Genomic DNA, 144,179 nt, shown 5'->3' on the forward strand with positions numbered 1-144,179 from the left:
GTGTTACACTCTAAATCCACTCTCCTGCTTATTACAGATCCCTGCTGCCTCCCCCGTGGGCTGTGTTAGACTCTAAATCCACTCTCCTGCTTATTACAGATCCCTGCTGCCTCCCTCGTGGGCTGTGTTACACTCTAAATCCACGCTCCTGCTTATTACAGATCCCTGCTGCCTCCCCCATGGGCTGTGTTACACTCTAAATCCACTCTCCTACTTATTACAGATCCCTGCTGCCTCCCCCGTGGGCTGTGTTAGACTCTAAATCCACTCTCCTGCTTATTACAGATCCCTGCTGCTTCCCCCGTGGGCTGTGTTAGAGTCTAAATCCACTCTCCTGCTTATTACAGATCCCTGCTGCCTCCCCCGTGGGCTGTGTTAGACTCTAAATCCACTCTCCTGCTTACTACAGATCCCTGCTGCTTCCCCCGTGGGCTGTGTTAGACTCTAAATCCACTCTCCTGCTTATTACAGATCCCTGCTGCCTCCCCCGTGGGCTGTGTTAGACTCTAAATCCACTCTCCTGCTTATTACAGATCCCTGCTGCCTCCCCCGTGGGCTGTGTTAGACTCTAAATCCACTCTCCTGCTTATTACAGATCCCTGCTGCCTCCCTCGTGGGCTGTGTTACACTCTAAATCCACTCTCCTGCTTATTACAGATCCCTGCTGCCTCCCCCATGGGCTGTGTTACACTCTAAATCCACTCTCCTGCTTATTACAGATCCCTGCTGCTTCCCCCGTGGGCTGTGTTAGACTCTAAATCCACTCTCCTGCTTATTACAGATCCCTGCTGCCTCCCCCGTGGGCTGTGTTAGACTCTAAATCCACTCTCCTGCTTATTACAGATCCCTGCTGCTTCCCCCGTGGGCTGTGTTAGACTCTAAATCCACTCTCCTGCTTATTACAGATCCCTGCTGCCTCCCCCGTGGGCTGTGTTAGACTCTAAATCCACTCTCCTGCTTATTACAGATCCCTGCTGCCTCCCCCGTGGGCTGTGTTAGACTCTAAATCCACTCTCCTGCTTATTACAGATCCCTGCTGCCTCCCCCGTGGGCTGTGTTCGCCGTGTTACCAAACATGTAGTCTGCTTCTGATGGGGCCAGAAACCATTTGATTGAAAGTGACAAAATAACACCCCTGCTGTCCCACGGGCCCATTTCTATTACCCTGTTATGAACTTCCCTTGGGGATGAAGAAGCGCCGTGCATTCTGGGTTAGTGTGCAGAACAGACACTCCAGCATGATTCTGATCTTTAAACCTCATCTTGGGAATTATTCAGGGCATTTACAGCACAGAGAAGCACAGAACTGCCTCTCGCGCCTGGAGGGTTGTTTAGTGTCTGGGAATCCTCCAGTGATAAAGCTAGTGAATGACATCCTCCTACAAGAATCAACCTTTCATATCAAAATGTTTTTTTAAACAACCATTCACACATTAATGAGCTCCAATGTACAACATCACTCAGGGTGATTACACTCTCTAAACATGAAGTCTTTGCTGTATTCACACAGATCAGATATGGCCATGCCTGCCAACCCATCTGGCTGAGCATGAGTGTAAAGACAATTATTTGCATGATTACACAGTCATTGTGTTGCATCCATCCATTGAGATATAGAATTATAGTCAATTCTTTCAGAGGAGAAGGATGGAAGTGAAGACTGCCTGCCATCCATGTTGATGCATGTTTCTCACTATGTATACAGTAACACACAAACCATTCAATCCAAATTTGCCATATGTTCAGTAATGAACTTCAAACCACTTTCAGTATTACATATTTGTATGGCAACCATATAGCCCACCACTGGCTCTCTTGTTCCCCACCTATATCAGTCAGTTTTTTGTTGATGTTGTAGAAATATGTGTAGACAATATCATTTTTAACATGTAAGTGTAACACAGCAGTAATATTACGAATATTAAATGGAAATATCGGTAACAGTCTGTTGGCATCTGTTTGCTTTCTCACCTCAAATGTAATTTCCTCAACATTTTGATCGCTATGGTAACAACATATTAGCTCCCACATTTCCTGCCCCTACCCTGCCCCCCATCTATCCACTGCCAGATTCTCCCAGATTTTATTGTGTGTAAGGAAGTTCCTTATTTCCCTCATTAAGAGTAAATGATCCCACGATGGTGGTATGATGGAGCTCCATGCCAGCACTGGGTTGTTCTCCTGGGAACTCTCCTACGCACGCTGAAATCTGCCTTAGGAAGACACCTGCCTCTCTCTGCCTGGTGCTGACATTAAGTCCAAACCCAGGACAACATATGTCTGTATGACCTCAAGGCAGCACATCCCAGCCTCTGGCTCTGGGGCTGTGGGTTCATTAGAACACTAAGGATCCACAGATGGTTTAGGAACATTCTAATGCAGGATGGTGGCAAGACATATACCATACCCCATGGTGCACTTGGCACAAAGAAGTTATATGCTTGTCAAATCATTATCAGATTACATAGATCAAACTATTGTACAATGCACAAATTGTAGGGCTACCTTTAATACTACACATTGTATTCAACAAACAATCGGTCTGTAAATACCACTGAGGAACCAATGATGCCATTTTGGCATACATCTATGATAGCATTCCCATTTAAAAAGAGATGTATGCTTTCTCCCCAGAGGATTCAAGGTAACAGACAGGGACCTAATCCATATTGACTCTTTGTTGAAAGAAGAAAACAATTGTTTTCAGAAATCTGTCATTCAAATCTGAGTTTTTAATCACCCTGTTTCCATTTACTAAAAGCTGTGAATGGTTGCATCTTCAAGTGAAATGAATAAGCACTAGGCTTACCTTTGATCCAGCCCTAAAATGTCACACCAATAAGACATATATGCATAGACAATATTCATAACGACTTGTGGCAATGGCTCTAACATGTTTTTGTGTATTTTGTGTATTTTCTTATCAGGGGGGTTTGCTTGGGCTCCTCAGGGGAATATGCTCTTAGTCGATAAATGTGAAGCAGCCATCTTCCCTCTTTGACATCAAAGGTGTTACCAAATAGAAGCACTAAGTGAGAGATTATCAGGGCCTCCTGAGAAGGGCTAGTGATCCAAACCGACTGTTCCACAAGACTGCTTACCCTCCTTCAGAGGTGGTCAATTGCAAAAGATAGACAGTAATGTAATTCCTATTGAATGAAAGGTAAATGTCAATAATTAGATGAATATGTTTATTTTGCACCATTAAACCCAATTACATTTGCATAATTTACATCAATTAGTATACTTGCAAACAGAGTACAATTCATTGTCACGTTCCTGACCGGTTTTCTGTTATTTTGTATGTGTTTGACGGTCAGGACGTGAGTTTGGGTGGGTAGTCTATGTTATGTGTTTCTATGTTGGTAATAGGGTGACCTGATATGGCTCTCAATTAGAGGCAGGTGGTTTTCATTTCCTCTGATTGAGAGCCATATTAAGGTAGGTGTTTTCACACTGTTTGTTTGTGGGTGGTTGTCTCCTGTGTCAGTGTCTGTGTATGTTACCCCACACGGGACTGTTTCGGTTTCGGTTTGTTTGTTCGTTCGGTTTTGTGTAGTCTGTTTTTCCTGTTCATGCGTTCTTCGTTACATGTAAGTTCCTACGTTCAGGTCAGTCTACGTCGTTTGTTGTTTTTGTATCTATTCAAGTGTTCTTCGTGTTTTCAGTTTTGTTTAATAAATATCATGTCATATAACCACGCTGCGTTTTGGTCGAATCCCTGCTCCCCCTCTTCGGATGAAGAGGAGGAGGAAATCCGTTACATTCATGTTCAATTACTGCCAAATGGTATGCTCATCATCCATAACAATAAACAAATCAACTATTTACAATACATCCACTGGTACTTCTAAACATATTGAATTTACTGTAACTGTATCCTCCAAAAGGGCCCTTTAATTCTGGGTAAATACAACACCATACAACGTTGTGCTAGCCTTTTGGCAACACAATCTGTCTTCATTTTTTAGGAAAGCCGATGGGAAAACAGGCTGCATATTTCTACCAGCTCATATATTCTCATTATGCAGCCCTTCAGACGTCAATGAGGGGATTTCTGTCCCACCGAGATACCCACAGTAGAAAAAAAGAGGAATGGGAGAGGGGAGAGAGTGAGGGAGGGAGAGTGAGAGAGATGCGTGTATAGATATCTGTAAAGGATGAGTGGTCAGAGTGACACAGGGACACACAGAGGAAAGGGGACGATAGGGGATATATTTATTCATGCTAGGCCTGTGAACTTTGACACCTCTGACAGAGGTTCCCTTTGTTTGCAAACCCAACTCTGACGACAGGAGCTAATTAATTTCCTCTTGCTTTGTATCCATAGGACATTTAGCATTCTGACTCATAATATCATAGTGTCTGGTGGTGGCGGAAGTGATGCTGGAGGTGCTGATGATATCATATTTTACTGTAGTTATTTACAGGCTAGTAACCACACAGAGTGTTCTCTCATTACTGTCTCGGAATAGTGGATCAGTTGAGGACATAATCCACATTTCCAGTAAATTCTATTCACAATCTATGCTTACCGTGAATTAATGAAAGTAATTTCATAGGCTATGTCTTATCGAATGACCTTAGGTCACCTCCAGAGGCATTACTTCCAAGTAAAACAAGATCTGATTTGCCAAATGGGTTTCCCAAATAGTCTTAAGGAATCATGACTATAGCCCACTGCTCCCAAAACAAGATTGTGTTACTGCTATGCCTTCGACATTGCTGTTGTCACAACAGATAGTGTTTTGAAAGTGTGTTTCAAAAATTATGTGAAATCCTTATTCCCTTAGCGCACTTCATATAATGCCATAATTTTGTTGAGCACACATTTTAATATTTTAAAGGGAATCAGAATACATTGTATTGTATGTAATACTGTATGACTACTGTATATAATGTGTCTAAAAACTATTACCTTTTCTCGTTTGGGCAAAAGACTGTTCTTCGTCCTCTCTTCTCTGTGACTAAGAAACTGATAAGTAGTCGAGTGCTCGAGGTGTGGGACCCACCCCTGCTTGGGAACTATCCTCTATGAAACCTGCCCTTACCCCTATTGCACATAGATCTACGTATAGCCCTCGTGGGAGTCTAATACCCCCACTCAGGAACTCGGGACCTGCCCTCAGAAGACCCTACACCATAAGTCCGTCCACCTACGGATTTCACACAGGACACAACCCCACTTGGGATTGATCCTACTACAGATCCCTTACCCCTATTGCATATAGGCCTACAACCGGTCGTATAAACACAATGGGACTACTGAATAAACTCAGGCTTTCTATGTCTGTATCCTATAAATTGTATTCAGCCTACGACCCTCTTCTCTCCAAGATGTCAGAATGAGTGGTAACAGGTGTAGGAACGTGCCTACCTTGTTTTGTGCCGGCCCCTGTTAAACTGATTCAGACTCTTCAGTTCAACTGCAAATCATGGTGAATCCTGCCGACAACACCAACTGTTAGGTTCTGAACAAACAGAGTAAAAACTCACACGGACAAGCAGAAAAAGCTCAAATCAAGTTGATTCAACCCACAGAGGATAGAGGATGCAGCAAATCTAATTGAGGAAAGTACTATATATATCTATGTTACACTGATTTCTATTCAATCCCTAAGTGTTTTTTCACATGTAGACTGTATGAGTTATGCATAGGCTACCTCTAACACTCTGAATGCTTAGGTGGGATGGTACAGTCATTGTATTGTGGTAGTTACAGATGCTACAGTACTGTATGTGCAATCTGCTCTTCAAATAATGAGACAGGGTTTTTTCAGTATGACAAGAAATCAGATTGCATTTGATGGAGCACTCTTGGTATGTGCAGTCTGCCTCATATAAAGATCCTATTACACTCAGTCCTCAGTGAATGCATTGTGTAATCCGGTCAGTGTGATTAAAATGGCCTGAATTAGATTAGGTTTGATTCTATTCAGTCTGTTCATTTCCTCTCTCAGACGTATCAGGTTAAGCACTTGAGAGAACAGGATGAAATCTATCAAATAAGACCAATCTCTGGATATGAAAAGGGATGTATAGACTAGTGTTGAATATAGCCTGTAACATTTTACAAGAAACCCCAGGTTATGCACATAGGTCATGGTGTAGTAGTAGTAGTGTGTCATCTAATTACATCACTCTCAGCCATAAACATTGTTTTTCCAGGAATTATTGACCCTGTTCAGACCACACCAACAGCTACCCAGTAGAACTGTATCCAACTATTGCCCATATAACCTAGTTGACAGCATTCATTTCCAATGTTTAGATGCACATTTCTCATCACTGAGCAATACTTAGATGGCAGGTGTCTGCTGAAATCCAAATTAGCACCCAGTAATATGGTGGTGGTTGAAAAGCTAATTTGATTGCTAGCTGACCTCCCCCAACTCACACAGCTGGTCAGTGGCGCAGAAACAGAGTGAGTGCTTTAATGATGCTGCTGCTGCTGCTGCTGTCTGAAGTGCTGAAACAACTTGTCCCCACAGAGACTAATATGGGGTCCGAGTCTCCCTCCCTAATCTGACCATTAGGTTCTCATAGGCTATATTGGGAATTAGCTGTTGATGTACTGACACAAATTATGTGAATGGTAATTTCAATATTTGTAGTTTTATTATGTGGTTGCATATTTAGCCTACCTGCATAATGTTGCTCCTATACAAACCATGCACTTGAATAATCATATCCTGTGATGTTGTTTGATTTACATTCACAATTCCAGTTCCATTTTCCTTCCATTCAATAATCTTCATTCTAACAGGCTGGTTCTGTCACCCCCTCCCCCTCCCCAAATCTGCGTTCCCATTCTGTGACTGGAATAATGCTGCTGTCATTGAGGGTCTTTTAACCCGGTCACAACATTGCGAAGTTGTGGAGGGTTTTCTCGGTTGCCATGGATTTCTAAAAGCTATTGACTGCGATAGGGTCCCTTTCTCTGAACGTCTTTGTAGAACCTATGAGTTTTTCTTCTTTTTCACAAGGGGGGCGATAGCATCTACGGGGGGGGGGGCGATAGCATCTACGCTCGACGAAGCGTTTTCGTGTCATTCTAGTTCTGTCTGACCAATTGCGCACGTTTTGAGATTCAGTAGCGCGATGCATCTCAGACCGCTATAAACTAAATTCAACCTCATCAAACTACTAGAACGATAGGAACTGCTCTTAAAAAGGTATGTGTATTTACTTTTGTAAATGTTTCTTTGCATTTTTTTCTTTCGGTAAAGGCATAGTCTACATGTTGTTATTCCTCATATGTTCGTGTAATTAGTTCTTAATTTTGTGATACTTTGCTCTAAAGTAGGCATAAATGATCACAACCGGTACATCAAGGAGCCTACTTAGATATAATAACCAACACAACCTAAAGTGAATTGTCTATTATAGAACGACATACACAATCAAATAGAAAATGTCAGAGTGAATAGATAAATGACTCATAGGCAAATGACACTGTAGCCTAGAATGGATGTTTGCATCTATTTGCCTGGTTTGTTTAATTGTAATGATACACAATGTTGGTTTACATGCCTTCATCTCATTGATTTCAGTTACATCTACATGGATTTCTTAAAACAATATCCACTGATCTTACAGCATGCATAGTGCTTTATGTTGCATAGCAACATGTATCATGGCCAGTAATGTCTTGCAATGTCTTGCAAGTCTTTTCACAATTTGGAATTATAGCCCACACAACTAAAGGACACTTTATGGACACCTGTATACTTTTTAATTGGGGGCAAGGGGAGAAACTAACCCCCTCATTCCCACCCCCATACCCCCTTAGGCTACCCTCCAGGCATAATCAGACAGTAATAGAAATAAGCAAGAATATGTGCAAACTGTATATTTAGTTTGTATTTACTTTTCTTAGAGTTAAATTATTTGTAACATACTTTTGATAGTACTTTGATATTAGTTGCTGGTCATAATTGCTTGCTGGTCATTTCAGTGGGCTAGAGATCAGAGAGAAAAAAGGTGTTCAACATTTCTTTATTCCAAGATGTTGGTGGTTCATCTCCTGACATGTTGAAAATTCTCCTAAAAGACCATGAAAAAGACTTGTGTTGTCAAGCCCACAGAAGCCTTCATTACTTCCTAAGTGCAAACATTGCAAGAACTGAACTGACTTTCTTCCTTTGCATTGCTAACGAGGACTGCAAATCACCTGTACGATTGTGTGTACTCTAGATTTGTTCTTCTGTCTTTTTGAACGATTCACTACCTAGACTCCCATCAGGTAGGCTAACAAGAGACAAATGTTAGTGGGCAGATGCACACCGGATTCATCTCGGAGTACAGCAATCATCTGCCACTGAGAGCCCCTCCAAGATTCTTGATTACTTTTCCCCATCGAGGAAATTCATCTCCATTTTATGCATTGGTTTGGATTATGGGGCAAGGGGTTTTTGTAGAGAGCACATGGCGTGACAAAATGATGAGTGATTTCTATTTAATGAGTATGATGAGTCACATTAGAAGTGCTCAGCAGATTGACGTTATTGTATTTCGGAGCTTCTACACTTCATAATTGATTTTGTGCAAGATGGTACAGGTGATGATGATTTGTTTTTGTGTGAGTCTAAAGATACCAGTGTGTACAGTATAGTGCCCACGTTGTTTTTGCCTCAATGATTCCTCTCATAATATGCTTTTTCTAATTAGAATAGGTAAGTAGTAAAAAATAGCTCAGGAGGAATACTCCACCTTCAAAGTTTTGTGTTTTGGTCAGTGGTTTCACAGCACACAGTAAAGTGCCTCTTGGGGGTTATTTGTTTAGAAAGCCTATATGGTTCTCCTATCATATTATTAAATTCCATTTTCTTTGTGTGCTTGTGTGCAGCAACTCTTGCCAAGCCACATCAATTAGATGGACCTTGTGAAAATCACACTTCCATTTCAGGTCATAGCTCAGCTTGTCCCTAAGCACAGAAAAATAATAACAAGTTATTTTGAACTCCTTTTGGTAAAGGTGGATTGATGGGCCTATACCTTTTTTTTCCTGCAGTATGTATAATGAGTGTATACCCCCTTAAGTGTGATATCCTGTAGAGATGTCATGCTGAACCAGTTACCAGTGCATTATATTTCCAGGCTAAGGATGAGAGTCTATCATTGCACTTGGTGATCATGAGTCATCCCAAGCTTCTCAGTATTCAGGCCATTGGTGCTGTGTACCCAAAAGTTGGTTGAATACTTCTCACCAAACAAGTTGAATGAATTTCAGTGTAATTGAACAAGGAAGAGCTCCACCACCAACTACGTACCTGCAGGTCCATGTCAGCCAGGCAAACTTCTCTCATCACTTAACATGAGTCTCTGACCAGACAAATTTCATGCCTATTTTGTTTTCAAGGTAACATAAATGCATGAAAAATACCGGATTGTGTAATGCTAGTAAGGCTACTGACATGGACTTTCAACATGGTTTGGGCTGCACAGTAGACTTTAAAAATCCCTCATTCATGCATGTGAATACATCCACATTATCATTTGGACTGTACCTGTCAGACAGTGTTTCCAACTGACACGTACTCAGACAAAATCAATTTCATTCACTTACTCTCTTTTCCCTACACAGACCCGAATTCAGTCATACAAACCCGTAACTACATCCACTGCATTTATTTTTCATGTTCATACAATCCTTAATAAAAAAAAGCAATGCCTCCTGAGGCAGAATTACTTTTAAAGCTGAGACACAACACAGTGTGTGTATGCATGTGTATTTGTGTTTGTGCACACGAGCGTGTTTTCCATGTGTATGAGAGAGAGAGAGAGAGAGAGCGAGAGAGAGCGAGAGAGAGCGAGAGAGAGCGAGAGAGAGCGAGAGAGAGAGAGAGAGAGAGAGAGAGAGAGAGAGAGAGAGAGAGAGAGAGAGAGAGAGAGAGAGAGAGAGAGAGAGAGAGAGAGAGAGAGAGAGAGAGAGAGAGAGAGAGAGAGAGAGAGAGAGCCGTCCTCTATCGTGTTTACTGCTGGTGACAGGAAGAATAAGCAGCATGTCTTGTATGATCTGGAAATATGTGTGGTTACATGAAGTATTAATTCATAATTTTCCACAATCTCTGCCTGCTTTTCCTGAAATGTGCATATCCTTTTTTAGTAGGATACCTATGAAATTGAGTCTGGGGAGAGATAGCGGCAAGGGAATTATTCTGGCCATTCACCCTGGGGGGCGGGGGGGTTGGGTGGGGGATGATGAAGATGTAATGATAAGAGGTTGTGATCAACCAGAATTCACCTTCATATCTTATTTAACAGGCCACTGCATTATTGGGGCCACTGGTGAATATGATCAATGGCAGCCTGCGCTGCACGGACAATTAATCTGCAAAGTTAATACTGAAGGACAAACCTGCAACGAGGTCAATGTTATCACACATGTTCTGGAGTTCTTACCCAGAACAACACAGTGGGAGGGCGATAGGAGGCTGTCTCTCTCGCTGGCAAGGTCCCCTGTAAACTTCCGGGCTTAAGGCAATGGCTGGGCGTGTCATTCTTCATCTTCTTTCAGTTCTGTTCTGCCTCAGTACATGGTGAAAATGGCAACTTCTGGTACAAATTTGTACAGTTATATAAAAAACAAATCCACAAAATCATGTTAGTATTTTTCATCTTGCAATGTTTTCATAGGAATGAGAACCACAACCAATAGGATTAGGTTTTATTGGAGGCCGTTTGAGCCAACTGTGCATTGCTTTTCTGAAAGAACAGGGTTTACAATCTAGCACTAAGCCACTCTAGCCCCTGCATGCCTATATTCAATCAGATGTATAGTGCCTTTTGTTTTTTGGTGGTTTGAATTTTCACAAGTGATTCTAATAAAAGTGTAAACAACCAAAATGGCCAAAAGTACATCTCATTCCAAAATCATGGGCATTAATATGGAGTTGATCCCCCCTTTGCTACTTTAACAGCCTTCTGGGAAGGCTTTCCACTAGATGTTGGAACATGGCTGCATGGACTTGCTTCCATTCAGCCACTAGAGCATTATTGAGGTTGGGCACAGATGTTGGGAGATTAGGCCTGGGTCGCAGTCGGCGTTCCAATTCATCCCAAAGGTGTTTGATGGGGTTGAGGTCAGGGATCTGTGCAGGCCAGTCAAGTTCTTCCACACCGATCTCAACGAACCATTTCTGTATGGACCTTGCTTTTTGCACAGGGGCATTGTCATGCTGAAACAGGAAAGGGCCTTCCCCAAACTGTTGCCACAAAGTTGGAAGCACAGAATCATCTAGAATGTCATTGCATGCTGTAGCCTTGAGATTTACCTTCACTGGAACTAAAGGGCCTAGCCCGAACCATGAAAAACAGCCCCAGACCATTATACCTCCTCCACCAAACTTTACAGTTGGCACTATGTATTCGGGCAGGTAGCGTTCTCCTGGCATCTGCCAAACCCAGATTCATCCGTCGGACTGCCAGATGGTGAAGCGTGATTCATCACTACAGAGAATGTGTGTCCACTGCTCTAGGGTCCAATGGCGGCAAGCTTTACACTACTCCAGACGATGATTGCCATTGCGCATTGTGACCTTAGGCTTGTGCTCGGCTATAGAAACCAATTTCATGAAGCTTCCGGCAAACAGCTCTTGCGCTGACGTTTCTTCCAGAGGCAATTTGGAACTCGGTGGTGAGGTTTGCAACCAAGGACAGACGATTTTTACGCACTACGTGCTTCAGCGCTCTGCAATCCCGTTCTGTGAGCTTGTGTGGCCTACCACTTTGCAGCTGAGCCGTTGTTGCTCCTAGCCTTTCCACTTCACATTAACAGCACTTAAGTTGACCGGGGAAGCTCTAGCAGGGCAGAAATTTGACAAACTGACTTGTTGGAAAGGTGCCACATTGAGAGTCTCTTTAGAGCGGGCCATTTTACTGACAATGTTTGTCCATGGAGATTGCATGGCTGTGTGCTCTAGAATGATTTTATATGCCTGTCAGCAACGGGTGGCTGAAATAGGCAAATCCGCTAATTTGAAGGGTTGTCCACATACTTTTGTATAAATATGTAATGTATTTTATATATTTTATATATTTTATACACCTGTCAGCAATGGGTGTGGCTGAAATAGCCGAATCCTCTAATTTGAAGGGGTGTTCACATACTTTTGGGTATAAATAGTGTATTTTATATTGCATACTTTTGTATATATATAGTGTATTTTATTAATTTTATACACCTGTCAGCAACGGGTGTGGCTGAAATAGCCGAATCCACTAATTTGAAGGGGTGTCCACATACTTTTGTATATATAGTGTATAAGGTCCTCAAAGGTATAACACAAAGAGTACGTTTTTTTGTTGTTGTATTTTACCCCCTTTTTCTCCCCAATTTCGTGATATCCAATTGCGATCTTGTCTCATCGCTGCAACTCCCCAACAGGCTTGGGGGAGGTGAAGGTCGAGTCATGCATCCTCTGAAACATGACCGCGCTCCTTAACCCGAAAGCCAGCTGCACCAATGTATCGGAGGAAACACTGTTCAACTGACGACCAAAGTCAGCCAGCAGGCGCCCGGCCAGCCACAAAGAGTCGGTAGAGCACGATGAGCCAAGTAAAGTCCCCCTGGCCAAACCCTCCCCTAACCCGGACGATGATGGGTCAATTGTGCATCGTCCTATGGGACTCCCGGTCATGGCCGGTAGGACACAGACTGGGATCGAACCCGGGTCTGTAGTGACGCCTCAAGCACTGTGATGCAGTGCCTTAGACCGCTGCACCACTCGGGAGACCAGAAGTTATTATCCTAAATTAAAGTCAGCAAAATGATTCCCATTTCAATTGCAGTCTCAATTCCAGATAACTCATGAATATAAGAGCGTACTGAACAAAGATGAAATAAAAGAGACATGGAATAGAGGGGATCACAGTCTTCTTGTGTGTGTTGTGTGGGCAAGGTTAGAAGGACCCCCCTAAGGAAGTGGTGTAGAACGGCTGACAGGATGAGGAGGACAGGACAGATGTGATAGACAGGCACGTGGACAGGAAAAGACCAATTGTCTCAAGTGGTATGATAAGAGCAGGTATCAGACAGTTTCCCTCCCTTCCCTCTCAGTTGTTGGGTAAATGTCATTTGAAACCACTAGGTTAGAGATAATGGGGAGTGTAATTTAGGAGGATACATGAGGCTCATGTTTAACATCTACTACATGCAGTGCTATTGTAATAGAGCAGCCACAGGCCGTTTGTTTCTTGAGTGAATGGTCAGGGTGCCGGAACATAATTACAAGTCATTTATAGACAGCAAATTGACCACAAGAAGCCCAAACAGAAATAATATTTGACTAAAACATAATTTCAAACCTTGCTTACATTTGTATAAGATCACATATATATCGTTATAATGCATAGGAATATATTGGAACAGATTTCCAAAATAAAAAAATCACTTGGAGCTGATTTGCTGGTGTTTTTACAGCCTTTTATGTCCAACAATTTTTTTCAATCAGAAAACTTGGGGGACCAGTTGGGGAACCTTGTAATACCGTATCACTTATCTCGTACCAAACGTACAGTATGGGCATTGAAAATATATTCATCACAGGAGGTTGGTGGCACCTTAACTGGGGAGGATGGGCTCGTGGTGGTGACTGGAGCAGAATCAGTGGAATGGTATCAAATACATCAAACCCGTGGTTTCCATGGTTTCCAGTTGTTTGTTGCCATTTCATTTGCTCTGTTTTGGCCATTATTATGAACCGTTCTCCCCTCAGCAGCCTCCTAAGATCTTCACCATATAGCATTGTTGTTGACTGAATCTGATGGGTAGACAGACACCAACAGACAGCAAGAGGATGCACAGCGATCCCATACATCCAAGTGTACACAAACACATGGCCCAGGTGCTCCACCATAATCACCTAACCCACCTGTGCTCATCATTTGGCTTCCCATAATATTAAAATGTAACTGCTGTTTTGTTAGGAATTAGATATGGCCCTACTAAAAGTCTCAGCCAGAGTCTGTAGGGGGAACCAGTGTAATGTGTGTCCCTAAAACACACCTCAGAGTGTAAGGGCAGTGGTACACTCACTTTGGGGTGTCCTCTGGGACCACATTGCACAGCATGGAGCGCCGCTGGGGGCTGTAAGCAGAGTTCACTCCTGGCTGCCTAGGACTCTCAGCTAGTGACAGAGCTACATGCTGCATGTAGGATCACTGGGTGTGATAAGCTATACATCAGAAGCCCAACTTGTGCTGCTCTGCATAGCATGAGCCTGTTTAGCGGCCCAGCCACGCCTAGAGTCAAACAGGGCTCTCCCCTGACAGAGGAGCAGAACACTGACCAGCCATGATTAGAATAATGAAACAAGGAGGACATGCTAAATAGTTGGATGGGTTGCTATTGTATGTGTAAAATCTTAATCTTCTCTCAGTTTGAAGGTGCGTCGATTCCTGTGTGCTATTATCCTTTGTTCGTTAGAGGTGTTTAGCAGCTGGAAACAAATGACTTTCTCATTTCAACTGAATGAGTGCTTTCAGAGCTTCTCATTTATCATAATGAAATTAAAGTTGCTTTTCATAGTTGATTTCCCCAGCTCAATTTACAACTAGATGACACCCTAAGACTCATTAGCAATCAACTGAATGTTATGATGCAGTTTTTTTATTCTAAAAGCCATTTTACATGCCTACAAATTGACTGCTTTTTGGAGAAATGGCAGAATATTTATTGGGGTTCTGAAAGCATACTGGGGGTCAACTATACAGACAGCCAGAACACAGCGATAGTCTATTTCTTAATGTTCTCGCCCCCAGATACGGCAAATGTTGAGCAAAATTGCCAAACTGGTCGAGACTCAGCACCATTTATCAGCTCGGGGGCAACTCTTCTGCCCATTTCTACTAATCTAACCGTGGGACCACCTGCAGAACAGTGGAGACACTTTGACCTCATTATGTTTCCAACTTGGCTGGAACCATTAATTTTTATGGCACTACATCAGATTGGAGTGAACCTGCCACCTATCACCTTCCAGATTTGAATGCTGGATTTTGCTAGTGCCTGGGGACTGGTTTTCTATGAATTGGCTGCAGGTGTGTCTGGTTAAATGAGGCTGAGGGGTTTTGTCTGTCAGTGGGTTAGGGGGCCCTGTCTTGATAAAACCACTGACTTAAATGACATGGCGTCTTTCCTCTCAATCAGTACCTCATTATTGTTTCTATATAGATAGAAACCACTCTCTGTGTGGCCACCCCTCAAGGCAAGTACCACTGATGCCATGTGAGTATAATACATGTGTCTATAACAAAGCTATGGGATAGTATGAACTAGGGATGCACAATATATCGGTGAACATGTCGGAATCGGACGATATTAGCTAAAAATGCCAACATTGGTATCAGCCCAATGTCTAGTTTAACACCGATATGCATAACCGATGTCAAAGCTGACGTGCATACCTATATAACGTAGGTACATGACGTAATGGTGCCACGTAAAATGTTGCGCTACACGTCCAACACAGCATTCCTAACCTAGCCCACAATGTCTGCTGTGTGGATCAAGCAGTCAACAAGTTGAGCAGTCATTTGAAAGAATGAGAACATTTCAGCGAGACAACTCAAAGGCAAAATCCATTAACGCCAAGATAATGAAATTCATTGCCCTTGACAATCAACCGTTCTCTGTCGTGGGTTATGATGGCTTTCGCGACTGGTCGAGCACCGGTTACATACTACCTAGTGCGCTATATTTCAGATGTTGCCCTACCCGAGTTACACAGTAATGGTGTCACTGCTATTAGCTTCACGACATACTATGGAATGCCGTTTGGGTCTTTGTATGTCAAAAAAGATACATGCATTAAATAAGCTATAATTTGACACAGCATCATAGCATATGTATCGTTGAATCGTTGTGACATATGAAATACGAGTGATAGTGTAATCGATGTGTAATAACTCTGTAAAAAAATGATGAACGTGTTAAATTATTATTTTACGTGTAGTCATATTCAGGTCCTGATTGGTCAACAAGCTTATTTGACACATATCTTTTTTGACACACAAAGAACCAAACGGTGTTCCATAGAAATCCTGATTGAGAATGAAACGACTGAACAAATGAACAATGAAACAGCAGCACAGCAATAAGTGAAAGAAATAGGTTTTGATTATGTGTTACTGGTAATGGGGACATACCTAAATGCCAACAAAATAACTTTTTGGGTCAGTGTGTGTGTGTGTGTGTGTGTGTGTGTGTGTGTGTGTGTGTGTGTGTGTGTGTGTGTGTGTGTGTGTGTGTGTGTGTGTGTGTGTGTGTGTGTGTGTGTGTGTAAACCTTTATTTAACTAGGCAAGTCAGTTAAGAACAAATTCTTATTTACAATGACAGCCTGCTCCGGCCAAACCTGGACGACGCTGGGCCAATTGTGCGCCGCCCTATGGGACTCCCAATCACGGCCGGATGTGATACAGCCAGGATTAGAACCAGGGTCTGTAGTGATGCCTCTTGCACTAAGATGCAGTGTCTTAGACCGCTGCGTCCATGTGTGTGTGTTAACTATTTAACTGTACTAGAAAGCTTTAAAGGCCTCTAAAATTTTAAATATCGGTTATCGGTATCGGTCAAAAATGTCATATCAGTGTATCACTAGTATGAACATTGAACTCCGCCTGTTGCTATTGTTTAAGACTCTTCAACTGAAAATGTCTTCATCATGTCTTATTATTGACACTTCCCTCCAGAGGAATTGATGCTTTAGTCCAAATCTACATTTGCCGTTCAAATGTGCCGTGTAAATTACAAATTGACAAACAAAAGAGCATGAAGGAAGGGGCAATCTCTGTGGTAAATAGTCTTTAATTGCATTAGCTAATCAGTACAATGCAGGTTTCCCTGAATGTTGCAACAGATTGACTCTACTGGAGTCATGCAAGGCAGTTCCATCAACATTTAGCTCTCATTATCATTTGCGTATCAAATTAGCATACACTAGATTGGTATTTAGGCTGTTGTGTGCTTGTTATTTGGGGAAAGAGCTTGGATATATTGGGAACAAAATATTCAAAGTACTCTGAAAACACAATTGTGATATTCCTTTTTGGAGAATGATAAGAGTAAACAGACCATAATGCTTTGATGTCTGTTGTCTGTTGCCCTTATATTTAGCAATTACACGTGCCCTTAGGTTTTCCTATCTTATTTTCAAAGTAAACCATCTCTAAGTAGCATCTGTGCCATATTTCTCTCTCAGTGATTGAGCTTGGGGCATCTGAAGGATCCAACAGTATGCAAAAAGAATGAAATCTCCTGAAGGGGAGGGTACGAAATAAAACAATAGAATAGTAATGCCATGGAAACAATGATACCAACATGCAAATAGAGGAATCTTGGTTTGGTTTAGGAACTTGAGAGAACAAATGTAATTCCAAATCCACTATTATTTAATGGACTTTGCTTTCATTTTTCGATACAGTCAGCCCATAGACAGACCTCACACAGTCCAGTGTTATCTCAGTGCTTTGTGGATTTGAAATGGCTGTGAGGTTCCAGGCAATGTCTTTGAAACAAAAACAGATCAATAGAGGTGATCTAAAATCAATTCTGCTTTGATATCTGGGGCTACAGGCCAGGAAATGTTCCCATCAGTCTTTGTTGAGAGTGCAGCCAGGTTGCTCAAGGTTCCACTGCGAAATTTGACATCCATCCAGGTAAGCAGGATGTCAGGAGATTCTTTATTTTAAACGCCACTAGGGGCAACAGTGAGCCGCAGGCTCTGGCTCTGAGGGACGCATTTCAATCCCAGTGCTAGGCACTCCTTTTTTATTTTTTATTTTTAAGTTACCTTAATTTTTTTTACCCTTACCTTAACCATTCGGAATTAATGCCTAAAATTAACCTTCGAAATTTGACGTTTATGGACAAATGGCGGATTCTGCAGTGAGTCTCTCCCTTGATTGGATGGACAGCCTGCGCTGGTTGTCATTCCATTGACCCTGCCAGTTTCCTGTGGCTTCTCTCAGAGTCAGACTGTGTGTCATTTTTCCGGTGCAAGCGGCAGGTAGGCCTTCTGTTGCATGAGTTACTTCAAACACTAGAATATAGCTAATTGGGATGCAGCCGCAGCTTTGTAGGCATTATTTTGTCTACTCGCAAATGACAACACTCCATGGAACTGATTTTTCACAGCTCCAATTCGTTAATGTCATTCCGATGTGTTTAATTGCACACTCTGAAGAGGGAGAGAGAGAGATAGAGAGAGAGACTGTCGTGCGAGCATGTCTACATGTTGCCTGCGCTATTATTGTATCCTATGCCGTCATCTTAAGTTGTCTTTTGTTTTCAGATCAAACCGTATTCTACAGGCACAGGCAATCATTCTGTCTGACCAATTATTGTCTGAATAGGGAGCTTTTTATCTATTCAGCATCATACACACAATTACTTTCTCATTAATTAATTAAACACAAAATATTGTGCGAACGAACAATGTGCCTGACATAAGAGGCTTTATATGGATCAGCCTGCAGCTCTCGTCACCATTTGACAGTTATTTCCTCTGCTCCAGAATCTCCTCAACCTGTGCACACAGTAATCAATGCAGTGGTTAAAGGTGCCAGACTGGGGCTCACGGTAATTGGGAGAGCATGTTGCTCAATAAAATGACAGGGTCTACAGAGGGTGAGCTCTGGTTTATCACCAGAAACCAGGTATGATTGACAACCTCAGCCTTGGGGACCTACCAATTCCCTCAGGCACTTAGCATTTAACTCTTCCCTTCTATAGCCTAAGTAAATAAGGCTTCCTGTTTATAAATGATTTTACACCTCAGTAATTCCTTGCTACTATTGGCTGCAGCTGAGCCCGTTTCCATTGGCAACCTGTGCCACTAGGAACATGTGATGAAACTATCAGAGTGTGAGGTGCCTGTGGCTCTGGCCCATATGTTCTCACACAACAAACCTGTCCACAAATGCTTTATGCCTAGGGGGCCCTCACCTTCTTGCTGAACACACTTGTATGGCCCCCATGTCCCCACCCCTGGGTTAACTCACCTGCAGTTGAGATGTTTGGAGCATGTTTAAGTACTGCCTGGTCCCCCTGTTGTCCCCCTGTAGCAGCAGGAGACCTGTGTTTAGGATGTCCCTGTTTCCTGTTGGAGTCATCCACTAGCACTGGAGGCAGAGAAAGTTTGGGGGGTGTGGACCACAGTCAGGTTCCCGCCTGCTGGTCCGTACCTAATGTCATTACTGACTCACAGAGGCTCCCTTAGTTACCCTCCCTCTTTTTGCCTCTGAGTGAAATAACAATCTCTGCTTACCCCACCCCGCTCACCCCAACCACCTGTGGCGTGAGTAGAGCTTGAGTAGAGCTCTAAGTGTGCCAGCTCACCCATTAACCCCCTGCATTATCCTATCTCTTTATGCCAGTGTATGAACAGCACTCGGACAAACTCTTCCCCATTCATTAGAGAATAGTCTGCATTCCTTCCAGTGAACATGGACATGGTTTGCTGGCCCTCGAAAAGCTTTCATTCTGATTGTGCTTCTGAACAGTAGCACCACTGTTCCCCCCATATTGATAACCCTCACGGTTCAGCACCATTTGGACCAAATATACTCCTCCTTGCCAGTGGGCTTCACAGTCCAAAACAGTAAACAACTTTTCAATTCAGTCTCTCAGGGCCCACATGGCCCCAGTAGGAGGAAGGTGTTAGGAATTAACTTAAATGAACTGTTTAAATTGTCCCTATTGTTCAGATAAAGCATTTTAAGTGATTATAAGGTTTGGAACCCTTACTCAATTTACTAAATTTTAGTGCCTGCCCACTGGGCACACACTGGTTGAATCAAGGTTGTTTCCACGCCATATCAATGAAATTACGTTGAACCAACATGGAATAGACGTTGCATTGACGTCTGTGCCTAGTGGGTGGTTAGCATATTCCGGAACACATGCAGGCAAGTGAGTATCAAGGCTAAGCAACTCAATGGGTCAAATTAGTTATGGCTGATGTTAATTCAATTAACATTCCACCCTATGAATTCAGCGAACAAGAACATCAACAATCAGAGTCTCTCTGTTGTAACATTTGACCTGTGTGTCTACTTATGCATACTACAAAGAGGATGAGTCAAAACAGTGTTCTCAGATGTTCTTGTGTTTCTCAGCATTATCAGTGGAGTCACGTCTACCTGTCTGTGAGCTATGAGGCTGTGAAGTGGGGCTGAGACTGCGAGCCAACACAGGGAGTGCTAGTACTAGCGGTGCATGCTAAGGGGGACTTCCATTACCTCGCTCAGCCAGGGAGATCTCTCTTACCTCAGCTCAGACAGGAACCAAGGGGGATTTGTTTTCCTCAACATGAGCAACAAATAATATCAAAATAGTTTCCCCCCACAGAGTGCCTCATACATTGGCCTTTGTTCCTTCAGCTTCTTGCTGCTGCTAGAAAGAGGGGAGATGGCTGATTTAAAGAGCCGTGTCTCTCTGTCACTATCACTGGACGGTAGATTGGGTGATGAGAGAGACAATTTCAGTCTGATGCTTTGATTTGTTCCATTAGTGGAATCCAGATGCCGGAGTCTGCAAACGGCACGTGACTAAATGTTCTTTCCTCCATATTTCAGTTTGGTTTAAGGTTTTTATGAATGAGTGCAAATGTATCGGTGTGGTACATTTTTTCCCCCTAAATGGCTTTCCTCAACCAACATGTTAACACCACATCCTTTACATTAAAGTGTACAGGCTGAGTGCCTTGAGATGTTGCATATAAGGATATCAGCAACCCACTCACTCAAAGAGGTTGGTTCAGACAGAAAAAATACTATCTCTGCTCTTTGCTCTATGCTCCAGTGCTTTGCTGCGCCACAGCGATTATATTTTTGGCCGACCGGTTCCTCCCTGTTGGGCTGGTGAATGAGGAGAGACAGGCCCATCAGCAGCAGAGACCCCAGAGGGAGACCCCACTGTCAAAAAGGAGCCTGAAGGCTCTGGGCTCATTGTGAGTAGAATGCAGAGCACAGCATTCTAGAACTCCACCAGCTATCATCATTGGAGCGTCACTGTTCCAGATCATAATGGCTATCCCTGCTCTGTTCTGCCACCTCGGCACTTTCTGAGGGCTCATTGGAGACCGGCTAGTGTAAAGTCATGAATTAATAGTGTTATGCTATGTATAACCTTCACCCTTTTTAGACTATAGGATGCATTGAGCAGCTCTTTGAGGAACCAACCATGGTGAATGGTTTGGAGGTAACGTCCTCTCTCCACCAAGCCCACATCCTCAAAGGCGGCTAATTGGGGCTTTTTGCCCTAGTTTATCTTCATTTAAAGGCTGGAGAGAAGATTTTTTTGTTTACTGGTTTCAATATTGAGTTGGGGAGCAGGCAGGGGAGAAGTAGGGGCAGACAGTGGAGGCAGTGTTCGGCTTGGGGGATGGGGAGCTGGTTGGTGCTGGTGACCTAATGAACGTGCTATCCTTAGACTCCTAATTCCATTGTAAGAGATTTCAGATACCCATACAATGTACATCTTCAAACACGGAAAGCATATCACTTTTCAAGATAAGTATTATAAAACGTCTTCCATATTTCCAGAGAATGAAGATCTATGGTCTTCATTAATCATGATACTGTTGAGTGCCATAATTTTTAATCAATACAATGCCATGACAAGACCCATTAATCAACTGTGTTTACTGTTAGTCTTATTGAATGCTTGTAGTCTTTTTTCAATTATGTACTGTAGAAGGATGTATAGTGGTGTAACCTTCCCCCTTTGTCATCTTTGTGGAGGAGGTATAGATTTTTAGCCGGCCAAATGAACTGTTTGCTGAAGAGCCTGCAGTCATTGTGCTTAGATGCTTTCCCCCCTTTTAAACACGCTCATCCCCAACTCCAAATGTACACTTTGCAGATCAATAACCTTCCAGTAATTTAACGCTGTCTGCCCCAGAGAGGTTGAGGTCAATCCTCTCCCAAGTCATTCAGTGATTCAGTGTGGTTTAACGTCGACCAACCAGCTGTTGCTATTGAACAGGCTTGTTTGACATAGTCACAGAAAACAACACATTTGCAATTGTCGCCATGTTTTTATCATGTATTTTGAATATAGTAGCAGGCAGTCATTTAATTTGGAGGCAGCCATGAGAGGAACATGTTCTTATCCCTGATTTGTCTCTCAATCTACTTGTGACTCCCCTCTGACAGTGTATGAATCATCTCTGGCTGTCTTGACGTGATTCATATCTGTCACTTGGTGCATCATTAATAATGATTAGCCTATGGCTGTGTTGTGGTCTACCTGATGTTGATCCATACTTATATTCCATTGGATCAATGTCCTGTGTCGTCAGTTGGGGAGTAGTGAACTACATATAGCTCTACTATATTTTGCAGTTGGTGGTAGTTGAACTAAATTATAATCTTGGTAGTGTTTTCAGTAGTGAATTATTTTTTTGTGCAAATTCTCACAAGAAACATCGTTTTTTTGTTTAAAACCTCTTACAGCTACCCCCCCCCCCTCTTCCAATTTCCGCCTGAAGACATACCCAAATCTAACTGCCTCTAGCTCAGGCCCAGGAGCAAGGGTATGCATATTCTTGGTACCATTTGAAAGAAAACACTCTTAAGTTTGTGTAAATGTGAATTGAATGTAGGAGAATATAACACAGATCTGGTTTAGATAATACAATGAAAAAACCATACGTTTTTTCTTTTTAATTGTTGTATCATCATCTTAAAATGAACAAGATAAAACAAACATTCAGATATGAATATGGGGACAATTTCAGTGAAAAACATAAGAGGGCAACAGTACTTGTGCAAAGTTTCAGAATGATAACTTCCAAAATGAGTGTGCTACATAACATTTATCATGAAGTCACCCAGGTGTCCCACACAAGTAGCCCAAATGTACCCAAGTGGCCAAATTGGTGAAGGTATACATTTTGAAACAAATAACTATATACAAAATACCAAAATGGTATTCTAACACACCCCCCCAAAAAATGGAGGGAAAAAAATGGGGAAAAAAATATAAAGAAAAAGTATATATACCTTTACAAAATAACATGGGTAACTATTTACAGACTTTTAATATTTGGAAGACCCTCAGTCTATCAAATCAAATATATTTATATAGCCCTCAAGAGTAAATATGAACAGTTTACCTCTAGATGGCCCGGGAGGTGTGGAGCCAGAGACAGCAGGGGTCCAGCTGGATGAACCAGCTTCAGAGGGGGGTGGACACGTTGGGGATGGACACGTTGGCGGCAGACACACGCATCTCGACCATGCTCCCTCTAATCCATAATATGTAGACTGAGTTGAGGAAGCATGCTGCTGGAGGAAGTATAGCCAATGTGTACTTAACACATTTCATTACATTTTTATATATTGCAAATAAAATGTAAAAACAATCACAAATAATATTTTATATTATTAATTTCAAACAACGGCATTAGCATGAGAAGAACTTACCAGTCCAAAACAATGTGCTCTCCGTTCAAAAAATATGCTTCCATTTGAATCATGGTCGCTAAATGAGTCGTCTTCCAAAAGCATATGTTCCACTTTCACGATCAATTTCCTCTATAATTTTGTCTACATTCGTATATCTAGTCTTAGATTTAGCTTTCCCTGACTTATTCGCCATGATATTCGATATAATAAACAGCTGAAGATGCTTGTTACCGAAACAGTGCTGTGCGTAATGAGTTTGGCTCCTTCCAGTATGAATCTTCAATGGCGAATGACGGTCTCTACGCCGGAGTTTACTACATGGGTTGGTCTTCCAAAACACAAACATTACATATTGCCGTTTACCTCTGCTCATTGGCTATCTACCCAGCTAGATTTCAAGACGATCAGTGGTCATTGGGTTAAAATACAGTCAATCAACGAAACAGCGGTCATATAATTGGTGCACAATGAGGTCGTTACTTGTTGTCTTCCAATCGGTATCTTTGGGTCAATACGTCCCGCGAAATGACCCATCAAGTTTGGTTGTGTTACAAACAAACAGTTGATTGCAAGGAAACCAAACATGACTGGATAAAGTCAGGTTTAGTCTGTGTATTTACATCGAATGTTTCGTCGAAAATTGAATGACACGAAAATCAACGAGATAAGCGTTCACAAAATGTTTTGTGTTAGGCTATAAAAATGGATTTAACCGAACAAAATACCATTCATTGTGTAACAATGAGCCTTGGGATTGCAAACAGAGCAAGATCTTCAAAGGTAAACGATTTATGTCATTGCAATCTGTGATTTTGTTGCGCCTGTGCTGGTTGAAAAAGTATTTTGGTATGGGGCTCTGTGCTCAGATAATTGCATTGTATTCTTTCACAGTAAATCCTTTTTTAAATCTGACAACGCAGTTGGATTAGCAAGAATCTAGGCTTTTGAAGCATGTGAGACACTTGTATTTTCAGGAATGTTTAATATGACTATTTGTGGCGATCACCGTATGTTGTAGAATTTAAACCCGCATCCGGTATCTGTAGATCAGAGAAGTTCATTTACGGCTAGGGGTTCCGCTAGCACACCATGCAGTAATCTGAGTACGGCGCTCAGACACAAAAAGAAGCCATACAGGTACCCGCCATGTTGTGGAGTCAACATAAGTCAGAAATAGCATTATAAATATTCACTTACCTTTGATGATCTTCATCAGAATGCACTCCCAGGAATCCCAGTTCCACAATAAATGTTTGTTTTGTTCGATAAAGTCCATAATTTATGTCCAAATACCTCCTTTTTGTTTGCGCGTTTAGTTCACAAATCCAAACTCAGGAGGCGCGGGCAAGTCCAGGCGAAAGTTCAGATGAAAAGTCCAAAAAGTTAAATAACAGTTCGTAGAAACATGTCAAACGGGGTATAGAATCAATCTTTAGGATGTTTTTAACATAAATCTTCAATAATGTTTCAACCGGAGAATTCCTTTGTCTTTAGAAATGCAATGGAATGCAGGTCTCTCTCATGGCCACACGTGTGACCAGCTCATGGCACTCTGCCAGACATCTGGTTGAAACAGCTCTCATTCTCTCCCCCTTCACAGTAGAAGCCTCAAACAAGGTTCTAAAGACTGTTGACATATAGTGGAAGCCTTAGGAAGTGACCCCATAGACACTGTATATTAGAAAGGCAATGAGTTGAAAAACTACAAACTTCAGATTTCCCACTTCCTGGTTGGATTTTTCTCAGGTTTTCACCTGCCATATAAGTTCTGTTATACTCACAGACATCATTCAAACAGTTTTAGAAACTTCAGAATGTTTTCTATCCAAATCTACTAATACTATGCATATATTAGCTTCTGGGCCTGAGTAGCAGGAAGTTTACTCTGGGCATGCTTTTCATCCAAACGTGAAAATGCTGCCCCCTATCCCAAACAGGTTTTAACCTGTCTAGGATCAGCGTGGCGCTAGCGGCACACCCCCCCCCCCCCCACTGAAAAACCAGTGCCGCGAAATTCAAAAAAAATATTTTTTTAAAATATTTAACTTTCACACATTAAAGTCCAATACAGCTAATGAAAGACACAGATCTTGTGAATCCAGTCAACATTTCCGATTTTTAAAATGTTTTACAGGGAAGACACAATATGTAAAGATGTACATCTATTACCTAAAAACACATTAGCATAATCCACCATCTTTTATTTGTCCACCAACACCAGTAGCCATCACCAATTCGGCTAAACTAAGATATTTATAGCCCCTAACCAACAAAAAAACTCATTAGATGACAGTCTGATAACATATTTATGGTATGGGATAGGTTTTGTTAGAAAAAAGTGCATATTTCAGGTAGATGGCATAGTTTACAATTGCACCCACCATCACAAATGGACTAGAATAATTACAATGAGCAACGTGTTTACCTAACTACTAATCATCAAACATTTCGTAAAAATACACAGCATACACGAATCGAAAGACACAGATCCTGTGAATACAGACAATATTTCAGATTTTCTAAGTGTCTTACAGCGAAAACACAATAAATCGTTATATTAGCTTAGCACATAGCAATTAGCAGCCCAGCATTGATTCTAGCCAAAGTGAGCGATAAAAGTCAACATCGCCAAAAGATATTAATTTTTTCACTAACCTTCTCAGAATTCTTCCGATGACACTCCTGTAACATCACATTACAACATGCATATACAGTTTGATCGAAAATGTTTATATTTAGCCACCAAAATCATGGTTAGACAATGTGAAATGTAACTCAGCTGGTCAGAATTTGTCCTTGCGCCACTTAGACAGTGATCTACTCTTATACATAAATACTCATAAACGTGACTAAAAAATATAGGGTGGACAGGGATTGATAGACAATTTAATTCTTAATACAATTGCGTTATTACATTTTTTAATTTATCCTTACTTTTCAATACAGTTTGCGCCAAGCGAAGCTACGTCAAAAAACATGGCGTCCTAAGCCACTAAAATGTTTCGACAGAAACACGATTTATCATAATAAAAATGTCCTACCTTGAGCTGTTCTTCCATCAGTATCTTGGGCAAAGGATCCTTTCTTGGGAGAAATCGTCTTTTGGTGGAAAGCTGTCCTCTTGCCATGTGGAAATGTCAACTGCGTTCGGGATGAACTGAAAAGCGTGCCCAACTTTTCACATCGTTGCAAAAATAAATGTCCCAAAATCGCACTAAACGGATATAAATTGCTATAAAACGCTTTAAATTAACTACTTTATGATGTTTGTAACTCCTATAACGAGTGAAAAGATGACCGGAGAAATATAACAGGCTAAACTAACGCTTGGAACAGGAGAGGGTCGGGGTCTTCCACGCGCGTTACGCAGCAAGAAAAGACTTGCTAGCTAAAGGTTTTTTTCATTTGTAGGGCCTGTGAACGCGCAATCGACCCCGTTGGAATCGTCATCACGTAAAGGCATCCAGGGGAAGACGTAAGAAGTGTCCGTATAGTCATAGCAACGACAGTGCCCTGTTAACTGACTTCAGAAAAGTGGCCAACATTTCTCAAATCTGACTCCATGTCAGGGAAATTGCTGTAGAATGGGCTCTGTTCCACTTAGAGACAAAATTTCAACTCCTATAGAAACTATAGACTGTTTTCTATCCAATAATAATAATAATATGCATATTGTACGATCAAGGATTTTGTGGGAAGCCGTTTAAAAAATTAGCCAAATTAGCATAAATAGTCTAAACAGCGCCCCCATCCCCAACAGGTTTTAATAGGCCAAATTACACATTCAATTAAAGGCCCGTTTTTATATCAATACGAAACAATTTCTGGGTAACAATTAAGTACCTTACTGTAAGAGATATACATTAAATGGGAAAACATTTATTTTTAGCAAATAAATATTTCTCAAGAAGAATTTTGCTAGGACTGTTTGGGAGTGGGTAGGGGTAAACTGGGAGTTTGAAACTCTCTTTATTATTGGTCTATTAACCAATTTACAGCATGGCGATGTCACAATGGAAAACCAAATCTACCGCCCATGCAAACCTGATGATTAGAAGGTCCTGTGTGGATTGTATTTTCAACCAGAAACTATCAGGAAATAACACTGCTACATGTTTTCACACTTTTACTGTGTTAAACTATGCAGAAATCACTCTGTCATTTTCTGTTTGCTAAAATTCTAATACTTAGCTTAATGTCAGTTTACGTGACAAAACAAGCAAGTATAGTGTAGAGAATCATTGTGCCAACTAAACCACTGTGAAAATATATGTTTCATAACCAAACATATTATTATATTATATTATATTATATTTTCATCTCTTTGAAGCTTGTGTATTAAACAGAAATAGCGCACATATAACATATGTACTATTTCTTAGACTTGCTTTCAATGCGAATGACAAATCTATAACAGCCATTCCTATGTGAAAGTTACATATTGCAGCTTTACTTTCATCAGCTGTTGCACAATATGAGGAAAACATTTATTTTGACTGCACTGGGTCTATTACATTTCAGATTTATATATGGTAATGAATCATGAAGTAGTTTGGATGAAATTAACTACTTTTTCAAAGCAGCTTTAATTAACCTTTTACGGGGGCAGCCCGACACCGGTACACTTATGACAACATCCAGCTCAAAGTGCAGGGCGCGAAATTCAAAATCTATTTTTTTTAAATATTTAACTTTCACACATTAACAAGTCCAAGACACCAGATGAAAGGTGCACATCTTGTGAATCAAGCCAACATGTCCGATTTTTAAAATGTTTTACAGGGAAGACAAAATATGTAAATCTATTAGCTAACCACGTTAGCAAAAGACACAACTTTTTCTAACTCCATCAGTTTCTTACTCCATCAGGTGCTATCACAAATTCGACCAAATAAAGATATAAATAGCCACTAACCAAGAAACAAATTCATCAGATGACAGTCTGATAACATATTTATTGTATAGCATATGTTTTGTTAGAAAAATTTGCATATTTCATGTATAAACCATAGTTTACATTTCAGCTACAATCCGAAATTGCACTGAAAGCAGCCATAATATTTACAGACACCAACGTCAAATAGCTAATTACTCATCATAAAACATTTCTGAAAAATACATAGTCTGCAGCAATTGAAAGACAGGCATCTTGTGATTCCAAACAATATTTCCGATTTATTAAATGTTTTACAGCGCAAACAAAATGTATCGCTATATTAGCGTAGCTACAATAGACAGAAATAATTGGGCGCCCACGGCCAGTTCACATGCACGACAGATATATGAAATAGCATCATAAAATGGGTCTTACTTTTGCTGATCTTTCATCAGAATGTTGAAGAACGTGTCCTCTGACCAGATGAGTCGTTGTTTCGATTCAGAATGGCAAATGTCCCTCTTCAATTAGCATTGGCACTAGCCGAGTGGCATAAATTTCTCCAACGTAAACACAGTCAGAGGACGGAACACGGCAAAACTCCCGAATAAAGTTTCAATAATCTGATTAAACTATATTGAAAAAACATACATTACGATGATATGGTCACACGTATCAAAAAAAAATCGAGCCGGAGACGTTAGCCGTTCGTTACCAAGGCAAAACAGATGTCAATCCCACTTCCTTCAGAGTACCGGAAGTGGACCGTCACGTCAAAGATTTTTTTTTTCTTCTTCCCACCACAGACCAAGAGGAGCAAAAAAAAAATCTTCTCTGACATCCTCTTTACACCAATAGGAAGGCGTATAGAGTGTCAGCAGACTCCTAAGTGTTAAGACCATGTATAGGCATCAATTTGAAAAGAGCATCGATTTCTGACATTTCACTTCCTGGTCAGGAAAAGTGCTGCAGATTGACTTCTGTTTCACTCAGAGAAATAATTCCAACTCTTTTAGAAACTAGAAAGTGTTTTCTATCCAAAAGGAATAATAATATTCATATTGTACGAGCAAGATTTGAGTAGGAGGCTGTTTGAAATGGGCACGATTTCACTGGCTACTCAACACTTTGCCTTGCAGCCATAAGAAGTTTTAAGTAAACTATATTTGTCTTAAGGGTAGTTTTAGTGTATCCAATGTGAAGTAATTGGTAGCTTGTTAAACTATATTTTCAGAGTAGCTTCCTCAACACTGTGTTGTCATGCAGAGCAGGGGTTATTTGTTTTTAATGGCATTCTCTTTTGATTCCTGACCAGTGATCAAAATCAAATCAAATGTATTTATATAGCCCTTCTTACATCAGCTGATATATCAAAGTGCTGTTCAGAAACCCAGCCTTAAACCCCAAACAGCAAGCAATGCAGGTGTAGAAGCATGGTGGCTAGGAAAAACTCCATAGAAAGGCCAAAACCTAGGAAGAAACCTAGAGAGGAACCAGGCTATGAGGGGTGGCCAGTCCTCTTCTGGCTGTGCTGAGTGGAGATTATAACAGAACATGGCCAAGATGTTCAAATGTTCATAAATGACCAGCATGGTCAAATAATAGTAATGGCAGTGAACAAGTCAGGGTTCCATAGCCGCAGTTGAAACTGGAGCAGCAACACGGCCAGGTGGACTGGGGACAACAAGGAGTCATCATGCCAGGTAGTCCTGAGGCATGGTCCTAGGGCTCAGGTCCTCCGAGAGAGAGAAAGAAAGAAAGAGAGAAAGAGAGAAAGAGAGAGCATACTTAAATTCACACAGGACACCGGATAAGACAGGAGAAATACTCCAGATATAACAGACTGACCCTAGCCCCCCGACACGTAAACTACTGCAGCATAAATACTGGAGGCTGAGACAGGAGGGGTCAGGAGACACTGTGGCCCCATCCGATGATTGCCCCGGACAGGGCCAAACAGGCAGGATATAACCCCACCCACTTTGCCAAAGCACAGCCCCCACACCACTAGAAGGATATCTTCAACCACCAACTTACCATCCTGAGACAAGGCCGAGTATAGCCCACAAAAATCTCAGTGATGATGTCTAATCTTATTAAAAGGCTTTGCTCCGTGGTAAAACCCTTGATTGCACTGAGGGAGACAGCCATTTGTTCAAGTCTGTCCTACTGTAGCCTCCTTCAGCCACCTCTTCTCATCTCCTCCCTCCATCCTCTGATGGATCCTCTACCTCTGCTGCCTCTGCTTCTGTTATCTCTGATTATTACATGGCATTGTTGAATACTCCTTTCTTGGCTTGAAGGGCATTCTACAGCGTGCATTAGATTATTCAGAACATCAGGCAAAGTGCTGTTCCTCAGCTATAGATGAAGGACTCATTTTAATTCCTTTGGGTGGGTGTGCATCAGTAATTCAATTACACATTCACCAGGAGGTTGCAAGTTCGGGAGGGTTACAATATAATGTTATAAATGTTAATGGATTAAAGGACTGGTGGGATGCTATTGTAATCTGTACTGTGTAGATAGATAGCATTATTGGTATAGATTGGATGTTATTGTAATCTGAACTGTATAGATAGATAGATAGATAGATAGATAGATAGATAGATAGATAGATAGATAGATAGATAGATAGTATTATTGGTATAGATTGGATGTTATTGTAATCTGAACTGTATAGATAGATAGATAGATAGATAGATAGATAGATAGATAGATAGATAGATAGATAGCATCTTTGGTATGGATTGGATGCTATTGTAATCTGCACTGTGTAGATAGATAGCATTATTGGTATGGGCTGAATGTTATTGTAATCTGAACTGTAGATAGATAGCATTACTAGTATGGATTGAATGTAATTGTAATCTGCACTATGTAGATAGATAGCATATTGGTATGGGCTGGATGTCATTGTAATCTGCTCTGTGTAGATAAATAGCATATTGGTATGGGCAGGCTCCCTTAAATTTTGCAATCGACTGAACTTTGCATGCTCTTCCTCTGTATTGTAGGTTAATCTGTTTAAAGCTAAGAAAACCATGCCAGAAAAACCCCTGCCAACATCAAAAATGGAACACGTCCAAAAATAAATGGATCACGCCACTTCTACAGGCTCTCAGATGAGAGCACTCTAGTTCACTTCGGTTTTGATCAATTCTGTTTTTTAATAACCTCTCTTCATACTGTAGGACATTACTGCGAATAGGGGCTGAAACCCACCCACTGCGAGCTGGACATACTGTACATGCACAGTGCTGTGGCACACTGTGTCTGCCATTATTAACAACCAGACTGTTACGTCCGTTGTTGGAATGAGACCAAGGCACAGCGTGGTAAGCGTACGTCTTACTTTATTTTGATGAACACCAAAAAAACACCAAAAGATAAACGAACGTAACGTTCTGCAGGTTACACCGTAACTGTACAAAAACAAGATCCCACAACCTGAGGTGGGGAAAAGGCTGCCTAAGTATGATCCCCAATCAGAGACAACGATAGACAGCTGCCTCTGATTGGGAACCATACCTGGCCAACAAAGAAATAGACAAACTAGAATGCCCACTCAAATCACACCCTGACCCAACCAAATAGAGAAATAAAAAGGCTCTCTAAGGTCAGGGCGTGACACAGACACGGATACATGCATTAAGGATACATGCATTATGTATGATGTGGTAACACCAAATCGTAGTTTTCCACTGTTGAAACTTTTGGCGTACCAGGATGAAAGCGTGAGGGAAAACCAGCTAAGATACTTCCATGGACTGACAAGAGGTCCAGCTGGATCCAGAGCGTGAGCCCAAACCAGAGATGAATTGGAGCTTTCATTAGTGCCGATTACAGCAGAGGATAATTCTGCTCTGTCTATTACAATACCAACCTCTTCAAAAGCATTGAGATTCAAATCAATTAAATACAGCTGTGACATTTCAGATCCTTTGGTGTGTGTGAAATCAAGATTATACGTGTCAGATTGAAGGGTAAGTATATCCCATGAGGGCATGTCAAGGGCAGATGTAGTTTTTGCAGGTAGTCTATTTTGTTTTCTGGGGCACAGCGAAAAGGTCACAATTGAGGATTATTTCACTTTCTTATTGATTTGTTTGACTGGTAAATCTCAACCTTTCAATCCCCACATAACATTGTCTATTAAAGATCAATGCACTATAATGGTCAAATATTTGACAATATTTGAAAGTGCATTGTTTGGATCTTAGAAAGTTGTGGCACATACGGTGCATTCCGATTTTTTTCCACATTTTGTGATGTTACAGCCTTATTCTAAAATGGATTCATATATTTTTTTTCCTCATCAATCTACACAGAATTATTTTTTGTATTTTTTTCCCACCTTTATTCAACCAGGTAGGCTAGTTGAGAACAAGTTTTCATTTACAACTTCGACCTGGCCAAGATAAAGCAAAGCAGTGTGACACAGACAACAACACAGAGTTACACATGGAATAACATGGAATAAACAATAACAAGCCAATAACACAATAAACAAGTCAATGACACAGTAGAAAAAAAGAAAGTCTATATACAGTGTGTGCAAAAGGCATGAGGAGGTAGGCAATAAATAGGCCACAGTAGCGAAGAATTACAATTTAGCAGATACCCCACAATGACAAAGTTAAAACAGGTTTTTGTACATTTTGTACATTTATTGAAAAAAAAACAATAGAAATACTTTATTTACATAAGTATTCAGGCCCTTTGCTAGAATACTATTGTGTGCAGATTGATGAGGAACAAAAACAATGTATACATTTTAGAATAAGGCTGTAAAGTAACGAAATGTGTAAAAGTCAAGGGGTCTGAATATTTTCCGAATTTGCTGTACATTGAGAGACACATTCCTGAAGATATCAAAGAATGCCAGGTGCTTCATTGATGATTTCCTGTTTGGTTAACTTTAGGAAAGCAATTATTGTTCCACCTCATTTCAAGACAAAACTCCCTATTTCTGAGGTCACCAAGGGAACCTAACTGACCATTGAAAGAAGAGTGCTTAACTTAGTGAATGTAAGAAGAAAAAAAATACTTTTACTGTAAAACTAAGATACCGCCGGAGCAGAAGGCAGACGTTTTACGTGCCCCCAACCGATTGTGTTTGTTTGTTTGTTTATCTGCATTGTTTGTAACTTATATTTTTACAAATTTTGTACATAGTGTTGCCGCTACCGTCACTTATGACTGAAAATAACTTCTAGACATCAGGACTGTGATTACTCGCCATGGATTAGCAGAATCCTTTTTCTTCTTTCACGACTCTGACGAGCCCGAGGCGGAGGATATACGGCTCCCTCGGGAACAGCTCCCCCGCCCCCACGTGATCTGCGTGAAGAGGAGGCAGAGATAGAGAGGCGGGCTGACTTCTGAGAATTCGGAGGCGATCGAATTAACACCAACTTTCCTAAATTCTGCTAGCAAACATGTAGTCTTTGGACAATTAAATCGACGAGTTACGGGAAAGATTAAACTACCAACGGGACATTCAAAACTGTAACATCTTATGCTTCACAGAGTCGTGGCTGAACGACGACAATATCAACATACAGCTGGCTGGTTATACGATGTACCAGCAGGATAGAACACCGGCGTCTGCTAAGACAAGGGGCGGCGGACGATGTATTTTTGTAAATAACAGCTGGTGCACTATATCCAAGGAAGTCTTGAGCTATTGCTCGCCTGAGGTTGAGTATATCATGATAAGATTTAGACCACACTATCTACCGAGAGAGTTCTCATCTGTATTCTTCGTAGCTGTTTACATACCACCTCAGTCAGAGGTTGTCACTAAGTTAGCATTGAATGAGCTCTAGTCTGCCATAAGCAAATAAGCAAACCCAGAGGCGGCGCTCCTAGTAGCCGGGGACTTTAATGCAGGGAAACTTAAATCAGTTTACAAAATTTCTATCAGCATGTTAAATGTGCAACCAGAGGGAAAAGAACTCTGGACCACCTATACTCCACACACAGAGATGCATACAAAGCTCTCCCTCGCCCTCCATTTGCCACATCTGATAATTCCATCCTCCTGATTCCTGCTTACAAGCAAAAATTAAAGCAGGAAGCACCAGTGACTCGGTCTATAAAAAAGTGGTCAGATGAAGCAGATGCTAAGCTACAGGACTGTTTTGATAGCACAGACTGGAAAATGTTCCGGGATTCCACCAATGGCTTTGAGGAGTACACCACAGCTGTCATTGGCTTCATCAATAAGTGCATCGATGACATCGTCCCCACAATGACCAGATGTACATATCCCAACGAGAAGCCATGGATTACAGGCAGCATGCGCACTGATCTAAAGGCTAGAGCTGCCGCTTTCAAGGAGCGGGACTCTAACTCGGAAGCTTATAAGAAATCCCGCTATGCCCAACGAACGAACCACCAAACAGGCAAAGCATCAATACAGGACTAAGATCGAGTCGTACTACACCGGCACTGACTCTTGTCGGATGTGGAAAGTCTTGCAAACAAATACAGACTTCAAAGAAAAGCACAGCCGAGACCTGCCCAGTGACACAAGCCTACCAGACGAGCTAAACTACTTCTATGCTTCGAGGGAAATAACACTGAAACATGAATGAGAGCACCAGCTGTAACGGAAGGCTGTGTGATCATGCTCTCCGCAGCCGATGTGAGTAAGACCTTTAGACAGGTCAATGTTCACAAGGCCGCAGGGCCAGACGGATTACCAGGACGTGTCCTGCGAGCATGCGTTGACCAAACAGCAAGTGTCTTCACTGACATTATCAACCTCTCCCTGTCCGAGTCTGTAATACCAACATGTTTTAAGCAGACCACCATAGTGCCTGTGCCCAAGAACACAAAGGTAACCTGCCTAAATGACTACGGACCAGGAGCGCTCACGTCTGTAACCATGACGTGCTTTAAAAGGCTGGCCATGGCTCACATCAGCACCATCATCCCAGAAACCCTAGACCCACTCCAATTTGCATACCGCCCCAACAGATCCACAGATGATGCAATCTCAATTGCACTCCACACTGCCCTTTCCGACCTGGACGAAGAAACACATATGTGAGAATGCTATTCATTGACTACAGCTCGGTGTTCAACACCATAGTGCCCTCTAAGCTCATCAATAAGCTAAGGACCCTGGGACTTAACACCTCCCTCTGCAACTGGATCCTGGACTTCCTGGCGGGCCGCCCCCAGGTGGTAAGGGTAGGTAACAACACATCCGCCACATTGATCCTCAACACAGGGGCCCCTCAGGGGTGCATGCTCAGCCCCCTCCTATACTGCCTGTTCACTCATGAGTGCATTGTCATTCACGACGCCAACACCTTCATTAAATTTGCCAATGACACAACAGTGGTAGGCCTGATCACCGACAACGATGAGACAGCCTATAGGGAGGAGGTCAGAGACCTAGCCGTGTGGTGCCAGGACAACAACCTCTCCCTCAACCTTCTCAAGACAAAGGAGATGATTGTGGACTACAGGAAAAAGAGGACCGAGCCCAGCCCCATTCTCATCGACGGGGCTGCGGTGGAGCAAGTTGAGAGCTTCAAGTTCCTTGGTGTCCACATCACCAACAAACTAACATGGTCCAAGTGTAACAGTATAACTTTACATCTGTCCCCTCGCCCCGACCCGGGCGCAAACCAGGGACCCTCTGCACACATCAACAACAGTCACCCACGAAGCATCGTTACCCATCGCTCCACAAAAGCCACAGCCCTTGCAGAGCAAGGGGAACCACTACTTCAACGTCTCAAAGCGAGTGATGTAACCGATTGAAACGCTATTAGCGCGGACCACCGCTAACCATTTCACATCCGTTACACTCACCCCCCTTTCGACCTCCTCCTTTTCCGCAGCAACCAGTGATCCGGGTCAACAGCATCAATGTAACAGTTTAACTTTACGTCCGTCCCCTCGCCCCGACCCAGGCGCGAACCAGGGACCCTCTGCACACATCAACAACAGTCACCCACGAAGCATCGTTACCCATCGCTCCACAAAAGCTGCGGCCCTTGCAGAGCAAGGGGAACCACTACTTCAAGGTCTCAAAGCGAGTGACGTAACCGATTGAAACGCTATTAGCGCGCACCACCACTAATTAGCTAGCCATTTCACATCCGTTACACAAGCGCACCAGGACAGTCGTGAAGCGGGCACGAGCAAACCTATTCCCACTCAGGAGACTGAAAAGATTTGGCATCGGTCCTCAGATCCTTAAAAGGTTCTACAGCTGCACCATGGAGAGCATCCTCACTGGTTGCATCACTGCCTGGTTGCATCACTGACACTCTCTGTTGTCATCTATGCATGGTCACTTTAATAATTCTACCTACATGTACATACTTCCTCAACTGGCCGGTGCCCCCACACATTGACTCTGTACCGGCACCCCCCCTGCATATATTGTTATTTTTTGCTGCTGCTCTTTAGTTCCTTGTTACTTTTATCTCTTATTCTTATCCGTATTTTTTTGAAACTGCACTGTTGGTTAGGGGCTTGTAAGTAAGCATTTCACTGTAAGGTGAAAGCTCCCAGGTGGCGCAGCGGTCTAAGGCACTCCATCTCAGTGCTAGAGGCGTCATTACATACACCCTGGTTTATATCCAGGCTGTATCACAACCGGCTGTGATTGGGAGTCCCATAGGGCAACGCACAATTCGCCCAGGGTTTGGGTGGTGTAGGCCGTCATTGAAAATAAGAATTTGTTCTTAACTGACTTGCCTAGTTAAATAAAGGTTAAATAAAAATAAAAAATGTCTACACCTGTTGTATTCGGCGCATGTGACTAATACAATTTGATTTGATTTTAAACTCTCTCCCCTTGCAATTTCAATATTAGCAAAACAGAGGGGGTTTCTCAGTATCCACACTCCCATGCTCCGAGTGCATTCTCAGACGATGTTCTCTTGAGTACGTTCTTGTGAAGATGAGAGTGTGGAGAATGCCTTAAACATCACATTTGAGATGCTCTCGCACTCCCCCTACTGTATTACCTCACGCTTCATCTCCACATTCACTGAACCTTCTTCCAGCCAGGACAATGACAACAATAGACAAAACAAAATATACACAAAGGAAACATTTTACTTCATAATTATCAGCTAGATGTGTTAATCGTAATAATCTAGCTAGCCAGCTAGTTAAGCAGCCAAAAATTACCTAAAACTAATGTAATGCAAAGTAAATTTTTTGTGGGTAGCTACCAATTCTTCGTGGCTAGCTACAGTGGCTAGCTACAGTAGCTAGCCAGTTAGCCCTATTGAGCTATAGACTTACCCATTCACTGAACAGTCTTCCAGCCAGGACAAAGGCAATAGAGACAAAACAAGATATACACAAAGCAACCGATACACACAAAGCAACTATCAGCTCACTCTAATTGAATCATAATAATGTATCTAACCACATAGATTAACAGACAAAATTACTTAAAACAAATATTATGCAAGATAAATTCTTCATGGGTTGCTAGCTAACAATTCTTTGTGGCTAGCTAACAGCGTAAACATGCCAAAATTAACACAACATATATTTATTAACATATCAAGATATAATATTGTAGTCATGCAACATATGAGATGTGAATAGGCAACATTTAATGTCCTAAGTCAGAGTGTATTTTCTCTCACTTCAGCTCAGCTGGCTGCAGCCCGACGCTGGTACACTTATGACAACAGCCACTTCAAGTGCAGGGCGCGAAAATATATATATATATTTTTTTTTTAAATATTTCACTTTCACACATTAACAAGTTCAATACAGCATATGAAAGGTACACATCTTGTGAATCCAGCCAACATGTCCGATTTTTAAAATGTTTTACAGGGAAGACACAATATGTAAATCTATTAGCTAACCACGTTAGCAAAAGACACCACTTTTTTTACTCCACCAGTTTTTTACTCCATCAGTAGCTATCACAAATTCGACCAAATAAAGATATAAATAGCCACTAACCAAGAAACAACTTCATCAGATGACAGTCTGATAACATATTTATTGTATAGCATATGTTTTGTTAGAAAAATGTGCATATTTCAGGTATAAATCATAGTTTACATTGCAGCTACAATCAGAAATTGCACCGAAAGCAGCCATAAAACTTACAGACACCAACGTCAAATACCTAATTACTCATCATAAAACATTTCTGAAAAATACATAGTGTACAGCAAATGAAAGACAGGCCTCTTGTGATTCCAGCCAATATTTCCGATTTATTAAGTGTTTTACAGCGAAAACAAAATGTAGCGTTATATTACCTTAGCACAATAGCCAGAAACACTTGGGTGCTGACGACTACGACAGATATATGAAATAGCATCATAAAATGTTTCTTACTTTTGCTGATCTTTAATCAGAATGTTGGACAAGGTGTCCTTTGTCCAGAACAGTCGTTGTTTGGATTTAGAACGGCAACTTTCCCTCTTCATTTAGCAAGCGCGCTAGCCTAGTGGCACAAAGCTCTCCATGTCAACAAACGGAAGAGAACGGAACACGGCAAAACTCCCGAAAAATGTTCAATAATCTGATGAAACTATATTGAAAAAACATACTTTACGATGATATGGTGACATGTATCAAATAAAATCAAAGCCGGAGATAATAGTCGCATATAACGGCAGCTAAACAAAAGGCAATCCCACTGTCCACCTCGTGCTCTTCAGAGTAACGAAAATGGGGGACACGTCATTCCAAGATGATGTGTTCCATCTCAGACCAAGATAATCACCTTATTTCTTCTCTAACAGCCTCTTGACACCCAGGGGAAGGTGTATGACGTGCATGTATAGGTCTCGTGCCCATTTATAGGCAGGAAGAAGAACAGAGCATCGATTTCAGACTTTCCACTTCCTGGTCAGGAAATGTGCTGCAGAATGAGTTCTGTTTCACTCAGAGAAATAATTCAAACGGTTTTAGAAACTAGATAGTGTTTTCTATCCAATAGTAATAATAATATGCATATTGTACGAGCAAGAATTGAGTACGAGGCCGTTTGAAATGGGCACCTTTTATCTGGCTACTCAATACTGCCCCTTGCAGCCCAAACAGGTTAATGGCGGCCGTTTATTTGAAGAAATTGTACGTTGTTTTTTATGTGGTTGTGTCATATTTCTTTGCATACATTCCATTGAAGCTTGCATCAATACTTTGATTTGGACTCATACTCCGACCCTCTCGTGCTCCAATTTGCGTGCTCGGAGCAAGGTAGTCTGCATTTTGAGAAACACCCAGAGTGATCTCTAAACCTCCCTTTAATCGAGTCTTTCAGGGAGGTGCAGGAAGAGAAACAAACTCCCCCATTCAGCTTCTTCCAAAATGCTGCCTCTGGCTCTTAACACTTTTTATTGGGGTTCCCATGTCAATACATGGCACAGATTGCCCTAATGGTGCTAGCGGATAGGGGCTTCGTGGAAAACATGGACATATTTTCAACAGAAGAAATGTGTGACAACAACAAGAATGGCTGGTTTCCTGTGGAATTGTGGGGGTCTTATTATGTCCCTGTCTTTCATTCACAAAGACACATGTAAGTGTACGTAACACACAAGCTCACAAAGTGAGCCTCTATATTACTTTTCTAAACCTTTAGGCTATTTGGAAAAATATCGAGATTGCATTTGGCCTTGACATTTAAAAATTCTTGTAGAAGTTCTTGGCATTGTTGGCGACTTGGCGCTATAACAACCTTCACATATTTCCGGGTGCTGTGGGACCTTGTGTGCTGGTTAGAGGGAGAACAAAGGCGTTTCAGGGCCGACAGAACAGGTGCTTTTGTTGAGACCCAAGGCAATTTCAGAGGATGAAATGTAATTCCAGCAACTTGGTGTTCTCTTTGTCTTTAATGACGGCAGGACCAGTTCTGACTTGAGGAGAAACACTGAGGTTGTTAAAGAGTGAAGTAGATGCAGAGGACAGTCATTGCAGGAGAAGAAGGGAAATCAATTATTTCCTTATCTACATGGGTAACCTAAAGTAGCAGGAGGAAAATAAGCAGTGTTTCTTTCTTTCTGGTACTGACGAGAAGAAACTGTACTGTTGAACCAATCCAGTAAATGTGGTGGAGTTAAGATGGGGTGCTACTAGGGCTGTGGCGGCATTTCGGCAGCCGGTTATTGTCATGCAAAAGACGGCCAGCCTCACGGTAATTGGCCGCTAATTAACATTAGCATGTTTAGTATCTACAGGCCTCCATGTGTATAAGCTACATGCAAGCCGCTGATGCGCAACTTTGCAACATTGACATTTAAAAGAGTATAATAAATCAATTGAATATACACCCTCACAATACATCCATGATTTATTTTAGTCAGGTCTATAAAAATATATTTCAGAAAACAGAATATTTGTATATGTATTTATTATGGATCCCCAATAGCTGCTGCCAAGGCATCAGATACTCTTCCTGTTGTCCGGCAAAATGAAGGCAGTTATACAATTTAAAAAATATTACAATACATTCATTATAGAATTCACAACACACTAAGTGTGTGCCCTCAGGCCCATACTCCACTACCACATATCTCAACGAAATATCCATGTGTACGTGTGGGTATAGTGCGTATGTTATCATGTATGTGTCTGTGCCTATGTTTGTGTTACTTCACAGTCCCCGCTTTTCCATAAGGCCTACTGTATGTTATCTGGCTATGCTCTATGCTCTTATTCGTTTAGCTAAATAAAATAGAAAGGATATTTTTCCCATTCTGGAGCGAAGTGACTATGTTGAATGTAAAAGTGATACTTGGAAACAGGTCTCATATGCCAGATTTATTTGTTATTTGGCAACTTTAGTTGTGAATGATGAAAACCTTATAATGTCTTAGAAATCCCAACATATATGGGCTGCATGATGCAACTATAGGCTATTGATAATTTGAGACAGGAGCAAAAAAAGCTTTCACTCTGTTCCTTGCCTCAGGCTGCACAGCTGTTCTCTCATCAAGTGATCATATTTTCACCCATCAGACTATTCTCACTTTAATCTTGTCTTTACTAATGTGTAAAAAAACACCAACATTGATTTAGAATGGCCCATTATTAAATGGGCAGGAACAAGGGCAGGGGAAAGTTAAATGTTTAATTTTGAATTATAGACTAGACCAATTACGCACCAAAGACATCTTAAATCAGTTTTGTTTTATGTTTTTCTGCCATGTGTAATATGCGGTAGGCTATGTATTGTATAATGGCACAATAATACTTTTTTGGGTTTGGGTATGAAGCCTTTGGGTATGTATATGCTCTAATATGCATATGGATGTTTGAATGAATCATCACCTTAGAAAGCTGTCCATTTCGTTGTGTTAGGCTTTGAAACAACATCCACAATGACCATGATTTACATTCCGTTTCAACCTGCTGTTGAACTTCTTTCTTCAAATTGATCATGTCAGTGAGGTGAGTTTTAAAAGCATGATACTGTTTTGATGATGAGTGTTTGATGTGATTTTCGAATGCATTTGCATTAATGCCAGAGTAGTTAGAGGGACAATAGAGCCCTGAGTACCAGACCGTTAGGACCTGATGGTCTTTAGCGAGTTGGGTACTACCAACTCAATGGTCACACTGCTGGTGTGGCGGTAATACGGTCACCGCAACAGCCTTAGGTGCTACATGGGTGACTTAAGACAGGAAGGATGTTCTGGTGTGCTTTTTTTAGGCAGAAGCCAGCAGAGTGGCACTCAATTCTAGACAGTTTGCTACAGCAGGAAAATAATCCTGCAATAACAGGACCTTTGTATTATTACATTACATTACATTTAAGTCATTTAGCAGATGCTCTTATCCAGAGCGACTTACAAGTACATACATTCATACTTTTTTTGTACTGGTCCCCCGTGGGAATCGAACCCACAACCCTGGCGTTGCAAGCGCCATGCTCTACCAACTGAGCCACACGGGACCTTATTATTATGTGGATTACAATTAATGGACAGTTTTTGGAAGGACAAATCAAGTCAAACATTTTAAAGTGAAAATTACAAACTTTAGAAGCCTTTTTTAAACCTCAAATACACTACAAGTTTGCATTTCCTACTGTGTAGGAAAATTCTCTGCAACAAAAGAGTGACCAAATTAAGAGATTGCATCTGTAATCTACCCATCAACAATAGGTTGATGAAAAGAAAAAACAGAACATTTTACATGATACTTTGAGTTCTATTTTCAATAAGGTGTTTTCAGTGCGAAGTCATTATTTTCCCCATGTATTCTGACACCCTTGAATGGCAGTCCTTATTCATATTTTGCCACTGAAATGGCAGTTGATTGAGCTAACATTGGAGTCAGAGTATTGGAGAAATCAAATCAAATTGTATTAGTCACATGCTCCGAATACGACAGGTGTCGGTAGACCTTACAGTGAAATGCTTACTTACGAGCCCCTAACCAACAATGCAGTTAACAAAAGAAATACGGCTAAGAATAAGAAATAATGTTAACAAGTAATTAAAGAGCAGCAGTAAAATAACAATAGTGAGACTATATACAGGGGGGTACCAGTGCAGAGTCAATGTGTGGGGGCACCGGTTAGTTGAGGTAATATGTACATGTGATAGAGTTATAAAGAGTTATTAAAGTGACTTCGCATAGACTATGCATAGCCTACAGCAGGGGATCAGGCCTGATAACAGTATTGATGACCTCTGCACACTCAACATTAGTGTAAATGGAATGATTTCACTACAGAAACAGAGTGAAAACCTGTTATTAATGCCACCTGAGATTCTCCCAAATCCTGATCCTTAGCAATATTATGTTTTCATCTTAAAAAACAGACGGTTGAAAGAAATTGTCAATCCATCAGTGTTTTTATATGATACAGTACTGCATATTATAAAAACATTTATCTCTGGTTTTATATGGATTTTATTCATTTAATGACTCGAAAGGGTTCAAAGCCCTCACTATTAGCATATCTGCATTTTTATGAGTAGTGTCGGCGGACCTAACCTATTGTTTTGCCTTAATATCTATTTGACCTACTTTAGCAAGTTCCAAAAGCTCAACTGAAAGGAAACAATTTCTAGTTCTCTGAGTGATATTTTGATTCTGGGTTTCACTCAAAACGTGTGTTATTGCATTTGTGTGAAAGCAATGCATTCATTCCCACACACTGTCAAAAGCCTGCTGTTCAAATGCATCAGTAACCTCTAAGGGAGTGGCCCAGTCAAACATTTGACGATGCTGTCATGATCAAACATTCTATGGATCATTTCACATCAAAGTGTGGCTTCTGCCTAGACATTTTATTGTAGATAAACTGTTCCATTGCCCGTTTTGTTGTTATTGTTGTATCATTCTGTTTTTTTCACTCCCTTAGTACATACAATACAATGCATCATCCACCTTGTTCGATTTAGACTTCATGATACAGACTTTGAAGTGCCCTGCCTGAAACCCATTCTAAATCACAGTTTTTGTATTTGTTATTTGCTTTTAGATTACCTATTGTGGAGTTCACAATGCTATCTGTTCAATCACTAGCTAACATTACCCAGCTGCTCCCAGTAACTATGCTACTGCTACAGAGAGGTCACTGGATGGGATTCAACTCTGGCCAAACTCAACTATAGCCAAACCTCTCTTCCGCTCTGTAGTATTTTACCTCGGGCAATTACAATGCTGAGTACTCTATCCATCTTCTTAACTGCATTAACAATGTCGGTATACCTTGCAACAACTATGACCTATTCAACCAATCCATTTTTTTCATGGCAGAAATATCTCTACAGATGGCATTACGATTATATCCCACCCCACCCCTGGTCCTATCTCTACAGATGACATTACGATTATATCCCACCCCACCCCTGGTCCTATCTCGACAGATGACATTACGATTATATCCCACCCCACCCCTGGTCCTATCTCTACAGATGACATTACGATTATATCCCACCCCACCCCTGGTCCTATCTCTACAGATGGCATTACGATTATATCCCACCTCACCCCTGGTCCTATCTCTACAGATGGCATTACGATTATATCCCACCTCACCCCTGGTCCTATCTCTACAGATGGCATTACGATTATATCCCACCTCACCCCTGGTCCTATCTCTACAGATGACATTACGATTATATCCCACCTCACCCCTGGTCCTATCTCTACAGATGGCATTACGATTATATCCCACCCCACCCCTGGTCCTATCTCTACAGATGACATTACGATTAAATCCCACCTCACCCCTGGTCCTATCTCTACAGATGACATTACGATTATATCCCACCTCACCCCTGGTACTATCACTAAAGATAACATTACGATTATATCCCACCCCATCCCTGGTCCTATCTCTACAGATGACATTACGATTATATCCCACAACACCCCTGGTCCTATCTCTACAGATGGCATTACGATTATATCCCACCCCACCCCTGGTCCTATCTCTACAGATGGCATTACGATTATATCCCACCTCACCCCTGGTCCTATCTCTACAGATGACATTACGATTATATCCCACCCCACCCCTGGTCCTATCTCTACAGATGACATTACGATTATATCCCACCTCACCCCTGGTCCTATCTCTAAAGATGACATTACGATTATATCCCACCCCACCCCTGGTCCTATCTCTACAGATGACATTACGATTATATCCCACCCCACCCCTGGTCCTATCTCTACAGATGGCATTACGATTATATCCCACCTCACCCCTGGTCCTATCTCTACAGATGACATTACGATTATATCCCAACTCACCCCTGGTCCTATCTCTACAGATGGCATTACGATTATATCCCACCTCACCCCTGGTCCTATCTCTACAGATGGCATTACGATTATATCCCACCTCACCCCTGGTCCTATCTCTACAGATGACATTACGATTATATCCCACCTCACCCCTGGTCCTATCTCTACAGATGACATTACGATTATATCCCACCTCACCCCTGGTCCTATCTCTACAGATGGCATTACGATTATATCCCACCCCACCCCTGGTCCTATCTCTACAGATGACATTACGATTATATCCCACCTCACCCCTGGTCCTATCTCTACAGATGACATTACGATTATATCCCACCTCACCCCTGGTCCTATCTCTACAGATGACATTACGATTATATCCCACCCCACCCCTGGTCCTATTTCTACAGATGACATTATGATTATATCCCACCCCACCCCTGGTCCTATCTCTACAGATGACATTACGATTATATCCCACCTCACCCCTGGTCCTATCTCTACAGATGGCATTACGATTATATCCCACCCCACCCCTGGTCCTATCTCTACAGATGACATTACGATTATATCCCACCTCACCCCTGGTCCTATCTCTACAGATGGCATTACGATTATATCCCACCTCACCCCTGGTCCTATCTCTACAGATGACATTACGATTATATCCCACCCCACCCCTGGTCCTATCTCTACAGATGACATTACGATTATATCCCACCCCACCCCTGGTCCTATCTCTACAGATGACATTACGATTATATCCCACCCCACCCCTGGTCCTATCTCTACAGATGACATTACGATTATATCCCACCCCACCCCTGGTCCTATCTCTACAGATGGCATAGGATGATATCCCACCTCACCCCTGGTCCTATCTCTACAGATGGCATTACGATTATATCCCACCCCACCCCTGGTCCTATCTCTACAGATGACATTACGATTATATCCCACCCCACCCCTGGTCCTATCTCTACAGATGACATTACGATTATATCCCACCCCACCCCTGGTCCTATCTCTACAGATGACATTACGATTATATCCCACCCCACCCCTGGTCCTATCTCTACAGATGACATTACGATTATATCCCACCCCACCCCTGGTCCTATCTCTACAGATGGCATAGGATGATATCCCCACCTCTGGTCCTCCATGAGTATCGATTTTATGATTCAGCAAATGTTTCCTAAATAAGATTAAATTCCACTTAGCTCAGATTCAGTTAGGGCTAAACAGATAAATGCATTTACACTGTCTGTCACAGTAACATTTACACTGATACGAAGGACATCAGTGTCCTTTTGCCCAATCACTCCAAACTTATAGAGACCTCATTTAACGCTCTCTTTGCTCATATGAACGGCAGACCCTTACCATGCCACTTACAGTGCCTTGCAAAAGTATTCTTCCTCCTTCACATTTTTGCTACTTTGTTGCATTACAACCTGTAATTTAAATTGATTTTTATTTGGATTTCATGTAATGGACATACACAAAATAGTCCAAATTGGTGAAGTGAAATGAAAAAAATAACTTGGTTCAAAAAATTCTAAAAAATAAAAAGCTGAAAATTGGTGCGTGCATGTGTATTCACCTCCTTTGCTATGAAGCCCTAAATAAGATCTGGTGCAAACAATTACCTTCAGAAATCACATAATTAGTTAAATAAAGTCCACCTGTGTGCAATCTAAGTGTCACATGATCTGTCACATGATCTCAGTATATTTACACCTGTTCTTAAAGGCCCCAGAGTCTGCAACACCACTAAGCAAGGGGCACCACCAAGCAAGTGGCACCATGAAGACCAAGGAGCTCTCTAAACAGATCAGGGACAAAGTTGTGGAGAAGTACAGACCAGGGTTGGGTTATAAAAAAAAATATCCGAAACTTTGAACATCCCACGGAGGACCATTAAATCCATTATTAAAAAATGGAAAGAATATGGCACCACAATAAACCTGCCAAGAGAGGGCCACCCACCAAAACTCACAGACCAGGCAAGGAGCGCATTAATCAGAGAGGCAACAAAGAGACCAAAGATAACCCTGAAGGAGCTGCAAAGCTCCACAGCGGAGATAAGAGTATCTGTCCATGGGACCACTTTAAGCCATACACTCCACAGAGCTGGGCTTTACGGAAGAGTGGCCAGAAAAAACCCATTGCTTAAATAAAAAAATAAGCAAACACGTTTGGTTTTTGCCAAAAGGCATTTGGGAGACTCCCCAAACATATGGAAGAAGGTACTCTATTCAGATGAGACTCAAAATGTAGCTTTTTGGCCATCAAGGAAAATGCTATGTCTGGCGCAAACCTAACACCTCACATCACCCTGAGAACACCATCCCCACAGTGAAGCATGGTGGTGGCAGCATCATGCTGTGGGGATGTTTTCACCAGCAGGGACTGAGAAACTGGTCAGAATTGAAGGATTGATGGATGGCACTAAATACAGGGAAATTCTTGAGGGAAACCTGTTTCAGTCTTCCAGAGATTTGAGACTGGGACGGAGGTTCACTTTCCAGCAGGACAATGAGCCTAAGCGTACTGCTAAAGCAACACTTGAGTGGTTTAAGGGAAACATTTAAATGTCTTGGAATGGCCTAATCAAAGCCCAGACCTCAATCCAATTGAAAATCTGTGGTATGACTTTAAGATTGCTGTACACCAGCAGAACCCATCCAACTTGAAGGAGCTGGAGAAGTTTTGCCTTGAAGAATGGGCAAAAATCCCAGTGGCTAGGTGTACCAAGCTTACCCCACGAGACTTGCAGCTGTAATTGCTGCAAAATGTGGCTCTACAAAGTATTGACTTTGGGGGGTGAATAGTTATGCACGCTGAAGTTTTTTTGGGTCTAATTTCTTGTTTATTTCACAATATAAAATATTTTGCATCTTCGAAGTGGTATGCATGTTGTGTAAATCAAATGATACAAACCCCCCAGAAAATCCATTTTAATTCCAGGTTGTAAGGCAACAAAATAGGAAAAATGCCAAAGGGGGGAATACTTTCGCAAGCCACTGTAACTCACTATATCCCCTGTAAACCCTTTCACTGACACTTACACAGATGAAAAGAGTAGCACATTCAACAAAAGAGTGTACAAACTATGTCATACACAGCTTATATGTAAATGAATATATTCAACATATCACTTGAATCCTGTAATCCTTGGTATGAAATGGGAATTAAATTAAATGGGAATCTGGAACAGAACACCCTTTGTTTTGGCACAACATTTTACCCAACCACAGCCATGAATGCTGGAGCCACAATACCACCAGATGGTTCCAAAAGTGGATATCATTATACATGTGTCCATGGGCAAATATAATAAATAATATTAATGCCTTTTCCATTTATTTTGCAGATAGACTAGAATATGTTATTTTGTGGTAGGAATCACTTTCTAAATGGGTAGTGCACTGGCACCAAAAAACTATTGACAATATGCTCTTCACGCACTCTTGGGGGGGTAGCCAAATCATTTTTTAGGACTGAGATACACACTGAAACAGAACAGAAACTGTATCTAATATGACATACATGAGGACTGAACATCCTTACTTACAAATGTTCTATGTAACAAAAATACACCACAATGCGTGGGAAAAGTAGTTCCTTCTACTCTGCGTGATTTATAGAGTAGCAAACAACAAACCTTCAGCCACACGCAGACAGACAACACAAAGCAATACTATTCTCTTTCCAGGCGGATCGTTTGATGTGAGCTTGACAAAGACAGCACTCTAAAAGGTCCTTTTGACTGGATTATGTAATGCTCCGTCGTTCCTTTCAAGTTTCAGAAAGATACATTTCCGGGTGTGCATAGTGTTTCAGTGAAGCAGGCATTTGTTTCATTGATGTGAGAATGCTTTCAAGTGGCACAGGCTCTCGGACTCGGACAATAAAAAGCTTTTCAATCATTCTATTTCCAGAGTTATCCCACGTTATACAGCTGGTTAATATCCCATCAATAGGTTCAGATATTAATAATGAACGGAGTCATTGCTAAATGGTGGGTATGTATTAAGATAATTAGAACTTATGTTTACTAAACCCATGTAGCCCACCTGCTGTATTGCTTGCATAACAGATTGAATAGTGATGTTTTTGGTTCGAGATGGAGCTTCATCAGGTCAAACAGGATAATACGTGTTGTTCCATGTTCTTCGCTGCTCCTTAATACTATCAGAATAGTAGGCCTAAACTGTTTCGCATGGCTGAGTATCAGCCGGTTATCTGACATCAGACCCTGAAAAGTACTATATTTTACTGTTCCATAAGGTTTAGAAACACCAGATGTGGCTTGCAGATGCAGTTTTATACCCCTACATACATTTCTTTAGTTGTCTTTTGTTTGGTAATATCTCCATAACTATCCTACATTTGTAGAATAATGTTAAGTGCTGACAGCGTGTTTTCTCAACAAGACCCTCAGGCACAAAGTATCAAGTGCCTTATTGCTGTTGGTTAAGTTGATAAGGAATATGGCTCTAACTTAAGAGTCTAAAGTTTTCTATTTTCTACATCAATTCCCCAAAAACATGCTTCGATTGAATAATTAATACAACAAGCCCTCTTGCCCCAACAAGCAATTGATTAGTGCAATCCATCAGGTATACATGAAACCACAAGGGACATTATTTGCATGGTAATGCAGTTTCCTGGTGCACCTTTATAGATTTGTGCCTATGGGCTCCTCTACCTGACAATGGCTAATTGGCTATGGGAAAAGTAGAACGGCCTAACACTGAGAACAATGAAGATACGTCTTTCCCACCCCTGTGGGGTACCCATGGACTGACAGTTTCATGGTACACTTATAAAAAAAGGATCTGTCAAGAACCAAAAAGGGTTCTTCAGCTCTCCTCAGAGGAGAACCCTTTGAAGAACCCTTTTTGGTTTCAGGTAGATCCCTTTTGGATCCACGTAGAACCGTTTTGGGTTCCTTTCCTCAGGGGTTTCTACATGGAACCCAAAAGGGTTCTACGTGTAACCAAAAAGGGTTCTCCCTGGGGCCAAAAAGGGTTCTCTGCTGGGGACAGCCGGAGAAACCTTTTGGAACCCTCTTTGCTAAGAGTGTATGTTTTCGTAATGTACGGTGTCCCATGAATTAGAATGATTCTCATTTATAATGTCTCCATACATGAATACAATATGTAGTTCTACAGAGGATTCATATAGGCAAAGAAAAAACATCCAGTATTACAAAGCATGTCTTAACTATTGTACAATAAAACACACGTCGCCATTTTTGCTCATCAATTGACAGTAATGGTGCAGCTTGAAGGGTTTTGGAACTGCGCTGCCTGTAGTGACCTGAATTTTTTATTACAGTAGACACACAGACACACACACACACACACACACACACACACACACACACACACACACACACACACACACCATTAATTCCCCCCAAAATATTGGACTGCCTCCTCATCTCGAGCTGCTCGTTCTTGTGAGACGGATCCCTGAGACATTTTCCACATGAGGATTAGCAGTCTACCACGACAGGAAGGCACCTCAGTTTCTGTGCTCTGGCCTTCATGCTGTCTGTGTGGACAGACGGCAGGCAGGCAGGCCACTCCTTAAAAGGTCTGAGATGCTCACTGCTTATCATGAGGGCTCTCGCTTAACTGAATTACCCTCTATGCTTTCCCTTAATAGGTCTCTGGGATAAAAAGTCTGTTTTCTGGAAATAATTAATCCAACTTGTTGGCTAAATCAGATAGAAGGGAACAATAGTGGCCTTTGGTGGAGAGGAGGGTTCTGCCTGGACTGGTTTATGAGACAGCTCCTCTATCTGACAGACAGGTGGGCTGCTGCTGCTGTTCACTGCTGCTGTGTAGATGGTGATGATGATCTGATCTGCAATGCTCCCTGCCTGCAGGATCCAACCATTAGATTACAATTGAACTGCTCCATTTGGAGGAGGGCTGATTCAATGCAGACCACAGTGTGTGTGTGTGTGTGTGCCGAACCCTGCGACCATTTGGAATGCTGTGTGTTCTGGGTGTGGGTCTCCAGGTTGAGCAAAGCTTCGTAGCTCGGTTGCCTTGCATACATAGTTGACTGAAAGACAGCGCAGTTATTTTAATGAATTTGTCTTTTCAGACTTCTGTTTGTGCTGTATTCTCAATCTGCAGTCTACACACTGAAAATATCAGCCTTGGATACCCTTTCCTTTGTTAACAGTGACTTTTGGGGAAATAGCTCATTGATTTCTGGGGTAACATGATTCAGTGGACACTTCATCTGAACTAGATAAGAGGTGGCATATAGGAGCCATTATTTTTGTCCTGGTGGTCCCAGACTATAAGTTTCACTTTCTTTCACTTGTATATCACAGTTTTCAATTGTTAAAGGACTGTAAAAGTAATCTACAGCCAGAATCACAATTTTTCTACTACTACCAAGCACACACTCACACACTCACAAACCAGTTACCCTATTGCTGTATCTCAGCCAGTGCTGTATGTGCAACAGACGCTAGCGTGCATGCAGCTTTCAGTAGGTGTGCTAATCATGAGGAGTGATCCCATGACGACAGCCATGCTCAATGAGCACACCATCTGTGCGGCTTCGCTGGGCTCTCCACCGGCCTGGTGTCTCACTGAGCAAGCTGGATGCCTCTCTGGCCCTCCTGTCCTCCTGTCTGTCCTGGCAGGGTTGTAGTCAGTCAGGGCTCATCCTTGCCGTATGGCTGTTCTGATCGACTCACCTACTGCTGAACTCACACACAGTGCACAATACCTTACCACCTGCTGGATCAACTTAACATGTTCAGAACAGCATGCAGTTTCTCAATATATTGTTGTGTGGAAGGAAGTGGAAGGAATTATCAGAAAGATTTGGGATTTATAATAAGCACATACTTGTTATAGAGTATGTACCAATTTGAAAAGGTATCCTTGTTTTTGGATCAACTTAACATGTTCAGAACAGCATGCAGTTTCTCAATATATTGTTGTGTGGAAGGAAGTGGAAGGAATTATCAGAAAGATTTGGGATTTATAATAAGCACATACTTGTTATAGAGTATGTACCAATTTGAAAAGGTATCCTTGTTTTTTGCCTGATTTATCTGGCGTGAGCTTTATGCTTTTGGTCTGATCGGATGCTCTCTTTCTAGTGTCGTGCTGCATTAATGGCCTTTAAACCTGGATCTGGAAAGAAGTGTAGAGGCCATTAAAGTGTCAAGGTATAATGGAGAATTGCATGGGCAATCAAATAGGTGGAATTTAATCTTATTTTCATGTGCTGTCGGAGGTCACGTACAGTATCCATCAGATATCCGGCAATTTAAGTGATTTCAATATGTTGGATGAAACAGAGGTGGATGTTGTTTGTGATGGGATTCGCAAACCGTGAAATAAAAACATCCTCCATACATCAGGGGTCAAGATTTGGACTACGGCTAGTTGTCCATACACAGCTGTGGAGAGAGTTGTCAAAGTGATCTGCATGGTGATATCATAAGCTGTAGTAATGTCACCGTAAAGAAAATACACAGGAAAAATACTTTGGGGAAGCACAGTATTCTGTTAGTCACTTTCAGATTAATGCACACAGTAATTAACAATAAACCATGTCAGATTGCAGTATTAATATCCAGGTTTTTTCACACATTGACTAGCAGATGAGTTTGGGGTGAAAACAACAACATTGGGCTATCTGCCCAAAGTTCAATTAAAGAACTTCATACTGTGTACAGTGTGTATATCAGCCAAGCCTCTGAACTTGTCTAAATTAGCTTTAGTGCCGCCTCATCGGTGATCACTCTTTTCCCAGTGGGGATGTCCTTCATTGACCCCAACTTACTTTACTTTCAGTCTGAGGCTTTGAAGCGATGTTTAATGTCTGAGCATAGATCTCCTTGAAGGGACAGAAGGAGATACTCAAGACCCACCTGAGCATAAAGAGCCGACTGTCTGATATCTAGAAGTATAAGGGTTAAACCGAGGTTAGACACTGCTGGTGAACACACCTGCTCCCCTCCTTCTGTTTCCCCCTCCTCCCTCTGTCTCCTCTCCCTCTGTCTCCTCTCCCCTCCCTCTGTCCCCCTCCCTCCCTCCTTCCCTCTTTCCCTCCCTCTGTCTGTCTCCTCACCGTCAGGCTCCTCTTCCCTCCCTCAGTCTCCTTTTCCTTCCCTCAGTCTCCTCCTCCCTCCCTGTCTCCTCCTCCCTCCCTGTCTCCTCTCCTCCCCTTTCTCCCCTCCCTCTGTCTCCCCTCCCTCAGTCTCTTCTCCCCTCCCTCAGACTCCTCCTCCCTCCCTCCCTCCCTCCCTCCCTCCCTCCCTCCCTCCCTCCCTCCCACAGTCTCCTCTCACCTCCCTCAGACTCCTCTCCTATCCCCTCCCTCCCATAGTCTCCCCTCCCTCGCCCCCCCCCCTGTCTTCTCTCCTCTTCTTCTGTCCCCTCACTCCCTCCCTCAAAATCAAATCAAATCAAATGTTATTGGTCACATACACACACAGTTGAAGTCGGAAGTTTACATACATCTTAGCCAAATACATTTCAACTCAGTTTTTCACAATTCCTGACATTTAATCCGAGTAAAAATTTCCTGTTTTAGGTCAGTTAGGATCACCACTTTATTTTAAGAATGTGAAATGTCAGAATAATAGTAGAGAGAATGATTTATTTCAGCTTTTATTTCTTTCATCACATTCCCAGTGGGTCAGAAGTTTACATACACTCAATTAGTATTTGGTAGCATTGCCTTTAAATTGTTTAACTTGGGTCAAACGTTTCAGGTAGCATTCCACAAGCTTCCCACAATAAGTTGGGTGAATTTTGGCCCATTCCTCCTGACAGAGCTGGTGTAACTGAGTCAGTAGGCCTCCTTGCTAGCACACGCTTTTTCAGTACTCGGATTAAATGTCAGGAATTGTGAAAAACTGAGTTGAAATGTTTTTGGCTGAGGTATATGTAAACTTCTGACTTCAACTGTATATAGGACAGCAGCCTCTAAGATGCAGGATTTAGTAACCGGGTGGTAGCTAGTGATGACTATTTAACAATCTGATGGCCTTGAGATAGAAGCTGTTTTTCAGTCTCTCTGTCCCAGCTTTGATGCACCTGTACTGACCTTGCCTTCTGGATTATAGTGGGGTGAACAGGCCGTGGTTCGGGTGTTTGATGTCCTTGATAATCATTTCGGCCTTTCTGTGACATCGGGTGCTGTAGGTGTCCTGGAGGGCAGACAGTGTACCCCCAGTGATGTGTTTGGCGACCCCTGTGTCTCCCTCCCTCCCTCAGACTCCTCTCCTCTCCTCTCCCCTCCCTCCCATAATCCTCTCTTCCCTCCCTCAGTCTCCTTTTCCCTCCCCCAGTCTTCTCTCCCCTCCCTCTGCCTCCTCTCCCCTCCTTCTGTCTCCTCTCCCTTCCCTCTGTCTCCTCTCCCCTCCCTCTGTCTCCTCTCCCCTCCCTCTGTCTCGTCCCCCCTGCCTCCCCCTGTATCCTCTCCCTCATTCTCCTCTTCCCTCCCTCATTCTCCTCTCCTATCCACTCCCTCAGTCTCCTCTCCCCCTCCCTCTGGCTCCTCTGTCCCTCCCATAATCGCCTCTCCCCTCCATCTTTCTCCTCTCCCCTCCCTTTGTCTCCTCTCCCATTCCTCCCTCTGTATCCTCTCCCTCCGTCTCTTCTCCCCTCCCTCAGTCTCTTCTCCCCTCTCTCAGTCTCCTCTCCCCTCCCTCAGTCTACCCTCCCTGAGTCTTTTCTCTGCTATCAGGGTACAGGACAATATGAGAACAACATGTCCACTATGGGGTGTGGGGCTAAAGTTGTTGATGCAGGCTATGCTCTTTCCCGTGTCCTTCTGTTTTGCTGTATTCCAAGTTGCCTGAGGGAACTCTGGTATGGACCATGTTTCTAATTCCATTACATTGACTTGATAGGATAGATAGGCCTTTTTCTCACTCTGGCCAGATAGTATTTGTTGATTGCTGCCTGGAGGAGGAAATAAATGTGTTGTAAATTAAACATAATTGAAAACATTTTCTCTCATAGAAAGATTGGTGGAGAATATCTGCATTTTATTTTCTATGTTCCAATTTCTTCTTGGTCATGTGCGTGTGTATTATAAATTAACTGTATCACATGTAGACCCACAAGCAAATATCCCAGCAATGGCATACTATTAAAGAGATTCTCTGGTACTTGTGTATACTTTTTAGCCAGTAGTTCTGAAGTAAGGCTCACAAGCCTAAAGGGGTCCCTGGAAATTGTCTACTATGTCACATACAGTACCAGTCAAAAGTTTGGACACACCTACTCATTCAAGGGTTTTTCTTAATTTTTTTACTATTTTCTACATTGTAGAATAATAGTGAAGACATCAAAACTATGAAATAACACATATAGAATCATGTAGTAACCAGAAAGTGTTAAACAAATCAAAATATATTTTATACTTGAGATTCTTCAAAGTAGCCACTTCGTAGCCACAGTCGCTTTCAAACTATGGATTTCGTGGCTAATTGAGGTAAGACAGTAATTCTGCTCATAGATTATGCATGTATGAACTACACATTGACACATCCAGCCCAAAGTGGGAGGTTTAACAAATATTTACTAGTCACCAAAGTTCCGGAGCATGTCTTTAAATATGTTAGATTACACAAAAAAAGCTTATTACAGCTTCCAAGCTCGATCTCCATATACTGTGAGTCTCCCACAGACTTCTCCATGGCATTTTAACAAATGGCTTTAAGTGGAATAAATGTTTGCTTTTGTGCCACTATAAATCATGTCCCATTCATGTAATCTGTGGGGGCAGAGGTGTGAATGGGTTAGAGCGGTCGAGAACAGAGGGGGAAGAGGGGAAGAGGCAGTCCCCGGGGCAGTGCTCAGGACAATGTCAGGTTTGTCTGGCCTGAGTGTGTGAACACTAAGCTTTTGGGAACTGGCAGCTTTACCCTAGTACCTTCCCTCCCAACATCCTCGCCTCCAGAGCTGTCGAGCTCCAAGCAGTAAGCATTTGTTTAAAGTTCATAAGGCTTCCCTCTGTTTATGTGGCCATAATCGTGGCTTCATCCTGCTGCTGCTCAAAGAGAGGTCTGAGGGTCTTGGAGGACTTGGCTGCCGCTGCCTCTGTCTCTGTCTTTGCAGAGCAAAGGCATGTGAGTGTTCTCAGTGTCTGGCTCTGGCAATCTGCTCCTCACATTATGAAAAGGCCAATGTCCTCCTTCGACTGTCCAGAACATATCCCAGCCATTGCTTCAGCTCTAAATTATGACTTTTTAAGGTCACATCCGTCATCTTTGTGTCTTCTGGAAATCATAAAAAGACACAGAAAATTGTGCATTGATACAGGTAACTGCCAAAATAAAGAAAATGCCAACAAGAAGTGTCTTAGGGCGTTGGCCCACAACGAGCTAGAACAGCTTCAATGCACCTTGGCATAGATTCTATAAGTGACTGGAACTCTATTGGAGGGATGTGACACCATTCTTCCATGAGAAATTCCATAATTGGGTGTTTTGTTGATCGTGGTGGATAATTCTGTCTCAAACCAGGTTTCCATCCAATCTTTTTATGCGAGCAAAGTACATGTTTGATAAAAAATGTTGCGACAGGCCTGATGGAAACAGCAAAGGCGGGATCTTTTTGTTTCTGTAAAATTATATGTAATTTTGGTGAACTAACCCTTTAATATAACTAGTTGAAGTCACAGAGGATGAACTTTATACAACCTCAGAATGGAATACACTTATATGAATTAATCATAATACAATTTCTAATTAAAATAATATAGCCTCCATATACAGCATATGATGACTTAATGTACTTAATGTGCATCTATCCACTAGCAAAGCGTCCATTTATCTAACGTGTCCATTTGAAACATTAAAGGTATACAATCTAATTCCCACCATTATACAACTTTCAGCACATGTGAAGCCCAAGTGATAAGAACCTTGCAGTGGGCCTGCACAAACAGTCATGCCTTTGGTAGGTTTTTTGCTGCGGATTTACGACCTGCATCAGCATAATTCAAGCATGACCCTCCGCCCCCCCCTTTCATTTTCTTCCTTTCTCCTTGTTAAAGCAAAAGCCTCAGACCTGGGTCCACACTATACATCATCCAGCCTGTGCAGCTCCCTTCCCTTCCCCCCGGTGTCGTGAGAGCGAGACAGTGCTTTTGTCAGGATGTGGAGGTATCTTATCGACAGTCTCAGCACACTCTCTCTGCTCTGCTCTCTGCTTCCTCCCCACAGGTCACACATGCTCTACTCCCCCCATCTGTGGACTCTTGGAATATTGTCTGTGGTCACCAATCTGTGTCAATGAACGTCTCTCAACCAGTCACTCAGAAAATTCCAGTTTTCATTACAGGCTCAATGGTTCTTCTGGTCAAACAAACAAAATATCATCTCCAGCCAAATTATTATGCTTCCTTTGGCCGGGGGGGTGAGGTCAAGAGCAGACCTGGTCACAGATGTACTGTAGGGATACTGTAGCCTCGTCTTCTGTAATGCTGAGAGACAATCTCCACAAACATTATTGGAAATAAGGATATTGTCCCTGTCTGCAAAGACGATTGCTCCCTGAGAACTGTAAATAACAATGTAGGAGCATTTACTCAACAGACAACACTTAAAGGCTGATTTCTACCATCCTGCTCCCACCTGTGCTCTTGTGTGTATTCTGTAACACGTGTTTGCTTAACTCTATTAAACAGCACTTTAAACAAAGCTTCAGGTGCAGCGAACATATTGCTGGGCAGGACAGCGAGGGGGCGAGATGGAACTTGCATTCCTCCACTTTAACCTCCTCTCTCTTTTGTACACAGCCAGTGAATAGAATTTAGATTGAGCTTTGTGAGAATGATTGTCAGTGGCTTAATGAGCTTCTTTGCCAAGCTAGAGGCTTTGACAACATATTTGTCTACAACAGCACCTCTCTCACTCTGTCCCCAGCTTGTGTGACAGGATCCAGTGCGAGTGGACACATCCAGAGCAGTCCCTGGGATTTTGACAGACCCTTTACTGTTCTATGCTCTGATTTTCCCTTTGGATTGGATTGGTTTGATTGCCTGTAGAGGGAATGGTTGTTCATTATGTATCTCGCGAGGGACCAGCGTGGAGAATGAAGTTAAGTCTTGTAAGTACTGTCTTGTCTTGGGATCTTTCTGTGTGTGCGGCACAGAAGCTGGCAGTTGGATGTTTTGGTCTTTGCATGTGTGGTGAGGCGCATTAAATAGGATCACCCCCTCACAGAGAGGAGAGTAGGAACATTGCCTGTGTTCATGTGGTTACAGTGCCTTCAGAAAGTATTCATACACCTTCCCTCATTCCACATTTTGTTTTGTTACCGCCTGACTTCAACATGGATTAAATAAATACACATAATACACCATAATGTTTAAGTCAAAACATGTTTTTAGACATTTTAGCAAATTTTATGAAAATTAAATACAGAAATATCCAATTTACATAAGTTTTCACACCCCTGAGTCAATACTTTGTAGAAGCACCTTCGGCAGCGATTACAGCTGTGAGTCTTTCTTGGTAAGTTTCTAAGACCTTTTCACACATGGATTGTGAAACATTTGCCCATGATTATTTTCTAAATTCTTATAGCTCTGTCTAAATGGTTGTTGATCATTTGTAGACAACCATTTTAAGGTCTTGCCATAAATTTCCAGGCAGATATAAGTAAAAACTGTTACTCGGCCACTCAGGAACATTCACTGTCTTCTTGGTAAGCAACTCCAGTGTAGATTTGGCATTGTGTTTTAAGTTATTGTCCTGCTGAAAGGTGAATTCATCTCCCAGTGTCTGGTGGAAAGTAGACTGAACCAGGTTTTCCTCTAGGGTTTTGTCTGCGCTTAGCTCCATTCCAAATATTTTTTATCCAGTTCTTAATGATTACAAGCATACCCATGACATGAGGCAGCCAACACTATGCTTGAACACATGGAGAGTGTGTTGTATTGAATTTGCCCTAAATATACCACTTTGTATTCAAGCCAAAAAGTAAAAGGGTGTGACTACTTTCTGAATGCACTGTATCTCTTGTTGTCATACAATAATTATAGTGTATTCATCTCCCAGTGTCTGGTGAAAAGAAGACTGAACCAGGTTTTGACCTAAAAGAGCTTCTAGACATCAGAACAGTGATTACTCAGAGTAGCTACATCTGGTAAGACGAGGGGAGGGGCTGTGTGTCTATTTGTCAATAACTGCTGCTGGTGCGCGATGGCTAATGTTAAAGAAGTCTCGAGGTATTGCTCGCCTGAGGCAGAATACCTCATGATAAGCTGTAGACCACACTATCTACCAAGAGAGTTCTCATCTATATTATTCATAGCCGTCTATATAGCACCACAAACCGATTCTATGCGATGGACTACAGGAAAAGGAGGGCTGAACAGCCCTCCATTTACATCGACGGGGCTGAAGTGGAGCGGGTTGAGAGTTACGAGTTCCATCGAGAGCATCCTGACCGGTTGTAATACCGCCTGGTATAGCAACAGCTAGGTTTCTGACCATAAGACAGAGGATGTGCGTACAGCCCAATACATCACTGGGGAAAAGCATCCTGCCATCCAGACCCTATATACCAGGCGGTGTGTTTTTACAGTGCTGCTACTCGCTGTTTATCATAGTCACTTTCCCCCTAGCTACATGTACAAATGACCTCGACTAACATGTACCCCTGCACATTTTACTTGGTACCGGGCCCCCTGTATATACTGTGGCCTCGTTATTGTCATATAATTCTACTGTGTTACTTTCTATTTTTACTTTATTTTATTTAGTAAATCTTTTCTTCACTCTATTTCTTGAACTGCACTGTTGGTTAAGGGCTTGTAAGTAAGCATTTCATGGTAAGGTTGTATTTGGCACGTGACAAATACAATTTGATTTGATTGGATTTGTAATATTAAGGTTGTTCTGTTTTGAAAGATACAAGAGAAATGTCTAGGCAAAGATTATTCTTAGTCTTCTTACGTGGGTTAAATTATATCTAGTTTTGACATAATTGTTTTTATCTCTGGATAGATACAATTTTAGGACAGCCTGATAGGATTGTGAACTGTATACGTCAGTGCATAAGGCTGGGTGAAGTTTATACACTTAGAGGGATAACATTATACAATGTTTGAAAGGACTTAAAATAGGACATACTGCCCCTAATATCTCTCCATATAGTGGAGGAAACCGTATCATTATATAAGTATTTTCATCTCTGATCTCCGATCCCATTGCCCCGCAACACCATACACCACAAACACACACACACACACACACACACACACACACACACACACACACACACACACACACACACACACACACACACACACACACACACACACACACACACACACACACACACACACACACACACACACACACACACACACATCATAAGGTCATGGAGACCCTCAGGACTGGGCCATATTTCCGACAGCTGTGTCATACAGCTCACCCTGCGAACGCTGTCCAGATGTCCTGCTGTAGAGCACAGGAAGTACAAAATGGATTGCATACAGCATATTCCCCGTAAATCACAGATCGGAGCCAGGAATTTCAATGTGTAGAAAAGGGACCTCAGAGGATAGGAAAAAGGGTAACAACCTGCCTGGTGTTTTTTTTATATTTCTCTGTCGCATTTCAATATATGACTGTACTGTACTGTACTGAGTTGGGGCATCAGAATATACTTGTGTTGGATGGAAGTTAATTGCTTTGGGGTTTGATGGAGGAAGGGATTTGGGATATAAGTCCCATCCATTATGTCCGGCTGTGGCACAGTTTCATCAACAGTTTCAACCTGGGAAATTGACAACATCTGTCAAATGGAGTGAATGGAGGTGGGGAGGACCTCACTGTGTTTGTTCACACAGAATAATATCCCTGTCCACACAGTCCAGGCTGTGAATCCGTAACAAACCTCTCCTGGCTACTCAGTGAGGATCATAGACTAATATGATGATTGTCCTGGGCTTGGGGCGCTCCTCTGTGACTCAGGACTTCAAAGAGACAAGAGCTGAAAGAGAAAAAATTAAAGCTCTTGGCTCACCATTCTGCAGACAGACAGACGGACAGGAGCGATATACCTTTTGCGGCACTAGTACTTGAAACGTGACGTTGAGATATTCTGTCAGGCATTTCTCTCAACCCTTGAACGCTCAAGATTGACACTTTTCAGTTATATACCAGCTATAGTAAGCTGTTGTGTGATATGTCCTGCTGCACATTTCCCAGCCACATTCGCTTCCAATTACAGTGATGTGTGTCTTTAAACAAAAAACACTGAATCTCACCTTATCTTGAAATTAAGACTAATGGTGAGGTGGTTGGGAGAGATTGCAGCAGTATTAGCACTGAAACAGTTTATGTGCCTGCTGTTCCTTAACATGCTCCACAGGCCTCCATATTTCACTGAGACAAATAGAGCATTCAGCAGCTAGCAGAGCAGAGCAGAGCAGAGCTGCACAAAGGAACAGCACCTCAGAGGAAGAGAAAAACCTTCACCTCACTTTTACTCATGAAAAACACTGTAATCACTCAGCAAAGATGAAATAGACAGGAAGGAAGATGCAGAAATAAATCAAATCAAATATTTAATCTAATTTTATTGGTCGCATACACATGTTTATAGCAGACGTTATTGCTGGTGTAGCGAAATGTTGTGTTCCTAGCTCCAAAAGTGCAGTAATATCTAACAATACACAACAATACACACACATCTAAAAGTAAAAGAATGGAATAAAAATATATAGAAATATTAGGATGAGCAATGTCGGAGTCCAGAGTCTAAATATACTGTATGCTGAACAAAATTATAAAACGCAACTCGCAGGTAAAGAAGCCGGATAAAGAGGTCCTGGGCTGGCGTGGTTAGACGTGGTCTGCGGTTGTGAGACCGGTTGGACATACTGCCAAATTCTCTAAAATGACGTTGGAGGTTACTTACAGTATGGTAGAGAAATTAACATGAAATTATCTGGCAACAGCTATGGAGGAAATTCCTGCAGTCAGCATGCCAATTCCACGCTCTCTCAAAACTTGAGACATCTGTGGCATTGTGCTGTGTGAAAAAAACTGCACATTTTAAAGTGGCCTTTTATTGTCTCCAGCAAAAGGTGCACCTGTGTAATGATCATGCTGTTTAATCATCTTTGTGATATGCCACACCTATCAGTTGGATGGACTATCTTGGCAAAGGACAAATACTCACTAAAAGGGATGTAAAGAAATGTGTGCACACATTTGAGAGAAATAACATTTTTGTGCGCAAGGGAACATTTCTATAATCTTATATTTTTCAGATCATGAAACATGGAACCAATTCTTTACATGTTGCGTTTATATTTTTGTTCACTGTATATACAGTGTATCCGGAAAGTATTCAAACCCCTTCACTTTTTCACATTTTTGTTACGTTACAGCTTTATTCTAAATTGGATAACATGTATTTTGTCCCTCATCAATCTACACACAATACCCCATAATGACAAAGCGAAAACAGGTTTTTCGAAATTTTTGCAAATGCAAGTATTCAGACCCTTTGCTGTGAGACTCAAAATTGAGTTCAGGTGCATTCTGTTTCCAATGATCATTATTGAGATGTTTCTACAACTTGATTGGAGTCCACCTGTGGTAAATTCAATTGATTGGACATAATTTGGAAAAGCACACACCTGTCTATATAAGGTCCCATAGTTGACAGTACATGTCGGAGCAAAAACCAAGTCACGAGGTTGAAGGAATTGTCCGTTGAGCTCCAAGACAGGATTGTGTCGAGGCACAGATTTGGGGAATGGTACCAAAAAATGTCTGCAGAGCTCCAGAGTTCCTCTGTGGAGATGAGAGAACCTTCCAGAATTACAACCATCTCTGCACCAATAAGGCTTTTATGGTGGAGTGGCCAGACGGAGACCACTCCTGAGTAAAAGGACACATGACAGCCCACTTGGAGTTTGACAAAAGGCACCTAAAGGACTCTCAGACCATGAGAAACATGATTCCCTGGTCTGATGAAACCAAGATTGAACTCTTTGCCCTGAATGCCAAGCGTCACGTCTGGGGGAAACCAGGTACCGCTCATCACCTGGCCAATACCATCCCTACGGTGAAGCATGGTGGTGGCAGCATCATGCTGTGGGGATGTTTTTCAGTGGCAGGGACTGGGAGACTAGTCTCTATCGAGGGAAAGATGAACGGAGCAAGTACAGAGAGGTCCTTGATGAAAAGCTGTTACAGAGTGCTCAGGACCTCAGACTGGGGCGAAGGTTCACCTTCCTACAGGACAACGACCCTAAGCACACAGCCAAGACAGTGCAGGAGTGGCTTCGGGATAAGTCTCTCAATGTCCTTCAGTTGCCCGGCCAGAGCCCGGACTTGAACCCAATCTAACATCTCTGGAGAGACCTGAAAAAGCTGTGCAGTCACGCTCTTCAACAAAGTACTGCTTTAACAAAGTACTGCGTAAAGGGTCTGGATACTTATGTAAATGTGATATTTCCATTTTTAAGTTTTAATAATTTTGCAAAAGTGTATTAAAACCTGTTTTTCCTTTGTCATTATAGGGTATTGTGTGTAGATTGATGAAGGAAAAAAACATTTAATCAATTTTAGAATAAGGCTGTAACGTAACAAAATGTGAAAAAAGTGAAGGGGTCAGAACACTTTTTGAATGCACTGTATATGCAGTTTATAAATGATAAAATGGAACCTTGAAATTATATCAAATAAAGCTGGTGATTTGGATATCCTTTTCTAAATATTTAACATCATCAAATAGCCCATATTTTGACAAAGGAAATACTATAGACACAGATTAGATGTGGTAGAACAATATTTTATTCCAGAATGGTTAATGCTGGTTTTAAAAGCAACGACTGTGCCCTTTTCGTCATATGGTGTCACCAGAGGATGTGTCCCCCTCTGTCCCTGGTCACAACAGTTCATTAGGGCCAGTAAGGTCATTTGTCATTTCTCCATTTGAGACAGAGGTCAGAGACCCTGCAGTTCATCTCAGAATTCACTCCAAATCCACATCCATCTAGATCCCTATAGCCTGATTCCCTCATTCCTTTACGTCCCAGTCCCTCTTGTCATTTTTCTCCTACCCCCCTCCACTCTCCCTCCGACCCAGCCCCAGCCTCATCCACCTGCTCCATGCGCAGACAGACTCCTGCAGTTTTAATGGTGTGGTAATTGAACTGTTCACTCTCTTGCATGCATGCGAAAGCCGAATGAAATTGAGCCAAATCACAATTAGACAAGGTTATTATTTAATATTGCGCTGACTTCCCAATCTCATTAAGGGCCTTGTTTGTGTTTTGCTCCTGCTGCTTCTGCTGAAGTTTTAGTAATGAATGAAATCCTCCCGCTCATAAGCATGTAGAAGAATCTCGTCTCACCAGAGGTCAGAATGTAACCCATTGCAAATAAACAGGAACTATTATAATACCATAGTAAGTTAACGGAATGCATCCAAATAAAACGACTTTTAATGAAATTCCAGGGATCTACTTCCCCTTAAGTAGTTCATTATTAAAAATAGTTTTAAAAGAATTGAAACAAGATGTGGGTGTGTCTAGGCAGGGCATTACTTATTCTATCAGTCAGTACAGAGCTACACCCTTACAGTATGTTTTCTTTGTCTAGTTGTATAAATGAGCAATTGACTTGCCAAAAACAAAAATGAAACCAAACAAAAAATGCCTAATTACCGGCAACAGGCTAATTGCTGTTTAATTATAATAAATTCTCACAATGCTTTAATTGTACTTCAGTGATTAACTGGGATTCAGTGCTGAAGCATTACCAGGAGTGTGTAGGGAGCGTGGCGCGTCTTCCCGGTGTCGCAGCTCTTTAGTGAGGAAAATATTTTAATCCAGCTTGACACGAAGAGGATCTGCTTAATCCCATTACAGGCTTGCAGCACATCAACTATAGAAGGCCTGTAGAGACACAGACATATGCATATAAAATAGACAGACTGCAGACAACATAACGGCAAAAGGTTGAACAGCATAGCATCTTTCAATGGCAACCGTTAAGAACACTTCACAGTCCTTCAGCAGCGCTTCACCATTTTCATTTAGCCAATTTGACTGCTTTGTCTATGTTTTGAGAATGCCTCCTGTCAATCAGAAAGTGTTGAAGTGTTGTGGAAAGTGTTATATTATGTTGTAGGGGAGGAAATAGTGAATCCTACAGTTAATCAACAGACCCTTGACTTTGGTGTATAGGTCAATGTTAGGATTCCATGCCAGACCAGATGGCTGAGCTAGGAGACTGAAGGAATAGAAAGCATGCCAACCAGAACACTGTGCCGTTAACATCTCCTTATGAAGAGAGAGGTGGGTGTCTGATTCAGCCTGGAGCCTGAATGATGAGGATGGGGCTTCTCAATCAAATGAACCAGCAGGTAGAGTGAGCATGGAGCAGACGTGACTTCCCTCTCTGCCTGTCTCTTACATTTCCTCTGTTATCAGTCTTGTGCATGGTGCTCATTCTGAATGAGAAATGTTTTTTGCGCATCTTGGCAGGTAGCCCACTGTAAATGAGAGAGAGTGAGAGCAGAGCAGCACGCTACAGTATGTCAATCTGAGTTAAGTTTAAAGCATGGCTCCAGACTTCACATGGCCCAGATTCAGCCCGTGTCCCCTGTCCCTCTCCTTCCACCCCAGGACAGCTTCTGTTCCCTCTGAGCCTCGGCTAAGGGAGGTCAGAGTTCATATTGGCCTTCTCATGGTGAGCAGCTTTTAACTTAGCCAGCTTCATCAGCCTCAGGCTCATGCTATTGCTGCTGAAGGAGAGGATTAAGAACAGCCTGCGGTCTAGAGCAGGCTCGCCCCGGCCCCACTCAACTGATTCATATAGCCCCTGTAGCCTATACTGTATGCCGGGTTAGAGATAGACATCCCAGTCTCCCACCAGTTTAGCCCCTATATGTTTTATTAACCTCCCTCAACCAGATGGCCAAGTTGGATCTGGCTAAATGCTCAACGAGTGGGAGAATTAATTAAATCAGATGGCAGGTGATCAAGCACAGTTTGAACAGAACGTAATCCATCTAAGTGGTGTTAGGTTGGTTGACAAAGGCCCTAAGAGAAACGCGTTGTCTTGGAGGGATTGTAAAAACCTCCCTCTTAAACTCACCAATCCTCCCAACAAAGCACTGCTAATTAGCATAGCGCAGCATCCTATCTTTTGATTTTAATCCGTAATTTGCAACATAAATCACAGTGTGTGGGAAAGGAGTGAAATGGGAGCAACATTATTAAGCCTGAGGCATTTCTCCAATCCGGACTCATGGATCATAACAAAGCCATGTGAATCTGAGGTTGGAGGAAAAGTCAATGTCCTACAGTAGTATTGTGATTAAGAGGGGTTGGTGTATTGCACACTCTGTTGTCTGTGGCTCTGCCGGTGACATCAGGGAGGTCACCCACTAGGTCAGATTAACCAGGATGGACTCACAAAGGCCCCAGACAGAGTTAATACCATTAGCATGAAGCATGGGGAGAGAGTTCAGGGTTCGTGTCTATTTGAAAACAGAGCCTCCTAAAGAAATTAATTAAATCGACTCTTTCACTCCTTGGTCAATTATTCAATTACTTCTCATGAACTGCCATTTGACCTCTGTGTTTCCTATTGAATTTGGTAACTGAGAGAGAAGATACAAAAAAGAGGAGCAGTGTTTTTGGTCAGTATGATTGAAAACACACCAGTAAAACGTCAGCTGTTTGTTAAAACTACCGGGGGTGTGGGAGCGTGGCTATCTCTCCGGTTTCGCTCCATCCTGCTGAAATAAAGAGCTTAACACACACAAATTCCCAGACAAATCCATGTTTTGCCATTAATTGGAAGCTCCATCATCGACATGAGAAGAGACAAACACTGTAATTACTGGATGTGTATGCTTGTGATGAGAAGTGTTCAGCTATTTCCATTTTTGTCGATGGACATTTGTGAGGACTCCCATGAGCATTATAATTAGGCAAATTTTTTGGTCGCCAATTTTCGTATTACTAGTGTGACATTATTCAACGTGGCCTGGTCTATCTGCTACCCTGCGGTCAACCAACTAGATTCCTAACTAGAATGACCCAGTGACCTACAGTAGGTCAAAGCCAACTTGAGGCAGGCTAATGAACAGATAACCTAGAGATTCTACTATAGAACAGAGACTGGTGGGCAACAATGTCGTCGAGGTGAACATTCCTGCACAGAACTCTATCCCCCACAATCCTGTGCTCTTGTCATACTGTACACAGCTCATTAGGATTCAAGCCGCTGGCTTGTTAAGTGGAGAATTACCCGTGCCCTCTGACCCTGAGACCACTGGTTATCAGATAAAAAACAAATAAAAAATACTTTTGCTATGGTCCTCCTGAGTGGCGCTGTGGTCTAAGGTGCTGCATTGCTAGCTGTGTCACTAGAGAATGTGGGTTCAAGTCCAGGCTATGTTGTAGCCAGCTGTGACCGGGAGACCCATGGGACGGCGTACAATTGGGTTAGGGGGGGTTTGGCCGGCAGGGATGTCATTGTGATTCGCTAGTGACTCCTGTGGTGGGCTGGGCGCAGTGCACGCTGACAAGGTTGCTAGGTGTACAGTGTTTCCTCTGACACATTGATGCTTCTGGGTTAAGTGGGCAGTGAGGCTTGGTTGTGTTTTGGAGGACGCATGGCTCTCGACGTTCACCTCTCCCGGGTCCGTACGAGAGTTGCAGCGATGAGACAAGACTGTAACTACCAATTGGATACCACGAAATTGGGGAGAAAGGGGGTAAAAAAGATATATATATACTATTGCTATTCTTTGGAAGAAGATTATTGCTAAGTCTGAGAACCATGTGTGATCATCATGGTTGTGTTGTGTTCTCTTTGAATATTCAGAGAGGAGTCCACAGACACAGAACAGGAACAGGAACAGCCTGATGACAAATGCTACAGCAGGGTTGTATCTTAATGATGTAAATCATTCGCTCCGTTGTGGAATGAATTCATAATTTTCACTTTGAAATGTGGGGCATGTATTAATATAGCCACAGCCTCATGTATTTATGTATTTAAACTCTTGTTCTATGGTGCGTGAAAAACGACTCACTCTGGCTGCCTAGCCAATACACTCCAACAGACAATAAACAAGAAAACAATGTGTGTCTCCAGGGAACAGAGTGATATAGAGATGCAATAATTAGATTTTGGTCACAGTAGCATTTTAAAGGGTCAATCAGCAGTTGCTAAATCAATTTTTTCACTTTTAAATGAATTGTATGAGCCTATTCTTGAAGAATATAACTTATAAATGCCTCATGAGCTTAGTTCAACTATCACACTCCATGAGAACACAAACTATAAGCTTGTTTTACTCCAATGTTTGTAAACAAAGTAAATGTAAACAAGCACTAGATAACCTCAAAACATGGTTCAAACTATAATTTTGATATCATGGATGGTCAGTTATTGCAACTATAGTTCTGGTTACTAATTTAATAAGAGTGGTTACATTTCTCCAGCTCCGTCCCTCAGCTTTTACCGAAACGGCTGATTGCCGCTTTAAGCATGAAGCCCAGAATGTGGTCCCTGCTGATGTGAGTGACTGCTGTGCTGGAAACTTGTGTTGTGCCTGGCTGAGCATCTCTCTCGGTCACCGGGGGTTCTCTCTCTGCCATGTGTGGGATAGCCTGACTGTCTGTCTGCCTGACGCGTGGGTGGATCTGGATTCATGGGACGCCACTCTCACTCTGTTGTCTGTGTTGCACTTGCAGGTCCGACGTCTTCTGCATGCCATAGAGATGAATTGAGAACTGGAAGAGAGCAGCGTGTGTCACTTCCCCCAAGATGAACTCTGAGATTGCTGTCTGCTGTGGAGTGATGAGGATGAGGTCGTCGAGTTGGAGCCCAGGATTGGCTCTCCTGGTGGGTGTGGTCGCCAGTATCTGTGCCTTTCACCCCACTACTGCCATAGACATACCACTGGAGGGTAAGCGCTCACTTTCCATTGTAGTGCCTGGGAAGGATACCATACAGCTTTGTAAAGTACAGTATATTGATTTTGTTTTCCAATATATGTAATGGTCAAAGCCATAGACATGTATTCTTTGAAATATTGAGTATTCTGTAATTCTGTATCGTACCAAAATCAGTTGTATTATATTCATGGATGGAACACATCCTTGGCTGGGGTTTGGTTTCTTGTTTAAATCAGGTTTCTTCATTCTCTTGTATTTGGGTTGTGTATCTTACAGTTTCCTTGGAAACAAGTATCAAGTTTTCTTCCAACTAAATTATTCATAAAACATCTCTTAAGGGCCCGCATATAAATAACATTTCAGAAAAGCAACCCATACTTATGTTGATGCAAGGTGATTCGTTTCCTGCAATCTCCTTAAATGTGGGCTAAAGTGTTTCATTTATAAATGTCTACAACCAACACAAAACTGGATTATGCTTAAACCTCTGTCTGTCTTTTTGTTTGTTGTCTTCCTGCTGCCATGGATATTCTAGTTGTAGGTCATGTAAACAGTAAGTTTGCTCTGACGTGCCCTGTCCCATCCAGCATTAGTGACCGCCTGTCTGTCCTCACTTAATCTCTTGGCTCAGTGGTCAGCAACACAGCAGCTGTACCATGTGGTCATCGCGTGAACGATCTGCATCTCCATTTATTCACACAATCAACATCTTAGAATTGGATTGTCTTGAACTCTCACCCACTTAGTGGCATGTAGTTTTAACCTGCACCACTGGTCCTACTGGCCTGACCTCATGATGCTAGTTTTACTGTTGCTGACATCTGTAGTTGTGTAGTATATTTCTAACACATATCACTTAAACAAGAAAGCATGGACAAAGCAGAACAGGTTCAAACAGGATGTCACTGTGAAATAGAACTATTGGAAATTAAAATATCATCATAATGGAAACGAATCATCCCATTACACCTAATACTAGTCTGAGAGATCAAATCAAATCAAATCAATTTATATAGCCCTTCTTACATCAGATGATATCTCAAAGTGCTGTACAGAAACCCAGCCTAAAACCCCAAACAGCAAGCAATGCAGGTGTAGAAGCACGGTGGCTAGGAAACACTCAGGTTTATTATGATGCTATAATAAACCTGCAGTAGGTATATGGAGTTTTCTTCATTAAAGTGTTGTCCCTGTTGTCTGTTGTCCAGTTGAGCAGCTGCCCACCATCACAGAGGCCTCCCCCAGCTCTCTGATCGCCTTCCCCTTCGATGAGAGCTTCCCCATGACGTGTGAAGCCAAAGGGAACCCCAAGCCAGAGTGAGTAATGAGTTTCCTACTCTACCATTCCATACCCAACAGATGGGAGAGGGACTACCCAGGAGAGCTCGTTAGCAGCCCAACAGACAGCCTACCACCGGCCATCGATTTGGCTTGTCAACTTGTTTTTGGCTGTTTGATTTCATGGTGTGAAGTCTTGCACATACTGTGAGTGCCAACATTGGACACTGAACACGCTGTGCACATTTGGCTGAAACACATGTGACATTTTCAAGGTTTATGTTGAATGTTATCAGTGGCTGATTGAACTGTTGATTTTGTAGATTCTGGTGGACGAAGAATGGGGAAGAGTTTGACCCTTACCAGGACCCAAGGCTGATCAAGGAGAAAAACTCGGGGACGTTTGTGATCCCCAACACTGGGAACCTCACAGAGTACCAGGGAATTTACCGCTGTTATGCCTCGAATAAACTAGGGACAGCCATAACAGAGGAGATTGAGTTTGTTGTGCCCCGTGAGTAGCATCCCTAAGCTCTTTGGTGCTCCATTACAATTATTTCAAAGTGATTCAGGTCCTGGAATCCAATGTGTCGCTCCATTGTGAGCTGTTTGTTGTATTGGCCATGGCAGAAAGTCATTGAACCTCCAAAACATTCCACACCCAGTTGCGTCTCATCTACCCATATGGACTGTGTGGCAGAAGGGAGACTGATCTAGCATCTCCATCATTTCACTTGGTACATTTTTCATTCAGTTCCAAAGCATAGTACATACATCTTCAAAGAAATCCAGACAGAGGGGAACTGTGACTAAATTTGTCCGTGCTTCAACCATTCAGGGTGGCTGACATGCAGCACAACAGTAGTAATAACGTCTATTTTTTTCCTGCAAGCCAATATCTAAAGAAGGTGCTGTAAAATACAATTCACTGGCTCAACACAAGCACCTCCACACACAACCAGCACAAAACACTAGTATCATAGGACTACCACCTGTTGGAGAGAAAGGCAACTACACTGAATGACTGACAAATCATGGTAAACTTTTGTTTATTTTGGGGGGTTAGATGTACCGAAGTTTCCTAAGGAGAAGATTGATCCCATCGAGGTGGAGGAGGGTCAGCCTGTCATTCTGGAGTGTAACCCTCCTAAAGGAATCCCTCCTTTACAGATCTATTGGATGACCATCGGTAAGTGACTAATGACTTCCCAGACCTGACACCCTGACACGCCCTGGAGAGAGGCCTGTCTGAGTCATGTCAAATCCTTTGTGTTGACACCTGCAGTTTTATTGATGCACAATTGCTAAAAAAAACTTACTCAAATGTGGTTTATATGGAATGTCCTCCTCTTTTCACCTTCTCAGGCCTTCAGCACATAGAGCAGGATGACAGGGTGTCCATGGGTCTGAACGGCGACCTGTTCTTCTCTAATGCTCTGGAGAAGGATAGCCACAGAGACTACTGCTGCTTCGCTGCCTTCCCCAAGATACGCACCATCGTACAGAAGAATGCCATGTCTGTCATAGTCAAGAGCAGTAGGTATCAATCTAAAAGACTGTGATTAAGTTTATTTATGATCTCAGCTACAGCAAGGAGCTTGTTATGGTAGGGAAAAGGCTTTGTGTTGATCACCATAATGGTCTCAAGCTCTGATCCAATGCATTTTGTTATTATGATCATGAATATGATTAAGAACATTCCCAATATCCAACAGCATCTCCAAAGTTGTATTTCCCATGCGCTTGATGCCACTGATGTTTTAATTCATTTAAACCACCGCATTGTGTGTCACTTTTGTTCTATGGATGCTTTGTACATTTTCATATGTTACCCACCTTCATTTCAGAAAATTCAAACAATAACTCAAGTAGCGGTCCAGGTCATGGTAAGTTACATTCCATACCATATATCTGTCTGGAACACCCATTTTTCCATACCAGAATGTGATTTGAGGATCCAAAGACTGCATTTTAGGTTAGCAGTTCAAGCAACCCATTCATTGCCTTCTTTGAAAAATCCCTTTAGTATTTAGCAGTTTCACTAACTAACTAAGCATAAAAACACTGATTGTTTCTGTTCCATTCTCAAAGCCAATTCAATCATGGAGAGAAAACCAAGTCTTCTGATGCCCTCTGGTGTCAAGTCGAAGACACAGCTGGTGAAAGGTGACGAGCTACTACTGGAGTGCATTGCAGAGGGCTTGTAAGGAAACCTACCTCTGTATTTTACCAAGGACTGCTTCAACATGATATCTGCTGTACATGCCACTGAATGTAAAGCAATTACAACAACCTGATCATACAACATTTCACTGCCCCTCTTCTTTCATTCAGTCCAACTCCCATGATTGAGTGGTTGAAGATAGACCACAGGCTGCCTGACAGAGTAACAATCGAGAACCATGGGAAACTCCTGAGCATTGACCAGGTTGATGAAGACGACAATGGGAAGTACATGTGTAAGGCTATGAACATCCACGGAATGGCCGTCCACTACTTTGACGTATCAGTGGAAGGTATGTGTGTGTATCTGAAAAATATGCTGTATAGCTTAAACTGCATTTAGGTATTACTGTAGGAAGGTACCTCATAATAGTAACACATTTTCATGAGAAATAGTGCCATCTACGATACATTGAACAAACTGCTTTTCAAGAGGGCATCAAAAGGTCACAATTTCAGAACTGTCTCTGTGTGGTAAGATAACACAAACAAGTATTTTGTGATTTCCATGTAAAACAAAAAAATGGGGCATTTATTGAGATGTGTAAACTGTGGCCTGGTTCCCTCCCTGATTGCAGATGTTTCATGTCTATCTTTGATGTTGGTCTTTCCAGAGCCTCCTCAGTGGGTGTCTGAGCCTGAGAGCCAGCTTAGTATGATTGGCTCAGATGTGCTCATCAATTGCTCCGCCACGGGCACTCCTCAGCCCACCATCCAATGGATGGTGAATGGAAAGCCTATTGAGGGTATGTTCTCAGTGTACCTCAACAAGACATGCATCTCCAGGACTGCCTATTGGTGCACAGCTAATGGATTTCGTTGTTTATTGCAGAGGTCCCAGCATCTAACAGAAAAGAGTTTGATGACAAAATTGTCTTGCACAAAGCCATCTCGACTGACAGTGCCGTCTACCAATGTGAGGCCTCCAACAAACATGGAACCCTGCTAGCCAATGCCAATATCATGATCATGAGTAAGTTTATGGGGCTTCACTGGTTTTAATCTCCACCTCTGAAAATAGCCTTAACTTTCATCTGAGGCTTTATGTTTTATTGGTTACAAATAAATAGTTGCTAAATCTGTCTTAATCACTCTGTTTAACCAGATGCGCCCATCTATTTATAGTTACCCATTAAGTATGAAATTGTATGACAAGGAAAGTGCAGTAAAGAATCCAACTGGTTGCTTGGCAATGGAACGGGCAGCATCTGTTTCTCTGTAATTGCCAGACATTGGCGTTAGGCAGTGGAAGATGGTCTGTGAGTGGTGTTGTGTCTGGTTTGAGAGACAGCTCTGGCACGGGCTCTACCCTGCAGCTCTTGGGCCATGGTGAAGGAATGGCTGTCTGAGCGCCACAGTCCTCCATACGGATTACCCACCCACATCCCCTGTGATTCACTCCGCCTGCTCCCAGGCATTTATATGCTAACCCATTTCTCCAGTCAATTCAGAATTCAATGCCATAACACGAACATGTGCTGCTTTTATAAGAGCAGATAAGAAATTATTTGCTCTTTTTGGCTTTTCAGAAATGTCTGGAGTTTGTCACTGGTCTGTTTCTGGATGCAAAATCACAGCTTTCGTGGAGTGAGACAGACACAGGATGTTTTGGCTAGAAATGATAAGACGCATTTATTTAAAATTTTGCGCTCATTATTCTATTTGTTTTCATTTTTTCTATTTTCATTGACAGTCCAGCCATTCTTTTAAAATAAATGGTAATTAACAAAGAAGGATGACAACATTTTCACCTCAACATTTTGTCTCTCAAATTTTTTTTGACTTTAGTAGTAACTCTTTATAGCCAAATACTGGAAGAAGGAATCTGTTCAAGTGGAGGACCACACTTAAATCCCTTCAAATCTCATTCATATCCCAAACCCTGAATCACTCACTGGGATGTCTCTCCCCACAGATCTGCCTCCTATGATACTGACAGAGGAAGGTCTGGAGTATTCAGCTGTGGAGGGGAAGGTTATAGTGATGCACTGCAAGGTGTTCAGTTCTCCACCCTCTGCTGTTACCTGGTGAGTAGACTCTCCCTAACCCTGGTCCCAGATCAGCATGGGCTTTATCCAGCTCATTCTGCTATTGCTGTCATGTGATGTCATCATTGGCACCCAGGCAATACCAGGCTAGTCCAGCTCCAACCAGTCCTCTCAGAGGCCAGCAGAGAGCAGTAGATATCAACGTGTCAACAGATAGTTATGAAACACCTGTGTACAGAATCTGTTTATCGGTTGGTGCTCCACTGTTTATTGAGGAAATATACAGAAATAAAGCATCTTACACATACACAAAAACTTTAATGAAACATTTTTATCTTGTGATGTGCTCAAAAACATTCTTCTGTAATTTAATTAAATCGCTAGTGGAGACTTTAATTGATTGCTTTGAATGTTTTACAGGAACAAGGAGGACTCCACAGGATCTGTGGAGGGACCAAGGTTTACAGTTCACCAGAATGGATCATTGGAGATCTATAATGTGGAAAAAGAAGACATGGGCCAATACACATGTTACACCAAGAATACTGAAGGGGCGTCTGCTATCACTGCCCTACTGGATGTTAAAGGTATACAACTCAATGAAAGACAGCATTTGTTATAACATACTAGTCTAGGACCATGTGTTTTTTCTGACTATGTGACCTGAAAACTGTCTTACCTAGTTTTCCCTGCTTCAGTCACATAGTCAGAAAACATTGGGTCCTAAACATAACCCTTTACATATACAGTTGTGTGTTTGAACTATCCAAGATCCCACAAAGATATTCCAGGCCCCGGAAGACTTGCAGGTCCTAATAGGAACCACCGCCCAGCTCTCCTGCCTGGCGGTGTACGACAACTCATTCAGTGGCGACTTTGAGATTGTGTGGGAAAAAGACGACATGGAGATAGCCCTAAACCACACAGAGAATTCTGGGTAAGATGAAGCCTTTCTTGTGGTGTTACATATATAAGCCTAGCAGGAAAGTTCACTTGCTTTTTAGATGGCACAGATCAATAGGTTGTCTCTCTTTTTCTCTGCCGATAGATATTTCATAGAGGATGGCATACTGCAGATCGTCAACGTCAGCCACAGAGACCAGGGCATGTACAAGTGTGTGGCCAGTACTCCAATGGATCAGGACACTGCCTCTGCACTACTCATGGTGCTGGGTGAGCAAATTATGTCAAATACATCAAAGCCTGCTCAGACCTAAAGGCTCTATGACGTCCAGCACAACAGAAATGCATGTCACAGTATGGATCCATACCGTATGTTGAAGTCAAGCGTGCCATGGCATAGTACTCAGAGCAGAACATGATTACACATGTCTTCAGATTCAGACCTTGGCTCTGCGTTTACAGTAAAATGCATTTACATTGTTTGATTCCTCTTCAAAAAACAGTGCATTCCAAACACTTAAAAGACACACTCTATCCCCTCAGCCCTCAAATTGAGTAGACACTTCTGATGACGTATCATGACTTCTGACGAGTATACTGTAGTCTTGCAGGACAAGGGGCGAGGGAGGAAGGAATGATTTTTATAATGGACCGCCCTTGCCCAGAAATTCGTCCCTAGTTCATCCCGCGATGTTTGTGTTTTCGTGTTTTTGGGTGCTATATATGCGCTACAGTTAATTATGATTGCATGTCTACTTATATTAACTATATAATTATTAATATACGTCTACCGTACTATAGCTACCAAAATAATTGGCTAACTAACCAGCCTGCCTAGCTGGAACTGGAAGGAAAATGTTTTATTTTTACAATTTCCAAAAGTTAACCAAACAAAAACATCCTTACTTTTACGAGACGTGTTTGTGCCTTCATGTGCATAAGTAGCACAATTTCTAACCTTTTTACATTGCTTTTTACTTACACTTGTGTGTTACCTTATCCATATTGACGTTGAGGTTTTAAGTTTCGGCTGACTTTTCTTAGTGGATGTACAATTATCACGAATTGAATTATGGGGTGTTTCAGGCCTCAAGTGAACATGATAGTACACTTACAAACTCGATCAAAAACGAGGGTTGAGGGGCTTATGTTGCAAACTTTCCTTGTTTGGCTAATCGTTTGACTGACGTACAAGATGGTGAGGGGAATTCCCCCAAGGGCATAAGGCGAGGGTAAGTGGATGAGGGTTTGTCTTTTATGAGTTTGAAACGCAGCCATTGAATGTCTATGACCTGCCAACAAATAACTATGTTACTGCATCATAGTTTTCACTTTCTTTCTTCTCAATTGGTCAGTTTCTGCTTCAAACGTTTTTCCTCAGTCCTTTTCCACTCCAGAGGATTCCCTGTCTTTGTGTGTTATCAAAGCAATGTTGTTGTTGTGGTGGTGGTGTTTTCAGACATCCCACATGCACCTGAGAATTTGGTGCTATCTGAACACAAGGGCAGAAGTGTGAAGCTCAAATGGATCACTGGGGAGGACCACAACAGCTCAACCACTGGTAATAGTCTGGTCATCCACCTGGCTCTGCAAACACAGCAAACACATTACGCAGCTCTGCATGCATGTTGGAGCATCAGGCCTGTAGTATACAGTATACACTGAAAATAACATGGCACATATTTACTCAGAAAATTTTAATTAGTACTTTATTATTGTGTTAGTCTCATGTCAACATCCCAATACAAATTAGTAGTTTAATCTTTTGGAGCAAGTATCCTGCTCAGTGCAGGGTCTGAATAGTTTGCTGCATAGCTGGCTGTTAGGTAAGCCTCCCCTTTGGCAAATGGCTTGGGCAGATTGGGGACTGGTCTGTGTGTCTCACCCTGTCAACAGAGTTCATTATTGAGTATGAGGAGAGCCAGTGGGAGCCGGGGACCTGGAGAGAGCTTCAGAGAGTTCCTGGAAATCACGGCTCGGCAGTCCTCAAACTTTACGGACATGTCGACTATCGCTTCCGAGTGTCTGGAGTTAACACAGTGGGCAGAGGGCGCCCCAGTGAGCCCACAGAGAGATACAAGACCCCTCCCGCAGGTAGGAATTCCTCCACTCATGTTGCCTTGTCCTCCTCGTTCATATCACCGTACAGGCCACCGGAGCTGCCTGCGCTGCTCGTTGAACTTTAAAACACTCATCATCTGAGATAATTGATTCCACTCTTGTTGATACCAAGGTCTCTTATGTGCACATTTCACAGGAGATTTCTGCCAAAATCCATATTTCTTCTCTCTCACCAGCCCCTGACAAGAACCCTGAAAATATCAAAATTGAAGGTCATTTGCCACATGAAATGGATATCAACTGGGAGGTAAGAAACAGAATGTGGTTCCTTCAATATACTGTACCTTCCCTGAATACGTATGCACCTTTCTGAATACTGAATATTTCACAGGAGTTATATTTTTGTGGAAATCAAAAACTCTCTTCATTCAAAGAGAAAATAAGCTAGAATAGTGTACACTCTTAGAAAAAATGTGCTATCTAGAAACTAAAAGGGTAAATCCGTTTTTGTTCCAAGTAGAACCCTTTTGAGTTCCATGTTAGACACACTACATGGAACCCAAAATAGTTCTATCTGGAACCACAAAGGGTTATCCTATACTTATAGGGACAGCTGAAGAAGAACCCTTTTGGAACCCTTTTTTCTAAGAGTGTTACATGCAATTATAAATAAGAATCGCTCAGAAATCAAATATCCATGCTGTTGATATTTCATATTGTTGATTTATAACTTTAGAAGAGCTATTTTGGATGGTGAATTGGATTGCTATCAAAGCTGCTCATTGTGGTGCTTTTATTAGAAAGTGAAAAGAGAGGAGAGAAGATTTCTTACATGTACAGTAATAAATTCAGCTTTATTGTAAAAAGATTCATCTCACCCCCACTTATATTATCTTCCTGCTCCTGCAGAGTAATGTAGCTTCTGAATTGATGAGCTCTCTCATTGTTAATGATTTGCTTTTGTGGATAATAGTGTCTTATTCTATTTCCCATCATGGTCAGCCATTGTGAGGAAAGCACTAGATCTCTCTATAATCTGTGAAGCCTGCTCTTTATATCAGAGGGGTGGTTCAGAGCTGCCTGGACACAGCACCCAGCCAAATGTCTAATTGTTTTACTGATTTTATATTATCAAAGCCTAATTAGGATCCAAGTGTATGGGCTTGTCATTATAATCCTGCAATAGCCTAGATGAAGAAAGACATATAAAGAGATCCTTGCTTAATTGTTCAAGTTCCTATAAAATGGTAATAATCTGTGTGTTACTGTTATTCTTACCTTCCTCGCTCTTGCAGCCATTGTCCCCCATTGAACACAATGGGCCAGGCCTTGAATATAAGGTGAGTTATAAGAGACAGCATGTGGAGGAGGACTGGCGGGAGCATGTGGTGAAGAGACACTCGTTTGTGGTGAAGGATACTCCCACGTTTGTGCCATATGAGATCAGGATCCAGGCAAGGAACCACCAGGGATGGGGACCTGAACCCAAAGTGGTGACGGGCTACTCTGGAGAAGACTGTGAGTGACTTAAACACAGAGAGTTTCTATGTTTATTTCACAATAATGATACTATTGAAATGTACAAGGATAATATGGTAGAGTATGTACTATTCAGCTGTGTGTATGGTAGGCTACAGTCCTTAAAATATAGACTCCTATCTCTGAAAAGGCCAAAGTAGCTGATGAAATGTGTGATATGCATGTAGTACCTTTATTGAGCTAAAACTCTCTTTTAGAAGTCATAAACCACTTCATTTCATGCTGGTTTGTATTTATTTATATTTCCATCTTCATCTTTAGCTTTCTTTTGGACTTGCCCTCAGGAAGTTACCTCAGGTGGTCAAATACAATGTTATAGATTAAAAAAGCACCTCAACCTTGTTAAGAATGTTTTGTCTTCCTTTAGAGGTTTCGTAATACTTTGTTGTCATCCTGTCTTGTATCATCGCTTAGGCAATAGCAGTGAGCCCCACACTAGTTCCTACCTTGTGAAAGTGGTATATCATATTATTTAGATGCAGTCACTGATCTATAGATTCATATTTTACAGAAACATATCTTTGAAGCATCTAAATACTCAACCCAGCCAATACTAAACATATATTATGATCTGGTGGATCGTTCACCATAAAGCTGAGCTTATACACTGCTCAACAAAATAAAGGGAACACTAAAATAACACATCCTAGATCTGAATGAATGAAATATTCTTATTAAATACTTTTTTCTTTACATAGTTGAATGTGCTGACAACAAAATCACACAAAAATTATCAATGGAAATCAAATTTATCAACCCATGGAGGTCTGGATTTGGAGTCACACTCAAAATTAAAGTGGAAAACCAGACTATAGGCTGATCCAACTTTGATGTAATGTCCTTAAAACAAGTCAAAATGAGGCTCAGTAGTGTGTGTGGCCTCCACGTGCCTGTATGACCTCCCTACAACGCCTGGGCATGCTCCTGATGAGGTGGCGGATGGTCTCCTGAGGGATCTCCTCCCAGACCTGGACTAAAGCATCCGCCAACTCCTGGACAGTCTGTTGTGCAACGTGGCGTTGGTGGATGGGAGCGAGACATGATGTCCCAGATGTGCTCAATTGGATTCAGGTCTGGGGAACGGGCGGGCCACTCCAGCCACATGAGGTCTAGCATTGTCTTGCATTAGGAGGAACCCAGGGCCAACCGCACCAGCATATGGTCTCACAAGGGGTCTGAGGATCTCATCTCGGTACCTAATGGCAGTCAGGCTACCTCTGGCGAGCACATGGAGGGCTGTGCGGCCCCCCAAAGAAATGCCACCCCACACCATGACTGACCCACCGCCAAACCGGTCATGCTGGAGGATGTTGCAGGCAGCAGAACGTTCTCCACAGCGTCTCCAGACTCTGTCATGTCTGTCACATGTGCTCAGTGTGAACCTGCTTTCATCTGTGAAGAGCACAGGGCGCCAGTGGCGAATTTGCCAATCTTGGTGTTCTCTGGCAAATGCCAAACGTCCTGCACGGTGTTGGGCTGTAAGCACAACCCCCACCTGTGGACGTCGGGCCCTCATACCACCCTCATAGAGTCTGTTTCTGACCGTTTGAGCAGACACATGCACATTTGTGGCCTGCTGGAGGTCATTTTGCAGGGCTCTGGCAGTGCTCCTCCTGCTCCTCCTTGCATAAAGGCGGAGGTAGCGGTCCTGCTGCTGGGTTGTTGCCCTCCTACGGCCTCCTCCACGTCTCCTGATGTACCGGCCTGTCTCCTGGTAGCGCCTACATGCTCTGGACACTACGCTGACAGACACAGCAAACCTTATTGCCACAGCTCGCATTGATGTGCCATCCTGGATGAGCTGCACTACCTGAGCCACTTGTGTGGGTTGTAGACTCCGTCTCATGCTACAACTAGAGTGAAAGCACCGCCAGCATTCAAAAGTGACCAAAACATCAGCCAGGAAGCATAGGAACTGAGAAGTGGTCTGTGGTCACCACCTGCAGAACCACTCATTTGTTGGGGGTGTCTTGCTAATTGCCTATAATTTCCACCTGTTGTCTATTCCATTTGCACAACAGCATGTGAAATGTATTGTCAATCAGTGTTGCTTCCTAAGTGGACAGTTTGATTTCACAGAAGTGTGATTGACTTGTAGTTACATTGTGTTGTTTAAGTGTTCCCTTTATTTTTTTGAGCAGTGTATTTCACATGTTGGGTTGATCTTTACAGTACTTAGTGTGACAACGGGGCTGAATGGACTGTGATGTGAGTGTATTTGGCCCTGCAGTCCCCTCTGCGGCTCCTGATGATGCAGCGGTGGAGGTGATGAACAACTCGCTGGTCAAGGTCAGCTGGACGCGTGTTCACAAGAACAAGCTGCATGGACATCTAGGAGGCTACAGGGTAATTCTTTAAAACAGCCCTGAAACTTTCAGACACAGTTTAAAGGGAGAGACCCTGACCTCACTGGATCTCCTGGACCTATCACCCCACTTTGTCTCCCTAATGCTGGCAGCGCACTGTTACCTTACACAGGCCACTAGCGCAAAATACTATGACCCAGACTATAGCCTTCCCCATTCATGATTTATTGTCCTTTTCTCACATACGATCTGTTAGATTAATAACACTGTGTGTCCTTCTGTCATGGCGGTGTCAGATAAACTGGTGGCGGCTGCGTAGTCTGCTGGACTCAAAGAAGACCTACGGGGACAAACACACTCTGACATTCCCGGGGGACCGGAACCATGCCATGGTACCAGGGCTCACGCCCTTCTCTGAGTACAGCCTCATCGTCATGACCTTCAACAGGCGAGGCAATGGGCCAGGTAGCCACGCCGTCAACTTCAAAACCCCAGAGGGAGGTAAGACAGGAGGGGAGAGGGGCGTGCCATGGAACATATTAATTCACTACGGTGCAACTGAAGAAGAAAATAAACTATCTGGACACAAGCTTATTGTGTTACGCATGAATCATTTTTACTACTTGTATATTTGTTTGTTTCCCAGTTCCAGAGAAAACCCCAGTTTTCAGGGTCACAGATGTTCAGAAGCACACTGTCACTCTCAGCTGGGCACCTCCCCTGGAGGTCAACGGAGTCCTTACAGGATACCTGCTAGAGTATCAGCTGAGTATGTACAAATCTTTAATCTTCCCTGTTAAACTGCAGTCTCTGACATGCACCAGGCTCCCTTCATTCAATATGTCTAGCAACTCCTTGATCTTACCACTATGATATATTGCTGTGCTTATGAGTGGTACTACAGTGCATTTTTTAATGCTTTGTTAATGATAGTCTCAAGTTTAGCTCCTACAGCTGGTGTGAAATGTTTGTCTTATTATAGAAATGTGGGAAAATACATGCAGAGCTTTGATCGTGAAGATCCACAGGTTTAAATCTCACAAGTGGTTGCATGAGAATATGATCAAATGGAGAACAAAAACTCAGATGAAAAATACCCTCAAGGAGAAAAGAATGAGGGTTGAATAAATGTTAAACGTCTGTTATTGGATGGCATCAGAAAGCATGGAAGTGGATATCCAGTGTGACTCATTGATAGTGTAACCCAGAATGACCCCCTTGGTGAGAGAGGGGTCAGTATCTGGTCAGGGTGTGGCCTGTGTGGTGTGTTGTGATCCGGCACCAGCAGCGCTGATCAAGGCCAGCGTGTCACAGCCTTTTAAGGTCTTGGTTACTGACCCCATCCTGTCCACCGGGGACTTCGTCACAACCAACGGCCCAGATTAAACAGTCACAGGACAACAATAATGTGCATGTGTGTGTGTCCCCCCCTGGCCTGAAACAATAATGATGATGAGACTGATTACAACGTTTCAAAGACGGCTTTGCAAAGTAACTCTCCGCTGCACATGAGGGTCAAAAGTGTCATGTTGTATTTCAGAAGAAGGGATGTTTTCATTATGCAATCATGATAAAGCTGATGGACTCTTTTGAAGTGAGGGTTTTTGAAGGAAGTGATGTTAATGGTAAAGAAAATGCACCAGAGGAAGCAGCAGAGGAATTGAAAGGCTGCTGCAAAACTGTTCCAGGGCTGAGCCCAGCTTCTTAGAGGTTATTTGCTAACTTAATATTTCACAGGTTTCACAGGACCTACACTGTTACATTAATGGCTGATTCCATCTCTAGGGAAGCAAGAACCAGCTAACAATGCAAATCAGATGTTGTTCATAGGTTGCACCTCCTTCACTCGGAAGTGTCATGCCATTGTTGTGAATAGTAGTGTCCTAAAGTCGTGATAAGCCCAGTCATTCTGGATGGAGGCTAACGACTGTTTAGTCTAAATTACACTATAGTGCCTGGAAATACGATGACATTGCTAAAGTAGTCAAATGTTCAGTAGGAAACAACTTTGCCAGCATTATCATGTCATCAAATTTACTTTAGACAGATGGAAATGTTGTCATTGGCTAGCAAAGTTTGTCAAGAATAGCTAGCAGGGCTAACAGTAGCTAGCTAAAATCTGGTGTCCTCTCCTCAATCTTAGCTAACTAGCTAACGTTATGCTGCGTCTAAAGTCAATCTGGCAACATCAAAATGATTAAAAAGGTTTTCCTTGTAATTATTTGCCTCCTATTGAATGGCATTGTATTTCTAAGCCACTCTAATGCACTTTTGATTCAATCTTTATCAGCGCTCATTGACAATTGAGTAGAATTCTCAGTTGGCCATCAGTCCAAAACAAACATTCAAAACAAAATTGTGACGAAACATGCAACCCATGATTACATTCTCACACAATGTGGTCCTATATCTACCAAACCCACAACATATTATGAGTGTCCTTTTCAAATGATCAATCAAATGCTTATTTTGTCCTTCTGTATCAGAGAGATCCTTTGTGTTCATTAATAGATCCAAGATGGCGTAGCAGTGAAGACGTGTTTTTGTTCGTCCTCTCGTGTACTTTTGTATTTTTCTTCTTTTTTTGTATATATTTCAATATTATTTTCACTCTTTTCAAATCAAGTTTATTTTATATAGCCCTTCGTACATCAGCTAATATCTCGGAGTGCTGTACAGAAACCCAGCCTAAAACCCCAAACAGCAAGCAATGCAGGCGTAGAAGCACGGTGGCTAGGAAAAACTCCCTAGAAAGGCCAAAACCTAGGAAGAAACCTAGAGAGGAACCAGGCTATAAGGGGTGGCCAGTCCTCTTCTGGCTGTGCCGGGTGGAGATTATAACAGAACATGGCCAAGATGTTCAAAATGTTCATAAATGACAAGCATGGTCAAATAATAATCAGGAATAAATGTCAGTTGGCTTTTCATAGCCGATCATTAAGAGTTGACAACAGCAAGTCTGGGACAGGTAGGGGTTCCATAACCGCAGGCAGAACAGTTGAAACTGGAACAGCAGCAAGGCCAGATGGACTGGGGACAGCAAGGAGTCATCATGCCCGGTAGTCCTGACGTATGGTCCTAGGGCTCAGGTCCTCCGAGAGAGAGAAAGAAAGAGAGAAGGAGAGAATTAGAGAGAGCATACTTAAATTCACACAGGACACTGGATAAGACAGGAGAAGTACTCCAGTTATAACCAACTGACCCTAGCCCCCCGACACATAAACTACTGCAGCATAAATACTGGAGGCTGAGACAGTATTAAGTATTTTCCATTTTAATTTCATTTTAACTTCTTTGGGCTGCAAGCCCGAAGCCAGGCACAATATGACAACAGCCACTTCAAGTGCAGGGCGCAAAATTCAAAATATATTTTTTAGAAATATTTAACTTTCACACATTAACAAGTCCAATACAGCATATGAAAGATAAACATCTTGTGAATCCAGCCAACATGTCCGATTTTTAAAATGTTTTACAGCGAAAACACCACATATATTTATGTTAGCTCACCACCAAATACAAAAAAGGACAGACATTTTTCACAGCACAGGTAGCATGCACAAAGCCAACCTAACTATCCAAGAACCAACCAAACTAACTAAGAAACAACTTCATCAGATGACAGTCTTATAACATGTTATACAATAAATCTATGTTTTGTTCGAAAAATGTGCATATTTGAGGTATAAATCAATTTTACATTGCAGCTACCATCACAGCTACCGTCACAAATAGGACCGAAGCAGCCAGAGTAATTACAGACACCAACGTCAGATACCTAAATACTCATCATAAAACATTTCTGAAAAATCGAAGGTGTATAGCAAATTAAAGACAAACATCTTGTGAATCCAGCCAATATTTCCGATTTTTTTAAGTGTTTTACAGCGAAAACACAATATAGCATTATATTAGCTTACTACAATAGCCTACCACACTACCGCATTCATTCATCAAGGCTCGTTAGCGATAGCAATAGGCACGTTAGGGATAGCGAATAAACCAGCAAAAGATATATAATTTTTGACTAAACTTGATAAGCTTCATCAGATGACAGTCCTATAAGATCAGCTTACACATACGTTTTGTTCGAAAATGTGCATATTTAGAGCTGAAATCAGTGGTTATACATTGTGCTAACGTAGCATCTTTTTCCCAGAATGTGCGGATATTTTTATGGCACTCAACTATTCTGACCAAATAACTATACATAAACGTTACTAAAAAATACATGTTGTATAGGAAATGATAGATACACTAGTTCTTAATGCAATCGCCGTGTTAGAATTCTAAAAATAACTTCATTACGACATCCAGCTTAGGTATAGCGAGAAAGTACCCAAAATCTGGGCGCAAACGACTATTTCACATGTTCGACAGATATATGAAATAGCATCATAAAATGGGTCCTACTTTTGACGATCTTTCATCAGAATGTTGTACAAGGGGTCCTTTGTCGGGAACAATCGTTGTTTGGATTTAGAATGTCCTCTTCTCCAGTCAATTAGCACAGAAAGCTAGCAAAGTGGCGCGAAGCTCTCCTTCCTGAACAAAGGCACACAACGCAACACGCCTAATGTCCCGAAAATATTTCAATAATCTAATAAAACTATATTGAAAAAACATACTTTACGATGATATTGTCACATGTATCAAATAAAATCAAAGCCGGAGATATTAGTCTTCTATAACGACAGCTGTACAGAAGGCAAAACCAGGTCCCTTCACGCGCTCTCCAGAAAACAGGAAACTGGTGACACGTCATACAAAGAGCTATTGTTCGACCCCAGATCAAGTTACACACTCCATTTCTTCTCTCACTGCCTGTCGACATCTAGTGGAAGACGTATGAAGTGCATGTATACTGATATATATCAAGGACATTTATAGGCAGGCCCTAGAACAGAGTATCGATTTCAGATTTTCCACTTCCTGTCAGGAAGTTTGCTGCAAAATGAGTTCTGTTTAACTCACAGATATAATTCAAACGGTTTTAGAAACTAGAGAGTTTTTTCTATCCAATAGTAATAATAATATGCATATTGTACGAGCAAGAATTGAGTACGAGGCCGTTTGAAATGGGCACCTTTTATCCGGCTACTCAATACTGCCCCTGCAGCCCAAACAGGTTAATTCGATTATACCTTCCGGTAACCTGCCTCACCCAATGTGATACGGAATCGCTGTTATTTTTAATTTTAGAACACATTCAAGAACCACCAGAAGCTAATTAGCTACAAGCTATTTAGTCATTGTTAGCCACTGCTATCGGCTTTTACGTTCTGCACAGATACCAGCCCTGTTTTTTAGCCTGGATAATACTTGCCAATCTACCAGTATTGGACTATCTCTCCACTACAACGCCGGATTCCTGCCGTAAATCCCTGGACCACCACTTCTGATCTTCACAGCTAGGTAGTGGCTAACGCCCCTGCCACGAAGCTAGCACCAGTTAGCCGTGAGCCATGCGCATCTCCCGGCTAGCGAACTAAATTCTACAATACCTCTTTCGCCATCTGGTTTGGATCCTCTGGCGCCCCGCCGCACCACCACGACTGGTCTGCCGACGAATACTCCATCCGCTGTGCCTTCAACCGGCCTCTGTCGGAGCAGACGCTCCTACTAGCCCCGGGCTACTAACTTTAAACGCCGTGTCACCCGCATGCTAGCGTAGTGGCGACTACTCCGCGGCTTCCCTGTTCCATCTACTGCTGCCCCCTGGACACTATGATCACTTGGCTACATAGCTGATGCCTGCTGGACTGTCCATTAATTCACAGTACTCCATTCTGTTTATTTTTTTTATCTGTCGGCCCCAGCCGCGAACTCAGGCTCTGGGTGTAGTTATTCCGACCCTCTCTGCCTAGTCATCGCCATTTTACCTGCTGTTGTTGTGTTAGCTGATTAGCTGTTGCTGTCTCACCTGTTGTCTTAGCTAGCTCTCCCAATCAATACCTGCCATTGATTTATGCCTTGCTGTATGTCTCTCTCAAATGTCAATATGCCTTGTATACTGTTGTTCAGGTTAGTTATCATTGTTTTAGTTGATAATGGAGCTCCTAGTTCCACTCTTCATGCCTCTGACACCTCCTTTGTCCCACCTCCCACACATGCGGTGACCTCACCCATTATAACCAGCATGTCCAGAGATACAATCTCTCTTATCATCACCCGGTGCCTGGGCTTACCTCCGCTGTACCCGCACCCCACCCGTCTGCCCATTATGCCCTGAATCTATTCTACCACACCCTGAAATCTGCTCCTTTTATTCTTTGTCCCCAATGCTCTAGGCGACCAGTTTTGATAGCCTATAGCCTTTAGCTACTCCTCCTCTGTTCCTTAGGTGACGTGGAGGTAAACCCAGGCCCTGCATGTCCCCAGGCACCCTCATTTGTTGACTTCTGTGATCAAAAAAGCCTTGGTTTCATGCATGTCAACATCAGAAGCCTCCTCCCTAAGTTTGTTTTACTCAATGCTTTAGCACACTCTGCCAACCCTGATGTCCTTGCCGTGTCTGAATCCTGGCTTAGGAAGGCCACCAAAAATTCTGAGATTTCCATATCCAACTATAACATTTTCCGTCAAGATAGAACTGCCAAAGGGGGTGGAGTTTCAATCTACTGCAGAGATAGCCTGCAAAGTAATGTCATACTTTCCAGGTCCATACGCAAACAGTTCGAACTTCTAATTTTTAAAATTAATCTCTCCAGAAATAAGTCTCTCACTGTTGCTGCCTGCTACCGACCCTCAGCTCCCAGCTGTGCCCTTGACACCGTTTGTGAATTGATTGCCCCCCATCTAGCTTAAAAGTTTGTTCTGTTAGGTGACCTAAACTGGGATATGCTTAACACCCCGGCAGTCCTACAATCTAAGCTAGATGCCCTCAATCTCACACAAATCATCAAGGAACCCACCAGGTACAACCCTAAATCTGTAAACATGGGCACCCTCATAGACTTTATCCTGACCAACTTGCCCTCCAAATACACCTCTGCTGTCTTCAATCAAGATCTCAGCGATCACTGCCTCATTGCCTGTATTCGCTACGGGTCCGCGGTCAAACGACCACCCCTCATCACTGTCAAACGCTCCCTAAAACACTTTTGCGAGCATGCCTTTCTAATTGACCTGGCCCGGGTATCCTGGAAGGATATTGACCTCATCCCGTCAGTTGAGGATGCCTGGTCATTCTTTAAAGGTAACTTCCTCACCATCTTAGATGAGCATGCCCCGTTCAAAAAATGGAGAACTAAGAACAGATATAGCCCTTGGTTCACTCCAGACCTGACTGCCCTCGACCAGCACAACAACATCCTGTGGCGGACTGCAATAGCAGCGAATAGTCCCCGCGATATGCAACTGTTCAGGGAAGTCAGGAACCAATACACGCAGTCAGTCAGGAAAGCAAAGGCTAGCTTTTTCAAGCACAAATTTGCATCCTGTAGCTCTAACTCCAAAAAGTTCTGGGACCCTTTTTTCCCCCTACTGTGTTATTGACTTGTTTATTGTTTACTCCATGTGTAACTCTGTGTTGTCTGTTCACACTGCTATCCTTTCGCAGTTGTAAATGAGAACTTGTTCTCAACTAGCCTACCTGGTTAAATAAAGGTGAAATATCTATATATATATTTTTAAATACATGAAGACACGTTTAATCGCGTCTCTGTGTGTGTTTAGTCAACGACACAGAGGAGGTGGGTGTCCTGCAGACTGTGGACATCAGCAACCCTGACATCACCACGTGGGTCCTGCAGAACCTGGAGGCCATCAGCAGATATAAGTTCTACCTGCGCCCCTGCACCAGGGTGGGCTGTGGGCCCCGGGTCAGCAAGGAGAGCACCACCACGCCTGAAGCACGTAAGTCACACAGGCCGAGTTGTGGCAGGGGGATACTGGATGGAATCCTTTGAGAATGGAAGGGGGGTATGGGTGTATTGTTGGAGAAAATAGCAAGACGTGGTAGCAGGAATTTGTATTAGAGGGATGATGTACTCTGTAAATGACCAAGCCTGTACACCGTAAATGACCAAGCCTGTACACTGTAGATGACCAAGCCATTTCAGTAATGTATTAGCTCATTGAATTTCAGGGACTATGATATTGGCTCTGACTGCCAGGCTTTTCATATCTCCATCTAAGTAATGTTTGTGGGTAAACAATATCATAAGGGTGTGAGAAGGGGTTTCATTCATCATTGTCATAAAAGAGCAAATGCTTATTGATTTGAAGGAGAAAGCGAGCTATGAAACAAATGGCTGGAAAGGAGAATTGCCTTCAGCAAGGGAAAATGCACATTTTCTGCATCGTATTGTATAATTATATAGGAATTGGTAAGGTAAGTAGATTGCCATTGCAATGTTTGGCTCATGCATGTGACACAACATTTTCATCTTATGAATTCTATGTCAGTTCTACTTCAGTGGAGTGGTAGATGTACTCTGTCGGAACCAGGCCAAGCTCAATTCAACTGAGTCTTTGGGAGTGGAGATAAGGGGGTGACACCAGTCAAAGATGATTAGAATCTAATGAAAATAAGCAAGTGCACTTGAATGTGTAATGTAGGGTCTGCACTGTGGTGCCACATCACACATAGCCTCTGTCTAACAATAGTAATAATTGATTTGGATACTCTCTAATCGTAAGGGCTTGTAAATTGAAATAAATGGTTAACAAAACATAGCATCCTTTTCAATCAAACACAGTAAGCAGGCTTCTGGGATTAATGAAATGCAAGAATGCATGTTTAGATTGATTTACTAAACAAAACACCATTATGGTATGAAATCAAAATAAATATGCTTTCTCCGAGTGTGGGAGTAATGTCAAATCAAATCCTGTTTTATTTGTCACGTGCTTTGTAAATAACAGGTGTAGACTAATAGTGAAATGCTAACTTACGGGCCCTTCCCAACATTGCAGAGAGGATAATAACACAAGGAGTAAATACCCAATGAAGTAACAATAACTTGGCTATATACACGGGGTCCCAGTACCAAGTCAATGTGCAGGAGTATGAGGTAATTGAGGTAGATGCATTGCCTTCAGAAAGTATTCATACCCCTTGAGTTATTCTACATTTTGTTGCTAGACATCATTGCTAGATAACCATTTTCAGGTCTTGCCATATATTTTTTGTAAATTTAAGTCAAAACTGTAACTCGGCCAGGCAGGAACATTAACTGTCTGCTTGGTGAGGAACTCCAGTGTAGATTTGGCCTTGTGTTTTAGTTTAACTTCTCTGGGATATGTGGGACGCTAACGTCCTACTTGGCCAAAAGCCAGTAAAAATGCAGAGCGCCAAATTCAAAGAAATTACTATAAAAATCTAACTTTCATGAAATTACACATGAAAGACACCAAATTAAAGCTGCACTTGTTGTGAATCCAGCCAACGTGTCTGATTTCAAAAAGGATTTACGGAGAAAGCACACCTTGCGATTATGTTAGGTCAGTACATAGCCACAGAAAAACACAGCCATTTTCCCAGCCAAAGAGAGGAGTAACAAAAAGCAGAAATAGAGATAGAAATTAATCACTAACCTTTGATGATCTTCATCAGATGACACTCATAGGACTTCATGTTACACAATACATGTATGTTTTGTTCGGTAAAGTTCATATTTATATCCAAAAATCTGAGTTTAGGCGGGACGATACTGTCTCACTTGGCCAAAAGCCAGAGAAAATGCAGAGCGCCAAATTCAAATAAATTACTATAAAAATCCAACTTTCATTAAATCACACATGAAAGATACCAAATTAAAGCTACACTGGTTGTGAATCCAGCCAACATGTCATAATTGAAATAGGCTTTTCGGCGAAAGCAAACAATGCTATTATCTGAGGATAGCACCATAGTAAACAAAGAGAGAGAAGCATATTTCAACCCTGCAGGCGCGACACAAAACGCAGAAGTAAAAATATAATTCATGCCTTACCTTTGACGAGCTTCTGTTGTTGGCACTCCAATATGTCCCATAAACATCACAAATGGTCCTTTTGTTTGATTAATTCCATCAATATATATATCCAAAATGTCAATTTATTTGGCGCGTTTGATCCAGAAAATCACCGGTTCCAACTTGAGCAACGTGACTACAAAATATCTCAAAGGTTACCTGTGAACTTTGCCAAAACATTTCAAACTACTTTTGTAATACAACTTTAGGTATTTTTTTACGTAAATAATCAATAAAATTGAAGACGCAATGATCTGTGTTCAATAGAGGATTAAAACAAACTGTAGCTAGCTTTCTGGTCACGCGCCTCTTTCTGGTCACGCGCTGTACTTCTTCATTACACAAAGGAAAAACCCTTAACCAATTTCTAAAGACTGTTGACATCCAGTGGAAGCAGTGGGAACTGCAAGAAGGTCCCTTAGAAATCTGGATTCCCAATGAAAATTCATTGAAAAGAGAGTGACCTCAAAAAAAAAAAATCTGAATGGTTTGACCTCGGGGTCTCGCCTGCCAAATAAGTGCTGTTATACTCACAGACATGACTCAAACAGTTTTAGAAACTTCAGAGTGTTTTCTATCCAAATCTACTAATAATATGCATATCTTTTCTTCTGGAGATGAGTAGTTGGCAGTTGGATTTGGGTATGCTTTTCATCCAAACGTGAAAAATATCCTAGAGAAGTTAATGTCCTGCTGAAAGATGAATTCATCTCCCAGTGTCTGCTGAAAAGCAGACTGAACCATGTTTTCCTCTAGGATCTTGCCTGTGATTAGCTCTATTCTATTTTTATTATTTTATCCTGAAAAACTCCCCAGTCCTTAACCATTAGAAGCATACCCATAACATGATTCAGCCACCACTATGCTTGAAAATATGGAGAGTAGGACTCAGTATAGTTGAATATTTTCCTGGTATTTTACAAATGTTCCCGCCAAACCGGAAGTGTCATTCAAAAGCGTTATAAAGCATACAAATATGTCTGGATTTGATTAGAGCTTTGATCAGCATGAAAATTCAAACCTGATGCTACCTGACCCTGATGAACCATATATTAAATACATTAACAACATTTAATGAGCACAAGCCCAAAATAGACCAAATAATTGTGCCTTTATCCAATACACGTGTAGGCGACTGCACATTATGCTCAACAGAAAAACATAAAAGCCCATAGATGTAGCTAGCTGTATGCTATCTTGGGTAAATAAATGAATCTAGCTCCAGTAGGCTAATATTTTTGAGTGTGAACTGTTTTACTGTATTGTATTATATGGACTGGAATTATGCACATCTTTCAAACCATGATAAAGCAGAAGAGAACATGTGATTCTGGTGCAGCACATGCAGCCTACAAAGTTACAAGTATAGGCTAGCAAATTTGATTATAACGTTGAAATATAATAGAGCCTGTTTGTAAAAGTAGTTTATATACACCTTTCCTAATATTTCCCCTAATGTTATTAGCTTACCTCCTCTTTCTCTATTGTTGCTTTGTTCCTTCCTAACTTTCAACAGTTAATATAAATATGTTTCGTTGTCCTTATCTTCATCATTCTAATGAAATCCTTGAGTAATATAGAACTAGAATAAGATGCAGAAGGCTTTAATTTCTCATCACAAACATTGAATGGTTATGTGTCTGAATAAATAATTGCTATAGCCTACCGCCATAGCGTATTCGCTCTTTCAAACTATCCGTGAGTTCTATTGGCTGCTGTATTTAACATTCACCAAAAAGATTTTGCGTCCCTCTTTGAATAGTCTATTGGTATAAGAAAAAAAAAAGTCCAGCAGGCTATTCTAGTCTAGCTTTTCCTGCATGGGACTCCAAGAGCTAAGGAGCGTTTGTTAAGGAGAGAGGCCAGCGGAGCACAGGTGCTTGGGTATTGTGCGAGAGACAGAGGCTATACGTTAGAAGCTTATAATGCATAACCCATCATATATTAGCTAAATATAAGGCTAGTACTGCATTGAATTTCTTACCTGAAAGAGGTAGGCTAGGACATATATATATAGGCTATATATCAATCTAGAACAGGATTGTCTATGTTGGATGCCATTTGAATGGTGTTAATGGAGAGAGAGGAAGACTGTGAGAGAGTGCTCACATGTGCACTGATTTAAAGCAATGATATTCAAGTGATAGGCTATTATAAAACTCTGCAGCTGCAAATTAAAAAACTACAAAACTTTACTGTTAGGCGGAGCAGCACAGGGGAACCCAAGAGCAGACTTAGACCAAGAAACAGGGATGAATGAACCAAGGTATTTATTGTAACACAGGGAGATATGGAGTGCAGATCTGGGGAAGCTCTTATGAGTGGTAGGAAACTAGATGAGGAGGCTGAGGTTGGAGTGAGCTGGGTTGGAACAGGGTAAACAGGTCCGGAGAGGAATCCAATGGAGTGTCACGCCCTGACCTTAGAGAGCTTTTTATGTCTCTATTTTGGTTTGGTCAGGGTGTGATTTGGGTGGGCATTCTATGTTCATTTTTCTATGTGTTGTATTTCTTTGTTTTGGCCGGGTATGGTTCTCAATCAGGGACAGCTGTCTATCGTTGTCTCTGATTGGGAACCATACTTAGGTAGCATTTTCCCACCTGTGTTTTGTGGGTAGTTATTTTCTGTTTAGTGTTTTCTGCACCTGACAGGACTGTTTCAGTTTCGTTTCTCACTTTGTTATTTTGTTCTTGTGTTCAGTGTTAATAAATATCATGAACACTTACGACGCTGCGCTTTGGTCCGATCCTTCTTCATGCAACGATGACCGTTACAGGAGTGGTGGTGTGGTGAATCCAGAACAGGGTAGCAGGTTGGTGAGATGTGGAACAGGAGACAGGAGCCAGAGTCAGAGCGGCAAAACAGCAATGAGAGGATAAACAGCGTCAGGCAGGGAAACAGACACAGCAGGGTAACAGGATCTTGAATAATCATAAATAGCTAGAATCATAAACTGACTGAGCAGAGATTACGATCTGGCAGAGTGGAAGTGGCAGGACTGAGTATTTGTAGAGATCTTGATTATGGAACGGGTTGCAGCTGGTGAGGATCCGCTCTGGCTCGAGCACACCTGTCTCCAACCACACAATCACAAACAAACAGAAAGGGAGGGAGAGAGAGAGAGAGTGTACTGGAGAAGTGGCTGCAGGTCAAGGAGACACCGGATGTCCACTAGGGGGTGTGGCAGGAGCAGATGTGACATTAACAATTAATAAACAAGGTGACCCCCGAAAGCCAGATGATTATGGGTACAGTAAATTACATACGGTCAGTAAGTTCATTCAGTCTTTATATTACTGTAGTATAGGCTATGCTGGAGCAAATGTAGGCCTACCTGTCACAAGAAAAAAAGTTACCATGATGAGATGATAGGTCTACATGCATTGTGAATTGCACTCCATACTGAGATGGGCTGTCTGTCCCCAACCTGAGTGTTGATGCATCATGCAAAGTCTGCAGAGAAGCCAGATTTAGACATTGCACATAATTTAATGGTTCAATTTCAAGCCATGCTGTTCATAAACATCATTTATAATATTTGACTGGTTCCTCTGTTATCAGTAAAAAAAAGAGAGTGGTTTTGGGAGGGAAAATCCTGGTAAATCTCGATACCCGGGTTTCCACCGTTCCCGCCATTCAACCCTAGAACTCAGTAATGTGTTGTATTGTATTTGCCCCAAAATTAACACTTTGTATTCAGGCGTCCTTCTTTTCAATCTGTCAATTAGGTTATTATTGTGGAGTAACTACAATGTCGTTGATCCATCCTCAGTTTTCTCCTATCACAGACATTAAACTCTGTAACTGCTCCAAAGTTACGATTGGCCTCATAGTGAAATCCCTGAGCGGTTTCCTTCCTCTCCAGCTACTAAGTTAGGAAGGACGTCTGTATCTTTGTAGTGACTGGGTGTATTGATAAACCATCCAAATTGTAATTAATAACTTCACCATGCTCAACAGGATATTCAATGTCTGCTTTTTTAAAGCATGCTACTTATTATTTGACTTAAGCAAATTTTTACTCCTGAACTTATTTAGGCTTGCATAATAGAGGGGTTCTTGAATACTTATTGACTCAAGACATTTCAGCTTTTCATTTTTTATTAATTTAAAACATTTAGAAAAACGTATTTCCACTTATGGAAATACTGTCACGCCCTGACCTTAGAGATCCTTATTTATTCTCTATGTTTGGTTAGGTCAGGGTGTGACTCGGGTGGGAGAATCTATGTTTTCTAATTCTTTGTTGTTTTTGCATAGTGTGGTTCCTAATCAGAGGCAGCTGTCTATCGTTGTCTCTGATTGGGGATCATATAATAGTTGTCATTTTCCGTTTGAGTTTTGTGGGGTGTTGTTTTCCGTTTAATGTCTGTGCCTGATGGAACTGTTCGCTTTCGTTTTTGTATTCGTTATGTTTGTTTGAGTGATTCTTGACAATAAAGATCATGAACACTTTCCACGCTGCGCTTTGGTCTCAATTCGACGACAGCCGCTACAAGTACGTTATGGGGTATTGTGTATAGGCCAGTAACAAAAATGTTATTTTTAATGCATTTTAAATTCAGGATGTAACACAACAAAATGTGGAAAATGTCAAGGGCTGTGAATACATTCTGTACATACAGTATAGATAGGGGTAAAGTGACTAATATAATATTGTTTTGAATATATACCCTGTAAACTCAGGAAAGACGGAGATGGCCCTGAGTTGTAATCTACTTAATTTACATGATTGGATCTCCCATCACATTTATGTAGGGAAACATTTTGCATCTTTTTCATGCTTATATTGCAGTTGGTGTCAGCACATGTTCTTGCTGTGCCATGCTGAAGTACATAAGGCTTTTAACTTATGCAATTGATAATAATGTATGCCCGTCAGGTGGGTATCCATCTTCTTGATGATACATTCACTGTGTGGTGTGGAAGCTAAAACCACTTTCCAAACATGTATCTACTTGGCAATGCTTTCCTTTTTTATCTTCCGTCTCCTCACCAGATTCCACAGTGGTATCCACTGTCAGTATGTAGATTTCTGTTTATGTGCAGTACAAAGCAACTTATGTAGTCTAACACTGATGTAAATCATCCCTACAGGTATATTCTCTGCGAAATAACTACATTGATTTATTTCTGCATGAGTCATCCATTAATTATTTGTATCAAATCCTTGGTGGATACTTGAGTAGTACTGTAGCTCTCGCATTCCATTTCTGACAACGACTATTCTTCTGATATCTGTTAGTATGATTTCTATAAGCTATACTGTATGCAGTTTCTTTAACATAGACTAGCTGTGAGTGCATGAATATGGATAAAGGGCTGATATACAGGTGGGAGGTGAATCTTGGAGACAGCAGCTCCTGGCCCAGTTGCCTGCATGGTTGACCAGGTCAAGCAGGCGTTTAGAAAACAAGTCTGATGTCAGAAACCATTAAGACACATATTTCACACAAATAAGGAACTAAGATGATGCAGATACTCCCCTCATCTGTGAATAATTACCCTTCTCTGTTGCGTGCCCTTGCCATCAGCGCTGAGCACTCTGATGCCTCTGTTCATTAGTAGACCAATACAGACTCCGCTGTTTTCAGACAAAGTTTGTGGGTTTCTCTGCAGTAACAATGGTAATGAGGATCCCGTTTATAAATTCATATGAATCCAGTCTCATTAGTGAATCTGTAAATTAATATTGACTTTTGTTCCAACAACATCAGGCTCAATGCCACACGTATTACAAACAGAGGGTTCAAATGAAGCTTTAGGTACAGTATACAGGAAGGCTACAGACGTGCATATGTTGTATATTGTAGTGTCAACAAAAGTTCAAATGATGACGTCTTTGTTTCATCAGAGGAAAAGTCCCTTCCTGTAGTATAAATCATTACCAATGATCACCTCTAACCACACATTAGACCTCATTTGCTAGTTGTTTGATGGTATTCATTGCTCAAGCCACGATTGTGCACCCCAATTAAAAGTCAGACATGCTTTTAAGTTATGTACCCAGTAGGTCTCTCAGGTCCTCTGGCACTGGCTGTTTAACTATCCCAAAGCCTAGGACCAAGAGGGATGGAGAGGATACCTTTAGTTATTATGCCCCCAGCCTCTGGAATAGCCTGCCAGAGAACCTGAGGTGGGCCGAAACTGTGGACATATTTAAAAGAGATCTTAAAACACATACGTTTTTTTTCCTTAGAGTGCTTTTAGTCATTCAGTTTCTGTCATTCTTTTGTTTGTTGTGTAGTAAGTATTTCAGCTTTGTTTTTATTGTTTTGTATTAGTTTTTTCCTGTGAAATACATTGCATTGCTTTCCTTGTCTGAAATGTGCGGTATAAATAAGGCTTGATTTTATTTAATTTGCTCTGTAGTAGTAACCACCCAGACTAGTTGTTATATGAGACATATCTGTAGACGAGAAATTAATATCAGTCCACTATACCCGTAGGTGTAGCGTACTAACATTTTTAGTAGACAGTAGCTCCCGCTCCCTGACTCAAACAATAGCCAATAATCTCCAGGTGTCTTCCTTTTCAGGCCAGTCTGCCTCGCCCTCACGTCCAAGCACTACAGTCTCCCACATGGCCAAGTTCCCCCGTTCCAAGATAGGTATTCATACAACCAATTGTGTTCAATATGGCAATGATAGCCATAGGTGAAAACCACAGGAGGCTGGTGAGGGGATGATGGCTCATAATAAATGATGAAATGGAGTGAATGGAATGGCATCAAGCACATGGAAACCATGTGTTTGATGTGTTTGATACCATTCAATTATTCCATTCCTACCATTACTATGAGCCCGTCCTCCCCAAGTAAGGTGCCACCAGCCACCTGTAGTGAAAACACTAAACTGTAGTGATACCATATGATAAAAATACTCTTCTCTATTTTGAGCTTAACTTCAATCAATAAAAACTAGCTTAAGCATTGATGTTGTGTAAGGGCTGTCTAATGCCTCCTCCTCGGATGAGGAGGAGGAGTAAGGTTCGGACCAAAACGCAGCGTTTAATGAAGACATAATGATTTATTTAAAGGCGAACACGAAAACACTTGGAAACTACAAAACAACAAAACGACGTAGACAGACCTGAACTTGGAACTTACATAAAAAGACTGGTGAGCAGCTCGTGACTGGAGGGCAGCTCGTGACTGAAGGGCAGCTCGTGACTGAAGGGCAGCTCGTGACTGAAGGGCAGCTCGTGACTGAAGGGCAGCTCGTGACTGAAGGGCAGCTCGTGACTGGAGGACAGCTCATGACTGGAGGGGTAGCTCATGACTGGAGGGGTAGCTCATGACTGAAGGGGTAGCTCTGGCTGCTCATGGCTGGTTGGCGTCTCTTGCTGCTCATGGCTGGCTGGCGGCTCTTGCTGCTCATGGCTGGCTGGCGGGTCTTGCTGCTCATGGCTGGCTGGCGGAAGGCTCTGGCTGCTCCTGTCTGGCGGACGGCTCTAGCGGCTCCTGTCTGGCGGACGGCTCTAGCGGCTCCTGTCTGGCGGACGGCTCTAGCGGCTCCTGTCTGGCAGATGGCTCTGAAGGCTCATGACAGACGGGCGGCTTTGAAGGCTCAGTACAGACGGGCGGCTTTGCAGGCTCAGTACAGACGGGCAGTTCATGCGGCGCTTGGCAGACGGACAGTTCAGACGCCGTTGGGCAGACGGGCAGTTCAGGCGCCGTTGGGCAGACGGGCAGTTCAGGCGCCGTTGGGCAGACGGGCAGTTCAGGCGCCGTTGGGCAGACGGGCAGTTCAGGCGCCGCTGGGCAGACGGCAGACTCTGGCCGGCTGAGGCGCACTGTAGGCCTGGTGCGTGGTGCCAGAACTGTAAGTACCGGGCTATGGACACGCACCTTCAGGCTAGTGCGGGGAGCAGCAACAGGACGCACAGGGCTCTGGAGGCGCACAGGAGGCTTAGTGCGTGGTGTAGGCACTGGTGGTAATGGGCAGGAGATACGCACCATAGGGCTAGTGCGTGGAGGAGGAACAGGGCTCTGGAGATGCACAGGAGGCTTAGTGCGTGGTGCCGGCACTGGTGGTACTGGGCTGAGGCGGGGACGTGGCGCCGGATATACCGGAACATGCAGGCGTACTGGCTCCCTTGAGCACTGAGCCTGCCCAACCTTACCTGGTTGTATGCTCCCCGTAGCCAGCCCAATGCGGGGAGGTGGAATAACCCGCACTGGGCTGTGTATGCAAACCGGGGACACCATGCGTAAGGCTGGTGCCATGTATGCCATGTATTCATGACATCTGGCTCAATACTCAATCTAGCCCTGCCTGTGCGGGGAGGCGGTATAACCCGCACTGGGCTATGCACACTTACAGGAGACACCGTGCGCTCTACCGCATAACACGGTGTCTGTCCGTACTCTCGCTCTCCACGGTAAGCTCGGGGAGTTGGCGCACGTCTCCTACCTGACTTCGCCACACTCCCTTGTAGCCCCCCCCCCCCCCCCCCAAGAAATGTTTGGGCTTGACTCACCGGTTTCCAGCCTCGCTTCCGTGCTGCCTCCCCATACCAACGCCTCTCGGCTTTAGCTGCCTCCAGCTCTTCACAAGGGCGACGATATTCTCCTGGCTGTGCCCATGGACCTTTTCCGTCCAATATTTCCTCCCATGTCCATGAATCCTGCAATCGCTGTTGCTTTCTCCCACGCCGCTTGGTCCATGGTTGGTGGGTGATTCTGTAACGGCTGTCTAATGCCTCCTCCTCGGATGAGGAGGAGGAGTAAGGGTCGGACAAAAATGCAGCGTTTAATGAAGACATAATGATTTATTTAAAGACGAACACGAAAACACTTGGAAACTACAAAACAACAAAACGACGTAGACAGACCTGAACTTGGAACTTACATAAAAAACACGAAGAACGCACGAACAGGAAAAGACTACATACACGAACGACAACGAAACAGTCCCGTGTGGTGCGACATACACAGATACGGAAGACAATCACCCACAAACAAACAATGTGAACAGCCTACCTTTATATGGTTCTCAATCAGAGGAAACGTCAAACACCTGTCCTTGATTGAGAACCATATAAGGCTAATACCAATGAACCTAAACATAGAAACACATAACATAGACTACCCACCCAGCTCACGTCCTGACCAACTAAACAAAGTAAAACAAAGCAAATAAGGTCAGGAACGTGACATGTTGAGTTAAAGTCCCGCAAACATCTCAACAAACTCATTGAGAGACAGTCCTGTTTTTTAAGGGGCGGCAGGTAGCCTAGTGGTTAGAGCGTTGGGACAGTAACTGAAAGGTTGCTAGATTGAATCCCTGAGCTGACAAGGTAAAAATCTGTTGTTCTGCCCCTGAACCAGGCAGTTAATCCACTGTTCCTATGCTGTCATTGTAAATAAGAATTTGTTCTTAACTGACTTGCCTACTTAAATAAATAATCTATTCCATACCTGAAGGTGTGAGTGTAGTTCAAACAGGACAAATATGTCTAATTGATTTGTTGGGCCAAAGTCCTCCTTTACACAGCAAGATATTGACCAAACCATCACCTGACATTTCCATTTAACCTTCAACTGAGTAAACAACAATAGTGCTGTTGGACAAGCAAATGTCCATACAGTAGCAACATTTGAGCTGGAGGAAATGTAGGCCTAGTCAGGCCGAGTGAGGAGGAGGAGCAGGAGGTGTGAGCTCTTACAGAGAGGGTGATATTTAGGGGAAACTGAGATAAGTGGATAAGTGGAAACTGTTGATAGCTGTAGATCAGAATATTTAAGTGTACTGGGCTCAGCTTTAAAAAATCTCTCTGACTTTGAAGAGCCATTTTGCAGGCGTTGTGGCAGGGCCAGGGCTGCGCTCCCTGCTGTGGCAACAGATGCTCTCTGCAGCCTTTAATACCAGGCTGAGCAGTGCAATGACAGACACGCCAAGCCCTGGGATATTTTTTGTCACTTAGAATAATCATACTAAGCAAATGATGGGAATTACCATAGTTACAGAGTCATACACCAGCTTTACCCATGGTGTGTCATTTGTGCTCACAGGGATGGGCAGCCCAGACACAGGTGTCCTTGTGTTCTGAATTATCACCTGAGCAAACACCTGAGCAGGAGACACAGTCGAAGATTTGCATGTTTGCCTGAGGGAGATGAAGGGGATTGTTTTCCGTTGACCGGTCGTACCAAAGCTGTGCAACCTTTCTTTTGAAACTTGCAATTTGAAGTGGTGCATTATTCCCCCCCCCCCCCCTCCCAGCTGCAGTGGTTCTTTGATTTCCTGGAGTGCCAGTCTTCAGAGACTTTATTAGTCTGTTATTGTCTAATGTATGCAGCACCGCTGTGTACATGAGTTAAGCTGCAGTGAGGCACAGGGACTTCTGCTCACCCCTGATATTTAACATTTCCATCAAAATGTATACTGTTGTAGAGAGAAGCACAATCTATGTGATTTGAAAGCGATAGCAATCAGTTGTATTAAGAAAATGAACACGCAAAGTCAATAAGCAGGGTTTTGCATTGTTCATTTCGTCTGAACGTTTCAATGGATACATACTGTCTTCAGATTTCCATTCAGCTTTGCTGGCTTTCCTTGGCTTTCCTTTTCCTTTGTCAATTTCATTAGAAGTGATTCAGGAAACGTGCCAGTTATTGATAAGCCTTCCTTCTATATCCTCCAGTAGTATTAAGCATGAGACACATATGTTAGGCTACATATACTGCACTGTATGTGCATAAGCAAATGGATTGACTTCATCAACAAGTCCCTGACCAGCTTTAGATCCATGTTTTTTGTGTGTGAATGTGATCTGTACTATCCTTAATCCTTTACTAACCCTGTTCTGCCATTTATCCCCTCTTCCTCCCTCATCTGTCTGTCAGTCCCAGCCCTGTTGAATATTAGTTCCTCAGTTAGTGACAACTTTGCAAACATCAGTTGAATTCCAGGAAACGAACAAACGGATTCAGAGTCTTAAGTTGCATATATGAACAACCGTAAGCACATTACTTCTCTGTCCATTTGTAGTATATTTTATAGCGATATACTTTTAAGGTGATTTTGAATGTATTGGTAACATCTGAGACATCTCCATACAGTACTACCGTTACATGCTAGAAATTGTGTCCTGTGTTATTTCATCGAACGCTCTGTAAATAACCCTTTAACCCTTCCCCCCTCATGAGTACTAACCCTCCCTGATTGTGCACCTAGGTAAAGGTAACTGGAATATCTCTGAGGCAGTTAACTCCTCTAAGACTTTCCACGTGATTGAGGGGCTGGAGCTTGGGACTGTGTACACTGTGCGCCTTATGACTAACAACTGGGTTGAATACTAGTATGTTCGAATATGTAATCAGGACCAGGGCTAAAGTGAGCAGGGATGCTATTGGAAAAGAATAAGAAGCTCTCCCACCCCCCAATCAAATCCCTACACACATAATCACCATAACCAATTGAAGTTTTATTAAGTATGCAGGTGCACCAATGTCCTTGAACATGTCTCAAGGTATCATGCATGGTTCTCTGTGTCAATAGGATTTTTTATATATTTTTTGTGACTTGGTGAAAGGAATTCCATTTGAACAGCCTCCTCAGTTGATTAATTAGACAAGGGGATTAGCTGTTTAATATTAATACGGGTACATTTCCACTGCATCCAATAGACTTTGTCGATGTAAACATTCAATCAAGTGTCCTCATGAAAGGCAGAGGCAAAGTGTTGTTGTTTCCTCTCCTCAGGTCTGGCAAGCATCCATGGAGGAATCTCTACCCAGGGCTGGTTCATCGGACTGATGTGTGTCGTGGCTCTCCTCACACTCTTCGTGTTAATCGCCTGCTTTGTCAACAGAAATAAAGGAGGGAAATATTCCGGTAGGTACTCAAACACACACACACACATTGCACCTTATGAATGCTAACTAATCACTGCACTAGGCATAATTATATTCCCATTTAGAGTCTTTATTACCAAAGAGAAATGATCACTCTGGACACCATTATAGACATATTTAAGCTGATATATTATTAGCAGTAGAAATATACATCACACCACTGTTCAACATTTCAATGCTGATATTTACAGTATAATGGGAAATTCAATTAATGGGAGCATATGCATTTATATTTATAACATTTAAATAAATACAGCATATTTGAAATATCCTCTACTGCCTCAGAAACCCGGATCCGGGAGCACCCCCCACCCCCCACACACTGTTTAGCATAGCTAGCATAGCTTCACAAGTAGATAGTAGCATCTAAATATCATTAAATCACAAGTCCAAGACACCAGATGAAAGATACAGATCTTGTGAATAAAGCCACCATTTCAGATTTTTAAAATGTTTTACAGGGAAGACACAATATGTAAAGATGTAAATCTATTAGCTAAAAACACATTAGCATAATCCACCATCTTTTATTTGTCCACCAACACCAGTAGCTATCACCAATTCGGCTAAACTAAGATATTTATAGCCCCTAACCAAGAAAAAAACTCATCAGATGACAGTCTGATAACATATTTATGGTATGGGATAGGTTTTGTTAGAAAAATGTGCATATTTCAGGTAGCTGCCATAGGTTACAATTGCACCCACCGTCACAAATGGACTAGAATAATTACAATGAGCAACGTGTTTACCTAACTACTAATCATCAAACATTTCGTAAAAATACACAGCATACACTAATCGAAAGACACAGATCCTGTGAATACAGACAATATTTCAGATTTTCTAAGTGTCTTACAGCGAAAACACAATAAATCGTTATATTAGCATAGCACATAGCACATAGCAGCCCAGCATTGATTCTAGCCAAAGTGAGCGATAAAAGTCAACATCGCCAAAAGATATTAATTTTTTCACTAACCTTCTCAGAATTCTTCCGATGACACTCCTGTAACATCATTTTACAATATACATATACAGTTTGTTCGAAAAGGTGCATATTTAGCCATACAAAACCGTGGTTACACAATGAAAATAGTAGCAAAACAAGCCTGAAAATGTCGGTCGCCATCTTTCAGAGTGATCTAGTTTAATTAATAGCTAATCATATACTTGACTAAAAAATACAGGGTTTACAGGAATCGAAAGACAAATTAGTTCTTAATGCAACCGCTGATTTACATTTTTAAAATTATCCTTACTTTTCAATACAGGGTTCGCCAAGTGAAGCTATACCAAACAAAATGGCGAAATATGCGTTTAAAATATTTCGACAGAAACACGATTTATCATATTAAATATTGCTTACTTTGAGCTGTTCTTCCATCAGATTCTTGGGCAATGTATCCTTTCTATGTTATAAACGTCTTTTGGTCGATAGATGTCCTCTGTCCTTCGAAATGTCCACCACCAACGACCGACACCCCAAAACGTGTCCAAAGTTTCAGAGTGCACAACAAATAAATTCCTCAAAATCGCACTAAACGGATATAAATTGCTATAAAACGGTTCAAATTAACTACATTATGATGTTTTTAACACCTAAAACGAGTAAAAACATGACCGGAGAAATATTGCTGGTTAGAAAACGATTTGGAACGAGGCAGGTCCGATGCCCTTCACGCTTCAGGCGCACGACGAGAAAGGGCGGTCTCTATACATTTTGGTCTTTTATACTGGCTGTGAATATCCCATCGATTCCATTGAAAGCGTGATGACGTACAGACACCCAGAGGAAGACGTAGGCAGTGTCGGTTTCTTCATAGCATTCACTGTCGCCTTAAAAACAGACCCCAGATCAGAGGTAAAAAAATTTGAAATCTGAACCCTGTCATGAAAAGTGCTGTAGAAATTGTTCTGTACCACTCAGAGACAAAATTTCAACTTCTATAGAAACTAGAAGGTGTTTTCTATCCAATAATAACAATAATATGCATATTGTACGATCAAGAATTTAGCACGAGGCAGTTTAATTTGGAGACACAAATATGCTAATGCGGAACAGCACCCCCTATAGTTCCAAGAAGTTAAGCAGCATTTGAATAACAAAACATAGAATGCACAGAATACACAGAAGATATGTAAACGTTATGGTCACATGCCAGGGGTGGGGATCTTAATGCCAGTCCTGTCTGTGGGGGATAGGGGGTCATTTACAGTACCTTTCATCTTTATGCACTTATTGAGCGCCAGGTTCAGCTCAGCTAATCTCCTATCATATCAGAAAGACAGTCTAAATCCCAGGGCTTTGTTCTGTGTTGTATTCATTAAACACTACCTCCTGCACTTTCACTGATAGTTAGCTTTCCCTTTTGAAATTAGGTTTCAGTTGTTACTCATATTGTAAATGTTGCTGACATCAAGCACTAAGTATGTTGTACACAGGAATGTGTGAGAACTTGTAAGGCGTTTTAGCAGAACATTACTTTGTCTTTAACATGGTATAAAGTTGTTTATTGAATGTTGTACTGTACTCAAGGTACCCTAAACATTGATCTTTCTCTCCGAGCAGTAAAGGAGAAAGAGGATCTTCACCCAGACCTAGAATCCCAGGGTATCCATGATGACACCTTCTGTGAATACAGGTAATCATACCACCAACCGCCATTGTATCAATAATTCAGACATCAGCTCATATATTAACTTTGTTTTGAATTGTATCACATTGTATAATTCTATCTCTGCATTTCTCCTGATTTAAAAAGAAAACACTACATGCATGAGCTTAACACAGACCTTCACAGACATCCCTGTTCAAGACATGTGATGGGCTGAGTAACATGTATTCTAAACGTGATGTGGTGAACAGCAACAAATACCCCCGTTGTTGTTTACACATCAGTGATGTTGATGTGGTATCACCCTATACTGTGCATTGTTATTAGGTAGATGTGTCGTGGTAGAGCTCAGGTCATTAGCTGTAACAGCCTCATTGTTCAGATGTTACTATTTGTTTCTGAATGGAACTCAATGAAGGAAGGCTGCCTGGCCACATCACAACCCAGCAGGAGGCTAAAACCAATCTGTGTAATTGAATGCAGCTCATCTCCGGGGCAGTAAAATCTGTGCTCAATTCATTAATCCTCCACTGGTCCGATTCAGATCACACTCACAGAGTGCAACTCAGAGACCCACACTTCACTCCAATCAGTAGTCTTACACTCAGAACCTAACTTGAAGTTATGAATCAGAAGTAGCCTAGACATCTTTCATCATTTGGTCACAGTAAAGTTGTGAAGTAGAGTGTTGCGTCTGGTCCCTAAAATATATGGCCCCCAATGTCAGACCATGGGAAAGCACATTGTTATTGTATTTTTACTCCAAAATCAAAAAATGCTCAGATCCCTGAAGCACCTGACTTCACCATCATTTCCCATGTAGGACCATCATGATGCCAATCCAAACCATTAGTCTACACAATGAAGCCTTTATGTGATCACTCTCTTGTTTAATAATTCAATGAAAACTACAGCCTGAGCATCTGTCCCCATACAGACAGGGTTACAATGCACCTTGTGACTGCAGCATGTGCACGGTCAACATCTGCATCAGCCTGACAGCCAAATCAATACCCCATCTTCTTTTAATTTTCCCATTCATCGTCACATACATTGATATACTGTACATGTAGGGTTTAAGTACACTTGACAGGAGTGCCCTTTACTAGTGCACATATCTGATCATTTTTCATCCGTCTGTCAGTCAGAGGTAAACATTGCTGCCAATCACCGAAGCTCTTCATTTAAGCTCTTTGCATTCAAACCCGCCTGTGTCCCTGTTCTTACCAATAAAGCCCATAGAGTTAAGCCATGAGTGAAATTAGGTGGTTTTGAAATCCCCTGTCTTTGTGCCGTCATGTTGTGACACAGTGACAATGATGAGAAGCCACTGAAGGGCAGCCAGCACTCTCTGAGCGGACAGATCAAAGCAGAGGACAGTGGGGACAGCCTGGTGGACTATGGGGATGAGGACATCCAGTTCAACGAGGATGGCTCCTTTATCGGCGAGTACGCAGGTCGCAAAGAAAAGAAGGTGTCCATGGAAGTCAAAGGAACCACCAATCAGAGCACAGCGTGAGAGCATTGAACACGGTCCATCATCCATCCTTAGAACAACACTTTCATTAGACTGGTGGAGGGGAGGGGACATAAAGGAAGTAGATGACATAATCCGTACCAATCACAACACTTTCATTAGACTGGTGGAGGGGAGGGGACATAAAGGAAGTAGATGACATAATCCGTACCAATCACAACACTTTCATTAGACTGGTGGAGGGGAGGGGACATAAAGGAAGTAGATGACATAATCTGTACCAATCACAATCCAATGTCAAATGTTATGTGTCATTGTCAGCTGCACTGCCATCTTCATTTTATAAAGCTGTTTGTTTAATCAAACTGTAACAGAATGCATAATTTCCAAATGTGTATATATTATTGTATGTGGGAGTGTTTTATATTACTGCAAATCAGTGAAAACCTTTGAGGCTTTTTGCATTTTTTTGTCAAATGCAACAACTGTTTGAAATCAATTCAAATGTAAAAAGGAAGAAAAATAAATCTCCAGTCCACATTGATCCTTGTCTTATACTACCAGATCTCTCATGCCCAGTCATCATTTAGCAAACTACATATGTATGTGAGCAGATGATGTCAGCCTGTTTCAGTTGAAGCAAATATTGGCATTTTATATTTGAAATGCATTCATTAAATATGATTTAATATGTGTACAAAGGTTGTTCATCAACTTATTTCCTGGTTTTATACATGACAAAATAACAATACAAACGGATGCCTCAGTTATATCACATGAAATGCCAAAAGATCTAAGGCTAGGGCTCTGAGAACTCTCAGTTGATAACAGGAAAGTACTTCTGTTGTTTCCACAGTGAGGTTATGATTCAGTGGTTTTATGTGCTCATGCAGACAATTATCAACCGAGTTACCACTCTATTCTAGCTCATCAAAATACCAATTAAAGCATTAATGTTGTTCCCATGTTCTTAGAACAGCCTTGCTCATTACAACTTGCATGTCATTGTAGACAATGCCATTCAACTCCAAAAAAGTAATCATAGTAAGCCTGTTTGAAAGTTAACCTAAATGTTACCATGATGAACGCCTTCGATTGCATCTTTGTACAAATACATCAAATATAGCTATTGTATGTTAAAGAATGTTTGTGGATGTTTTGATGTTATTAAATTGTTTAACTTTTTATTACCATTGGCTATAGACTGACTGTCCGTCTTTAAACTGCATACAGAAAGAATACTTCAACATAAATATACATGATTGGTGCTTTGGGGTTTGTAAGGAACGCTGCTTCTGCAGAAAGCTCTGGAATGTCATTACAACATGCCATATTGTGAAATTATTAAATCCACTCCTTAGCTAGCAATCTAACTAGAAGAATAAGGAGACAGTAGTTTAAATCGCGAACCATATACTAAGCTATATGGAAGTCATACCAAGGATTATTTAGCTATTTGATTTAGAATTTTAAGACCTCTTGAAGTATCAAAAATATATGTAAAAAAATGTTTGGATGAAAAAATATTTTTGGTGTTACTGCTATGAGCCCATCGAAACGGTTTGGATGCTACAGACTGAAATTGGTACATGGGCTCTAGCGTCTTCAGACGAGTCTCCTGACACTTGTGGTGGTCATAGAGCAAAAGGCGACATAGGTGGGTGAGGTGAGAAACATCCAATGTAAAAAAACAGATATCTCTAGCTTAATCTGACAGATTTTTGTATTATGCTAAATACATTTCCACGCGGGCGCGGACATTGACCTTAGGGGGCTAACAGAGGGTTAGGAGTGCTGCCCAAAACAATAAAAGCATCTAGCTGTCTAATAACTGTAGAATGGTGGGGTGGGAAATGTATATCTGAAAAGGTGTCACTTCAAGTTCTGTCTCCAAGGTTGTTAACAGGTTTTTTTAAACAACTTGTGCCTCAGGAGATGAACATGGGAAATCAAAGGGGTGGTCTCAGCCAGTGGATAAAGGAACAAGGCTATAATCACATGAGATAAGCAGATAGCAGAGAGCGGGCCCTAGTTACTCAGGTCATAATGAACTGGCCTGTTTCTGTTTGACTGAGCTTTACAAGTCACAATCCCTCCTGTGTGTATGACCACGTGTGTTCTTTAGGACTCAGCAGGCAAATGTTGATGAAACAGCAAGTTTTTAGCCATGAATAACCCACTCCATTGTGCTCCCTTACCTCTAGTGTAATGTAATTGACTGTCAGGAATATGACTGAGCCCCTGTGCTTGTGTTGCTGAAGCTACTGAGGAATGAATGTAGGAGAGGAGAGGTCAATGACTCGGAGCACAAGCTGGACCTTTAAGAGCCCCAGAGAGCATTTTCTAACAAAACCCTCCCACATTGTTTCATCTAATTCACCAGAAAAGTAATAAATAAAACTCGGGTCAACGTCAACATTTGCCTAGAAGGCCCAGCACAGGAACAAATGGCTGGATTAAGTGGAGAGGAAAAATGGTCTCTCCCACAATATAAATCCTTTCCTGTGTCACCAGTTCTAGGTTGTTTCAGATATCCAGGTTGCAGCCTGCAGAGGAACTGTACTATAGATGTGATTATCACCTCTTCGGGGAGCACGTTAAATCCTTAATGTTGGAATTGACTAATGTTTTTGCTGATATACTGGCATTGTCATTATGAGGCCAATTTGTGGAAATAATTGAGAACATTATGTAACTTTTATACTTTGTTTCAGTTTCATTATATCTCTTCAAGCACATTGGAACAATTTGGAAACAGTAGAAAAGAGCAATGTCTGCCAGGGAAGGAGAAAACCTTTTCATCCATTTTGCACGGTCATGGTTTAAATTGTCTTCGGGACTTGAAAGGACTGAAAGATGTTAAATGAAATTACACATATTTTGTTGCTTCATTATTTCCATTTACTTAAATGTAATGTGTTGTTAGAATTGAAGACAGAAACATAATATGTGCCTAACAGGTTGATTTCCAAAGTGAGTCCCTGTATTACATTTTTTTTTGTATTTTAATTTAACCTTTATTTAACTAGGCAAGTCAGTTAAGAACAAATTCTTATTTACAATGACGGCCTACCCCGGCCAAACCAGGACGGCGCTGGGCCAATTGTGCGCCACCCTATGGGACTCCCAATCACGGCCAGATGTGATGCAGCCTATCATGTCAGTATTTTCTGCAAGTTAAATGACCTCTCTCTCACTCTGTCTTAGCAAGAGTCAGTTACAGCCCATATTCATATAAAGTAAGGAAATCCTGCATTACAAGTGCTGTGAGCTCTAAAGAGGTGATTCATTACCAAAAATGGTAATTCCTAGGCAGGCCTGTGACTCACTCAAAGCTCTGATGCAGCTGGGGCATCTAAGGGAATGATCTCAACATATCGCACTCATGCTGCAAAGGAATTGGTCCCCAGGTCTCATGGAGCTGTTAGCAACTCACTTTGTATGAGTCCTTCATTCATCAACAAAATTTTCCCTGTGAGCAGCAACAACAACACAAAATATAGAGCAAAACTTTTATTCCCTGGCCTATTTTTTGCATAAATCCTGCTGCAGGCACTGCTGGACATTTCAGGAAACACATTATGAACAGGAGGCGGTTAGAGCTTGCCCCAGTCTGTTCTGTTACTCTGCTCTTCTGAATGATATGTAGAAATATATGATTATATATGACCCTATGTGGCTTAGTGGGTAAAGAAAGGTGCTTGCAATGTCAGGGTTGTGGGTTTGTTTCCCGCCAAATGAAAATGTATGGACATACTACTACTATAAGTTGCATTGGATAAAACCGCCTGCTAAATAGTATATTATTGATGTATACTGTCATCACACTTACAGTATGTACTGCAATATCATAAATCAACCTTTTTGGCCTATGGCTGGATTTACAGTGTCTAAATAAGTCGACATCCCCTTGGAATTCTTCACATTTTATTGTGTTACAAAGTGGGATTAAAATTGATTTAATTTCAATGTATTTTTTTGTCAACAATCTAATCAAAATCCCCCCCTGCCCCAAAAAAGAAATGTCCTCTCACTGTCAACTGTGTTTATTTTCAGCAAACTTAACATGTGTAAATATTTGTATGAACATAACAAGATTTAACAACTGAGACATAAATTGAACAAGTTCCACAGACATGTGACTAACAGAAATTGAATAATGTGTCCCTGAACAAAGGGGGGGGTCAAAATCAAAAGTAACAGTCAGTATCTGGTGTGGCCACCAGCTGCATTAACTACTGCTCTGCACCTCCTCCTCATGGACTGCACCAGATTTGCCAGTTCTTGCTGTGAGATGTTACCCCAGTCTTCCACCAAGGCACCTGCAAGTTCCCGGACATTTCTGTGGGGAATGGCCCTAACCCTCACCCTCCGATCTGACAGGTCCCAGACGTGCTCAATGGGATTGAGATCCGGGCTCTTTGCTGGCCATGGCAGAATACTGACATTCCTGTCTTGCAGGAAATCACGCACAGAACGAGCAGGAGGGCTGGTGGCATTGTCATGCTGGAGGGTTATGTCAGGACGAGACTGCAGGAAGGGTACCACATGAGGGAGGAGGATATCTTCCCTGTAACGCACAGCGTTGAGATTGCCTGCAATGACAACAAGCTCAGTCCGATGATGCTGTGACACACTGCCCCAGACAATGACGGATTCTCCACCTCCAAATCGATCCCGCTCCAAACTACAGGCCTCGGTGTAACGCTCATTCCTTCGACGATAAACGCAAATCCGACCATCACCCATGGTGAGACAAAACCACAACTTTTCAGTGAAGAGCACTTTTTGCCAGTCCTGTCTGGTCGAGCGGCGGTGGGTTTGTGCCCTTAGGCGACGTTGTTGCTGGTGATGTCTGGTGAGGACCTTTCTTACAACAGGCCTACAAGCCCTCAGTCCAGCCTCTCTCAGCCTATTGTGGACAGTCTGAGCACTGATGGAGAGATTATGCGTTCCTGGTGTAACTCGAGCAGTTGTTGTTGCTATCCTGTACCTTTCCCGCAGGTGTGACTTTCAGATGTACCGATCCTGTGCAGGTGTTGTTACACATGGTCTGCCACTGCGAGGGTGATCAGCTGTCCATCCTGTCTCCCTGTAGCACTGTCTTAGGTGTCTCACAGTACGGACATTGAAATTTAATGCCGTGGCCATATCTGCAGTCCTCAACCCTCCTTGCAGCATGCCTAAGGCACGTTCACGCAGATGAGCAGGGACCCTGGGCATCTTTCTTTTGGTGTTTTTCAGAGTCAGTAGAAAGGCCTCTTAAGTGTTCTGGGACGTTTCTTTTTTTGCCGAGTTTATAGTTTATAAATATATATACATATATTTAAATGTTCTTTTCAGTTTGACATAATGGAATATTTTGTGTAGACCAATGACAAAAAATTCTGTCATTGATCTACACAAAATGTACACCATACACCTTATACACCTTAGCCAAATACATTTTGTCACGCCCTGACCTTACAGATCCTTTTTATGTCTCTATTTTGGTTTGGTCAGGGCGTGAGTTGGGTTGGGCATTCTATGTTTTGTGTTTCTATGATTTTCTATTTCTATGTTTTGGCCGGGTATGATTCTCAATCAGGGACAGCTGTCTATCGTTGTCTCTAATTGGAAACCATACTTAGGTAGCTCTTTTTTCCACCTGTGTTTGTGGGAAGTTGACTTTTGTTTAGGGCACATAGCTTGTATCTTCACGGTTAGTTTTTGTAGTGTTTATTGTTTTGTTCGGCGTCTTTTCAATTAACCTGTCTGGCACCGGCGATCCGCTAGCGGAACTCCTCCCACATTCCACTGAAAAGGCAGAGCGTGAAATTCAAAATATATTTTTTAGAAATATTTAACTTTCACACATTAACAAGTCCAATACAGCAAATGAAAGATACACATCTTGTGAATCCAGTCAACATGTCCGATTTTAAAAATGTTTTACAGCGAAAACACCACATATTTATGTTAGCTCACCACCAAATACAAAAAAGGACATACATTTTTCACAGCACAGGTAGCATGCACAAAGCCAACCTAACTAACCAAGAACCAACCAAACTAACTAAGAAACAACTTCATCAGATGACAGTCTTATAACATGTTATACAATAAATCTATGTTTTGTTCGAAAAATGTGCATATTTGAGGTATAAATCAGTTTTACATTGCAGCTACCATCACAGCTACCGTCACAAATAGAACCGAAGCAGCCAGAGTAATTACAGACACCAACGTCAAATACCTAAATACTCATCATAAAACATTTCTGAAAAAGTACAGCAAATTAAAGACAAACATCTTGTGAATCCAGCCAATATTTCAGATTTTTTAAGTGTTTTACAGCGAAACACAATATAGCATTATATTAGCTTACTACAATAGCCTACCACACTACCGCATTCATTCATCAAGGCACGTTAGCGATAGCAATAGGCACGTTAGCGATAGGGCATAAACCAGTAAAATATATTAATTTTCACTAACTTTCATAAACCTTCATCAGATGACAGTCCTATAACATCAGGTTATACATACACTTATGTTTTGTTCGAAAATGTGCATATTTAGAGCTGAAATCAGTGGTTATACATTGTGCTAACGTAGCATCTTTTTCCCAGAATGTGCAGATATTTTTATGACACTCAACTATTCTGACCAAATAACTATTCATAAACGTTACTAGAAAATACATGTTGTATAGGAAATGATAGATACACTAGTTCTTAATGTAATCACCGTGTTAGAATTCTAAAAAATAACTTCATTACGACATCCAGCTTAGTTATAGCGAGAGAGTACCCAAAATCTGGGCGCAAACGACTATTTCACATGTTCGACAGATATATGAAATAGCATCATAAAATGGGTCCTACTTTTGACGATCTTCCATCAGAATGTTGTACAAGGGGTCCTTTGTCGGGAATAATCGTTGTTTGGATTTAGAATGTTCTCTTCTCCAGTCAATTAGCACGGAAAGCTAGCAAAGTGGCGCGAAGCTCTCCTTCCTGAACAAACGCAGACAAAGCAACACGCCTAACGTCCCGAAAAAAATTCAGTAATCTAATAAAACTATATTGAAAAAACATACTTTACGATGATATTGTCACATGTATCAAATAAAATCAAAGCCGGAGATATTAGTCGTCTATAACGACAGCTTATCAGAAGGCAAAACCAGGTCCCTTCACGCGCTCTCCAGAAAACAGGAAACTGGTGACACGTCATACAAAGAGCTTTTATTCGACCCCAGATCAAGTTACACACTCCATTTCTTCTCTCACTGCCTGTCGACATCTAGTGGAAGACGTATGAAGTGCATCTATACTAATAAATATCAAGGACATTTATAGGCAGGCCCTAGAACAGAGCATCGATTTCAGATTTTCCACTTCCTGTCAGGAAGTTTGCTGCAAAATGAGTTTTGTTTAACTCACAGATATAATTCAAACGATTTTAGAAACTAGAGAGTGTTTTCTATCCAATAGTAATAATAATATACATATTGTACGAGCAAGAATTGAGTACGAGGCCGTTTAAACTATGATTTGTACCTGAAATATGCACATTTTTCTAACAAAACATATGCCATACAATAAATATGTTATCAGACTGTCATCTGATGAAGTTGTTTCTTGGTTAGTGGCTATTTATATCTTTATTTTGTCGAAATTGTGATAGCTACCTATGCAGGAAAAAAATGGTGGAAAAAAAGTTGTGTCTTTTGCTATCGTGGTTAGCTAATAGATTTACATATTGTGTCTTCCCTGTAAAACATTTAAAAAATCAGAAATGATGGCTGGATTCACAAGATGTGTATCTTTCATCTGGTGTCATGGACTTGTGATTTAATGATATTTAGATGCTTGTATTTACTTGTGACGCTATGCTAGGCTATGCTAGTCAGCTTTTTTACTGACGGGGGTGCTCCCGGATCCGGGATTGTGATGAAGTAGAAGTTAAGTCAGTTAGGATCACCACTTCATTTTTAGAATGTGAAATGTCAGAATAATAGTAGAGAGAATGATTTATTTCAGCTTTTTTTTATTTCATCACATTCCCAGTGGGTCAGAAGTTTACATACACTCAATTAGTATTTGGTAGCATTGCCTTTAAATTGTTTAACTTGGGTCAGACATGTCAGGTAGCCTTCCACAAGCTTGCCACAATAAGTTAGGAGGAATGGGCCAAAATTCACCCGACAGAGCTGGTGTAACTGAGTCAGGTTTGTAGGCCTCCTTGCTCGCACACGCTTTTTCAGTTCTAACCACAAATGTTCTATAGGATTGAGGTCAGAGCTTTGTGATGGCCACTCCAATACCTTGACTTTTGTTGTCCTTAAGCCATTTTGGAAGTATGCTTGGGGTCATTGTCCATTTGGAAGACCCAATTGCGACCAAGCTTTAACTTCCTGACTGATGTCTTGAGATGTTGCTTCAATATATCCACATACTTTTCCTGCCTCATGATGCCATCTATTTTGTGAAGTGCACCAGTCCATCCTGCAGCAAAGCACCCCCACAACATGATGCTGCCACCCCCGTGCTTCACGTTTGGGATGTTGTTCTTCGGCTTGCAAACCCTCCTTCTTTTTCCTCCAAACATAACAATGGTCATTATGGCCAAACAGTTCTATTTTTGTTTCATCAGAACAGAGGACATTTCTCCAAAATGTACGATCTTTGTCCCCATGTGCAGTTGCAAACCGTAGTCTGGCTTTTTTTGTGGCGGTTTGGGGAGTAGGTCAGAGACCTGACACTGCTTCTACTCACTGTTTATTATCTATGCATAGTCACTTTACAAATTACCTCGACTAACCTGTACCTCTGCACATTGACTCGGTACTGGTACCCCCTGTATATAGCCTCATCATTGTTATGTTCATTTCTTGTGTTACTTTTTCATTGATTAGATTTTTTTAACTTGAGTTTATTTAGTAAATATTTGATTTTCTCTATTTCTTGAACTGCATTGTTGGTTAAGTGCTTGTAAGTAAGCATTTCAATGTTAGGTCTACACCTGTTGTATTCAGCCTATTTGACAAATACAATTTGATTTGATTTGATTTGAGGTATCTGCATTTCTGACCAATTATCTACAGACCAGATGCATGTACTCTTACCGACAGACTTTACAGAAGCATTTATGATGCAGTGATGCTGAGGTTAAGATTACAGAGACATCTCACATGTCTGGTACTGGCCCTTGATGGTGTGAAATTCAGGGGCGGATTGGCCATCTGGCATTTCAGGCAAATGCCACATGGGCTGGTCCATTTTTTCCACAGCGGGCCTGTCTAACTTGGGGGTTTTGTGCAAAATGATAATTATCTGTCTAATACTGGGGGTTTCAAGGAAACAAAATAGGCCAGTGTGGAGGGGTCAAGTAAAACAATTGTCCGGTGTGGGGGCCTCAAGGAATTAAATGGTCCGGTGTGTTAGAAATGCCAGTGCCGATTTCTGATCGCAGTCCACCCCTGGAGCAAAGCAAACTGTTGTAGAACTAGTGGCTTTTTCAGTGAAACAGTTATTTGAAGTTGTAACGTCAGGAGTATTTCCCTCAAAGCTTTAAGTGCTTGGACTAGGACATCTTCCCAGTATTTCCGGAGAAGGCGTGAAAAGGCCAACCCCAGACTGACGTATCTGGCACAGACAGATGCTGTACTGTGACTCTGGTAGCACGGACTTGGGAATTTAGGCTATGGAGGAACACATGGCAGGGCAAAGGTAAGCAGGTCCCCTTGGGGGGCAGACAGATGGGGGTATATGACACATCTGAGATGGCTCTGGGCCTGCTCTGGAAATGGCCCAACACTGTCAGGTCAGAGCACTGTAGCAGAGGTTTCTGCAGTTCAGACTGGGGCGACTCAATGCTCGACCCGGAATCTCCGTTCTTCTCGGGCTAAGTCTCCACATATCCTCTACTGTACGTGCCTCAGTTTCTGTCTGTCTGTCAGTGTGTGTGTGTGTTTGTGTTTGTGGTCTCATGGGCATCACAGTGTCTGCCCTCTAGGCAGTGCTACAGTATGGCCTTCTCTACTAGAGAGCAGGTTGCCTTAGCTTGTATAATCCATGGGTTTCATGAAAATAAATGTGAAATAAATAAACAGAAATATTACCATTCTACACAGACCTCCCCTTATCACAAATGTGCAACTGGATGCATGCTTCGAAGTGTATTTGCATATTTTACTCTCTTTGTTATTAAAACACAATGCAATCGGGAAAATACATTCCAAACCCATTTACAACTCATGCCTTTCTGTCGCTATGAAAGGCTTATGGAGAATATCACCTGGAAGAATTACTAATTTGCAAAAATCCCAATCAGGAATACGAATGACAGATACTACTGTACATGAACATACTGGAAAGTATATGCAGGAAAGGGGGAATCTAACAACTGGCCAAATCATAAATGGAATCAAAGAAATTGATTTTAAGGTGCTACTGTATTATTTATTGATATGCTGATGAGGGCATTAAACAGCTTCTCGTTATTGCCCAAATGGTGCTCTGTAAATCCCTGCCCTGGATCTTTAGAAATATGATTACTTGTGCCAGAGTGCCTTACAGATGGGTAAATTCCCACTGGTTTTTAAATGCAGAAATATTCTCGACATTCAAGTAAAAATCTACACCATGTCCGCATAACTTTATGAGCAAAACAATGTTTGTGTTTTTTGTGCTGAATATTGCCACAACATTTCAACTGCACAGTATAATGCAACACCAATGAATGTGTGTGACAAATGTTACCAACCATGAATCCAAAATATTTAATTGCATTGGTGATAATATATGGCCAAATATTTCACCTGTCCATGATTTTGATTGATTCTTTTTGATTTACAACAGAAATGGAATGGAATGAGAAGTCAAGCTTCAATGAAACATGTATTACAACTTCAAGATACAACAAAGGGAGCTGGCCAAGTAAAGTTGAAATACTATTGTTGAGATAAATATAGCTAATTGAGCAAAAATGGTCCCTGGTTTACTGAACAAAAAATCAATCGTGTCTGTCTCAAAGTGATATTTTTTCGAGATTTTAGAGATGCTGATCAAATATTAAAAATGTTGAAAAGCATTGACTGGTCTTACAAATGATTCCAAGTATGATGATGTTGACAAATGTCAATGTAATATATAGAGAAACAAACAAAAACACATTATACATTTCTGAAAAAAAACTAAACTCATTGATTGAATGAGACTTTCACTTTTACCAACAAGTCGTGTACAGTATGTCTCAATTGTATTACACAGTTCATAAGAATTTTATCTGCAAGGAGCCTAAAATAAGATGTTTACTGCTATATCTTGTGTGAGGAGACATAGCTCTGCCCTTGGCTTTTCAGAAGACCTATATAATGACTTAATGACTTGAGTGGACAGAGCCTCCACCTCACCCTGGCTTCTGGCTTCTAGCTTCTGGCTCACAGCTGGTGAGGAGACCGCAAGAGGAGTGGTTCTCTGTCATCCAATCAGGTGAGGAGGCCGTTATCTGCTGTGTGCTGGGCTGTTTAGCCAGCCACCTGCACAGGGCTCCCCACCAGGGGCTGTAGACAACGCCGGAGGAGCAGAGGCTCTCACACATTCTGAACACATTTTTCACACCAGTTACTCCAGGATAAGCTGTAAGCCAAAGTCCTACCATACCAATTTCAAAAGCCCTCACAGTTAAGAGGATCAGCTTCAGAGCACTACAATCAAGGCAATTCTGCGCTCAATTGCTTTGACCTTCAGGGGTAAAAGAAGGTGAGTAAACTGTGGGGGGAAAATTGCCTGGCACAATAATTGGATTATCGTGTAATCAACAATTATGGACAATAGGCATTGGCAGTATATACCGTATACCGGGGTATTTTGAAATACCAATGTTGTGATTTTCAATACCGTCCCTCCTCCCCCAGATTTTTTTTTATCATGAGGCAGTCACATGGTATGTTTGTTAACAAAGTGCACATGGAGCAAACAGAAGTTTTGTGATGTGACAATCACTGTTGAGCAACACAAGGGTGGTGATCAAGTTACACTCGAAATTCACTACAAAATGTTTGCCAGCTAAATATCTTATAACTATAAGATAACTATTGTATCTAAAATGTGCCAAATAAATTTTCTCCAGCTCAGGGCTCCAGCTACGCATTTGGTTTGCTAACTTTCTGGCTATAGGTGGCTGGCTTGCAATATCAAACTTCTTGGTTAAAGCAGAGACAATCAATCCACTCTTGAATCAAGTGTAGCCTTTTGAGATAATTGTATAACTATGTAACCTCCTGAGCTAGGTTGTCTGTCTTTTAATAATAATGGCAGTTGACATTTTTTACATAAAGAGGGTAAAGTTGGTAATTTCTCATAGAGGACAGCAATCATTTTGCAAGCTGTGCGGCACAGTCGAGAGGAGAAGCTTAATTTCCTAAAGTTCTAAGTGGTCATAACCATTTGTTTTTGAGATGGGGGTGTCTCTGAAAGCTGTATTGCATTCATTAATTACAGTATTTATTAGTTAGTGCTTAGATACAGAGTGCATAGTGCATAGAGTGCTTCGATGCAGAGTGCATAGAGTGCTTCGATACAGAGTGCATAGTGTGCTTCGATACAGAGTGCATAGAGTGCTTCGATACAGAGTGCATAGAGCGCTTCGATACAGGTGCATAGAGTTCTTCGATACAGAGTGCATAGAGTGCTTCGATACAGAGTGCATAGAGTGCTTCGATACAGAGTGCATAGAGTGCTTCGATACAGAGTGCATAGAGTGCTTCGATACAGAGTGCATAGAGTGCTTCGATACATGTGCATAGAGTGCTTCGATACAGAGTGCATAGAGTGCTTCGATACAGAGTGCATAGAGTGCTTCGATACAGAGTGCATAGAGTGCTTCGATACAGGTGCATAGAGTGCTTCGATACAGAGTGCATAGAGTGCTTCGATACAGAGTGCATAGAGTGCTTCGATACAGAGTGCATAGAGTGCTTCGATACAGAGTGCATAGAGTTCGTCGATACAGAGTGCATAGAGTTCGTCGATACAGAGTGCATAGAGTGCTTTGATACAGAGTGCATAGAGTGCTTCGATACAGAGTGCATAGAGTGCTTCGATACAGGTGCATAGAGTGCTTCGATACAGAGTGCATAGAGTGCTTCGATACAGGTGCATAGAGTGCTTCGATACAGGTGCATAGAGTGCTTCGATACAGAGTGCATAGAGTGCTTCGATACAGAGTGCATAGAGTTCTTCGATACAGGTGCATAGAGTTCTTCGATACAGAGTGCATAGAGTGCTTCGATACAGAGTGCATAGAGTGCTTCGATACAGAGTGCATAGAGTGCTTCGATACAGAGTGCATAGAGTGCTTCGATACAGAGTGCATAGAGTGCTTCGATACAGAGTGCATAGAGTGCTTCGATACAGAGTGCATAGAGTGCGTCGATACAGAGTGCATAGAGTGCTTCGATACAGAGTGCATAGAGTGCTTCGATACAGAGTGCATAGAGTGCTTCGATACAGAGTGCATAGAGTGCTTCGATACAGAGTGCATAGAGTGCTTCGATACAGGTGCATAGAGTGCTTCGATACAGAGTGCATAGAGTGCTTCGATACAGAGTGCATAGAGTGCTTCGATACAGGTGCATAGAGTGCTTCGATACAGAGTGCATAGAGTGCTTCGATACAGGTGCATAGAGTGCTTCGATACAGAGTGCATAGAGTGCTTCGATGCAGAGTGCATAGAGTGCTTCGATACAGGTGCATAGAGTGCTTCGATACAGAGTGCATAGAGTGCTTCGATACAGAGTGCATAGAGTTCTTCGATACAGGTGCATAGAGTGCTTCGATACAGAGTGCATAGAGTGCTTCGATACAGAGTGCATAGAGTTCTTTGATACAGGTGCATAGAGTTCTTCGATACAGAGTGCATAGAGTGCTTCGATACAGAGTGCATAGAGTTCTTCGATACAGGTGCATAGAGTGCTTTGATACAGAGTGCTAAGAGTGCTTCGATACAGAGTGCATAGAGTGCTTCGATACAGAGTGCATAGAGTGCTTCGATACAGAGTGCATAGAGTGCTTCGATGCAGAGTGCATAGAGTGCTTCGATACAGAGTGCATAGAGTGCTTCGATACAGAGTGCATAGAGTGCTTCGATACAGAGTGCATAGAGTTCTTCGATACAGGTGCATAGAGTGCTTCGATACAGAGTGCATAGACTGCTTCGATACAGAGTACATAGAGTGCTTCGATACAGAGTGCATAGAGTGCTTCGATACAGAGTGTATAGAGTGCTTCGATGCAGAGTGCATAGAGTGCTTCGATACAGAGTGCATAGAGGGCTTCGATACAGAGTGCATAGAGTGCTTCGATACAGAGTGCATAGAGTGCTTCGATACATAGTGCATAGAGTGCTTCGATACAGGTGCATAGAGTGCTTCGATACAGAGTGCATAGAGTACTTCGATACAAAGTGCATAGAGTGCTTTGATACAGGTGCATATAGTGCTTCGATACAGGTGCATAGAGTGCTTCGATACAGAGTGCATAGAGTGCTTCGATATAGGTGCATAGAGTGCTTCGGAAAGAATTCAGACCCACTGACCTTTCCACATTTTTTTACGTTACAGCCTTATTCTAAAATAGATTTTTTTTAAAATCCTCAACAATCTACACACAATACCCCATAATGAATAATCAAAAACAGGATTTTAGAAATTTTAGCAAATGTGTTAAAAATTAAAGCAGATAACACCTTATTTAGAAAGGTATTCAGACACTTTGATATGATACTTGAAATTGAGCTCAGGTGCATCCTGTTTCAATTGATTATCCTTGAGATGTTTCTACAACTTGATTGGAGTCCACCTGTGATAAATTCAATTGATTGGACATGATTTGGAAAGACATACACCTGTCTACATAAGGTCCCACAGCTGACAGTGCTTGTCAGAGCAAAAACCAAGCCATGAGTTGGAAGGAATTGTCCGTAGAGCTCTGAGACAGGATTGGGCCGAGGCACAAATCTGGGGAAGGGTACCAAAAAATGTCTGCACTCTTGAAGGTCCCCAAGAACACAGTGGCGTCCATCATTCTAAAAAGAAAGAAGTTTGGAACCACGAAGACTCTTCCTAGAGCTGGCTGACCGGCCAAATTGAGCGATCAGAGGAGAAGGGCCTTGGTCAGGGAGGTGACCAAGAACCTGATGGTCACTCTGACATAGCTCTAGAGTTCCTCTGTGGAGATGGGAAAGACAAGACAACCATCTCTGCCGCACTCCACCAATCAGACCTTTATGGTAGAGTGGCCAGACGGAAGCTACTCCTCAGTAAAAGGAACATGACAGCCCACTTGGAGTTTGCCAAAGGGCACCTAAAGACTCTTAGGCCATGAGAAACAATATTTTCTAGTCTGATGAAACCAAGATTGAACTCTTTAGCCTGAATGCCAAGCGTCACGTCTGGAGGAACCCTGGCACCATCCCTACGATAAAGAATGGTGGTTTCAGCATCATGCTGTGGGGATGTTTTTCAGCGGCAGGAACTGGGAGACTAGTCAGGATCGAGGCAAAGATTAATGTTGAGAGAGATCCTTGATGAAAACCTGCTCCAGAGCGCTCAGGACCTCAGACTGGGGCGAAGGTTCACCTTCCAACAGGACAACAACCCTAAGCACACAGCCAAGACAACACAAGAGTGGCTTCGGGACAAGTCACTGAATGTCCTTGAGTGGCCCAGCGAGAGCCCGGACTTGAACCCGATCGAACATCTCTGGAGAGACCTGAAAATAGCTGTGTAGCGACACTCCCCATTCAACCTGACAGAGCTTGAGAGGATCTGCAGAGAAGAATGGGAGAAACTCCACAAATACAGGTGTGCCAAGCTTGTAGCGTCATACCCAAGAAGACTCAAAGCTGTAATCGCTGCCAAAGGTGCTTCAACAAAGTACTGAGTAAAGAGTCTTAATAATTATGTAAGTGTAATATTTCAGTTTTTTTTTACTGTTTTTGCTTTATCATCATGGGGTATTGTGTGTAGATTGTGGTGGATATGAAAATAAGCATGACAAAAAAAGACTTATTCCAGTCCTCTTCCAGTGCTATGGCCCCTTTAGGAGACAATGTTTGGGAGACTAGCAGTGTGCTCTGATTGGCTGGTCGTAGCGGAGTCGAGAGCACAGGTGGAGCTCCTCACTGCGATGCTGGTTTCCCATATTCAGTCTCTGAGGTTCATAGCGAATCACAAGACAAGTTGTTAAACTCCGGCTCAGCGCATTCAGTTTCTGGGTCTCGTTTTGGACTCGGTTCTGAATCATGCGTTTTTGTCTTAACAGAAGAATGTCGCATTCCTGCTCTGTCTAGTACAGTTTCAGCTTGGGCACTTTTTGCTTGTTCTTGCGGTCTGATGGCCTCTATCATAGCTGTGGTGCCTCTGGGACTTATGTTGATGCGTCTGTTTCAGCTTTGGGCGATAGCCGTCTCTCTCTCTCTGCTAAACCTGGCATGTTATTTGCTCGTATGGAGCAGTGTCGCTCAGGGCAACGTATCTTCCTGGATCTCTTAACGTGGGAGCCAATATACTTTCCAGGGGGAGTCTTATCTCTACTGAATGGAGACTGCATCCCTCTGGGTTTGCCCAGATATAGGACCGGTTCGAAAGGGCCATCATAGATCTTAAGCATTGCGAGAACTTGCATTGTCTTCTGTTCTTCTCAATAAGGAATCTGGGCGCTCAATTGGGATCGGTTGCTTTGGCGTATCATTGGCCTCGAACCCTGCTCTGTGTTCCTCCGGTTGACCTGATTCAGGCCATCGTAGAGAGGGTCCACCAGGTCCAACGGCGGACCCAACGGTGGCTCTCCGTTGGACCAGACAACCCGGGTTCCCATAGATCATCCGCCTGTTGTGCAGGGCTAGTGGGGCATTTTGTGTCATTGTGATCTATTGTCCCAGACTCACAGGAGATTTTGGCACCAACGACTGCAGATCTGTGGGTTTGAAAGGTTGAAAGGTTTGAATTTGAAGGCTAGGGGTTTACCCTTGAACGTGATTACGAATGTACAGTCAGCTTGTACGCCCTCTATGGGAGGGTTGCATACATATAAGTGGCGTGCGTTTGAGGGTTAAAGGACTGTCTCTTTTTCTTTTTCAGAGCTCTTTGGTGGACATTTTGAAGTTCTTGCAAGACCTTTTTGATCAGGGCCTTTCTTTTTCCACATTGAAGGTTTATATTGCAGCCATCTTGGTTGGTCATATAGGGATTGACGGCTCTACCCACTATCAGTACACCCTTCCGGTTTGGAGTTCATGCCTGGCGACTCCAAAGGGATGTTAAGTCCTAATGCAGCTTTTGCTCCCAAGGTTGTGCCTATGTCTTACAAGTCCCTGGCTTTCTAGCTGTTGCCTTTCTCACCTCCTCTACTTGCTTCCAGTGAACAATGGAGGTTGCATGGCCTGTGTGCGCTTTGCACATGTATATGCATATCTTTTTGTCTGTTTTGCAAATATGCTTCTAAACAGCGTATTTCTCATTTGATTGTAGAGGCTATCTCCCTTGTATATGACAGCAAAGGACAAGAGTTGCCGACCGGTGTGCATGCTCACTCCATTAGGGGTGTGGCGACTTCTTCTGTGCTGCAGCGAGTTGCAGTTCCCCACATATCTTTGTGAGGTTTTATCACTTTGATGTAACTGCTCCCAGTGTGGCTCATAGTGATCTTATGTCTGGGTCCGGAAGTGGGTGTTTGGCAGCGCGCAGATTGTGCATTTATCCGTGTTACCACAGTTTTCCCTGTTGGTTTGAGCCTGTCATGGTTTTTTGATTAGGCAGCACATTTTGTCCGGGATTCCACAATTTTCCTGGGTTTTGAGCCTTGGGCTGCCTTGATCTGCGGCAATGCGCAGAGTGCACATTCATCAATCAAATCAATCAAATGTATTTATAAATCCCTTCTTACATCAGCTGATGTCACAAAGTGCTGTACAGAAACCCAGCCTAAAAACCCCAAACAGCAAGCAATGCAGGTGTAGAAGTACGGTGGCTAGGAATAACTCCCTAGAAAGGCCAGAACCTAGGAAGAAACCTAGAGAGGGACCAGGCTATGAGGGGTGGCCAGTCCTCTTCTGGCTGTGCCGGGTGGAGATCATAGCAGAACATGGCCAAGATGTTCAAATGTTCATAGATGACCAGAAGGGTCAAATAATAATAATCATGGTGGTTGTAGACGGTGCAACAGGTCAGCACCTCAGGAGTAAATGTCAGTTGGCTTTTCATAGCCGATCATTCAGAGTATCTCTACCACTCCTGCTGTCTCTAGAGAGTTGAAAACAGCAGGTCTGGGACAAGGTAGCACGTCCGGTGAACGGGTCAGGGTTCCATAGCCGCAGGCAGAACAATTGAAACTGGAGCAGCAGCACGACCAGGTGGACTGGGGACAGCAAGGAGTCATCAGGCCAGGTAGTCCTGAGGGGTGGTCCTAGGGCTGAGGTCTTCAGAGAGAAAGAAAGAAAGAAAGAAAGTGAGAGAGAGAGAGAATTAGAGAGAGCATACTTAAATTCACATAGGACACCGGATAAGACAGGATAAATACTCCAGATATAACAGACTGACCCTAGCCCCCCGACACAAACTATTGCAGCATAAATACTGGAGGCTGAGACAGGAGTGTTCGGGAGACACTGTGGCCCGTCCGACGATACCCCCGGACATGGCCAGGATACCCCACACCACTAGAGGGATATCTTCAACCACCAACTTACTATCCTGAGACAAGGCCGAGTATAGCCCACAAAGATCTCCCACACGGCACGAACCCAAGGGGTGGCACCAACCTGGACAGGAAGATCACGTCAGTGACTCAACCCACTCAAATGACGCACCCCTCCTAGGGACGGCATGGAAGAGCACCAGTAAGCCAGTGACTCAGCCCCTGTAAAAGGGTTTGAGGCAGAGAATCCCAGTGGAGAGAGGGGAACTGGCCAGGCAGAGACAGCAAGGGTGGTTCGTTGCTCCAGTGCCTTATGTTCACCTTCACACTCCTGGGCCAGGTTCTAGTCAAGATTCTAGCAGCTGTGTTTAGCCCTAACTGAAGTTAATTTAGTGCTTTATCTGGGTAGCCAGAAAGTAGAGCACAGCAGTAGTCTAACCTAGATTAAACAGTCTTGATATGTTCGTCAAAAGAGAGATCAGGGTCCAGAGTAACGCCAAGGTCCTTCACAGTTTTATTTGAGACGACTTTACAACCATCAAAATGAATTGTCAGATTCAACAGAAGATCTCTTTGTTTCTTGGGACCTAGAACTAGCATCTCTGTTTTGTTCGCGTTTAAAAGTAAAACATTTGCCACCATCCACTTCCTTATGTCTGAAACACAGGCTTCCAGGGAGGGCGGTTTTGGGGCTTCACCATGTTTCATCGAAATGTACAGCTGTGTGTAGTCCGCATAGAAGTGAATGTTAACCTTATGTGTCCGAATGACATCACCAAGAGGTAAAATATATAGTGAAAACAATAGTGGTCCTAAAACAGAGCCTTGATGAACACCAACATCTACAGTTGATTTGTAGTTGACCATCTACAGAGACGAACTGATATCTTTCCAACAGATAATATCTAAAACAGGCCAGAACTTGTCCGTGTTGACCAACTTGGGTTTCCAATCTCTCCAAAAGAATGTGGTGATCGATGGTTTCAAAAGCAGCACTAAGGTCTAGGAGCATGAGGACAGATGCAGAGCCTCCGTCTGACCTCATTAAACGGTAATTTACCACCTTCACAAGTGCAGTCTCAGTGCTATGATGGGGTCTAAAACCAGACTGTAGCGTTTCGTATACATTGTCTGTCTTCAGGAAGGCAGTGAGTTGCTGTGCTTTTTCTAACATTTTTGAGAGGAATGGGAATTTTGATATAGGCCGATAGTATTTTATATTTTCTGGGTCAAAGTTTGGCTTTTTCAAGAGATGCTTTATTGCTGCAATTTTTTGTGAGTTTGGTACACATCTGGTGGATAGAGAGACATTTATATGTTCAACATAGGAGGGCCAAGCACAGGAAGCAGCTCTTTTAGTAGTTTAGTTGGAATAGGATCCAGTATGCAGCTTGAAGGTTTAGAGGCCATGATTATATTCATCAATGTGTCAAGAGATATAGTATTAAAAAACTTGAGTGTCTCCCTTGATCTTAGGTCCTGGCAGTGTTGTGCAGACTCAGGACAACTGAGCTTTGGAGAAATACGCACATTTAAAGAGGAGTCCGTAATTTGCTTTCTAATTATCATGATCTTTTCATCATAGAAGTTCAAGAATTTATCACTACTGAAGTGAAAGCCATCCTTATCAGGGTTACCACAGTTCCCTGTGGGTTTAAGCCTTGGTCTGCCATGGCAGCACACTATTATTCTGTTTCCAGGTTACTGCAGGTTTCCTGTGAGTTTGACTCTGGTCAATGCCATGCAGCGCACGTGTGCGCTTTACCAAGTCACGACAGGTGTTCTGTTGTTTTGGACTTGCAGTTCCTTGTATGAGTTCTGATATTTCATGCTCGCAAGGTAAGTATTGTTCTTGGAACCGTGTGGTCAGTGCACATAGTCAAGTTGCAGCAAGTTCTGGTTCCCTATATGGGGCTCTGACAGTTCAGGCCTCATGAGGCTCTGACAGTTCAGGCTTCTATTGTTAGTATTAGGAGAAAGGGTGGCTTCTGTAACCCCTTTTGGTGCCGGTGGAAGCTGTGTGTGCTTGGGCTGCGGTGGGCCTCCTAGTTTGGTACCCTCTGAGCCGGTTTGGCGCGTGATTGTATGTCCCCATAGCATGTTATACCGAGTGACCAACTGAAAGGGAACGTACAGTTATGAATATAACTACTGTTCCCTGAAGGAGGGAACAAGGTACAACATATTTTGGCCCCATGCCATCTGGCTTGTTGAAGAGGGGTACTGAATTGAGTAAATGGATGCGAGCCCCAGTATTATAGCCAGGAAGGCGGGTCTTCACCAAGTCGGCTCAGCATCCAGTGGTCCATTGGGCGTGATTTCAGGTTGCTTCAGATGAATAGGATTGTTCGTTGACTGTTATAACTCGTTCCCTCTTTCAGGGAACAGTAGTTATATTCATAACTGTAAGTTAAACTGTAGGATTATGCAGAGATCAGCTCCACACTGGCAAGGTACAGGTAACTGCCAAAATAATGGAATCACCAACATAAAGTGTCTTAATAGGGCCACCACGAGTTGCCAGAACAGCTTCAATGCGCCTTGACATACATTCTACAAGTGTCTGTAAGTGTCTGTAACTCTATTGGAGGGATGTGACCCCATTCATCCATGTTGTTTTGTTGATTGTGGTGGAAAACGCTGTCTCAGGTGCCGCTCCAGCCATGGCATATGGTTTACATTGTTTTCATGCTCAAACAATTCTCAGACCACTGTGGATGGTGGCATTGTCATCCTGGAAGTGACCACTCTCATCAGGACAGAAAATATTCACACTAGGTTGAAGGTGTTCACTCAGCATGGCTGTGTATTTGTTGGCGTTTACCTTGCCCTCTAAGGTGTTGAGTGGTCCTAAACCATGCCAGGAAAATGTCAGAACATTACATACTCTAATATTTCCTTTATTTTGGCATTTATCTGTACATTCAACTACAAGCAGAACCAGACTGGAATACACCGACCTGTGGGAAAATTGTACCACAGTCACCCCCTCATTGACATTGATCTTCTCTTCATGAGAGGAGATGAAACTAGCTGGCTGCTGATGCTTATCTGATCTCAGACCGGATTATCTTTTTTTATAGATAATTGACTTGGATCCTGCTGCGAAAGTTATTCTACCCCAGAGATGAAGTATTGCATCTCACTGCTTTACCTCAGTCCCTGATTTAATTAGATTTTATTTTCATACTTTAATACATTTTAGAGGCTTGTTGGCTATTAGTTATAACAACACTTTGCACTACCTACAACTTCATTTAGTGGCTTCAGACAATTTGGAATAGACCACAACATGATATTTAATGAGTGCATACGTTCAAGAAAAAAAGCAAAATGAAAGTTATATTTCATTATTTATAGGCCACCTCTGAACAGGTAATTCTGGGAAACATGCACACAGAACATGAATTAACTTAGTTTAAAATATGTTTTCCTATAGTTTTCACTGCATTATCCAATACCCAAAGAAAAATAAATCATTTAATAACTCTCCAGTGACTGACAGTAACCAGCTCAATATGGTACCGTCTCTGACACAATATTTACCTTCCTGATCCAACCGTTGAGCAAGGGTCACAGTAATAACTGATTTAAGTAGAGGACCACTATGCAAAATTAGAATGAACAAAAACATAGTTACAGTCAAATTAAATAACTTAATTAGGCCCTAATCTATGGATTTGACATGACTGGGAATACAGATATGCATCTGTTGGTCACAGGTACCTTAAAAAAATGGGCCTCAGGATCTCGTCAGGGTATTTCTGTGCATTAAAATTGCCATCGATAAAATGCAATTGTGTTCGTTGTCCATAGCTTATGCCTGCCCATAGCATAACGCCACCGTCACCATGGGGTACTCTGTTTACAATGTTGACATCAGCAAACTGCTCCCTCTGCAACTGGCTCCTGGACTTCCTGACTGGCCGCCACCAGGTGGTAAGGGTAAGCAACAACATATCTGCCACGCTCATCCTCAACACTGGGGCTCCTCAAGGGTGTGTGCTTAGTCCCCTCTGTACACCCCATTCACCCACGACAGCGTGGCCAAGAACAACTCCAACACCATCATTAAGTTTGCTGAAAACACAACAGTGGTAGGCCTGATCAACGACAACGATGAGACAGCCTATAGGCAGGAGATCAGAGAACTGGGAGTGTGGTGCCAGGACAACAACCTCTCCCTCAATGCAAGCAAGACAAAGGTGATGATCATGGACTATAGGAAAAGGAGGGCCGAACAGGCCCCCATTAACATCGACGTGGTTGAAGTGGAGCAGGTAGAGAGTTTCAAGTTCCACATCACCAACGAACTATCATGGTCCAAACACACCAAGACAGCTGTGAAGTGGGCACGACAACACCTTTTCCCCCTCAGGAGACTGAAAAGACTTGGCATGGGTCCCCAGATCCTGAAAAGGTTCTACAGCTGCACCATCGAGAGCATCCTGACCGGTTGCATCACAGCCTGTTATGGCAACTGCTCTGCATCTGACCGTAAGGAGCTACAGAGGGTAGTGCGTACTGCCCAATATATCACTGGGGCCAAGCTTCCTGACATCCAGGACCTACATACTAGGCGGTGTCAGAGGAAGGTCCAAAAAATTGTCAAAGACTCCAGTCACCCAAGTCATAGACTGTTCTCTCTGCTACCGCATGTCAAGCAGTACTTCAGTCTAGGACCAAAAGGCTCCTTAACAGCTTCTACCCCCAAGCCATAAGACTGCTGAACCATTAATCAAATGGCCACCCAGTCTATTTACATTTGTTTTTACACTGCTGCTTCTCACTGTTTATTATCTATGCATAGTTACTTTACAAATTACCTCGACTAACCTCTACCCCCTGCACATTGACTAGGTACCGGTACCCCCTGTATATAGCCTCGTTATTGTTCTGTAATTTTATTGTGTTACTTTTTTAAATGTTTTATTTTATTTAAAAAAAATCACTTTAGTTTATTTAGTAAATATTTTCTTAACTCTATTTCTTGAACTGCATTGTTGGTTAAGGGCTTGTAAGTAAGCATTTCACAGTAAGGTCTACACTTGTTTTATTTGGCGCATGTGACAAATAAGATTTGATTTGATTTGCGCTGGCGTGGTTACACATGGTCTGCGGTTGTGAAACCAGTAGGACGTATGGCCAAATTCTAAAACGACGTTTGTGTCAGCTTATGGTAGAGAAATGAACATTCAATTATCTGGCAACAGCTCTTGGACATTCCTGAAGTCAGCATGCCAATTGCATGCTCTTGACACTTGAGACATGTCTGGCATTGTGTTGTGACCAAACTGCACATTATAGATTGGCCTTTTGTCATCCCCAGCACAAGGTGCACCTGTGTTGTGATCATGCTGTTTAATCAGCTTCTTGATATGCCACACCTGTCAGGTGGAGGGATTATCTTTGCAAAGGAGAAATGCTCATAAACATTGGGCACAAAATTTGAGAGAAATAAGCTTTTTGTGCGGATGGAACATTTCCGTGATCTTTTATTTCAACTCATGAAACATTTTAAATGTTGCGTTTATAGTTTTGCTCAGTATAGAGTCAATGCACAAACAACAACTACTTATGAACTAAGGGCTTCCATGTCTGTGGACACCTATGAACAGATGATCTAATCTCATTATATTATAGAATTTGTTGCAGTCACTTATGGTGGATAATGGTTCATGTAAGACAGCTTGCTTGGTTATATTTTGAGGGGTTGTCTAGTTAAGTGATTGATTGATTGATTAACACTGGATCAGTGCTGTGTTTCACTTCCTGAATCTGTGATTAGTGTGACGTTTAAACAGAAGTGACAGGTCACTATCCTGGCAATGAACGCCAAACATAAAAAAGCCATTTGGCATTGAGTCTTTTTGGCATCCTAATAACAGCTCTTCAATTAATTAAGCTCAATGCTATTAAGACAATAATTATGTTCTACATTTCGGCCTACTTGAATGCCTTGACGTATTCCTTTCAGCTCCTAGTTGAGGAAATGGACTCAACAGTGCATCTCCAGCTAACTCGGTTATGGGTGATTTTCTGGACAATCCACTGGGCACAGACTTCGATTCATAGTCTATTCCACGTGGAAGCAACATTGATTCAACCAGTGTGTGCCCAATGAGTACATTCCAGGTGTTTCCTGCCTTCTTCCTTTCTGTAAGATAGTTACAGGTGTAAGAAATTACATTAGTTTCACTGAACAAAAACATAAATGCAACATGTAAAGTGTTGGTCCTATGTTTCATAAGCTGAAATAAAAGATTCCGTAAAGTTTCCATACCCACAAAAAGCTTATTTCTCTCAAAATCTGAGCACAAATTTGTTTACATCCCTGTTAGTGAGCATTTCTCATTTGCCAAGATAATCCATCCACCTGACAGGTGTGGCATATCAAGAAGCTGATTAAACAGCATGATCATTGGGGACAATAAAAGACCAATCTAAAATGTGCAGTTTGGTCACACAACACAATGCCACAGATGTCTCAAGTTGAGGGAACGTGCAATTGACATGCTGACGGCTTGAACGTCCACCAGAGCTGTTGCCAGATCATTTAATGTTAATTTCTCTACCATAAGCCACCTCCAACGTGATTTTCAGAGAATTTGGCAGTACTTCCAACCGGCCTCACAACCGCAGACCATGTGTATGGCGTCGTGTGGGCGCGAGCAGTTTGCTGAGGTCGACGTTGTGAACAGAGTGCCCCATGGTATTGGTGGGTTTATGGTAGAGGCAGGCATAAGCTACAGACAACGACCACAATTGCATTTTATCAATGGCAATTTGAATGCACAGACACACCGTGATGAGATCCTGAGACCCATTGTTAAGCCATTCATCCACCGCCATCACCTAATGTTTCAGCATAATAATGCACAACCCCATGTCGCAAGGGATGGTACAAATTCCTAAAGCTACAAATGTCCCACTTCTTCCATGGCCTGCATACTCACCAGAAATGTCACCCATTGAGCATGTTTGAGATGCTCTGGACCACGTTATCAGTCGGTACAGCCACCTGGTTTCATCACACATCGCTCTGACAGAAACCAACATCTCTCTGGTAAGAAGAAGGGCGGGGGTGACTCAACCGCATATTTTCACCATGTTTCTACCGAATAGTTAGCTATCACAAAACCGACCAAATATAGATATAATTAGTCACTAACCAAGAAACAACTTCATCAGATGACAGTCTTATAACATGTTATACAATAAATTTATGTTTTGTTCGAAAATGTGCATATTTGAGGTATAAATCATAGTTTTACATTGCAGCTACCATCAAAAATATCACCAAAGCAGCCAGAATAATTACAGAGAGCAACGTGAAATACATAAATACTCATCTTAAAACATTTATGAAAAATACATGGTGTACAGCAAATGAAAGATAAACATCTTGTGAATCCAGCCAATATTTCCGATTTTTTTAAGTGTTTTACAGCAAAAACACAATATAGCATTATATTAGCTTACCACAATAGCCAAACACACAACCACATTTATTCATCGCATAGATAGCATTCGCAAAAACCAGCAAAAGATATAAAATTAGTCACTAACCTTGACCAACTTCATCAGATGACAGTCTTATAACATCAGGTTATACAATACACTTATGTTTTGTTCGAAAATGTGCATATTTAGAGCTGCAAACCGTGGTTATACATTGTGAATATGTAGCATCGATTCACCAGAATGTCCGGAGCAATTTTGGACACTCACCTAATCTTACCAAAGAACTCATCATAAACTTTACATAAAAATACTTGTTGTATGGCAAATGAAAGATACACTGGTTCTTAATGCAACCGCCGTGTTAGATTTTTAAAAATAACTTTACCATAACAAACAGCTTGCGTTATTGCGAGACAGCGCCCGCCAAAACGGCAGAGAATAGGAATCAACATTTTCCACAGAAATACGAAATAACATCATAAATTGTTCTTACTTTTGTTGAGCTTCCATCAGAATCTTGTACAAGGAGTTCTAGGTCCAGAATAAATCGGTGTTTGGTTTTAGAATGTCCTTTTCTCCTGTCGAATTAGCAACCTTAGCTAGCCATGTGGCGCAAACATGCCCATCTTCTCGACGCAAAGAACGGAAAATTCCAAAAGTCCCAATAAACGTTCAATAAACTGATACAACTCGGTTGAAAAAAAATACTTTATGATGTTATTATCACATGTATCAAATAAAATCAGAGCCGGAGATATCCGCCGTGTATACCGGACGCTTTTCAGAAGCCAATGTCAACGTACTTCACGCGCCAGAGAAGACAAAGACATTTCCAGACCTGTCACTCCAAAAGCTCTTGTTCGGCCTCAGATCAAGCTAGACACCCCATTCCACCTTCCACTGCCTGTTGACATCTAGTGGAAGGCGTGTGAAGTGCATGCATATCGATAAATATTAGGCAATTGAATAGGCAGGCCCTGGAACAGAGCATCGTTTTCAGATTTTTCACTTCCTGTATGGAAGTTTGCTGCAAAATGAGTTCTGTTTTACTCACAGATATAATTCAAACAGTTTTAGAAACTTGAGAGTGTTTTCTATCCAATAGTAATAATATTATGCATATTGTACGATCTAGAATAGAGTACGAGGCAGTTTAATTTGGGCACGATTTTATCCAAAGTGAAAACAGCGCCCCCCTATTAACAAGAAGTTAACCTCTCTTGGGTATGTTAGCGTCCCATCTCTTCAACAGCCAGTGAAACTGCTGGGCGCCAAATTCAAATACAGAAATACTCATTATAAAAATTCAGAAAACAAAACAAAACATATTTTACATAGGTTTAAAGATGAACCTCTTGTGAATCCAACCACGGTGTCAGATTTAAAAAATGCTTTACGGCGAAAGCATACCTTACGATTATTTGAGAACATATCCCACTAGACAATTCATTACAAACAGTAACCAGCCAAGTAGAACAGAGTCAGAGTCAGAAATAGAGATAAAATGAATCCCTTACCTTTGATGATATTCATATGGTTGCACTCAGCAGACATTCATTTACTCAATAAATGTTTATTTTGTTCGATAAAGTCTCTTTATATACAAAAACCTCAGTTTTGTTCGCGCGTTTTGTTCAGTAATCCACAGGCTCAAACGCAGACAAAACAGGAAGACAAAAAAAATCCAAATTGTATCTGTAAAGTTCATAGAAACATGTCAAACGATGTTAATATTCAATCCTCAGGTTGTTTTTAGCCTAAATAATCGATAATATTTCAACCGGACAATAACGTCGTCAATTTAAAAGGCAAACAAGAATTGCTCTCTCTGTCGAGCGCATGAAAAAGCTCTGAGACATTTTAGCGTCCAGTCATTACGAATGCTCTTATTCCCTCATTTTTCAGAATACAAGCCTGAAACAATTTCTAAAGACTGTTGACCTTTAGTGGAAGGCATAGGAACTACAAGTTGAGTCCTAAGTCAATGGATACTGTAATGGCATTGAATAGAAAACTACAAAACCAACAAACAGAAAAACGACTTCCTGAATGGAATTTTCTCAGGTTTTTGCCTGACAAATCAGTTCTGTTATACTCACTAACACTATTTTAACAGTTTTGGAAACTTTAGAGTGTTTTCTATCCAAATCTAGTAGTTATATGCATATCATATCTTCTGGGCCCGAGGAGCAGGAAGTTTAAATTGGGCATGCATTTCATCCAAAATTCCGAATGCTGCCCCCTACCCTAGAGAAGTTAAGGAGAAGTGTATCTAAAGTTTAATGTATAATAGCTGTATTTTCATCAACATTTATTATGAATATTTCTGTGAATTCATGTGGCTCTCTGCAATATCACTGCATGTTTTGGAACTACTGAATCTAACACAGCACACCTCCCACTCAATCTTCCCACGGTAACCGATGGAAAGATTGTAAATCAGCACCTACATACTGCCGGTCAGCTCCGAGTTTGATCCTCAACTGGTAGCAAGACAACCAGGCGTCGAACATCTCTGTGCAGGACTGTGGTTTGCGTAGCTTCTTTCAGGACTTTGGCCGATGGCCGGTTTAGTGCGGGTTTTGTGACAGGAAGGCAGGAGCTTTGGACCACTTTGACGTTCACGTCTCGAACAATGCTCTTAGCATCTGGATTAATGCTCATCACCCGTCCTAGCTTGAATTGGCCCCTCACTGCATTTTGGTCACACAACCAGACATTACCTCCGACATCAACGTTGCGATATGAAGTGTGCCATCTCTTCTCAGAAATAAGTTTGGGCCGGCAAGCTGGCTCCAAGACCTCCAGAACTTGTTGACCTGGTTTTGCATCTCTCTGAGTCTCTTGTAAGGGTAGTTCGCAAAGTCAAATGTTCTGATCTCACCGCTTGGAGAGACCCAGCCCAGGAGAAGTGTGTTGGGTGACACATACTGCACGCTTTCTTCATGGCTCTGCACCCTGGCATCTATTGGGCATTCGTTGGCAAGGTTTGCAGCAAGTTGTAGTGTTGTCTGAAGCTCGCTGTAGCTAAGGCCTGTGTCGTTGCCCAGGCTCTGCAGTGCCTTCTTGAGAATGCGAACAGCGGCTTCAGCAGCCCCATTGCGGTGAGGTGAGTCAGCAGAGTGAATTGTCCACTCCCATTTGGTACCTTTTTGAGCCGACATCTCTTCTATTGAAGTTCTATTCTGAGCATCCAGGAACTGGTACAGCTCTCTTAGGACAGGTTTGGCGCCGATGAAGTTTGTCCCCGGGTCAGACCAGATCTTTCTTGGGTGCCCTCTAATTGCAGTAAAGCGTTGGTAAGCCATCAAGAAGCTCTCTGTCGACATTGTGTTGACCAGGTCTGCATGAATTGCCCTGCTGGCCATACAGCTGAAGACGACACCCCACACTTTCATTGAGACCCGTTTCTTGATGTCATCTTTGACAAGGTACGGTCCGAAGAGGTCGACTGTAGTGAACTCGAACGGAGCTGCAGGTGTGGCTCTTTCAGCAGGTAAGTCAGCCATTACCTGTTCGCACCTTCTTGCTCTTGACTTTTTGCAGAAAAGGCAGTTATCCACTACTTTTTGGGAAATTTTTCTTCCTTGGATGACCCAGGCTTTCCTACTCATTTTCAGCAGGGTTGCAGCCACACCTTCATGACCCTCATCGTGCGCCTCCCGTGCCAATAAAGTAGAGACCCATGCATTGAAAGGCAGAAGGGGAACTGCAGCGCCATCCTCCCTGAAGCCATGGATTCTCCCACCGCAGACTAGTCCCAGATTCTGGCTCTCTGTACACAACCAAGCGGTCCGTAGTGGTAGTTGGGAACGTCACCCCCTCTTGAGCAGCAAGATAGATTTCTCTTATTGCCTCTTGACGTTCTGTGGCGGTGATAACTCCTTTTGTGGGAATCGCCTCCCACTTTGGGGTCTCAATGGATTTTGTTGCAGATCTAAACTTTTTGGCGGCTCTCCAGATCAAAGCAACAGTCTTGACTAGACACTTTAGGCTACTAAAGCGCCTCTCATTCACCAAGTTTAGGACAGCTGCACCTGCAGGAAATCGTCCCACAAGACTTGGAAGGCTTCTTTTCGCTTGGGCTCTGGTGAGTGCTGCCACAAATGACTTCTTTTGCATATTGTTAATGCTCTCTCGAGCTGTCACAGACACATCTTTTGACGACATAATTGGCCACTCGCTCTCTGGAAGATATAGAAACTCTGGCCCTTGCTGCCACTCTCTCTGTGCTGACAAACTGCCTGGGAGCTCCTCAGTGGTGAAACTCCTCCTCCTTCAATCAGTGGTGAACCAGGTTAAACAAATCTTCCAGGCAATCTGGGCGTGCCAGCACCTGGTTCTGCTGTTGTCTTTAGACCGCAGTGAAAGGAGCATTTATAAAACCACAAGACCAAGGAAACTTCATCTTTGTGATCAAGGTGACTGTGCAAGTCCAAGCCCTCCACAAAACTGTGAAAGACAGCCGGTAAGCGCCATATTGGCCATGTTTTGTTAGACTGACTTAAGCAGTGCACTGCTAATGATACTCTGGAAAACACAGACTTAACTCTTAACTTTGATAGGACTTTTGCAGTGGTATTTATAACTTCAAATGTTGTTTGTGGGGTATGAAGTAAGAAGAGCCAAATTCATTGTTGATAGAACTTGTTTGAAATGGTTAAAAGTAATTTAAACTTTGTAGAAATCTTAGTAAACCAAGTTCTTAATTCAGTAACAAATGTATAGTCTGGAAAATCTTTGGCTAAAAGATGTAGGATTTGTCTGCTTAACTACTGATTAGAAAATAAGTTTGGTTTTTTGCTACTAGAGGTATTTTGAATGTGTTTGGCTAAAATGCAAATTTGGATAAAAGTGTACTGATTCTGCTCATTTGATTAAAAATGGTGGGTTTCTATTTTGGGAAACATTTGCTTAACAGTGGAAACCTTGTATTTGATAATGGCAGAAATGTGTTTCTGAGGTGAATGTGGATAATTTTGTTTATTTAATTAGGCTGTCAACTCAAATAATCACTTGTATTTGTCATCTCTTTTTTGAGGTTTTTCACCTGTTTACTGCCAACCAAAGAATGGTAAATAAAAGACAAACAACTGATTCCATGGCTGTTTATTGAGTGAAATCCAGTTAAAATCTTCACGTGGAGGGATTGTCCTTTTCAAGTGGGGAATTGCACAAGAAAGAGGTCAAAACTTGACAATAAGATTTTTGGATATAAATATGAACTTTACCGAACAAAACATACATGTATTGTGTAACATGAAGTCCTATTTACATTTCATTTCAGTCATTTAGCGGACGCTCTTATCCAGAGCGACTTACAAATTGGAAAGTTCATACATATTCATCCTGGTCCCCCCGTGGGAATTGAACCCACAACCCTGGCGTTGCAAGCGCCATGCTCTACCAACTGAGCCACACGGGACCAATCAAGTCCTATGAGTGTCATCTGAAGCAGATCATCAAACATTAGTGATTAATTTTATCTCTATTTGTGCTTTTTGTGACTCCTCTCTATGGCTGGGTTTTTCTGTGACTTGGTGGTGACCTAACATAATTGTTTGTGGACCTTTCACTGTAAAGCATTTTTGAAATCAGACACTGTGGCTGGATTAACGAGAATTTTATTTTTAAAATGGTGCCTAATACTTGTATGTTTGAGAAATTTGATTTATGAGATTTCTTTTGATTTGTATTTGGCGCCCTGCAATTTTATTGGCTAGCGGAACCCCAGTCCTAGACAGGTTAACCCTCGCAAGGCTGCCGGCCCAGGCGGCATCTCTAGCCGTGTCCTCAGAGCATGGGCAGACCAGCTGGCTGGTGTGTTTACGGATGTATTCAATCAATCTCTATCCCAGTCTGCTGTTCTCACATGCTTCAAGAGGGCCACCATTGTTCCTGTCCCCAAGAAAGCTAAGTTAACTGAGCTAAACGACTAGCACCCCGTAACACTCACTTCCGTCATCATGAAGTGCTTTGAGAGACTAGTCAAGGATCATATCACCTCCACCCTACCTGAATACCTACGTAAGAATGCTGTTAATCGACACCAATTTAACACCATAGTACCCTCCAAACTTTAACATCATAGTACCCTTAAGCTCGAGACCCTGGGTCTCGACCCCGCCCTGTGCAACTGGGTCCTGGACTTTCTGACGGGCCGCCCCCAGGTGGTGAGGGTAGGAAACAACATCTCGTCCCCGCTGATCCTCAACACTGGTGCCCCACAAGGGTGCGTTCTCAGCCCTCTCCTGTACTCCCTGTTCACCCATGACTGCGTGGCCATGCACGCCTCCAACTCAATCATTAAGTTTGCAGACGACACTACAGTGGTAGGCTTGATTACCAACAATGACAAGAAGGCCTACAGGGAGGAGGTGAGGGCCTTCGGAGTGTGGTGTCAGGAAAATAACCTCACACTCAACGTCAACAAAACAAAGGAGATGATCGTGGACTTCAGGAAACAGCAGAGAGAGCACCCCCCTATCCACATCGACGGGACAGTAGTGGAGAAGGTGGAAAGTTTTAAGTTCCTCGGCGTACACATCACGGACAAACTGAAATGGTCCACCCACATAGACAGCGTGGTGAAGAAGGCGCAACAGCGCCTCTTCAACCTCAGGAGGCTGAAGAAATTTGGTTTGTCACCAAAAACACTCACAAACTTTTACAGATGCACAATCGAGAGCATCCTGTCGGGCTGTATCACCGCTTGGTAAGGCAACTGCTCCGCCCACAACCACAAGGCTCTCAAGAGGTTTGTGAGGTCTGCACAATGCATCACCAGGGGGAAAACTACCTGCCCTCCAGGACATCTACACCACCCTATGTCACAGGAAGGCCAAAAAGATCATCAAGGACAACAGCCACCGAGCCACTGCCTGTTCACCCCGCTATCATCCAGAAGGCGAGGTCAGAACAGGTGCATCAAAGCTGGGACCGAGAGACTGAAAAACAGCTTCTATCTCAAGGCTGTTAAACAGCCATCACTAACATTGAGTGGCTGCTGCCAATATACTGACTCGAATCTCTAGCCACTAATTAAGCATTTATTACATCCGATTTATCACTCGTCACTTTAATAAACAATGACACTTTATATAATGTTTACATACCCTACATTACTCATCTCATATGTATATACTGTACTCTATACCATCTACTGCATCTTGCCTATGCTGTTCGGCCATGGCTCATCCATATATTCATATGTACATATTCTTATTAATTCCTTTACACTTGTGTGTATTAGGTAGTTGTTGTGAAATTGTTAGATTACTTGTTAGATATTACTGCACGGTCAGAACTAGAAGCACAAGCATTTCGCTACACTCGCACTAACATCTGCTAACCATGTGTATGTGACCAATAAAATTGTATTTGATTTTGATTTGATCAACGTGCATGACTGCGTGTCAACAGCCTGATCAACTCTATGCGAAAGAGATGCGTCGCGCTCCATGAGGAAAATGGGGGTCACACCAGATACTGACTGGTTTTCTGATCCAAGCCCCTACCTTTTTTAAAAAGGAATCTGTGACCAACAGATGCATATCTTTATTCCCAGTCATGTGAAATCCATAGTTTAGGGCCTAATGAATGTATTTAAATTGACTGATTTCCTTATTTGAGCTGTAATCTGAAATTAATGCATGTTGCGTTTATATTTTTGTTCATTATAATTAATTAGTGGATGATTGGCACAATTCATTTTAGATTGTGTGATGTTTGTGGATGTCTGCACCCCACAGAAAGGTGTACAGTCCATAGGACCGTGACTCAGCTTATTGGAGTTGTTTGGGTATGGTTTTAAGAGCCAGACACCTGCTTTTTACTGCGTGGATGGAAAACAAAAGCAAAAACTGAAACAGGGATATATACAAAAGGTATTTCTGGTCTAACCAGACATTGTTTCATCAACAAAATATATCTGATATCATGTTGACATCGTAACCAATCGTAAGATTTGGTCCTTAGTCTTTCATTTCCCTGACCTGTCTCCATTTCTTTTTATTGGCTTCACTAGTTTACTAATGGAACGCTTCTCTTTACAAAAGTGCATCATGGCCCCACTATAATACTCTATTACTGTGCTGCTGATTGTTCACAAGTTCAGATCAACTAGACACGGGTGTCATGCATTTATTTTCTTGAAATTTGTTTGGGAATTTGCACATGTATCCTTGTTAAATTTGAGTATTCTGATTGAGGCAATAATAAACAATACATAGCCCTGCTTCATCTGAAAGCAAATTATGTTTTTTGTCTGTGGACAGATGGAAGAATGGGAATATGGGTCATTGTTAATGCAGGAATTTAATGACTAAGAAATATACCTACTCTTTACGTTATTGGAACATCTCAATAAGTCCATTCTTGTTCTCTTCTAATTTTAGCGAACAGTCGGTTCGCAGCTTTAGGCTTGATGAATGGGAGAGCAGGTTGGCTTGATGAATGGGAGAGCAGGTTGGCTTGATGAATGGGAGAGCAGGTTGGCTTGATGAATGGGAGAGCAGGTTGGCTTGATGAATGGGAGAGCAGGTTGGCTTGATGAATGGGAGAGCAGGTTGGCTTGATGAATGGGAGAGCAGGTTGGCTTGATGAATGGGAGAGCAGGTTGGCTTGATGAATGGGAGAGCAGGTTGGCTTGTAGATGTTGCTGCATTGAAACAGTGACAAATGGCTCTGGGCCTAGTGATTACAAAACATAGTCAACAAAGCTGGCGCTGCCTGCCACTGCATCAAACAGACATCTTCCTACTGTATATACAGTACTACTCACTTCCACATCATCTTATTCATGAGCTGATGAAACTGTTGGAAGCATACAGCAAGGAAGACATGGTGGTGTACTGTAGGTAGGCGTCTTACTGTAGCTCATTGCAGCCTGCTAGCTCCTCATTTGTCACAAAGGGATTATACACTTTCGATACAACTGTTCAGTCTGCCACAAACTGACATTGTACCACTACTACATGATGCCAAGCAAAGGCAACAATATAATACTTAATTAATTAACTCAAAGTCTAGTTTACTATAATTATCAATAGTGTAGTAGAAATGATCATTCTGAATGGGGTCAGCTACAGCAAAGAGGACTATGTGGAGTGTTCATGGCACACTGGATATAATAATGAGCCAAACTACAATAACACACTAACTATCACTAAGAAGAACACATCATTGTGAAGATAATTGCATCATTGCCTCAAGATAGGACTAAAACATTGTTTTTATAAAGCCTCTATTAAAATTAATGTTAACGAAGATTGTGTTCACCAGATAATGATTGCCTGCAGGTTGTGTGCAATGAGGTTAATTAGAATCCTCCTTCAGAATGAAATATAACAATACATTACATCTGCATTGGAAAGAACATATCCATGTGTTACTCTCAATGATGAAATCTCGCGTCTTGTGACGGCCGGCCGCCCAACAACCTGCCCGCTTGACCCTATCCCCTCCTCTCTTCTCCAGACCATTTCCGGAGACCTTCTCCCTTACCTCACCTCGCTCATCAACTCATCCCTGACCGCTGGCTACGTCCCTTCCGTCTTCAAGAGAGCGAGAGTTGCACCCCTTCTGAAAAAACCTACACTCGATCCCTCCGATGTCAACAACTACAGACCAGTATCCATTCTTTCTTTTCTCTCCAAAACTCTTGAACGTGCCGTCCTTGGCCAGCTCTCCTGCTATCTCTCTCAGAATGACCTTCTTGATCCAAATCAGTCAGGTTTCAAGACTAGTCATTCAACTGAGACTGCTCTTCTCTGTATCACGGAGGCGCTCCGCACTGCTAAAGCTAACTCTCTCTCCTCTGCTCTCATCCTTCTAGACCTATCGGCTGCCTTCGACACTGTGAACCATCAGATCCTCCTCTCCACCCTCTCCGAGTTGGGCATCTCCGGCGCGGCCCACGCTTGGATTGCGTCCTACCTGACAGGTCGCTCCTACCAGGTGGCGTGGCGAGAATCTGTCTCCTCACCACGCGCTCTCACCACTGGTGTCCCCCAGGGCTCTGTTCTAGGCCCTCTCCTATTCTCGCTATACACCAAGTCACTTGGCTCTGTCATAACCTCACATGGTCTCTCCTATCATTGCTATGCAGACGACACACAATTAATCTTCTCCTTTCCCCCTTCTGATGACCAGGTGGCGAATCGCATCTCTGCATGTCTGGCAGACATATCAGTGTGGATGACGGATCACCACCTCAAGCTGAACCTCGGCAAGACGGAGCTGCTCTTCCTCCCGGGGAAGGACTGCCCGTTCCATGATCTCGCCATCACGGTTGACAACTCCATTGTGTCCTCCTCCCAGAGCGCTAAGAACCTTGGCGTGATCCTGGACAACACCCTGTCGTTCTCAACTAACATCAAGGCGGTGGCCCGTTCCTGTAGGTTCATGCTCTACAACATCCGCAGAGTACGACCCTGCCTCACACAGGAAGCGGCGCAGGTCCTAATCCAGGCACTTGTCATCTCCCGTCTGGATTACTGCAACTCGCTGTTGGCTGGGCTCCCTGCCTGTGCCATTAAACCCCTACAACTCATCCAGAACGCCGCAGCCCGTCTGGTGTTCAACCTTCCCAAGTTCTCTCACGTCACCCCGCTCCTCCGCTCTCTCCACTGGCTTCCAGTTGAAGCTCGCATCCGCTACAAGACCATGGTGCTTGCCTACGGAGCTGTGAGGGGAACGGCACCTCAGTACCTCCAGGCTTTGATCAGGCCCTACACCCAAACAAGGGCACTGCGTTCATCCACCTCTGGCCTGCTCGCCTCCCTACCACTGAGGAAGTACAGTTCCCGCTCAGCCCAGTCAAAACTGTTCGCTGCTCT

At 42.3% G+C, this 144,179-nt stretch overlaps 1 protein-coding gene and 1 non-coding gene across 8 annotated transcripts; one reads left to right on the forward strand and one right to left on the reverse strand.

The window, feature by feature from the left end:
- The first annotated feature begins 6,792 nt into the window (after window positions 1–6,792).
- Window positions 6,793–108,381, forward strand: LOC129851136 (neural cell adhesion molecule L1-like protein). Of its 7 annotated transcripts, none has more exons than XM_055917445.1 (27): window positions 6,796–7,175; window positions 68,776–68,990; window positions 69,515–69,532; window positions 70,188–70,296; window positions 70,581–70,771; window positions 71,324–71,446; window positions 71,623–71,793; window positions 72,105–72,143; window positions 72,349–72,460; window positions 72,592–72,773; window positions 73,095–73,226; window positions 73,313–73,453; window positions 74,396–74,507; window positions 74,889–75,055; window positions 75,240–75,405; window positions 75,517–75,641; window positions 76,831–76,932; window positions 77,268–77,465; window positions 77,669–77,739; window positions 78,728–78,950; window positions 81,202–81,317; window positions 81,574–81,778; window positions 81,924–82,046; window positions 88,955–89,134; window positions 102,945–103,076; window positions 105,669–105,741; window positions 107,026–108,381. In XM_055917445.1, exons 2-27 carry the CDS (start codon window positions 68,849–68,851, stop codon window positions 107,231–107,233), a joined length of 3,561 nt encoding a protein of 1,186 aa, XP_055773420.1. In that variant the 5' UTR covers window positions 6,796–7,175; window positions 68,776–68,848; the 3' UTR covers window positions 107,234–108,381. The 7 variants fall into 7 exon arrangements, with proteins under 7 accessions (XP_055773426.1, XP_055773420.1, XP_055773424.1 ...); XM_055917447.1 differs by lacking the exon at window positions 6,796–7,175 and adding an exon at window positions 17,936–18,010; XM_055917446.1 differs by lacking the exon at window positions 6,796–7,175 and adding an exon at window positions 57,985–58,136.
- trnaa-ugc (transfer RNA alanine (anticodon UGC)) lies at window positions 42,129–42,204 on the reverse strand. The gene has a single exon. It is a non-coding gene; the product is annotated as a tRNA-Ala (tRNA).
- Window positions 108,382–144,179: the final 35,798 nt, after the last annotated feature.

Source organism: Salvelinus fontinalis, chromosome 3 (assembly GCF_029448725.1).
Source record: "Salvelinus fontinalis isolate EN_2023a chromosome 3, ASM2944872v1, whole genome shotgun sequence".
Taxonomy (NCBI): Eukaryota; Metazoa; Chordata; class Actinopteri; order Salmoniformes; family Salmonidae; genus Salvelinus; species Salvelinus fontinalis.

Excerpts from the sequence above, each read along its gene's own strand:
- LOC129851136 (XM_055917445.1), top strand. The coding sequence starts at position 68,849 with ATGAACTCTGAGATTGCTGTCTGCTGTGGAGTGATGAGGATGAGGTCG. Across the intron at positions 73,227-73,312 it reads GAATGGAAAGCCTATTGAGG|AGGTCCCAGCATCTAACAGA; the intron begins GTATGTTCTCAG and ends TGTTTATTGCAG. Across the intron at positions 75,406-75,516 it reads AACCACACAGAGAATTCTGG|ATATTTCATAGAGGATGGCA; the intron begins GTAAGATGAAGC and ends CTCTGCCGATAG.